The 144179-nt window shown below is 45.2% G+C and overlaps 1 protein-coding gene and 2 long non-coding RNA genes across 23 annotated transcripts; 1 reads left to right on the forward strand and 2 right to left on the reverse strand.

Annotated features, from left to right (window-relative positions):
* Nucleotides 1–21863: 21863 nt before the first annotated feature.
* LOC116589915 lies at nt 21864–25494 on the reverse strand. Its single transcript, XR_004285444.1, has 3 exons — nt 25418–25494; nt 23091–23384; nt 21864–22159 (listed from the first exon to the last, which is right to left on the reverse strand). It is a non-coding gene; the product is annotated as an uncharacterized LOC116589915 (long non-coding RNA).
* A 42619-nt stretch (nt 25495–68113) lies between these two features.
* TPM1 (tropomyosin 1) lies at nt 68114–95868 on the forward strand. Of its 21 annotated transcripts, none has more exons than XM_032342775.1 (10): nt 68116–68317; nt 69065–69190; nt 69391–69516; nt 81462–81595; nt 83893–84010; nt 85385–85455; nt 86212–86287; nt 86750–86812; nt 87101–87170; nt 94998–95868. In XM_032342775.1, the coding sequence occupies exons 1-10, from the start codon at nt 68204–68206 to the stop codon at nt 95078–95080; spliced, it is 981 nt and encodes a 326-aa protein (XP_032198666.1). In that variant the 5' UTR covers nt 68116–68203; the 3' UTR covers nt 95081–95868. The 21 variants fall into 21 exon arrangements, with proteins under 21 accessions (XP_032198664.1, XP_032198654.1, XP_032198666.1 ...); XM_032342765.1 differs by lacking the exons at nt 69065–69190; nt 94998–95868 and adding exons at nt 88586–88664; nt 90012–90119; XM_032342773.1 differs by lacking the exons at nt 69391–69516; nt 86212–86287 and adding an exon at nt 85707–85782 and having other exon boundaries at nt 68114–68317.
* On the reverse strand, nt 95196–104039 carry LOC116590665. Its single transcript, XR_004285696.1, has 3 exons — nt 103414–104039; nt 97801–97881; nt 95196–97428 (listed from the first exon to the last, which is right to left on the reverse strand). It is a non-coding gene; the product is annotated as an uncharacterized LOC116590665 (long non-coding RNA).
* Between the last annotated feature and the right edge of the window lie 40140 nt (nt 104040–144179).

Consider the following 144179-nt stretch of genomic DNA (forward strand, 5'->3'; position numbering starts at 1 on the left):
GTGAATTAATGTGTAACATAAGGGGAAGATGTGATCTGGGGAGATAAGGATTAGAGGAAACAGAATCAATTGCTCAACATAAGAAATAAACTAGAATGGTGGTGGGGGGGAACAGAGGAGAAAAAGAGGAAGGCAGAGAACCAATAAACATGGCAAGAATCTGAGGGAATAGAAATAGCCAGGGGACTCTTTAAGAGCAAGAGAGTCTGTCTGGTGTTGGAAGCTGTGGTCTCTAGGGTGTGATGGAACATTGTTCACTGTAGGCTCAATCTTTAGTGAAATATGCTGCCCTCCTAGACACCTTGTATGGATGGGTCATGATTTCTGTGGGAAGCCACAGAAATGGAGCTGAGTCACACAACTGGAGTGAAGCCAGAGAGAATGGTATGAATCTTCAGAACAAATTCAGTGGAAGCTGGTACTCAGAGCTCAGGGTGATGAGGAAAAACCCAAGCTCCCTTTCCCGTCAGATTCCATGGGAAAAGAAGGGAGAAGAATGGGCAGAGGTTCCCACCACACATGGAATGAGGTTGAAGCTATTTATTTCATCTTAAAGGCCAGGATACTTGATACCTGGTATATGAATGAATGAATGAATGAATGAACGAACAAATGATAAATTAATTATGGCTAATATGTTAATGTACTATAGTGGCTTAGTGTCTTAGAGTCCTTAAAAAAAAAACAAACAACTTTTAAAGAGCATTGGTGTCTCACACAGTGGCCTCAGGGTCCATGAGAGAGATGCTTTTGAGCCAAGGCAGTTATTTTGGAGCTCATTAAATTTATTGGCCCTGATTCCAACCCTGATTCAACCCTATCTTAGGTCACTGTCCCAGTGAAGCCATAAGTGTGCAGCTCGAAGTGCCTGATCATTGTCACATGCTGAAAACTGACCTAGTGAGAATGGCAAGGAGCTGGTCATTAAAACGACCTGACTTCGAACCCTAATTCATGAGTTTAAGCAAGTCATGTACATCTTGAGTTTCTGTTTTCAAACCTGTCAGGCTGTGGAAATGCCACTGTCTCCACTAGGACAGTGTTGTTGGAAGGTATGAACCAGAAAATTCCCTGGGAAACCCAATCAAGGAAATGTCTCAGAGCTTAGCCACTCGATTCTTCCTTGGGCACAGACCACATTTTACTTCTAAGCACAGTCCTTGTTCTCCTTGGGCAATCTTTATTGGGTTCCACCCCAATCCTAAAGAGAATGGGAAAATGCAGGTTGGATGTGTGGAGGTTATGGAAATGGATGCACAAGCACCTGGCTTCAAGAAGAGAAGACAGAGAACAAAGAAGGTCACAGGGTGGGAATCTGAAAAACTCTAAGGACAAAAGATACTGAGCTATTTATAGGGCTATAAAGCTCCGTCACCCCATAAAACTTAATAATCTCTAAAAGTATCTCTGGGGAGGTAGAGAGCAGCTGAGCTGTTCGGGCCAAGTCGGTGATGGCTCGAGCCAATTACTCGGTCCTTTCTTAGTGCATGAGCCCAGGCCACAGACAAGGGCTTGTGTTCACAGGCATGGCTTTGAGTCAACAAGAAAAGGGGAAATTGCACTGTGCAGTGTTTACTAAGGAAGGTACAGCTGAGGCGTATTTTAGAAAGACTTTAAAATGGTAGCAGGGTGACATGGGGAGATGGTGCAGACCTGGATTCTAATCCGGCTCCATCCTAACCGGGGCACCAAAGGGTACAGGTAACATCTCCGAGCCCCAGTCTCCTTATGACCACAGCAGGAATGATGAGAGCTGCCTCACAGAATTGTTGAGTGGCTTAAATGACATAACACAGACGGCAGCCAGCGCCCATGTTGCCCTGAAAAGATTGGGTTTCAGTAGCAGATCTGATGGCACGATGCTGGACAAATTACCCACCACAGCATAACTATTCAACTATCATTTCTACCTTCACCACCACTGCATGTGCGGTTTCTCCATTCTCATGAAGAGACCCAGAAGCAACCACTGATCCTCCATGCAGGAAAGCTCCGAGTTCATAGACCACCTCCCCACTGGCCTCTCTTCGGGGCAGCTTCTCTCCCCGGCTCATGGTCCTGCCATCCTCCGCACTCCTAGCTGTTTGTCCATCCATACCTGTTAGTCAGGCTCTCTTCTCTCTGTGGGGATGGTGTTCTATGATGGGTAAGAGAGCTCCGTTGCCTTCAGGCAGACCAGGTTCAAGCCTAGATGTAGCCTTGGCCAAGATATTTGACCTTACTGTGCCTCATTTTCCTAATCCGTAAATAGGGGGTAATAAAATACCTCATAGGGATAGTATGAGGATGAGATGTGTTGTTACATGTGCATTTCTTGGACCAGTGCCTGTGGACCTCGTAAGTATCATCAAATATTAGGTAGTTTTTATTTGAGGATAATATAGACATATGTGTGTGTATCTTATGTATGTGTACATATAAATATACATGTAAATACCATGGCACCTCGTACAAATGATACTATGCATTTTATGAATAACTGAATGAATGAATGAAAGTAGATGGTCTGGGAGAAACTCTGTTTCAGGGAATTGCTGGTGAGGTTTGCTAGAGAGGCCATGACCTTTCCTTTCTAATTAACAGGCTCATGGAGGCGGGGAGAAGGTTGTGGGGCCATGGACACTGAAGTCCTTTCTTGATTTTACAAGGCTCCCTGTCTCGTGCGGGCACAGAGGAGGAATTCAGAGTATTGGAGACCCTCACCCAAAGCATTCAGGCGAGGAATTCCATCTGCCATTCTGTATAAACAAACAACACAGCGGGGCTAGTCCCTTCTCTCCACAGGAAACCACTTGTTCCCGGATTTTGTTTTTGCCCTCTTCTGCCTTCACAGATGATAAATGTGGCTTCAGAAAGCCAGAGGTACATTTTTCCCCAGCCATCTCAGGAGACCTTCATATCCATGGGAACCCCGCAATTACAGGGAGACTTGGAAAGGTGCCCATGAGTCCCCCATCAACCGTTCCCCCCACCCCCCAGAGCTGGAGGCCTGGGAGCCATAGTTTAATTCCCATCCCCCTCTGCTCAGATGCTGAGGGGGCTGGGGAGTCTAAGTGACCCACTAAGAGCAGAAAGCAGGAGCCAGACAGGCTGGGATTGAAATCTCAGTGCTGCCACATTCTGGCTGTGAGAAATTCGGCGCATCACTTCAATTCTCTGAGCCCACACGCCTACATCTGTGAAATGGGGACAATACCCCTACCCCCTGGGCCTGATGTGTGGGTGAAGTGACAGTCAGAGTGAAGCACTGACACCTGCTAGAGAGGGTCGATGTGTGCCACTGTCTTTGGCCTACGCAGGAATGTACGGTGCCCGGAAAGACCTGTGTCGTGAGTCAGGCCTCCCACTATACCACTATACCAGCGTTCATTCATCCTGAAATTTGTGCACATCCTGTAAACTCTTTGCCTCAGTTTCTTCTCTGCAACATGAGGATAAAAATAATCATCCACCTTACTTCCCAAATTTACAAGAAAGCCTAAAAAGTTACTTCGTGTATTTTAGAAGTTCTTCAAAAGAGTGAAAACAGTTTGGCGTGTTTTTTGGGTTTTTTTTTCTAACATACCAAGACCAGAGTTCCTTTAAATTAAGCAAGATGGGCACTGTGGCCTTTGATTCATCAAAGTGGACCACCTCTCGTAAAAGAGACTTTAACTCATTAGAGCCACATTCAGAGAAAAGACTTCATGGCTTGAATTCTCACTATAGCATACGTGGCTGACAGCAGATCCTTGACTGAAAGAAAATTTTGATAGAATAGAGCAGGGAGTGAATGTAGGGAAATCTGTAGGCTCAAAATGTGCCCCACAAGGGGCACCTGAGAGCTGCAGAAGCATGGCTTAACTCATCTGTCACCTTTGGGCTGGTCCGGACACACAGCTGTTCTAATTCCTGTGTTGTGTTTGTCCTGCTTCAGGACCAGCTGCCTCCATCGTTTATAAATGGAGAGGCAGGAGCTGGTTATTATGAGGTATCTAATTTCAAAAACAAGTGTTCTTGCTACAAATATTCTAGCAACAGGCAGCCTGGTGTCCCCAGTTTACCTAAATCCAGGACAAGTGTCCCTGCCAATCTCCAGCTATCCACCTCTCCGGGCAGATCGACAAATGATCACGGAGGGTGAAGAACGGCGGGTGGCCACAGCCGCCTGTGTGCGGTGTGCGGCGTGTTCTCCATCCTTGCTCTGAGCCCTCAGAGCTCCCCGGCACGTGAGCCCTGTGATGGCAGTTCCTGACTCTTGTCATCGGGTCCAGCTGATGAGCTCAAAGAATGCACCAGAGAGAGCCAGGAATGTCTTTGTCTGACTTGGCAAGTGGCTTTCCTGCCCTGCAGTGGCAAGGGTGTGGGGGTGGGAAATTATTTTTGTTTCCTCTGGAAATGGCCACCATGGCCAGGACCAGGCACAAATCCTTTAAGCGCCCTAAGGGAGATGCGCCTCCCTCCAGAGGATAGAGGGAGACTTGGCCACGCTTGTTCCGGAAACCAAACTATCTCCCAGGAACCATTCTACCTGTGATCTACAGACTGAAACCAGGAGGACCTAGCTGGATGAGAATGGATCTGCCTTGAATCTCATCACTAGAACTTCCCTTGGATGTTCAGACATCTCCAAGGCTCTGCCACCACAGTTGTGGTTGATCTACTTTCCCAGGGGTGCTCCATCATTCATTCATTCATTCATTCAGGCATTGGCCGCATACCTGGCCCACTATGTGCCAGGTACTGTGTTCACAGACAGGGGAGGGAATTATAGGAGGAGCCCAATTGCATATCTCAGTTTCCCTTCCCTGATGCATGAGGAGGTGGGAAGGGGACAAGGAGGTGATTACTGTCACACTGGCCTCAGGGAAATGCTTCAACTCCTGTGGGAAACACGCTATCCTCAGTTCCCCTCTGCAGAGGTGAAGCAGGTTGAACCCTTCTCCAGGGTTTCAATTAAACTCTAAAAGGACAGTGAGGCAGGGAGAGGAGAGATGGAACCATGCATTCCACTGCTATTTGTTCAACAGCTGTTCAAAGAGCCAGGATGATGTGCCAGGCACCGTGCCAGCAATGGGAAAACAGGTGTGGAAGCGCGGAGTGCTGACGGTAGGGGGCTGGATACGCTCAGGAGGCGAATTCCCAGGTGGTCCGTGGGTTTCCCGGCACCGCCCTCTCGCCCCACCCCTTCCTTCTATTGCCAGCCATTTTATTAAAAAATGAAAGCCTAACCTAATTTGCTCCCCCATGGGAGCGAGAAGGACCTGTACTCTCACAGGCTAAAAAGTTCACACCAGCAGGCATAATTAACTAGTAGTTGTCATGAAAATGGAATGTGATTAATTATGCACTTTGAAACTGTTCAAGTCCACTTCCATCAAAATTACTTCTTGAAACTATGGCGTCAGAAAGCCTCTACACATCCTTGACTTGTATTTGAGTCATTTGTACTTACACACTAAATACCATCTATAAAACAATTATCAATTTGTGTGTGTGTGTGTGTGTGTGTGTGTGTGAGAGAGAGAGAGAGAGAGAGAGAGAGATGTATGAATGTGTGGCCCATTGTTTGAATGTCATGCACAATTGGTGTGTCCATCTCTAAGTGCCACACATCTGGAGTTGTGGACATGGTTGTGGACGGAGCCACCAGAGCGAAGTGTGCAAGGTGCCCGCATTCGTTGTCTATGTCTATGTTCATGTCTTACATGAAGAGTCACCCCAAAACATAGCAGCTTAAAACAATAATCACTTAATATTTCTCGTGATTTCTGTGGATCAAGCATTTGGGAACAGGTCAGCTCTAGGTCCTGGCTCATGGTCTCCCATGACGTTTCCATCCAGTGTCAGCTGGGACTGTGCCTGAAGGTTTGACTAAGGCTGGAGAGTCTGTATTCAAAGGGGCTCATCCCATGACTGGCGTGTTGACGAGGAACATCAGCCAGGGACCCACTCCTCTCCATGTGGGCCTCTCCAAGGGGCAAATTGAGTGTCCTTAAAGTATAGCAGCTGGCTTCATCCAGAGTGAGCAATACCAGAGACCAAAGGGCAGTGCCTTTTAGGACCTCTCTTTGGTCTAAACTGTTATTTTTACGAGACTACTGGCCACAAAGGCAGCGCTGACTCGGTGTGCAAAGGGCCACCACCAGGATGCATCATTACAAATGCTTCAGACTCAGTCCTCTGCTGAGCAACATAAGCAGTAGGACATTCCCATTCACCAAATCCCTGAATATATCACCAAAACTATGTGTAAATGGACACACTTTAGAGAATTTTGTAGCAATAAAAGTAGACAATGCAAAAACCCTGTCGAACATCGCTGGGGCTGTTTTTGAACATTCAGAGGTCTCTTGACTTCACTGCCCACAGATAACCACCGTTAACATTTTGACATATGTCCTTTAAGGTCTTTTCTATGTCCTGCCCGCTGGCTCCCCTCCTAACAACATTTAAAGAGGTGTATATCTGTCCTGTCGTAACAAAACTTTTCCTTCTCCTCTGTTCCCTTCAGCTTTTCCCTTATCTCTCATAGCCCCTTCACAGCCTAACATCTTAAACACTTGGCTTAACGCCTCATCTCCCAGCTGCTCCTCAAACCACTTAATCTAGCTTCAGGCTCAACTACTCCACATTGTCCCTGCCAAAGTCAACAGTGACCTTTTGGTTGCTAAATCTGATGGATACCGTTAAGTCCTTTTCTTATTTGACCTCTTAGCTCCATCTAATGCCACAGTCTCCTTTCCCTGGTTTTTCTCTTGCTTCTCTGACCACGCCCTTATCAGTCTCTATTCTGGGCTCCTGTTCTCTTTCCCCTTAGCTGTTGGGGTTCCACGAACCTCCGTCCTGGACCCCCTCTCACTCTACACACGTAGCCAAAGGAGCATTGCCCATTCCCATGCTTTCATTCACCAACTACAAGCTGGTGCTTTTTAAAATCTATGCCTCTAGCTCAAATGTCTCTCCTGAGCTTCAGGCCCACATAACCGACTGCGCAATGAGTAGCTTTATGAAGATCTCACACTCACCTGTTGAAAGCGAGATTTATCATTTCCCCCAAACACATCGGCTCCTCCTGTGTTCCCCCATCTCAGCAAATGACACCTTTATCCACTCCAGGAGCCCAGGCATGAATTATGCTTGACCCTCGCCCCTGTCCTTCGTGTCTCCATCCATCAGTCACCATGTCCTGTGGATTCGATCTCTACTACAGCCCTAGAATCCATTCGCTTTTCTTGATCTCCACTGCCAACTCTCCAATACCACTCCCTGTCACCACCTCCAGCTCTTAGCTCATCTCCCCGTGTCCCGTCTTGCCCCATGATGTACTTCACTCTTCTATCAGGGGATGTCTTGGGGGGTTGCACATGTCATACTTTTTTTTTTTTTTTAAGATGTAGCTACTTGAGTTCTTTCTTAGGCCGGATTGTTATTTCATGATGTTAATATATTTGAATCTAAGGTATGTTTTACAAATAAAACATCAGGAATAATCATCTGATTCCCTTCTATACAGAACAAATCTATCTCCAAAGTCCTACGCGGTATAAATTCAAGGGGGGTGGAGGTTCCAGTGTGTTTCCGAGAGTGGGCCTACCACTCCTCAGCCTGACAGAGTCCTCCCCAGCCCAGTCCTGCCACATCCAGCCAGCTCCATTCCCACCCACACACCACTCTTTGTCTTCTCCCTCATTCACTTTCTTAGGCATCTGGTTGTTCCTTTATTGGGTATTTATTTAGTACTGGGGCCAGACCAGGCACTGTGCTAAGGAATACCCCCATTTTGACCAGTTTGTACCCTCACGACACGCTCCATCCCATCTCCCAAATGCATTCGATTTCTGGTTCTGGGCCTTTGTGCCCCACCATCCCACAACCCATAATCTCCACTTTTATCCCCTCCTCCATCCTTTGAAGGCAGTCCTTTTTACTGGCCACCCCAGTCTACAGTGATCCCTAGACTTTTCTTACCTCTTCTCTCATTTCAAATAATCACCCTTTCTGGCATGCAATTTAATTCTTTCTCTCTCTATGTTCTAGCAATAGCTATCCTCAGCTCTATCAATACTGTCTCCCCATCTAGACTGCAACCCCCCAGAATCTTATTATACATGTTTCCCTCTCTGGAGAACTAGTTAAGTAGTTAATTATTTGTTAATAGCTGCATAGTGAACTAGTTAATCACTTTACTTCTCTGAACCTTAAGCTCTCTTCATGTGTAGGGCTGGAGATTCCAACATCATGTCTAGGACTGTAATTCCAACATTACAGAGTGGTTGTGGGAACGCAAATGTGATACCAGATGAGAAAGACATCGCACTGTGCCCGGTACATAGAAAGTACCCAGTCAATGTTAGTTCCCAGCTCTTCAACGTCTGATCCTGAGCTGAAAATATAGTGACTTCAAAGCAGTTATTTGCAGAAGGAATGAATGAGTAAATGAATGACAAAGAACTGCAAGAAAAAAATAATGCATTCTAAACACACCAGAATGGCCTTTTCAGAGAAATAGAGGGCCTTTCCTTGGCTGGCATGAGAGACATTCTGCCAGAGGGAGAACTATGGAGGAAATAGCTCCTGCTTGGCTCGAAGATCATGAAATGTTGATTAATGGGAAATCAAGTTTGATCTGGGTATTTCTGCTGTAGTCAGCTCATTTTTTCTAAGTTTGACTGAGTCTGAGTTTGTGATCTGTCAGGACTCCCAGAAGAAAGTGTCAGACAAGTGTTTCTTATAAACTGAAAAGAAATTCCTGTGTGAATTAATTTTCATATGGCATAGGCCTGGCTCAAGGCTCTATAAATAATGAGACTATGTTGGTTTCAAAGCCCAGCTATAAATATTTATTCCCACACTGCCACTGGTGTTTGTAGAAATTTCCTTTTCACTAATGGGCATTCCATTTGTTTTGAGAAAGACATAAAACTGTCCAAAAAGCACTGAAAGGTCATGACATAAAAGGTCATTGGTTGGGGGGGGGGCATTAAAAGGAGGGAGTGTCATCTCCAGATGCTGACCATTTGGTTTTCTACCTTCATACCTTGAGTTCATGGTATTAACTCTGAGTTTTTTGTGGAGGGAATGGTTCTATGGTCTGCTATGGTCAGCAATGACAATTAACCCCTCACTCCCCATCTTCACTGCAGAAAGTGACATTCATTTTGCATTTGTCACCACAGACATGGCTGAGATTTCCTGTCTTCTGCTGCTCCCCTTTTTCATTCACCACTCCGTCTGCCCTCCCCACTCCTGGCACTTAATGGGACATTCTAGAAGAAGAGGGATCAGTCTTGGCACACTGATGCTCCATAAGCGCATGAAAAGATGAGAGAAATTGATTTTATGTGGTTACAAAATGGCAAGTCTGGGACTTCACAGATCACCCAACAAAGGGTGATTGCTTACCAGAGACCATGCCACTCTATGGGATCTGTCTTTAGAAATCAATGAGGCCATGAATCTGGATGGTAAGGATTGCATCTTTAGTTTCACTAACTATTACAATTTAGCACGTCCTTCCATTAGGAGTGAAAGCAACACACCACAATTACTTCAGCACTACCCGTGACTTTTTCACCCAAGAATTCATGGTCGTCTTTTTACCTCATTATAGCTATTACAAAAATCTCAAAATATCTTTTACTTTCAACACTACTATAAAATTATGGTAAAATTACAACATTATAACTAAAAATTTACCTGCCAGCCAATCTTGTAATTTGATGCATTAGTAGTGAAGCATGTTACTATTCTATCAAGCATGTGTGCTTTTTCAATTATACTGAAAGCTGTATCAACATAACTGGTTTCTTTTGTAATCCTTAATGTTTTGTTTAATGCATTTAAAAACATTCTTCTAGGAGGGGAATCTCTGGGTTTCACCAGACTGCCAAAGTGGGGCCCTGGCACAAAAAAGGTGAAGAACTCAGGTCTGTTCCCTGGAGGTACATGGTTTGTCTCACACACATATTTCAGGATCTCTGAGAAGGAGCATGCAGACACATCAGGGGGCAGCAGGAGAGAATACTGCGATTGATTGACTATCACAGGCACATCATGGAGAAGAGTGGTAGGCTGTAATTAACCACAGGTTCCACCCACTATCTGGAAGTGGAACATTCCTATGAAAACCTTTTGCAAGCTGAGATAGTAATTGCAAAGAAGCAATTGCCATTAATTTATAAGGAAAAATTTTTGAGCATTCCCAGACCTCAAAATAACCTTCCTAGGCTTTTCTGATCCCATAGGGCACATCTTGTTAAGAGAAGCACAATATAAATCAAGATAAAGCCCAGATGCTCGCAGGCACAGTTGAAAGCTATGGTGGCTTGGTTTGGAGATGCTGAGTGTCGTCCTGGGGATGGGGCTCCACAGCACCACTCTCGCTGCTCTGCAAACCAAAGCTGGATGTCTTTTTTCATAAAAGCAAAATTTCTTTGGATTTCTTTTCTGTAAGCCAACACAGGTCTTTTGTAAAAGCAAAGTGGCATATCTCAAACTTTGGAAAAAGGCAGGGTGGGGGGGAGGATACCTATACTCTCCAGTCTGCTCTGCCCACACCCCCCTTTCTGCAAATACAGCTCTGGAAATGTTTTTTCCATTCCGTCTCACATGGTGGTCACTACCACTACCACACGTGGCTTTCAAATCCTTGAAATGTGCCTGGCGCAACTGAAAATTTGAAATTTTAGTTCGTTAATTAATTAACATTTAAATAGCCACGTGCGGCTAGTGGCTACTGCATTGGACCACACAGCCCTAAACTAATCCCATCTCCCAACGACACCCACCCCACCACCTCTCTTAGGGGAGGAACCTGGACCCAAAGAGAAGTCACTGGGCCCAGCTGTGACAAACCCAGACTGACATCACATTTTTTCTCCCCATTTTTGCAGTATTCCTAAATTATCATTTAGTAGAAGCTAATCCCTGAATGATGCATGAGTGTGCAACGAGAAAAGACGGACTGCGAAGTTACACATGTCCTCAGGAAAAAAAGGTAAGACACCATCTCTTCACTAGAGCAAGGTCCTACTAATGGGTTCCCTTATTTTATTTTATTTTATTTTTTGGTTGGATATGTCAGTTTGAAGGAGAGGGGCTGGAATTTCTTTCACTTTTTCTCGGCTAATGTTCGAAAATGTTCACAGGTATTTCGGATAAAAATATATTGTTTGCTGTTTTGCAATCTGCAAACATTTAAGAAACCTGTGCTGAGGCAGACTGCTTCTGAAGATAAAGCATGCCTCGAAGCAGGGTCCCTTTTGTGACTCAGAGAACACCCGCCCTAACATGCCCACCCTCAGGTTGCCTAAGGGGCCACTGCTGAGGGAGAATTTGTGGTGGAAAGTTCTGGCCTGAGGAGGGGACAGTTTCTGATGAGGTCATGGGGAGGGAATGCCTTCTTCAGCAGAGGTAGGAGCCTGGGAGAGCTGCCAAGAGTGTGGTCTGGGAAGCATAGGCCCTCAGACAGGGAAAATGAGTCCTGCCCTTGCCCCTGGCCTAGGAGCCATCTTCGGGGGTCTCCGTGAGGGATTTCACAGTTTCACCCCCTCCTCCAGGCTCAAGCCTCAAGGAAAAAAAGACAAAAACAAAAAGAAAAACAGTGGGCTCCCAGCTAAGAGAGGGCTTCCCCTTGAGTTAAGGCCTGCCCAACTCAAAACATTCATATGCATCAAAACTGTCCAAAACACTCCTTACAATGTTTTCTAAGGTTTCCGTGGTATATAAACAACTTTCAAATACTTCCTAGTGCAGACTAGCAGACCCTTCTCCAGAAAAACTGAATCAGAATCTTAGAGGGATGTGTGCTGGGAAGGTAGGTTTTAAACAAAGCTCCCTGCAGATTCTGATGGGCAGTGAGGTTTGGAACGACCCTAAAGGATGGCATCCATACCCTTCATCCCGGCACTCAAGGCCTCTGGGAGCCTGCCCTCCTCTTAAGAGGTGGGGCTCATAGTGGGAAACACACATACATGAGGTAATAAGGACAGAAATGACAAGAGGTGACATTTATTGGATACATGCCAGGTGTCAGATATAGATTAAGAGCTTTAAATGAATCCCCATTTAATGGGCACACTGGCTCTGTTATTACCATTTTGCAGATTTAAAAAAAGAGAGAGAGAGGTTTAGAATGGTTAGTTTGTCCAGGGACACAGAGAGAAGGTAGAATCGGAGGTCAGACTGAAATCGGTCAAATTCCAAAGTCCATGCACTGGACCCAGGGGGACTGACTGTCCCGGTTTGCCAGGGACCAAAGGCTGCCCTAACATCCGGGATGTCCTATGCTGGAAATTCCAAGTCCTGGGCACCCTGGAGGGCTGGTCTCCCTGCCCTGCCTTGGCGATTCCAGCCAGAGATGGAGACTCAGATCCACCACTCGTGACGATGAGACCTCAGGCAAGCCTGCCCAGCCTGGTCTGCCACATTCCTCATTGGAAAACAAGAAGGACCTCATCTGTTTCAGAAGGAAGCTGTGAGTGTTCAAAGAGAGAGTGCGGGTAATAACGCCCTGCGGAATATCAGGCCCTGTGGGCAAGGGCGAGCTCCCCCGCAGGTGGGCCTGGCGAAGCCCCGCCTCACAGTGCCCAGCTTCTGTTTTTTTCAGATCTGGAAAATATTCACCCATTGTCTCTTCAAATGATTCTCCTCCCTTCGGTCCATCCTCATCTTCTGGAAGTCTTCTCCGATTAAATACACGGTAGAGTCTCTCGGCCAAGCCTCTGATTCTCACCTATAAAGTGTGTGTGTGAGGTTCCCAGTCCTCCCCTCCACGGTCCACAGTCCACAGCCCAACTTGATCCTGATGTCGGATTTGTCCGTGCCAGTGTGTTCATTAGCAGGGTCTGCAGCTGACTTTTCTTCATAGGCATCTGGTCTTGCCTCCTATCTGCCTGCTCTTTGTTTACAAATCCCTTGGGTTTCCAAGGTTTTTTTCTCCTTATATCTCTTGGAAAGCCTTCTCCTGGCTGTCAATTTTGTGGACCCTCTTTCCTGGCATCCCTTTGCCTCCTGGCGGGGAATTTGGGGTGACAGGGCCTCTGGAGGTGGAGCCTACTGTGTGTCATTGTGCCTTTTTCCCCTCCCTCTGGGCTCATCTGTCAGTCCCTCTCTAGTTGTCCTGTTGCCTCCCACTAGGACCCCAGTGGCCCCAGTTCAGAACCAACTCTAATGTCGGGGCTTGGTGAGGTGACAGATCTGAGCAGAGTCAGGCCCGGCATTGCCGGAGCAGAGCAGCCCCGCGCCTCTCTGTCCCACACAGGGCACGGGCTCTTGTCTCCCCCGATTTGGGGTGCTTTAACTCCCCACAACGTCAAGGACCTGAAATGGCTGGTTTTCCCTGCCTGCTCTGAGACCCACAGCCTCATCTACTCCATCTTGCAGGTTTGGGTCTTACGCTTTTTGTTGTGCCCTGGGGCTTTTGTCTTGCACCTAAGTGTTCCTGTGTCTTTGGGGTTTTCGTCTCTTTCTAGTCTGTCTTTACTCAACACTCAGAGAACAGAGGATCCCTGAAAGGATCCTCCCTCAAAGCCATCTTAAGTGTTTCCCTGCAATTGTGTTTTTAAATGAAAATGAAAACCAAGGAAGATTCACAGTTCTCCTGAATTTATTTATCTGGGGAGGGGGGCACTTAAAATAATAGCGCCAAGCAACCAAGAGGAAGAAATAGGAAGCCCCATTGTAATCCTAGCACCTCTGACTTTTCCAGAACAATTCAGACAGGGTGGGACAGGGAACACTCCCTACTTGAGGTCCTTATTTGAGAATCTACCGTGAATCTGCTGCCAGATCTCGGTTGCCAGTCACAGAGCTTCTGATCTCTCTCTGCTAAACTGAGGCCTCTTCGGTTCAGAATGTGGGATTAACCAAACGGCAGAGAAGCCTTGCGTCCTCTGATCCTGCAGCAGGGTCCCTAGGGTTTCCTTTCCATCTTCCCCCACTCTCAGATGACTGGCTGGTCACCACAGCCAAGGCTGCCATTCCAGAAACTATAGAACTTATCAAAGAAACCCAAACAAAGGATGCATGGGTGGCTCAGTTGGTTAAGAGACTGCCTTAGGCTCAGGGCATAATCCTGGAGTCTCAGGATGGAGTCTGGCATAGGGCTCCCTGCTCGGCGGGGAGTCTGCTGCTTCTCCCTCTGACCCATCTCCATCTCCTGCTCTCTCTCTTTCCCATTCTGTCTCTTTCAAATAAATAAATAAAATCTTTGAAAAAAGAAAAGAAAAATCCAAACAAAGGCTGTTTGGGTTTCACCAAGGGATCTGTTGCTTAAATACTACTTAGGCTTTTCCTTTTTTCCCTCTGATCCAAACTTGAATTCCTCTTGTTTCAGAAAGCTTCCCCCCTACCCCCAGGAGTTGCTAAGGGGAAATAGGGGTTGCTACTTCTGGCCCACAAAGGCAGACACTGCAGGCACCAAAGGTTAAGTGACTTGCATAAGGTCACTGTGCAAAGCACAGAAGGCAGGACCGAACACAGGACAGGGCCTTGTCCCTCAGCATAGCAGACCCCTGCCGGGCAGATGGGGGGGCGTGGCCTCTGAGCGGTTGGCATGGTAACAAGCAATAGGCTCTCTCCCTCCCCATCCTTCGCCCCCCTTCCCCTCCACAGCAATTCCACAGACCAGGAGCTGCAGCTCCTGGGGGGGTTGGGGGGGTGTCACCAGCATCTCCCCATCCCACCCTGGGCTCAGGGTCAGCTTCTACAAATATTCCCCTAACTCTCGCCCATCTGGGGTTTTACTGAAATCACAGGGTACACATTTTGCAAACCCAATCTAGCAATCTCTCCCCCTTTCTCCACTCACCGTCTCTTAACCTCAGGGCAGTATTAGAACCTCAGAGCAAAGCCCTTGGCCAAGGAAAATAACTCAACTTTCTGTTGTATTCTGGCCTCAAAATTCTCCGCTCAGGGCAAAACTGTGAAGCCGGCAACTCTCGTCCCCACCACCCCCATGCCTCTCTGCTCTGCACCCTTTCCTCCCTCTGAGGTCCCATTATCCTCACCTCCACCCCCATCCCTGGGCCTCATTACACCCCCCTCTTCACCCACAGCAGCTCCCACCAACCGGTTCTGTTTCCCAGGAGAGCGTCTTATTAAAACGAGTGCATCCTTTAAGGGCAAGCACACACACTCGGTTGTGCGCACACAACATTTAATGTGTCTATAATTTAGGAATTAACACATGCCCAGCATAGAACATCTGAAAAGTACAGAAGATAAAAAGCAGGAAAATCCCACCACTCTGAGAAAGCTCCATTAACTCTTTAATCTATTTCTTTCCAGTTCTCTCAGTGTGGATGTGTATTCATGCATGTAAGGCTATCATTCATATATATGTATGTGTGTGTGTGTATATTTATTTATTTATTTATTTATTTATTTATTTCAGGGGCTGCTTGAAGACTGTGTGGTTTGCTTGCTGTGCCTGCCAGTCCCCCATACCACAGTGCTGAGATGGTCATTGTTTTATAGTAGCCGTTAATTCCTGATGGATCAAATCATCCCTCATTCCTTTTTCTCAGGATTTAAAAAATTATTCTCCACTGTTTCTTTTTCTTGATGAATTTTAGATTCATTGTGATAAAAAACTAAAGCCAATGCTTTTCAGGATGCAAGTTCATTAAATTTATAACTTAACTGGATAAAACTGGCATCTTTGCAATGTTCCAGTGTCCATCCGGAAATATTGGATGGCTACCAGTTTAGTCAGACTTTCTTTAATTCTTCCGATCAGGTAAAAATATTTCCTTCAAATGGGTCCTATACTTTCTGGTTGAGGTTTTTATTTCATTTTTTTAAATTGGGAATTGGATCTTTTTCTCCAAATGCTCCCAATTTGAATTATTGATTTGGAAAATGTACCCTGCAACTAGCTCTTATCTTACTCCCTCAATCATTTGAATAGGTTTTCAGTTGATTTCCTCTTTTTCTGAGGAAGATAATTAGATCATGTGCAAATAATGATAATTTTATCTTCTCCTTTATATGTATAATTTTGTTTTGGGAATGACTGTACAGCTTCAAGAACCATGTTAAACAATAGCAGTAAAATCAGTGATCTTGTCTTCATTTACTCTGGATTATTTTTATCCCATTAAGGAGATATTTCCCCAATCTTAGTTTTTTAGACTTTGAAGTCAGGAATGGATATTGAAACTTATCAGATACATTTTCGTTACCTGTTGAGAGTACCATATTTTTTTCTTATTTTACCTCTTGCTGTTAGGAATTACCCTCATAATTTCCCAATATTAAGATATCCTTACATTTCTTTTTTTTTTAATTAATTAATTTATTTTTTTAAATAAACATATAATGTATTGTTATCCCCAGGGGTACAGGTCTGTGAATCGCCAGGTTTACACACTTCACAGCACTCATCATAGCACATACCCTCCCCAATGTCCATATCCCCACCACCCTCTCCTGTCCCCCCTCCTCCGATATCCTTACATTTCTAAAACCGAATCCACCTTTTCTTAGTGAAATTTTTAAAGGTAGTTTTGAAGTTGATCCTTTCATATTCTATTTCAGATTTTTACAACTGTTATATATACATGCGAGGTTAGTTTATAGCAGCATGTCCCAAAGTGTGTTCTACGGAACTCCGTTACTGTAAGTTATGCTGCCAGAAAAGGGAAAGGAAGAGAAGGAGAAAAGAGGGGTGAAGAGGGGAAGGGAGGGAAGTTCTGTGTTGAAATTGGTTTGGAAAATACATTTCCCCTTGGAGATTCACAAGGTACATCCCCTTTCCAAAGATTCTGAGACGAGCTAGAGTTTAAAAAAGAAAAAAAGTAAACTTGTGCTTCAATTTCTATAATCTCACATTCCCAAAATGATTGGCCGTAGAGTCCCTATTTGACACAATTGCTATTAACATCTTGCAGAGTCCATGCATGAGGCATGCACTTGGAAATACTGTCTGTGTCAGTTTGGGTATCAAAATCACACTGGTTTCACTGGAAAGCCTCTCCCTTCTCTGAAGTTCTCATGAAAGGTTTACAATCGGCTAACCCGTAGTGCTGCTGTCCTACCCACTAAGATACTCCTTGTTTTCTGTAGCCACCATCCAATCTAGGTTTATGCCCTTCAGCTTCATGGCTCTGAGATACTGTCTCATTCCACTGAGTCCCTTCGGGATCTCAAGGATGCAGAAAAACTCTGAATCTTCAGATGGATTCATTTGGCAATTGTCTTTTTTTTTTTTTTAAGATTTTATTTATTTATTTGACAGAGAGAGATCACAAGTAGACAGAGAGGCAGGCAGAGAGAGAGAGGGAAGCAGGCTCCCCTCTGAGCGGAGAGCCCGATGCGGGACTCGATCCCAGGACCCCGAGATCATGACCTGAGCCAAAGGTAGCGGCTTAACCCACTGAGCCACCCAGGCGCCTGGCAATTGTCTTTACTTAACCATCCTTCCATGCTTGAGTGGCTCCTCTTCTGTCTTCTCCCCAGTTCACGGGGCTGTGTGGCCCTGGCCATCCACCGGCAATGTCCTCATCCCAAGCAGCCTGACTCTCCAATTCCAAGTGCCCTTGTGGGCCAGGTGACTTTCCCTCCAACCCTTGTCATTCTAAAGCCATCTGCTCCCACTCACCATGCCTTCTGCTCGCTCTTACTCTCCCAACTCCAAAATCTTATTTTTCTATAAATCCCTAATAGTTATTCAAGATTCGGACAAGCACGGATATCCTCTTGCAGGGACAAGTTGCTAGAAACAAAGTCTTTCTAGGCATTATAGGGGATGTACTGACTTATCTTAAAGCCTCCACCCTTAAAGACCTCAGATTCTCTGGCTGTAGATGAATAAGGATCTAATCATTACAGTAAGGCTTTGGCACAGTGTCTGCCAGAGGAATGGCTTAATAGCCATTGACTGACATGTTGAACGTAGAGTGGTATGTACCGAAACAGAGTCACGCCTACAGCATGGAACTCCTCTTCTGAAGAATTCACGGAGGGGTGACATTTGAACTATGTTTTACAGGATGCATAGGAGTTTTTAAAGGAAAATAGAGCTACCCTACAACCCAGCAATGGCACTACTAGGTATTGACCCCAAAGACATAGATGTAGTAAAAAGAAGGGGCTCCTGCACCCCAATATTCATAGCAGCAATGTCCACAATAGCCAAACTGTGGAAGGAGCGGAGATGATCTTCCCCAGATGAATGGATAAAGAAGATATGGTCCATATATACAATGGAATATTATTCACCCATCAGAAAGGATGAATACCCAACATTTGCATCGACATGGATGGAACTGGAGGGGATTATGCTGAGTGAAATAAGTCAAGCAGAGAAACACAGTTATATGGTTTCATGCATATGTGGAACATAAGGAATAGTGTGGAGGACCAGAGGGGAAGGTAGGGAAAACTGAACGGGAATAAATCAGAGAGGGAGACAAACCATGTTTTGTGTTTTATTTTGGTTTTGGTTTTTTTTTGAAGATTTTATTTATTTATTTGACAGGGAGGCACAGCAAGAAAGGGAACACAAGCAGAGGGAGTGGGAGAGGGAGAAGCAGGCTTCCTGCTGAGCAAGGAGCCCGATGCCAGACACAATCCTAGGACCCTGCGATCATGACCTGAGCCGAAGGCAGCCGCTTAACAACTGAGCCACCCAGGTGCCCCAAAACAAACCATGATTGACTCGGGACTCCGGGGAAAAAAACTGAGAGTTACAGAAGGGAGGGGGGCAGGAGGATGGGGCAACCAGGTGATGGGTATTAAGGTGGACATATGTGGTTTTGAGGGGTGTTATCCACAGCTAACGAATCGTTGAACACTACAGCAAAAACTTAAGATGTATTATGTGCTGGTAAACTGAACTAACTAACTAACTAAACAAATAAATAAATGAAGGATGCATAGGCGCTCAGGTGTCAGAGCAAAGGGGCAAGGCAACATGAGCATTTGAATCGGACTCTCCAGCTCTCTCACACACCAGGTCCACCTGATCTCTACAATACCTTGAGGTCAACTTCAGGGTTGTTAAGCCCATTTTACTGTTGAGGAAGCTAAGAATCACTCCTAGCAATGAGCTTTCCCAGCTTAAAGGACTTCAGGAAAACAAATATCTGTTTTAATGCTAATATCAAACAGTCATTCTTACTAAGTGCTGAGGTCCCAGGAGACCAAGTCAGCAGAGGTCCTGCCCTCATGAGCTTACAGGCTAGACTCACAGAACTTTAGGGGTGTAAATTCTCCCTGTTCAACTGTCTTTAGCTCAGTAATTAGTGCAAGAGCTAAAGAAATGGCTTTTTCCACAGACTGAAGCTAGGAGCATAGGCATGAAGGAGGCAGCAACCCCGGGCGGGAGGCCTGCAAACCCTCTCAAGACCATGGGGCTCAACCCTGGCTTATGTCTGAACCACCTAGAAAGCCATAAAAAAAAAAATCCGGGTGCCAGGCCTGCCCCAAGGCACTGAAGTCAGAGTGGTGGAAGGGGCGACAGTCATGGGTCCATGGGGAAGTGTCCCACTTGATTCCAATAGGCAGCCAAAGTGGTAAATCTGACAGAAAGATTGGGGCGGTGTGGGGACATGGTTGTGCCGTTCTGGATACTTCTTTTTCCTCTGCCTCCCCTCCTTTGTCCCTGAAACTCTCGTCTCCTGGTGTCCTTCTCTGAGCTCCCTCCCAGCTACCTAGCAGGAGACTGAGACATGCTCCTGGGTCCATCGCCACCAAGGGCTTGGTTTGTTACTCTCAGGTCCCAAGATTATATTTAGAAGGGACCTTCTAGGGGGTGACTCCGTGGTCATAATGGTGGGTGAATGAAGCAGAGAGACAGGTATGCTGGGCCCCTAAAGACTCTTTTCAGTCACACCACAGAAGCAGCCGCCTGTGGGGTTGAATTGTGAGGTGTATGAGGTAGGCCAGCTCTCACTGGTGAGATCCCCCCTTCCCCCTCATTGCCTCAGAGTTCTCAGGAGAATGAGGAGAGACTTATAACCTCCTTCCTGCCCATGGCCAGAGTGGCCCAGGTGCACAGCCCAAGGGAGGCCGGGGTCTGGAGCACGGCGGGTGCCAACACAGCTGCAGAGCTGGTCTACCCCTCAGCGTCTTCCCCACCCCTCACCTCTCAGTGACCCAGAGAAGGAACACCAGTGCCTGCAGTCCCTCAAAACTCTACCCCATGGTGTTAGGGGTCGTTGTGAGGTCAGCTTCCCCTACCCCACGTCCTTGATGCTTTCTCAGGGAGTAGGCAATTCTCTCCAGCCAGCAGCAACTAGAACGTGCTCTGGAATCCATCTGGATTCACCTGGGAACATAAGATGAGGTAGTCAGGGGCACTGACCTGAGTCCCGGAGCAGTGCGGTCCCGCTAATCTGATGCCATCCACTGAAGCCATTGAGAGTGAGATATTATGGCAGCAGAAGCCGGCTTTAGGCTATCATTGCAGAGAATCATCCTAGCTTGATGATCACCACTGATACCCAGTGTGCATATTCCCATAAATGATTTACTACACTAGATCCCTAGAGCCTCGAGTCCATGGTGTACCGTGAAAAGGAAACTTTGCATGTAGACTTCCCTAGCCATAGTCGGAGGGAGGTGGGTGTCCCCACTGAAGCCTGACTGTGACCCTTCTTGGCCTCATTTCTGCAACGCAGAGCTGGAAGAACCCTGCTGACCTCTGAGCTGCTCCCCCGGGATGCTGCAGAGGCGAACAGGTGACTGATGGCAAAGAACTGGTCATCTCCGAGTGAAAGGGACCAATAAATCTAACACCCTCATTCTGCCTGTTTCCAGATTCTCCTTTCAGGGAATATTTACTCAATGTCTACAGCAGGCTGTCCTAGCTCTAGTAATGCACTTTTTTTTTAAATTTTTTTTTTTGGGTATCGTAGGTTAAAAGCAGGTCTTAACTCAGGATCCAGACTGATTGGATGTTAATCCTAGCGCTCTAATTGTTAGCTCTAATTGCTAGCCGGTGACCTTGGGTAAGTAACTTCCCTTCTCTGTGCCTCATTTGTTAATACTGACTAATAGCACCTAACTCATAAGGTTATAATAAAGAACAAATGAGTTAATGTATATAAATGGCTTAAAGTTGTGCCAAGCACATACTTAGTGCCCAATAAATTTTCACTGTGAAGATGATGATTACGTTGCACTCTCACAAAATGAGCCTAACAGAAGCTTATTTAATTTGTTTGGCATCTAAACTCTAACGTAGCTTTTCCCTAACTTGCCTGATGATTTTTTTAAGCCAAGGCACTTGTTAAAAATAGAGACTGTGGGCCCCTGACCTAGAGGTTCTGATTCAGCATGTCCTGGATAGAGCCCAGGAGCTGTACGGCTAACATGTGGCCCAGACAATCCTCATGAGTTTAGGGACCTGCTGCTTATTGGGACTAAGAGGAGCACCTGGCCTGTCTTGTGCTTCTCCCTCCTCACTCTGCCAGCTGATCTGAAATGCCAGGGAGGGGAAGTTGCTGGAATTTGGAGGTTTGGGAAAGCTCACATCGTGTTCCCTATCTCGTTTCCTCAGGAGAGGCTCCCTAGAAGAAGCAGGGGCAAGGTGGGGAAGGATGGTTTCCAGAAGGACCAGAACAAAGGGATTGTACTGGCCTCTTAGAAAAGAAAGGGAGTGAACTGTTGCAGGATTGGGGACAGCAGGAGAGGAGGTAGCCATGGAAGGGGTGGGCCAGGGTGCCTGAAGGTCACACACATGGACTGAGCCTGGCACTTCGTGGAGAATTACACACATTCAGAGTCCCAGGCTGGACGACCCCTGGGTGGTCCCTCTAGGCATCTGCCCTTTCTTATACCACCATTTTATGCTTTGGATAAAATCTTGTGGTTCTACAGGTCCATTTTCCCAGAAATTCTGACCTAATTATTGAATCATGTATTCATTTATTCAACCACAACTCCTGGGTGCTTGTCCAGCACTGAGAACAGAGTTGCGTATGCACATGTGTGACAGATAGTCCTCTCCGTGGAGAAGCTTGGTGTCCAGAGGCAGGACATGTGAACAGATGTTAACAATGCAAAGTGACAAACATGTCCTTGGTGTGCAAGAAGGGTGGTGGGAACTCCAAGGAGGAAAGGAACTCTCCTGGAGAGGGGTTGTTGCAATCTTGGAAGGCTTCTCAAAGGAGTTGAGCCAGGTCTTGAAGACAGAGAGTGCAATCAGACTGTCAGACCAAGATAAGGCCCTCTAACAAAAACAAAACCAACAAAAATAAAAACAAAACTAGTCAGAAGAAAGACACCCAGGTGTTAGAGGGCACAGGTGTGGCTGGAATGAAAAGACTGGACCTGGGACTGGGCCTGGGGGGCTGGGCAGGCAGGTAGGTCTGCCTCCCAAAGTTCCCTGACTTTTCACCTGTAGATGATAGGAAGCATCATAGGACTTGGTGAACTGGTTTCATTAACCAAAAGAAGAGCTAAAGAGGGCAAGGGATCAGGACAAACAGCCTAAATTTGGATGGAGACATGAGTTTGTGTCACCAGTAGGACCTCTACAGGGAGATGTCCAGGAGGCTATTGGATAGAAGAGTCTGGGGCCCCACAGAAAGTCCCAGACTAGATGTACGTACGCATTGGAGAGTCATTACCATGAAGGTGAGAGTTGATGCTGGGGCAGAAAAGGGAATACCACCCTCCTTCCCAGGGACAGCATGCTGAGAAGAGAGAGATCCTTGCCTTCCCTGAGAAATCCAACCCCTCGCTCATCCCGGAGCAGAAGGCCATGCTCACTGTAACTGCACCTTCTGAGCAAACCTGCTTCTTCCACCACCAAATTCTGGCCCAGTCTCTGCCTGAGGCCAGCTCAGGTCCTGGTGTTATCTGCAGGACAAGTCTTCTCTGGTGAAGGGAGTATGGTTTCATGGGGGTCAGTTTTTAACTTCCTGAAACAATCTTCAAAGCTTGGGAAAAAGCAGGGACCTATTTCTGCTCTCAGATCTCTACAAACGAAAGGGTAGGGTTAGAGCCATTATCCCCAGAGTGAGCTGGGCAGGGTACTCTGAGATGGACTTTTGCTCCCCTGCCCCAAGATCTCCCTCACCCACCTGTCTGGAAGCTTTAAGCCCCCCCCCATCTATATCCCATGTGTAATCCTCCAGAAGTGGGTAAGACTGGGTTACCTTGGGTTGGTTAAGTCGGCCAGTGTTTCTTGGTGCTCCAGCTCTCTACTCCTTCCATGCTCCTCGGGCTTTCCATCTGTCACCTCTATTTAGGGAACTGCCACATTTGCTGGGTGATCAAACCTCTTAGCTGTGTCTGGTATTTCCGATTGCCAGTGGGACATTTATGGCTGAGAGATAGTGTATCTTTTTTGTGAAGAACAAGGGCTCTGGGTCGGAGTTCGGAATCCAGCTCCACTTCTTACTACCTATGCGACCTTAACTTTTCTGTGACCTTTGCCTCCGTTCCTTTATCTGTAAAATGGGAATAGGAAAGCACCAAATTCAGAGAGTTATGGTGGAGAGAAAATGAACTCATCTGCCTTGGTCTGTACACCAATGCCTGGGGCGCACTGTGCATAATAAAAGTTGCTATAATTCCCATCTACTTTCAGAAGTCCGGCTCTCATTTCAAGCTCAAGTGCCAAAACAAAGACCCGAGTCTGTGGGGCTGGCCTGATCCCGCCATTAAGAAGCTCTGCAAGCTTATTTAGCAGATAAGGAAATGAAGCCCAGGCTGGTGACTGTAACTTGCTCAAGGTCACGCGGCAAAGCCAAAGAGAAAGCTGGGGCTCAGGACTCCTGGTCACTTGTCATGTGCCTCCTTACACCAGCTTGGCTGCGCCACAGGAAGTTTCAGGCACCTACAGAGCCCTTGAAGAACAGTACCAAAATCAGTAGACTCAGTACCCAGATTATCTGGGCCACTTATTAAAAATGGGGATTCCTGGGGACCCCTATAGGATTCTGATTCAGTAAGTCTAGGGTGGAGTCCTAAATTAACACTTTAACAAGCCTACCTCTGCCCCTCCCCGCAACCAAGTGATTCTGATTCAGGCAGGCTTTGAAAATTGCCTCTCAGGAGCCAGTCTCCCCAGGAATCCATCAAAATCCTAGAGGAAAACATAGGCAGTAACCTCTTTGATATCAGCCACAGCAACTTCTTTCAAGACACATCTCCAAAGGCAAAGGAAACAAAAGTGAAAATGAACTTTTGGGACTTCATCTAGTTAAAAAGCTTCTGCACAGTAAAGGAAATAGTCAACAAAACAAAGAGGCAACCCACGGATTGGGAGAAGATATTCGCAAATGACACTACAGATCAAGGGATGATATCCAAGATCTATAAAGAACTTCTCAAACTGAATACCCAAAAGAACAGATAATTATGTCAAAAAATGGGCAGAAGACATGAACAGACACTTCTCCAATGAAGACATACAACTGGCTAGCAGACTCATTCATCATCATTAACCTTCAGGGAGATTCAAATCAAAACCACACTGAGATACCACCTTACACCAGTTAGAATGGCAAAGATTGGCAAGGCAGGAAACAACAAATGTTGGAGAGGTTGTGGAGAAAGGGGAACCCTTTTACACTGTTGGTGGGAGTGCAAGTTGGTGTAGCCACTTTGGAAAATAGTGTGGAGATTCCTCAAGAAATTAAAAATAGAGCTTCCCTATGACCCTGCAATTGCACTAGGTATTTACCCCAAAGATACAGATGTAATGACAAGAAGGGCCATATGTACCCTAATGTTCATAGCCGCAATGTCCACAATAACCAAATTGTGGATAGAGCTGAGATGCCCTTCAACAGACAAATGGATAAAGAAGATATGGTCCATATATACAATGCCATATTACTCACCCATCAGAAACAATGAATACCCAACTTTTGCATCAACATGAATGGGACTGGAGGAGATTATGCTGAGTGAAATAAGTCAAGCAGAGAGAGTCAATTATCACATGGTTTCACTTACTTGAGGAACATAAGGAATAACATGGAGGACAGTAGGAGAAGGAAAAGAAGAGTGAATTGGGAGAAATCAGAGGGGGAGATGAACCACGAGAGACTGTGGACTCTGAGAAACAAACTGAGGGTTTTAGAGGGGAGAGTGGAGGGGGATGGTTGAGCGTGCTGATGGGTATTAAGGAGGGCACATATTGCATGGAGAACTGGGTGTTGTACATAAACAAAGAATCTTGGAACACTGCATCAAAAGCTAAAAATGTATTTTATGGTGATGAACATGACACAATTTAAAAAAATTTCAGTAGAAAAAAAAATAATTAAAAAAAAAAAAAAAAAGAAGAAGGAAAAAAAGAAGCCAGTCTCCATGCTGTGCCTCCACATAAAGATGAAATCCTGAGCAGGACCGGTGAAGCCCTCCGGCCAGAGTGGGACTGCTCTTTCGGGGAAACACCCATGCTGATGCTGTCCCTGGCCACGGCTGCGGTCCCTTAGTGGTATCTCAGGAATTCGGTCACATTCTTTCCTACCCTCATCCTGAAAAGGAATGCCGCTCTTTCAGACAAAGATGCACCTGTACCCCTACAAAATCAGCAGGACATTTGACACCAGGATTATCATTCCACTGGGCATTGTTTACTGCAATAGGAACTTTGGAAGCTGGAGGGATTATGGGTAATGTTCCTCATAGCAACGGCCTCCTCCGGGGGTGACCTCATCAGAGCCTTGTGCGTGTTCACACTGCCTCAGAAGTTTTCTATCCTTCCCTTCCTCCAAAGGCGACTATGAGGCCCTGTGTCTCCGCCTCTCCCTAATCCCCATTCTCAGATCCCTGCCCCACCCCCCCGCCTCCCCGCCAGAAGGGGGGCATCAAAGCGGAGCAACCTGTTTGAAGAAAGAACAATATCTGGAGAGCGATGTGTAGAGACAGTAGCAAGAAACACAGTTTTTTACTAAGCCTTTTACTAAGCAGTAAAGGGCTGTGGCTGCAGATGACTGTGTGTGGGGAAAAGGGAAGGCTTCCCGGAAAATAGTTAAGGGGTCAGATCTGAGATAGCGTTAAAAAAAGAAAAAAAAAAAAGTTGACAGTCCTCCAGCGTCAGGGAGGATTTCATTTTGGAGAGTTTTAAGAGTTTTGTTTACTTCTCAGCCTTTGACTTTCTCTCCCTCTGAACTTGTCCCGGGGCCTGTGCTCATTCATTTCCATTTCTGAAATTATCACTAGGACACAGAGATAACAGAGTCTGCTGATCAGAGTTCTGCTGTGGGGACTAAGAAATCCCGTGATAACCTCCTTCAGCAAACTGCCCCTGGCCTTTGTCCGCCGGTAGCCTGCAGTGGGGGATGGGGAGCGGCGCATAAACTCCACATCACACAGGACAGGTTCTAATATCGAATCTGCTGGTTACCAGCTGTCAGGCCTTACACAGGTTGCAGTTTTCCTATCTGTAAAATGGGGATACTCATATTGCATTGGCAAGACTTTGTGCTGATCTAAAGACATGGTGAAAGTGATTATGCCATTATTGAAACAAGGAAAAGAAAAGGAATCATTTTCAAGCTAGAAGAGAAGGAGATAAGGCATATTTGACCAATCTAATACAAAGCAGTAAAGCAGGAAAAAAAATAGAAAGATTACATATAATCAGAAAACAAAGTAGTGTAAGTCAGTTAAATATGACAGTAATCAGGACAAATATAAACAGATCTATATATAGATCTTTATATATACATATATATACATACATATAAACAGATCTTTATAAACAAATATAAAACTCATCTATAGGACAAATTTTCAAATTGGATTTACTTTTCCCATTCATTAACTCATTCAAGAAATAATTACTGAGTACTTACTATGTTCTAGGCACTCATCTAGGGCTTGGAATCCAGCTAAAAGCTATTCACAAAAGACACATCGAAAACCCAAGACAGAAAAAGGTCGAAAGCAAAAGATTAAAACAAAATATACCAGATAAGTATTCACTAAAAGCCAACTTAGCAATATTAATTTGAAACAAAGTAGGCCTTAAGACCAAAAGTTAGCAATAAAGAAATTCTTGACAAAGGTAACAGTTCACCAAGAAGTAGAGCTATCCAGAACCTATATGCATATTACAACATAGCCTCAAAATACATAAAGCAAAACCCTACAACATTATAAAGAGATATGGACAAGCCACAATCATAGTGGTAGATTTTAGTAACTCCTCCCGGAAAGTGTTCAAACAGACAAAAATAATTGTGAAGGATACAGAAGATTTGAACAGTTATTTATGGACCCTTGTGTCTCATAAATAGCTTTTCAAGTACATACTTACAGGAGTCGGTCACATACCCTAAGCCACAAAGGAACTATCAAAATCACCAGAGAACTGATATTATACAGGTCACATTCTCTGATTTATTTATATTTATTTATTATTATTTTTTTAAAGATTGTATTTATCCATTTGACAGACAGAGATCACAAGTAGGCAGAGAGGCAGGCAGAGAGAGCAGGGAAGCAGGCTGCCTGCTGAGTAGAGAGCCCAATGCCGGGCTCAATCCCAGGGCCCTGGGACTACGACCTGAGCCGAAGGCGGAGGCCTTAACCCACTGAACCACCCAGGTGCCCCTGATTTATTTATATTTAGTGCAATAAAATTATAAGTCAGAAACCAAACCATTTCCACACAAAATTTCTAAATATACTTTGAAATAATTAATAGGTCAAAGAAAGAATACTCGTGGAATTATAGAAGATTTTGTAACTGAATGATGATAAATCACGATATCACATGGAGCATCACAAATATGGTTCCTGCCCCAGGAACATCTTCCTAGCTCAGGGGCATTTCAAGAGAGTGGGCTTAAAGTGGCAGACAGGTGCTCTGAAATAGGGCAGGTGGACAGAAGGAGCGGTACTGTCGTGCTGGACAAGATTATTTCTCAATACTTTTTATTTCTTCCTGCTTTGGCTTATGTTGTTGTCTCTTGTCTGGAATGCCCCCCCCCCCTCCTGCTTACCCTCTGATCCACCTACCCATCCCAAACCTCATGTTTTTCATGAAATTTTTTTTTGAACTTGAAGACCGGGTTCAGTGATCGTTGTTAGGTGTCACTGACTTAGCTTATCCTCAGCTCCTAAAGCACTTCTTTTTCAAAGCACTAGTTATCTGTGTGCATGTTTTTCCTGTAGTCTCTGTAAACTCCAGAGAGCAAGCAAGGGCTGCAGCCTGGTCACCTTCCCCTGGGCAGAGCCACGCTCCGCGGGGGCTCAGTAAGCCTTTGTGGCGAGCCCCTTAGGATCTTCATCTCTACTCTATGTCTTTAACGAGCTGGGACATTTTGGACCGTGGCCTGCCTGCCACAGCCAGAGGGAAGACCTCCACCCTGGCTTCCAGAGGTGTTCTGCAAAAGATCCCACACTTTCCATGAGAGAGAGAGCCAGAGAGCCACAATCCTACCAGTGAATAACCCTCACAGCTAAAATGCAACACCACCCCGAAAGAGAACACTTGAAATCAGAGCCCAGGATGTTTAGCAGATTTCAGATTCTGATTTGTCCCCAGGAAGTCTGTAAATTTGGACATTTGGCCTGAAATGGGGGCTTCCTACTTTTGCACAAAGAAGTAAGGTTTCACTATGGGCAAGGGAACACCTCCTTGAGGACTGTCATCTATCTTCCCAGGGAGCCGTCTGCCTGATCTGAACTGAGTCTGAAAATGCAAATTCCTTCTTGGGGAATGAGTGTGGCAGCTGGTGTTGCAACATCACTCAGAATAATTTGAGGGCAATTCTTTTATTATTACTATCATCATCATTACCATTATTTCAACCTAGCAATTAGGTTAATATGATTTAGTCAGCATTTTCAGCAAATTGCTATGACGTGAAGGAGTGTGTATGTGCACGTGTGCGTGTGCACGGTGTGTGCATATGCTTGTGTGTGTGTGTGTGTGTGTGTGTGTGTTTGGGATTACTCTCCAGTTTTAGGGGTTAATGCTTTAAGCACAGATACGTGCCTCAGGCTGAAACCTGATGAGGGGGAGGGAGCCATGGAGAAGTAAGGGCTCCTAGCCATACTTTTTCTTATTAATATGAAGGTAACCAACATGACTGCCTAATAAAATATAATCTTTATTTTATAACCTGGTCTGTGAGGCCTCAGTAGACCACACGTGTACCCATCAGCATCTCAGCACCCCCTGTACATTCTGGCATTCTCCACGGCTGAGCACTGTGGCAACCCCAAAGAAGACCCAGATGAACTTGATTTAAGCAAATGGAAGCCGCACTTGTAATTTTTATCCCTCAGGAACCATTGCTTGATTTATGACCACATCCCCAATTACCCAGTGTTTTACCATACCTGTTAAAGCAGGGAGGGCATGAATAGCATTAGATCCCTTCCATGGAGAGCCAGGGAGCATCACTGAAAGTGGGAGTGTTAAAATCAGGATGCACACCTGAGTGTGCATCCTAGCTGTGTGACCTTGCAGAAGTTGCTTAACCTCTCTGTTTTCTCACCCACAAAATGGGCGCTATAACCCTCTCCCCTAGGTGGGCAGTTATGAGTGTTCAACAGGATAAAGTTCCCATGTCCCTGTATGCACATGCATTTAGGCACCCAGTAAAGAGTAGCTATTTTGTTGTGATGGTCATTCTGTTCTCCTTAATGCACGTCATTTTGTTTCCTAACTCCCACTGTGTCTGGCTCAGTGCCTGCCCTAGGGCCCCCATGGTGCTTGCTGGCCAGGGCCTTACAGAACCTACACAGTGGAAGGGACTGTCTTAAAGACATCCAGGAGGAGGCACCCCACCCCTGGGGAAACTCTCTCCTCTCTCCCCCTGGCCCTGGGCAGTAATTTGAGATGTCAGGCTGGACGTTTCTCTTAGAGGACAATGACATGTTTTCAGGCACTGCTGGGAAGCAGCATAAAGAGTCCCTCTCCTGGGGGTTCCCTGTCTGTCTGTAGGGGTCCTCAGTAGGCACTCACATGACAGGCTTCTATACCCCATTATGCCTCACCTTTTTAGAGACTGTGGCTCGAACTGAAAGACGTGGGACCATCACTGCAATGGCAATGTCCCTGTCCATAGAGTGAACATAAAAAATACATAAATAGGGATGCCTGGGTGGCTCAGTAGCTGGGCGTCTGCCTTCAGCTCAGGTCATGATCCCAGGGTCCTGGGATCGAGACCCCCGCATTGGGCTCCCTGCTCAGCGGGAAGCCTGCTTCTCCCTCTCCCACTCCCCCTGCTTGTGCTCACTCTCTCGCTGTGTCTCTCTCTGTCAAATAAATGAATAAAATCTTTTTTTAAAAAAAAGATACATAAATAATCTTGTTGATAGTTTAACCTCCCCCATTTTTAAGCTTACTTTTTAAAATTTGGAAATAATACAGAGATAGAAAATAGAGGGGGGAAAAACTATAGTTCTACTCTCTAAAAACTTTTGCTAGCATTTGGCAATACCTCTTACATCTTTCTTTTATGCCTATTTTATTTTACATGGTAATGATCATCCTGAGTATTTAATAGCCATGTATGCTGCTTCTTCCATTCAATTTTACAGAGTAAGTTTTGTTTGAACTGTCACATAATATTCCATAAAGAAGGACACATCATGATTTATTTATCCCCATCACTGGAACCCTAGCCAGCTGCCAAAACATTTGCTTATGGCATGTGTAAATCTGTAAATATTTATAAATGGCACTAGGCAATAAATCAAGCTTTTTCTGCTTGGGGAGTGATTTCAGGAATTATTTTTTAGAAGTGTTCGTATGAAGTTAAATTTTGTAAGGCTCCTGACACATGCTACCACACCAGTGGCCAAAAGGGTTATATCAACGTCTAAGCCCCCAACCTTCTGGTCCCCCCAGAAATTCTTAGCAGATGTCTCAATTAAATAGCAGAATTCTGGCTTCTCCACCAGTGTGACTCCCATCCTGCTGACTATAGGAGGTGACATTAGGCTATAAATAAACTAACTTTTTTTAATGCATTGGAAACACTGTGATACTTTTTTCAAAAAAATGTTTCTGTCAATATTATTATTTAGGAACTGGCTAAAGTGTGTACTTAAGGTTTGCTTGTTTTTTTTAAAGGGTGTTGGGTCGAAGAAAAACTGCTATGTACTATGAGACTGTATAGTATAGACTGTACACTTTCGGTTTTTTTAATGATTTTATTTATTTATTTGACAGAGAGAGAGCACAAGAGGGAGAGGGAGAAGCAGACTCCCCACTGAGCAGGGAGCCCATTTCAGGTCTCCATCCCAGGATCCTGGAATCGAGACCTGAGCCAAAAGGAGACACTTAACTGAAGGAAGAGATAAGATCAGGCAATTCATAGGGAAATCCTATAAACTAATTGACAGTTTCACAATCTTGCATTGAAAACAAGTAACCTCAAATGAAAGCCAGAGCTGGGGCCTGTTTCTGCGGCTGAAACTTCCAGGTGTGTGGCAAAAGCTTGAGTTTTGGATCTACCAGACCTGCATTCAGATTCTGGTTCTGACATTCCATGCCCAGTTTTGTAACTTTGAGTGGAAATGGTATTACTACTGATTTTTTTTTTTTTAAGATTTTACTTATTCATTTGAGAGAGAGAGAGCACAAACAGGGGGAGAGGCAGAGGGAGAGGGAGGAGCAGACTTCCCAATGAGCAGGAAACCGGACATGGGGCTCTATCCTGGGACCTGGAGATCATGACCTGAGCCAAAAGCAGACACTTAACCTTCTGGGCCATGCAGGTGTCCCAATACAACTGATTTCATAGAAGCAATGGAAGGAAGGGAAATGATGGGTGTATCTAGGTTGGTGATGAGAGCATGGACAGGCTCCAACAGAGGCCAGTAATAAGAGCTGGGGGGAAGAGGGGTGCAGGAGGGGTGGAGGCATGTCTGCAGGGACATGTAGGGGGAGAAGAAGAGGGAGATATGATACAGTGCTGAGTGGTGGCAGTCCCGCGGGTGGTAATTACCACCCAGGTATTTCTCGACTCTCTTTCACACAGCTCAGAGCATTTCCTGCCTCACCCAATCTCTACCGAAGGAGTCCCAGCAAAAGAGAGGTGCCTGACCAGGGAATTCTATGTACCCACTGACTTCCAAAGGTCTGGGACTGGTAAGAACTATTGAGGCCCTATATTCTAACTGTATTGGGTTGAATAACATTTCCCACCCCACCCTACACCCCACAAAACTTATATCCACCTGAACCTCAGAATGTGACCTTATTTAGGAATGAGGTCTTTGAAGATGTAATTAGTTAAGGATCTGGATGAGGGGTGGGCCCTAAATCCAGCGACGGCGTCCTAATGGGAAGAGAGGAGGACACACTGGGACACACACAGGGAAGAAGACCATGGGAAGTGGACATTGGAGCTATGCTACCACACCAAGGAATACCAGGAACCATGGGGAGCTGGAAGACAAAGCAGGATTCTCCCCGAGAAACTTCAGAGGGCGCATGACCCTACAGTCACCTTGATTTCAGACTTCCAGCCTCCACACTCTGAGAGAATACATCCCTGTTGTGTGTAGCCCCCTGGTTTGCAGCCAGTGTGTTGCCGCCTTGGCAAACAATACCCCAGCCATCTGGATTTACAGAGGAGGAAACTGGGTCCTGAGGAGGGTCATCACTGTCCACCCCCAGAAGCGTCGCCATGAGGCAGGAGCCCACAACAAATGCCCTGACCCCCTCCAGGACTCTTCCCTCGCTTTAGGGAACCCCCCAAGCCTTGGACACGTGACTTCATCTCTAGGTTAGGACCAGAGAAAGGCCTGTTCTGACAGGGCCACTTACCCCACTGGGCACCTGTCCTCCCCAGAAAGCACTCAGTGAGGGGACCCCGCTCCTCCTGGGAACGACTTCCTGCTCGCTTACAGGTATGAGCTCTGTGTGGTTCATCATCCCAAGACTGGTGAACGTGAGGGACCCATGTAGGAGAACGCAGTGTCCCAGGGTGGATGGCGCAGAGCTTCCTGGGCCGCAACATGGGGTCAGAGGACACGGCCTACTGATGGTGATGATGTCCCACAGGGAGGGAGCCAGCCTCAGCCTCCTCCTTCCTTGTGGGATCCAGAGGAGCCAGTGGAAGTTAGCCTTGCCCTCTCAGAATCAGACCTGACTTAGATCATTTAACTTCCCACTGCAGCCCTGGGAGGTAGGTACTTTTTTCAGCAGCCCATTTCAGACAGGAAAAAGCTAAAGGCAAAAGAACTTCGGTGGGCCAGGATTTTTCCCCAAATCTCTCTGACCTCATGGGTCACAAGGTTCTTCTGTTTTCTTGTGTGTTGTGCTACACTTTGCCATTAAATTAGCCTAATGAATTTTTTTTTAAGATTTTATTTATTTATTTGACAGACAGAGATCACAAGTAGGCAGAGAGGCAGGCAGAGAGGAGAGGGGAGGAAGCAGGCTCCCTGCGGAGCAGAGAGCCCGATGCGGGACTCGATCCCAGGACCCTGGGATCATGACCGAGCCGAAGGCAGAGGCTTTAACCCACTGAACCACCTAGGTGCCCCAGCCTAATGAATTTTTTAAAAAGTAACTATAAACCTGGATTATCTCTTCACCTTAACTTTTTATTTTATTATTTTATTTTTTAAAAAATTTATTAACATATAATGTATTATTTGCCCCAGGGGTACAGGTCTGTGAATCGCCAGGTTTACACACTTCACAGCACTCACCATAGCACATAACCCAATCACCCTCTCCCTACTCCCCTCCCCCCAGAAACCCTCAGTTTGTTTTGGAGATTAAGAGTCTCATGGTTTTTCTCCTTCCCAATCCCATCTTGTTTCATTTATTCCTTTCCTACCCCCCAAGCCCTCCACTCTGCCTCTCAAATTCCTCATATCAGGGAGATCATATAATTGTCTTTCTCTGATAGACTTATTTCGCACAGCGTAATACCCTCTAGGTCCATCCATGTCATTGCAAATAGCAAGATTTCATTTCTTTTGATGGCTGCATAGTATATTCCATTATATAGATCTACACCACATCTTTATTCATTCATCTGTTGATGGACATCTAGGTTCTTTCCAGAGTTTGGCTATTGTGAACATTGCTGCTATAAACATTCAGGTGCACGTGCCCCTTCGGATCACTACTTTTGTATCTTTAGGGTAAATACCAAGTAGTGCAATTGCTGGGTCATAGGGTAGCTCTATTTTCTTTTTGAGGAACCTTCATGCTGTTTTCCAGAGTGGCTGCACCAGCTTGCATTCCCACCAACAGTGTAGGAGGGTTCACCTTTCTCCGCATCCTCGCCAGCATCTGTCATTTCCTGACTTGTTAATTTTAGCCATTCTGACTGGTGTGAGGTGGTATCTCACTGTGGTTTTGATTTGTATTTCCCTGACACCGAGTGATGTGGAGCACCTTTTCAGGTGTCTGTTGGCCATCTGGATGTCTTCTTTGCAGAAATGTCTGTTCATGTCTTCTGCCCATTTCTTGATTGGATTATTTCACCTTACCTTTTTAAATTTTTTTTATTTTTTATAAACATATATTTTTATCCCCAGGGGTACAAGTCTGTGAATCGCCAGGTTTACACACTTCACAGCACTCACCAAAGCACATACCCTCCCCAATGTCCATAACCCCACCCCCCTTCTTCCAACCCCCCTCCCCCCAGCAACCCTCAGTTTGTTTTGTGAGATTAAGAGTCACTTATGGTTTGTCTCCCTCCCAATTCCATCTTGTTTCATTGATTCTTCTTCTACCCACTTAAGCCCCCATGTTGCATCACCACTTCCTCATATCAGGGAGATCATATGATAGTTGTCTTTCTCTGCTTGACTTATTTTGCTAAGCATGATACACTCTAGTTCCATCCATGTTGTCGCAAATGGCAAGATTTCATTTCTTTTGATGGCTGCATAGTATTCCATTGTGTATATATACCACATCTTCTTGATCCATTCATCTGTTGATGGACATCTAGGTTCACCTTACCTTTTTAAATCAAATATATACTTTTTGATTGGGGATGGGAAGACTAATTCATAAAGTAACTGGTGAGCAATATAAAAATATATTAAATCACTAAATGGGAGACCTGAACATTCTAGGTGGTGTTCAGAAAGAAAAGAGATGGGGAAAAGATGAAATGAGACATAGGCTATGGGCACCAGAATGGACCTTTGTGGTATCAAGCTTACTACACTCCCCCCAAACCCCACATAGGGAAGACCCAAGAGGGCAAGTGAGCTGAGAGCCATAAAAGCCATGAGCCACGCCAGCACTGCAACCTCACTGTCCACCACATGCATACCATGCCCTCGCCATGTGAAGCAGTCTGTCCAGGCTTTGGGCTTTGCTCATGCTGTTCCTTCTGCTTGAAGTGACTGGAAGGGCACCTGGGTGGCTCAGTAGGTTAAGCATCTGCCTTTGGCTCAGGTCATGATCCCAGGGCCCTGGGATCCAGCCTCACATCAGGCTCCCTGCTCAGTGGGGAGTCTGCTTCTCCCTCTGCCTGCCACTCCCCCTGCCTCATATTCTCACTCACTCTGCTCTTTTGCTTTCTCTCAAATACATAAATAAAAACCTAAAAAAGAAAAGAAAAGAAAAAGAAGTGACTGGAAAGAACAAGCGCTAAGGCCACTCCAAGTGCTGTACCCATCTCTCATTTCCTCTCTGAAACACACCCCTCAATAGGTATTCTGACTGGCCTCAGCTGACAGCTGTGGGAAATGGAGGCACAAAGCAGTTAAGTAACCTATCTAATACGGCACAGCTAATTTATAAGGAGCAGAACAGGAATTCCAACCCAAGGAATCGAATCCAAGCCCTTGCTGTTTTCTATTAAATTCCACTTTCTAGAATGCCCTAGCCCCTTCCTCCCAGCCTCTGTTCAGTTCATTCCTATGGATACCTCAAAGACCTTATTAGCTCAAGGGTGTTCAGATTTTTCCATCCCAAGACTTCGTGTCAGAGGAGAAGGACTGGGTACTCGCAGGGTCTGGAGCCATCACCTGGAGGAGCCTGTCATGGAGAGAAAATGTCTCTACAGTCTCCTATTTTCACTTAAAAATTCTTCCCAATGCTCTACTCTTCTACAGAGTATTTACATGTGCGTTTCTTTGTTAGAACAGTGTCTTTAGTTACTTACCCCTGAGTAAGCTGATGCCCTAGAGAGAGGCACCAGGTTTGTCCTCTGACTTTACCCAGCCCCCCACGCAGGCCCCACACCCTCCAGTAATAGGAAGTCCTCCTTAGCCTCAGCACCGCTTCCCCAGGCAAACCTGCCCTAAGTCTCCTCCCCCAGACTGAGCTGGGGCCCATGCTCACTGAGTATTCAACACACACCTCTCGTTTCCAGAACCAACTGTCAATTCTCCCATCCTCTAAGATAGTGACTCAGTCCTTCCTTGAGTCATTAAGGCAGCTGCCATTAGGAGCTGTTAGTTCTAAAAGGCGCCAGACAGGGCAGGCAAGAGGCCAAGTGCAACCCTGCAAATTGACGTGGCATCCCCAGGAAGGCGGAGGAGCGCCATGTCCATGGAAGACGCGTGCCCTTTCTCAGTGAAGAGCTGCTGAAGGTTTATCAACCAGCTCCGGTTGGGGGGAGGAGAGCCCCAGTGGGTGACGTTTGCCAATTTCCACAGTGTCAGTATTCCCACTGTGGCTGACTTGGAGCTACCAGTGTGATGTCACTGAAGGTGGAGGTGGATAGTGATGGAACACTGTAGTCCACATATGGTATCCTGCCGCCCGAAGTTCAGAGATGGAAATAACATCAAGAACATTGGTGATAGAGTAAAACCATTAGAAAGTACTGTGTTTTTAGTACTTATTGAATTTGTTTTTTAGTATGGTATATTTGCTCATGTTTATATAATTTACGACTTCCGAATGGCAATGTTAAACAACCGGCTAGCAAAATTCCTAAAAATGTTATCAATCAGCGCTTGCGAGCCAGGGTGGACTACCTCCAGCACACCACTAAGCAGTTGGATTTGTGTGGTACAGGTTAAGCAATGCTATCTCCCAAAATTAATGATTGTCTGGGGGAGAAATGTATATTGATAATTTAATAACTCTACTAGGTCATGGAACCCATGTGTTTGTGGCTTACGCTGACGGGGATGTGGAAAAGAAACCCAAAGGGAAGGATCCTTATCCACTGTTGCCTGTGGACTTCAGGGCTTGGAACTTCTCCTTCCTTGGTCCTGGCAGGTCCCCGGGATTTGAGTGGCCCTAAAAGGGATTGGTAACGAGAGGCTGGCTGAATGGAACATACTCCAAAATGAAGGTCCCAGGGCAGGAGCATCAGAAGGATGGAAGTTAGGAACTTCAAATAGAGAGGGAAAGAGGTCTCCCAAAGGAGTTGCGTAGAGATCTAAAGACCGGGACTTGCCAAAATATGGGAGAAACTCAGGGTTTGGTGAAGCAGGTCAGGTGTGAAGGGATGTCATCAGGGACCCCTGTTTGCAGTAGACTTAGTTTTAAGTATCTTCCTTTTAGAATTCAGAGGAAAGTTTAAATTAACAAGAAATAGGGGAAGAACACTTCAGAACCCATAATTGTTAGAACCCTTCAGTAGAGAATTCAGCTCATGCCTATTCAGCATGATGTGGTTTTTTTTTTAGGAAGCCCAGTAAGACAGCGTAGCAAAGGAATCCTCATCTAGTCACTGGCCTCAGGGAAGAGGGACCGACCATTAGCTTCTGAAGTGTCCAGTGTGTGACTTGAGGTTTATGGAGGTAGACCCACAATACCAGGGGAGGCCCTGAAAGGACAGACAGATAACCCAAACTTCTGCTCGTTTCTGTAGATGAGTGGACGCTGCCTTCAGAAGGAGGATGGGAGGGGCGTAGCTTTTCTGACTCTATCCAATGCACCGTCCACCACTGTTGCTTTCCTGGTCTGCTTCCCTCTTAGATCCTACAGTATTTGAAGGGAAGAGAGGATGTCATTCCGAGTACAGGCTTGGTATGTAGTAGGTCCCCAATACATGTCTGAAGATATGAATGTGATGCCAGAAGGAGGTGCCTTCAGCCTCCTTATGAGAAGAAAACCCAGAACAGCTGGACTGGAACCAGCTGTGAGGCAGGCAGCAGTGAGCAAGTAAGTGAGAGATGCTGGCCTGGGAGCTCAGAACCAAACTGGTCAATGAACAAATGTCACAGTAAGCCCCGAAGGAGCTCAAGGTCCTGAACTTGGTATTGGGAGAAGACAGAGGAGAGAGTCAATCCTGGCCTTCAGAGAGTTCCTTGAGGAAGTCCCGTGTACACCTGAGGGGATCACACCAGTCCAAGGTGAGTTCATGGGCATCTCTGTGAGGTTGGGTGACACCTAACGTCTCAGGAGCAGGACAAGGACTCTGCCCAGGTTTCTTGCTCTTTCACCAGTACTAGCTGCCCCCTTCTCCCTGGGCCAGGCTCAAGTGCTGAAGAGGGCTGGCAGGGTCTTCTCCAACTGAGGAGGCTTTTCAGACATGTGGGATTGTCACGGGACCCTCCAGGGGTGGCAGAGGTAGCTGGAGGGGAGAAAGGAGGAAAGGGGGAATGAAGCAGCTCAGGGGAAACTGGGGGCGGGAAAAGATAAGTCATACATGGGGCAAGGCACTGAGGGTCTGGGTGGTGCAGGGGGTTGGGTGAGAGGGAAGGTGGCCAACGCTAGAGACAGCTTGGGGCTGGGTAGCCCAGAGCCTTGAGTGCCCCACTAATAATCTGGCAACTCCTAAACCAGTTTCTTCATACAGTTGGGGGGAGGAGGAAACGAACATTTTTGTGTCATTTAATTAACGTCTGTCTCTCGCAGCATAGTGTGAGCCCTGTGGGGGTGGAGAGGGCGGCTGTGCCTGGAGGAGTGCCAGGTATGGAGCAGGCACTTAGTAAGTGTTCATCTAATAAATGATGGGAATTTCCATTTGTTTTTCGTGTTCAATTCCAAGGGAGCCTCAGGGGCTGGGCAGCCGCAGCCAGGAAGCACCAAGTCTTACAGCAATTCTTTCTCTAGGCCTCAGTAGCTCTTCTGAAGCAAGATGACTAAAAATAAAATTAAAAACAAAACAAAACAAAACAAAAAATAGAGTAAGTTTGACCCCCAGTGGAGCAGTATCTCCTAAGACCCTCATGGCCCTGTCACTGTGGGCATCACTAACAATCAGTATCCAGAGGTCTGCTTGGGAAGGGGCCAGGCCGTGCTTCTCTAGGTCCATCTGTCTCTCCTGCTGGTTGGACCAGGGCATTTGCCCACTTTGGCACCTTTCTCCAAGTTCAGCACCCAGTCCCCAAACAGGGTTTCCCCTCTCCTGCTGCTTGAGGCCCCAGGAGAATGACTCTCAGGTCCCTGCTCTGCCCCTCCAGACCCAATGGTCTCACCCACTGGGGCCAGCAGATGCCCTGCCACTGCTGGAAAGTCACCCCCCGCCATGCCAGCTCCCTCCAGCTCCCTGCATTTTCTAGATCTAGACTCCAAGTGGCCAAGTGAGTTGAAAATAAAAAAGCATATATCCTCCCTCCATGCCCAGACTCCTCACACTTGAGCTGGGGAAGTGCCAACAAAAATAGCATGATGTCATCTCCCCCCCAACCCCTCCCACACCACTGATCCTATTAATCCCTCTTCTGCCAAATACGAGTCTTGGTTTTTATTTAAAAGTGACTTTACTATCAGAAGCTGGTTAGAAGCCTCTGAGGGCTGTGCTGGGAAACTTGGTAGTGTCTTTGATGTGTAGAGTGCTGCAGAGACCTCGGCCCCCTGAGTCCCAACAAGGAAAGAAATGGGATTTGCTGAAGGCTGGGGAGCCAGAGAACTGCTCTGTCACACAGGATGCTTCACCAAAGGCACCTGGTTTTGCATTTTGTGAGGGGCCTGTAAGGAACACCACAGCCCCTCTCTGGACCACCCCCTTTCCTGCCCCCTGCATCACGAAGGAGCAGTCTCCCCTGTGCTGGGGTGCCCTGCCCCCACTCACACTCCCATCACCAGGTATCCAAATCCCAACCTGTTCTACAAGAGCTGCCTTCAAGAGGCGAGGTAGACTTGGGCCAGGAGGCACAGGTTTGAGGCTCTGCTTTGGGCAACTCTGGAAAAGCCACTTTGCCTCTTTGGGCTTAGTACCTCATCTGTATGACAAAAATATGAATCCCTGCCCTACACCGTATATGACCACCTAGATGTCCAAATGAAATCATGTAGCTTCCAGAGCTCTACAGACTGTGAGGAGCCTTGTAGTAAGGCCAGGCATCATGGCAAGTTGGGGAAAGTGCCAAACAGGGCTGGAGCAGCAAGGGAGCTGGGGGTGTGTGCAAGGGCATGATTCCAGTGAAGGACCATGGAATTTGGGGCAGAGGGAAAGGGAAATGAGGCCAGGAGGACCCGGATGGGTGGTGAGAAAGGGCCCGGTAGGTCTGGGTTCATGATGAGGACAAAGAGTTGTAGGAAAGCTTGAGGAAGCCAGAAGGACAGGAAATGATGGCCAGAGAGTGAGAAGCTGGGTTTGGGATCTGGGAGGTTATGTTCTTTCAGTGTTGGGAAGGGAGTGGGCAGCTGAGCTATGAAAGTGTTCTTGGCAACGAGATCCAGATTGGGATCCTAGCAAAATCATCCTCAGGGATGACGAAGGCCCAGGAATGATGAGGGAGTTGGGGTGCAAAGGGCATCTAGGAACCCAGGAGCCAAAGTAGTTGGTGACTGGGTGGGTTGACCAGGAGACCTGGAGACCATCAGGGGAGGGGAAGGAGCTGAATTATGTGCGTCTAAGGGAGCAGGGGCGTTCACCAGATGAAGGGGAGTATAGGAGTGGCTTGGCCAGTCAGGAAGATTTCAGACTGACGCCCCTCCCCGACTCTGAGGGAGGTATAGGGTAATAGCAGCCCCCACCTAAGAGGACAACAGGCTTAGAAAAGAGAATTTTCCAGGAAAAGCAAAGGGTACAGAGGATTTACTGTCATGGAACAGTGAAAAGATGAGGGGGAATAAGACAGGGGCCCAAGCCAGTGAGAAGATGAATGAATTAATATGGGGATGGAGTCTGGGAGCCAGTGGGTACAGGAAGACCCCTGGGCTCCTGGCTGAGACTAAAGAGAATGGGGTTGGATAAGATGGATGTCATCCCCATGGTCACAGTGCAGTGAGGACTTGAAGCTGGGGGCATCCCACAGTGGCTTGGCCATAGCATGGGTCTGGGCAGACCAGTCTTGAGCTAGTGGTTATCCAAGAGGCCGCTTCCCCAGACTTTGCATGCTGGGTGGTGGCTCTTCAGACAACGGCTCCAGCGGGGCTCGTGAGAAGGGACGACGGCCCCACAGGCTGGAGGGGTGGCCCAACCGGGGACGAGATGAGTTCTGAGGTGCAGCCTGCCTCTGCCACTCTGTGACTCATGCTTCACAGTTGTCCCAGGGAGAGGCCCCAACTCTGAACTTGAAGCTGTTGTCGTTGCTCATTTTCTAATTTCACCTAGCTATAACAGGCATGCAAGTGCCTTGACCACAAAATACTGAGAGAGGAAATGGGTATCCCCAGCCTTCCCTAGAGGTCTAAGCACAGCTGCCCAAAGCCCACCCCAGAGGGAATCAGGAGGGGTCTGGACTGACGGAGAGAAGGGAATATACAGAAGTCCCAGGTTCTGCTCACAGCAGGCTATGGAATCAGAGATCTTAAAGCTAGAGGCAATACTACTATTTCTGCTGCAAATAATGGCCACTACTATGTATTGGGTGCTTTCTGTGTGCTAGGCCTCTTACGTGGCCCGGCTCATTTATTCTTCATACCAGCCTAAGGAGGAGGTATTCTTTTTTTTTTTTTTTTTTTTTTTTTTTTTAAAGATTTTATTTTTTATTTGACAGACAGAGATCACAAGTAGGCAGAGAGGCAGGCAGAGAGAGAGGAGGAAGCAGGCTCCCTGCGGAGCAGAGAGCCCCATGTGGGGCTTGATCCCAGGACCCTGGGATCACGACCTGAGCCGAAGGCAGAGGCTTTAACCCACTGAGCCACCCAGGCGCCCCAGGAGGAGGTATTCTTATCCTTGCTCTTACGGATGAGAAAATTGACATCCACAGAGATGAGGAACTAGCTAAGTGGCGGGGACTTAACTCCCACACCACATTGACCTGACTGCTAAAGACTTTCTTATCCGGGGATGAGAAAATTGCATCTCCGTCATGGGACATGGCTGAGCCGAGGACACTGAGGTCAGGGGCAGAGCAGGACTGACACTCAGGCTTCCTGACCGCCATTCCACTGTTCTCTACAGCCCACCGTGCAGAGACCTGTGAGGGAACCCATCTCTTTCCCTATCCAAAGACATTCCACCACGCATGAGTACTCTTACTTGAGCGGAGATGAGTGGTATCCAGCCTCTAGGAGACTTCACAAAGAATCTCACATTTAGGTATTCACCCTGTGTGTGTAGTCTCTCCCTGCCTACTGGGCAGCTAATAGGATGCTATAGAAATGACAGTGTGCTTTCTCTAAGAGAAGCCAGCTGCCATGTTGGGGGGGGACCCTCAAGCAACCTATGGAAAGCTCCATACGGGGCAGAAGTGAAGCCACGTGTCAACAACCAGCTCTGACTTGGTAGCCATGTGAACAAGCCACCTGGAAACCACATCCTCCTGTGAGCATCTTCGCTGCCAAGTGTGTTTGCCACGTAACTAATTCGCCATAAGGCAATTTTAACATCAAAGATAAAAGCACACACACACAAAAAAGGAGGGACGTTCATTAAAAAGGACATAATGAAACGTGAAAAGTGAGTAACAAGATTTTAAAACTTCAGTGTGAAATGCAAAATATTTCAAGTCATTTAAAGTGTGTTTAGGGGCACCTGGGTGACTCAGTGGGTTAAAGCCTCTGCCTTCAGCTCAGGTCATGGTCTCAGGGTCCTGGGATCGAGCCCTGCATGGGGCTGTCTGCTCAGCGGGGAGCCTGCTTCCCATCCTCTCTCTGCCTGCCTCTCTGCCTACTTGTGATCTCTCTCTGTCAAAATAAATAAATGGAATTTTTAAAATAAATAAATTAATTAAATAAAATGTGTATAGATTCACAGCAATTCTGTACCCAAAAAAGGTTTTATATTGTAGATTTTATCCAAACATTTGTCTTCATTGTTTTTCATTCATAATATCAAAAATACATTTTGTTTGCTTGTTGATTCATCTCTTTGTTCAGGACACACTTTTTCTTTTTTCTTTTTTTTTTTTTTTTGGCTAAAATTTCTGTCTTCATTAAGAGAGGTATGGGTTTGCAAATACTAGGATGTATATTTGTCCCTGAACTTTGAACTGCTCGTGAAAGCCTTCTACTCTGGTGAACTTGTCTGTTCAGGCCTGTCCCATGTCCACAGAAAGACATCCTGAAGTTCCATGGGAAATGTAGATTCAAAATTCTGGGTCACTGTATACACCATGATGAGGTCTGAGATTTACATAATATAAAACAGAAGTACTGTCGTCACTGGGGAAATGAAACCAAACTGTCCACTGGTGATGAAACCAACCAACTGTCAAAACAAACTGTCAACCAGTTTTTGTTTTTTTTTCTTTTACAGCAAAGTTGCCTTACCACCAAGAAGTTTTTTTTTTTCTTTTTTTTTTTTTTAAAGATTTATTTATTTAACAGAGAGATCACAAGTAGACAGAGAGGCAGGCAGAGAGAGAGAGAAGCAGGCTCCCTGCTGAGCAGAGAGCCCGACATGGGACTCGATCCCAGGACCCCGAGATCATGACCCGAGTCGAAGGCAGCGGCTTAACCCACTGAGCCACCCAGGTGCCCCCACCAAGAAGTTTTAAAGCGAAAATGCTGTGGCTTACAGTGAAACAGCTTAGAACAGCCCGCAGAACCAAGCGAAGCCATTCCTACATTCCTGCCCTACAGAAACTGTGAGAGATAATAATTGTTTACTGCTTTGAGGCATCACATTTTGGGGTAATTGTTAAACAGCAACAGGTAGCTAACAGGGGAGGGCAGACCTGAATTGGCTCATGAGTCAGGATTTGGTGAGATTCTCCTTGACATTTCTACTCTCTGTGTTGGAATGTCCTTTGCTTTGAGGGAGGTGGACAGCAGCCCTGGTGCCTCCCTCCCCTCTGTAGAGGTGGGAACAGGGACTAGACAACCACAGCTGCCTCTCTGGCCCTCAGCTCTGCTAACCAGCAATGCTTTGGCCATCTCTACTAGGAGTCAGCAAAGCATTCCTTGGAAGGCCAGAGAGAAAGTATTTTAGACCTTGCAGGCCACAGAAGATGTTTGCTACAACTCCTCAACTCTGCCATTATAGCACAGAAGCAGCACTAGACAATACACAAAGAATTAGGCATTTACTAATAAAGCTTTATTTATAAAATAGTGATCCAAGGGCCATAGTGTGCCAATCGCTGATTTCCACAGAGGGAAAACACAATACATGGAGGTCTTTGGTCAGACAGACTTAAGGGGCCAGAAGGACACTACCCATAGAGGAAAGGCTATTCCTCAACTGCCTTACCCTGGGACCGACGAATGCCTCACCCTTGTCCCAGGAGGCCGAAATATTTGCCATCTCTTACAAACACAGCTACATATGAAAAACAGATAAGGGAGCTCTAGGTTTGCTGAGACTGTCATGGCTATTACTGAGAAAGTGTCCATACTTGCTGGAAGGTCCCTCTCAGCCCCAGTAAACACCATGTGCTATCATTGGTTATTGCTTTCATACATATTACCTCCTTTCTTTTTCACCTCTAATTATTATTGTGTAGCAAATTACTCCAAAACTCAATGGCTCACTCATGTGGCGAGCAGGAGGCTGCTTGAGTGTCCTCACAACATGGCAGCTGTCTTACCCCACTGTCCCCTATCTCAGAGACCAAGGAAGAAGCCACAGTGCCTCTGTGACCGAGCTCTGGAAGTCACATGTTGTCCTATCTACTGTATTCTCTTGTTCCCACGGGTCAGCCCTGATTCAATGTGGGAGAGACTATAAACGAGTAAGGATATACCAGGAGGCAAGGATCATTAGGGGCCATCTTGGAGGCCGGGTAGACGGAGTGGGTCCTGAGGTTACCACCACCCTGGGGGTGGTCACGACGAAAGCCACCCGCTTACATTTGGTTGTTGTGTGAGTGGGGTGCAAACAGAAGGGACACGAATATGTGTAAGTATGTATAAATATGTGTAATAAGTGTATGTGTTTGTATATGTGTATGTATAAGTGACTTGTATTTTTAGGCCCTGTCTTGAGGCACCAAGGCTCAGGTACCAATGGTTGTGGGTTTTAGCTACATTGGACTGCACATTTTCCTTGGGGTTCCAATACCACCATCCTGGATGTGCCATTTGTAGGGGTGTGCAGTAAATGTTTATCTTTCTGTTTTGGATTCCTGGCATCCAGTTACTTTCCCAGAGGAATTTCGCAGGTAGGAGTTTTCACCGGGGCAGTCTCCTGCCTGGTTCTTCAGTCTTCCTGTCAGTACTGATTTACCCTATGACTCGCCAATAAATCCCTTCGCTGTTTAAATCAGCTACACTCAGAGGATACTCCCTTGGGACCAAAGCCAGTAGGTCTCTGTTGTTGTTGTGGAAACAGTGGCCAGGGTAGAACACCTGCTTCAGAGTCATACAGGCCTAGGTTCCAGCCCCAGTTCTGCCACCTTCTGTGGTAAGGTAGTTTCCAACAAGCTATTTAACATCTCTGAACTGGAGTTGCTTCTGTAAGATGACGAGAGTAACTTTTAGCTTGCAAGACTGCCATGAGGATAGACCCATAGCACAGTGCCTGACACCCCGCTGGTACTTAATGACTGCTCTTCTATGACAAATGACAATGCTAAGGATGACGACAGCGGTAGACATGGGCAATGGCCCCTCCCTATGTGGCCCATTTTAGGGTTTTGTGAAGAGCCAAAGTTACTCCCATCTGATGACAGGTCTTTTAAGCTACCTTCATGGCCTGGTTTCTCAGTAATAATTGCTCTCTAGAACGCTCGAAGCTGGCCCTACTTGTGAAGTTGAATAGATTGTCTACCCAGGAACTTGCTAAAGCTCCTCCCCCACCCACCCACCGGGAGACTAATCCAGAGCATGATCAAGAGACAACTTCCTCCCACTCCCCCACCCCCATCTGCAGTGCTTTGCAGATGGGACTCTCTGTGGCTGTCCTGGGATCCTACAGCATCCAAGATGAGCTACTTCACACCCATGCGGTCCTTGCAGTGTGTTCCCAGGTCAACCAAAACTTTGGCCTGGGCCCCCGCCTGCTGTATAACCTCGTGGCAGCTAGAGACACATACTAGATGGAAAGCCACACTCGGAGTTGCTGTGCTCGAACAGCAGTGCTTTCCTTTCACATCCCTTTTTCAAGCTAAGACACAGTGTGTCACCTCTCCCAAGGGTTATCCCAAGCCTAGGGTGTTCATGAGAAGCGGTGTGTGAGTCTTATCCCAGGCCGTTCTAAGAATTCCAGCCTCACAGCAGTCTGAGCAAGAGTCTGACTCCTCTCCTCTGCCCCCTGCCCCAAGTCCTGGCAACTGGCTGGAACCACCTAGGCTGGCTATGTGGGCGCCAAAGATAAATGGGCAATTATAGGGCCAGGGAATCATCCTAACGTGGCTAGAACATCCCAGGCAACTCTATGGGACCCCTCCTCTGCCCTCCAAAGCATTAATTTGACACTTAGGACATACATTTACTACATTGACAGCTGACTAGCACCCCATTATCTTTCCCCAACTAGAGTACAAGTTGCTGGGAACAGAGAGCCTTCTTCCTTTCTTCCTGTCCCCTGCACACCTGGCATGGTGCCTGGGGATGAATCAGAGCTTAGAAATGTATCAGTGGCTGCTGCACTGAGGGCATAGAGTTCAGGCTGCAGACCTTGCCTCCCTTGGCCCAAAAGAATAAATATTGGGTGAGTGGGGCGATGGGAGGCCAAGGCCTCTCTCGGGACAAGTCAGCCAATAGATAGCAACTAACCAGTCCAACGCAGCCTATGCGTTTTTCCAGGTGACAGAGAGAGGACATGTCCTGTGCCTGACCCGCAGGCCACAACCATCCCCCAAACAGAGCTAAGACACCAGCAAATCTGCTGCTCAGAAAGCTGGTGCTAGCCCGCCTGCGATTTCAGGCCTGCTGGAGTGAGGTCTCAGGTTACACCTCTCACTGCCTAAGGACGGGGCCATCACCACCACCCCATTAGTGCAGGAAATATTTGCCAGAGAATGTCACCATCCAGGAGGAGAATGACAACTGAAGATCTACATTTTGTTCGTTCCAGGACTGTCTTAGCTTAGATAGATTCCTTAATCCTCCCTCCTTCCCACGCGGCTCAAAGACCTGCAGACTTTCCATACTCTCCATGTCCCTTTTGAGATGAGAAACTGACCTGACAGTAATGCCTCCTTGCAGTATCCTTACAAAGCACGGGCCCTTGGAGGCACTGCTGGGTGTGTCTGCGTGCCAGCACTGGGAGACAGGGCACAGAGATGGTTTAAGATTAAGAGTGGGAACAGCTACAACAGCTAAACATTTGACAAATACCTTAAGTAAGTCTCAGAACAGCCATATGAAGTGGGAATGCCACTTATCCCCATTTTCAGATGAGTAAACTGAGGTTTAGGGGATTAAGAAACTTCTGAAGTCACCCAGCTAGGAAGTGGTGAGACCAGGATTCAAATTCAAGAGTGTTTGGCACCAAAGCATGAGCCCTTGACACTCACGGTGCACTTCTGCCCACACGCCTGTGATAAGTCGGGGGCTGTGCTACACACAGGAGACATAGGGACAATTAAGATGTCAATGTGATCCCCAAGTTTTCAGCCTAGCCAGGGAAACAAATATTAGCATATTAGCATATTCTTAAATTCTTTATTACAATGTGATATTTGTAATTATACAAAAATACATACAGGAGTAGTTCAAAGGCTGGTAACTAATCCTGTCTATATGGAAAGAGGAGAGATCAGGGAAAGCTTCACCAAAAGACATTCCAAAAAATGGAACTTTCATTATGGGGGGTGGGCAAGCTTTGAGCAGTGGATGCCTAGATAAGAGTAAAGGCCAATGAATTTACTATATTCCTTCTCTCTGATATGAACACATCAGATTCAAGTGGTAAAGTATCTTCTCCTGATAGTGTTGAGTGTCTATTTCTTCTGTGTTCTAATGTGTGGTTCTGAAGACACTCAAAAGTTAATGCAGTATTCACAAGAGTTACACATGATGGCTAGAGAGTATTTTGCAATAGTGAATAAATCGTACTTTAAATTTGTGTATTTGCAGGCCTACCCATAACATACAGAAAGCATGATACTAATTCCTTATGCTGAACACAGGCAGACACTGAAAGATAAAATTATAAAGAGTTTTATTTTTATAAAAATATTTTTAAAGATTTAACTACATTTTCAAAAGGTTACATAACAATTTTTATCTAAATGTTGAGATTTTAAGGTGACATGAATTTAGTATCAATTATACCCTGTCTTTTAATTTCAATAGATTATTTTGCATATTTATTTGCATAAATATTTAGTCACTTGAAAACATTAGATGGGTTCACTCCCCATTCCAGCCACACTCTCTTATCTCCCATGGGGCCCTTCCTGGACCAGCAAACAGTGAGTTGGCCAGTGTGGTCTCACCATCAGCCCTGGTTCAGCAGGAAGCATGTTAAAGGTTCCCTGACTAAGGCAGGAGAGGCTTCATTTGCAAGCTAGTTTGGTTGCTGCTGTATATACTACTCAGTCTCTCACTCTGTCTTGCTTTGACCTTGACCTTATAACTGTCTCCTGGTACCTAATTATTCACCTGGCTTCCTGGTCTACCTCTATCAATGGCTTCAGCCACTGTCCTCCTGAGCCAAGTCCTCATCTATCTGCTTTGGTCATCACAGTCCCAGCTCCCTGACATACACTGGCCTGACCTGATACAGTTCACTAATACAAATACGTGCTTTAAAGATAAGGCCTCTTCCTGCCCCCGAGAATTTAGGAGAATGGGCTTCTTCATCACTCACTTCATGTAAATCATTTTACAAACAATCCTGATTCTTGTCTCACTTTGCCCCTCTTTCAGGGTGAGTCATATAAATCACTGAACCTAAAAAGGAGAGCAGCCAGTTCATCATACTCTTTTTATAATGGGGGAAACTGAGGCACAAAGGAAAGAAATGCCTTGCCCCATGATCACACAGCAGGAAACTGAAACTAAAGGCCGTTCTCCAGTCTCTGATCCTGACACCCATTCTCTTGTTCCACACCACCTTTTTGGACAAGTCTGTGGCATTCTAACAGCACACCACCCCACCCCAATAAATCTCCCGCATGACATCCCAAAGGACAGTTATTGTGAATTGTGGGAGCCAGGACTTTGATGGTGAGTGCACAGAGGAAAACCAAGAGAGGTCATTTCGTAAATGACATAATGGCAGTCTCCAGAGTTGAGTTGCAGGGATTCTGACACCCTGAGAGTCGGCATGCCTGCCTGGAGACTAAACATTTTCACAGTTCCTTTGGCTCATGGGTTATTTTCTTGTTGGAAAAAATGGAAAATCCTCCTTACAGATGGCAAGAAAAATAACTTCAGCTGAACTAATCCAGAGACAAAGATTCTTCTGAAACTGGAGAAGGATAGGGGAGTGAGGGGAAGCAAATATTTACTTTAACTATATACAGAATGTTTCCTCTGGGTTTCTTTTTATTTGCTCATGCCCAAGAACCCCTAACTAGCTCATTAGAGACAGGCTGGGTCATGTAGGTCACCGGAGGAGCTAGGCGGTCATAAGCCTGCAGGAGCCCAGGCTCACAGAGGTCCTTTGGCTGGCCGAGACTGTTAGGAGCTGTGCCACCTAGATTGTGGCTGAGAGGAAGTCTATCTTCCAAGGGAAACCTCCCTCCACCCAGATGAGCCCCTCCCTGAAGATGGGATTGTCACCAGTCTAAGACTCCATTTGTTACTTATCTTCAAAATGTACTTCTTCTTTATTAAAAAACTGCCTTTGACACTGAAATTTCAGTTGCTACAAGGTATTTCTTCATATCAGAATAATTTATGTCCATCTCATTGACTTCATGAACTATTAATTTTTTGTCTGATTTTTTCTGTTATTTAGCTATAGAAAAACTAGTTTCTTTAAGGAAAAAACATCCCGGTCTTAGTATCTATATTTTAAATATCCCATCAATGAGACAAACCTGAAAAGAAAAAAATGTAGCTCTTGGAAAACACTGAAAATATCAATAACCTCAGGTATCATGGAAGAGAGATTTCTCCTGTGAGACAGAGGAAATCAGCTAGACCTGGCACCTATTCTGGGAGCCCTTAATGCTCTTACAGCCTGTTTGTAGCTGCACTCTCATGGTGACTGCGAACATAGTTAGGAGGAGGTGACCATCTTCTAGAATTTGTGTCACAGGGATGGTTTTCACTTGCCAAAATGTTTAGAATTGACCTGGAAGAGCCCGTGCAAGTCAGCCTAAGTGTTACTTGCTTCACAGTAAATCCTCCCTGTCAGCCAGAAAAGGGGGCTGGCCCAGCCTCCCAAGGGTCATTTCACCTCTGCTTCAAAATACCTACCTCACAGCCCATGTGTATGTGCAGAGTCTGGTAAAGGATGTCACATCCTGATGGTGTATATGACCGGGGAAGAGCAACAGATTCAGGACCACATCCCATCTGATTGAATGATACTTTATAAATCTAAAATAAAAGTGTATTAATAATACTATCAATACTTCTACAAAATAGTATTAATAATACTAGCCTTACCTACCTCTCAGTGGTAAGGATCAAATTGTATAAGATCTGGAAAAGTACTTTATAAACTACAAAGCACTTTCTGAAAGCAATGTATATTGTTCATGCAATCATGTGCTCACTAAATGTTTATTGAGTACCGCCTATATGCTTTTTTTTTTAAGATTATTTATTTATTTGACAGACAGAGATCACAAGTAGGCAGAGAGGAGGGCAGAGAGAGAGGGGGGGAAGCAGGCTCCCCACTGAGCAGAAAGCCTGATGTGGGGCTCCATCCCAGGACCCTGGGATCATGACCTGAGCTGAAGACAGAGGCTTTAACCCACTGAGCCACCCAGGTGCCCCTAGTACTTCCTATATGCTTAGGCACTACTCCAGTACCAGAGATAAAGCATTAAACTACATACTATTATCTTTTTAATATAAAATTTATTCTTGTTCTGGTCTTTAAGCTGAATGGTTCTTTGATGTGATGATCATTCTCCAAGATGGCCCCCAATCACGCTCACCTCTGTTATGGGATGTTGTCCCTACCACATTGAATCTGACCTATGTGACCAATGGAATATGGTAGAAGGGACAGTCTGTGACTTCCAAGGTCATAAAATACATTACTGCTTCCTCCTTGCTCTCTTAGATGACTTGCTCTGGAGGAAGCCAGCCACCATGTTATGGGGACATTTGTGAAGCCATGGAGAGGCTTGTGGGAATAAATGTGGTGTTCTCTCAGAATCTAGCACCAAATTGCCAGGTGTGCCCTACTTTGGAAGTAAATCCTTTAGTACCAGAGAAGCGTTCAGATAACTGCAGTCCCGTTGACATCTTAACTATAAGTTGATGAGAATCTCCAAGCCATAGTTGCCCAGCTAGACCACTTCTTAGTATCTGAGCCTTAGAAACTGTGACAGATAAGTATTTATTCTTGTTTTAAGCCATTATATTTTGAGGTAGTTTGTTATGAGCAATATCTAACTAATATTCATCAAATAATTCTTCCAAAAGGTTAAATGAAGCTAATTCCACATTTGACCTCGTATCACTACAAACTGATATCTTTTGCCTCTCAATTGTCACTCGTTTGAGAAACTTGTTCCCATAGCACTAACCATGTAGCCTGAGCCTGTGTCCCATAAAGAATTATTTGTTGGCTGTTGAATTATAAGCTGTGGCTTGTAGGGCAGGGATGGGTCACACAAGAGAGACGACTGGCCAAGGCAGACCCACCAAAGGAGGGAAGATGTTCAAGGATGGTCTCAGTGACAAGTAATCCTGGAAGTCCAGAGAGGTGGGCTGGCCTCAGGGTAGTCTGAGGGTAACCAATGGACATCCCAGTAGCCCATCAGATCAAAACATTCAGGCAGATCGAGGCTGGAGGGTCTGGATGAGAGGGAGGAAAGTATTGGACACGTATAATTTGAAGGAAGAGCAAAAAGACCTTGGACCAAGATTTTGAGGTGGAGTATTGGGGGGGGGGCTAGGTAGAGGAACCCAGTCTCAGAGACTTAGGGAATCAAGATAGAAAGAGTAAGAAAGTCAGAAGCCCAAACCTGGAGCTCAGGCCCAAGTAGAGCTAACGGGTGCAGCAAGGTTATGAGAGGAACAGCTACGAAGCTGACGCAGTAGCTCTCCACAGAGCTGCAGCTCCAGATCTCTGCCATTCTCCCTAAGATCTGTCTTGATCCCCGAGCCCGGAACATAGTACAGTGTTCAGAGGAGACCGTTACAGATGCTCCTGTCAGGTGAAGTGAAGAGAGAAGAGTGGGCAGACATCAGATTCATCTGCTGTTTGAGAGAGGGCTCTGGCTGGTGTGTATTTCTAGATCTCTTTCCTCAGAGTAGAGACAGCCATGGAGACATAAAGCAAGCCATGAGTTGAAATGCTTGTTTCAACCTCTGGTCCTCTGTCAAAACTGGTTGTTTTTGTTGTTATTGTTGTTACTGGTCGGTGGCCAAGTGGCCTTTGTGCTTTCTCTGTGTTCCTTCTCCCTGGTCACTTTGGGATGGAGGGTCAGGTAGACAGATGGATCCAAACACTTAAGCTGGCTCAGAAAAGCACATAGGCATGAAGCTGAGTTCCATGGATTCTCAAGGGACTAGAGGGGATGTTCAACTTCTGGCCCCTGAGGATCAGCACTCTCCTCTGGGGAACGAACCAGCTACTGAGTGTCATGGGCGCACTAGCACACCATCTCCCTTCACAGATCTCGTCCCGACTTCAACCTAGCTTCCTCCCCTAAATCCCCCTCACCTGTCTCATTTTGTATTTAACACCTGTTATGGTACTCTTGGTTTTGGCTTTGACTTCCTCCCACTGTAATTCTTCATCCTCAACCTGACAAAATATCCTTGAGCTGCTTCCTCTAAACAACACCCTTCCCCCATCACCTGCCACTTGGACCTTCTTAGCCAGACCATCTTGCCCTCCCGCTAGTAGAGCTCCCACCATATTCACTTTGCTTATTTCATCCTCTGATTCCTCCATCAAAACTGGCTCCTAAGTCTGAATTCACCTTGATTTGGGATGGGGGGTATAATACAGTCCTTCCATATCAAAATCAAAGGGGAAGCTGTCTCTCTTTAACTATACCTTCACGGTTTTTTCCCTTTCATAGGCCCTGGACTTCTGGAGCAATAGACAATGTCCCCAAAACAATGAAAATCTAGTGGTGACACCAGATTGTGAGACTCTGGCGGGGAACCAAGGCAGGAAACTTCACTGATAAAAGAAGGACTTAGTCCAGGAGCTCTGGAGATAACAAATGGAAACAAAATACAGAGTAGACATAGTAAGGCCGTCACTTCCCAAAATATCCTTGCTTTCTCCTAAAGCTGGAGACTAACCACAGAAGTGTAACATAATGTGGGATGACAAACCCAAATCCCAAATCCCTCCTAACACCGTGGAGACTACCTGTGGTTTTGTAGCATACCCTTGTTTTTCAAATATGTCAAAGACACAAATTTTCCAGGCATTCATCCCAAGTGGTAAGCTTTTCAAAAAAAGGTTTGTCAGCCAAAGATTATGCAGATTGATGCTGAGCTCTTCCATGTCAACCTCTGCCCTCCCCCATCCCCAACTCACAGTGTTCAGGCCCAGGAGAGTTTTCAATAGCAATTTCTCTACACAACGTTCACCACTTAGCTTAACTGACATGAATTTTGTTCCTTGCTTGAGCTGTAAGAATTGTTACTATTGAAGTGTTTCTGAATTCAATCAAATCAGGCTCCAATTCCTGAATAAACCCACCTCGGTGCAAAGTCCCATGTTGGTAATATTTTGTGGCTCCCTTGCCCCTTCCCCAGGGTTTTCTTGACCCATGAGAAAATAGAAGCAAGTTCTCTAGTTGTGGCCTATCATGGTCAGTTAGGATCCCTGGTCCAAGCCTGTAGGATCCATTCAAAGGAGGGCTGCTGCTCCATAAAAATATCCACGACCACCATACCCAACTCCACCATGGGACAGAAGCCAGAGCTCCATAGACATGGTGTTTGGGCCATGGTCCTTAAGCATCTACCAGCCCATTTCTGCCACGCTCCGGAATGGAGGTCTCCCATCCTCTTCCCCACCCAAGCCCCAAACCTGATCCCTTCTCCTCTAGGAGGATCATGCCTTCATCCTAGCTGGGCCTAAACCTTCTAAAAAAGCCCTGATGCTTGATGCTTTTCCTCTTGATCTTTCAATCACACCCACAAAAGGCTGGCCATTACCAGCCCTCTACCCCATACCTCAGGGCAAGTTGTACAGGACTTAAGAACAGAAAGGCTGGTGCCCTACACAGTGAGACTCAAGGGTTGGTGGCAGGCAGTGGTGTTGGTGGGGGGGAGGTTAACTCTGTTCTTCTGCCAATGCGCCTGTAGCAGCAGAAAAAACAAGACCCTCATTTTTCAGTAACTTGATGGTTAATTTATCATCACCTAAACACATTTTATGTTCGTGATTCTAAAATAATCTCTTTCTTTAGAGCAGAAGATTCAGTGTAATAGGACTCACTCATGGCCAGGCACACAACAGAGGGCTCAGTGCAGCTTTACCTATGAGGACTGAAAGATTGTGTGAAACCCACCTTGCCTTTTTCAGCTCACGGAGACCTGGCTTGTTCTGATTTCAGGAACTAAGATAAGACTCCAAAACAAACCAACCAACCAACCTAGGGACTGGCTTGTGCTATATGTAAATATACCTCACTAAGAATTTGTCTATTTTGTTTGTTGAAACAACTTGTTGTGTGTTTGTCAGGCATTGTGGAAGATTAAAAGAAGATGACATGGTCCCGACCCCAAACACTGCAATTTTCTAACTGGGAAAGTAGGCACCCATGAGAAGGATGAAACTTAGTAACTGTATAAAGTAACAATGAAAGTAAGGTCACAAGACAAATGGACCAATCCCATTGGTTTCCTGCAGCAGTCCTGAGTGTCATGACCCCCCATTTTGTAGATGGGAAACGGAGACTCAGAAAAGGGATCCTGTCCTCTCATAAACCACGCTTCTGGTGGTGGAAACTAACATGGGACCAGACAAGCTGTTACGGCCCCAACCAAGCCCACTACTCGCCACCTTGCTCCCCATCTGCCTACCCTGACTTGCAAATTTCCCAGCACACACACACACACACAACCTGCCTCTATTGTATGGTGCAATTGACTCTGCAGCAGTCTATAAAAGTTTTATTGTTCCTTCTTTTAGAAAGTGGCTGGATCTCCCCAGCCCCTGTAAATAATACAGCACTGCACCCCTGCTCCCACACCGTCCCTAACTGCAGACACAACAGGGAAGCTGAAGAAACATGGTCAGGGGCTTCTGAGATCCCAGACCTCCCCCTGTAGGTTGACAACACACTCTCCCACCTGCTCCCTCCTGTCAGAGAGAATATTCCACTATTTCTCTCCCTCCCCAGGCTCGAGCTCATGCCCTTCCCTCCCGGAGTGCCCTTCCTTCAAATTATGCTTATCCAGGACTGCCCACTGGCAAGAACTCAGTCTAGATATTACCGTCTCCTTCAATCCTTCCTCAGTTTCCTCCATCTGTATATGAGCTCACCAGTTGCTAAAACACCAGAGTTTCACTGGGGTCATTTGCAGGCGTGCTTCAGCATCTGCTGCTTCTTATACTCTACTCATTTGTGGATCTGCCGTAGGGGATCAAAGTCAGAGCTCTGAATCTGCATCCTACCTATGCCACATATGACCTGTGCAAAATTGGGAAACTGAGCCAGAAGAAGTTCATCTGTAAAATTGGGTTTCTTGAGGAGGAACTGCAACGATCAGGAAGAAAGCATTTTGTAAACAATAATAGGCTTTACTGGTGTTATGCTTAACCACTCTCTGCCCCAGCTTGCACATTCATAAAAATGAGGAGTAGGAATTGTGTCTCCCTCTTGGATTTGCAGCAAGGATTAGATGGACTCACATCTGCAAAGCACACTGAGCACAGTTCCCTGCCTCCCCGTCTGTTCCACACATGATATGAGCGGAGCTGGAACCCCAGACCTAGCTTTATGCTCTTCACTCTGACCACGAGGTTAGGCAGGATTCAGGATGCCTTTGCAAGCTCTCCTCCACATGGGTGACTTTTGGCATCTGGGCAGGAATTCCAATGCTCTGCAATCATCATCATCATCATAAACAGTTGGTGGTCTCTCCGTCTAGGAAATTAGTTTTTAGGGGCCAGTTCTGGCTGTGATAGAACACGCCTCCCCTTACCCACCCCCACCCTGCCCCAAACCATGGAGAGACTGGGGAGCATGTGTGTCTGTAAAACCACAGCTGATCCTCAGAGCAAGATGAAAGGGCCACCATCCTGAGGGGCTGGCCGCTGCGTCAGAGCCAGAAAGTCTCCCTCAAATGGGAGTTTGGAGATCTGTATATGAGAAGGACAAGAGATCATAGACTGTCAGAGCTGGAAGGAGCCAGTTTGGACCAGGGTCCTTGCTGAGAACCTCAAAGTCAAGAACCTCCCCCTTCCTCAGCAGCACTCGCTCCTCTGGGGGGTGGGGGAGGGGCAGTCCACAGCCCTTTAGCACCCCCCATCCCTAACCCTTTAGCCACAGTTGACATGACCAGGAGTGGCCAGGTCAAGCCAGTCAGATACTCATCCTGGAATCCTGGAGTTGAAAATCAGACACACTGTAGGTTTCCGTTGAGACCTTTACCAAGGAAGACTCGTTTCCACCGATAGAACACAGAGTGGAAACCAGACAAGAGAGCAGAGTAGGGAGAACTTGAAACTCATTCTAGAGAGAAACAGCTCAGAGAGGTGGCCCTTTGGGAGGAGGATTGCAAAAATCACTCGACAAAGACACCAAGCTGCTTTTGCCTCATGGCTTTAGTTAATTAACACGGCATCTTGCATGTAGTTGCTGCTGTATAAAAGCTTGTTGACCCTTGAACTAATCATCAAAAACAGGTGGAAACCTAATCACAGTATAGACTGGGGGGAGAAACAGGCACTGAGCTGCTCAAAATCAGCAGCCAGATTTATATGAAGTTCAAAGCCAGGGTACAACTCATCAGGATAGCGGTTATCCTCAGAGAGACAGCGGTATATGGAAGGAGCACAGGGGCTTCTGGAATATTCTGATTCCCAGTCTGGGTGCTGGTTACACGGGTCTGTTGAGTTTGTGAGAACTCAGGGAGCTGTATGTTTATGATATATGTACATCTCGATATGTATGTTACATTTCATTAAAAAATTTAAAAATAAAACAAATAAGGGTCAGGTCTTGACTTGCTCCCAGAGACTACCTGATACAGTTCTGGCAGGCCTTCAAGGATCCACCTCCCTAGCCTTTCATACAAGTGGTATCTGGTTAAAGTGACTAACTTAAGTGGTCTGGAAGAGCATAGGAATCAGAAGGCCAAGTCATGGAAGGGCAGCCTTTCTCTGAGAAGAATTTGGGGTGGAGAAGAGCTCGTTGCTAAGAAGTCAACCCCAGATGGTATAATAACTGTGTTTGGGGTAATGCTTTATACACAGACCAAGAAACACATAGGTGTGTGAGCATATATGTTCACAGTTTTGGACATGTTGATAAATTCAAAATAATTATAAAAGCAGTACTTATTGAATCTTTCTACATGGCAGGCATCTGTGGTTTACATTTGTTAATTAGCTCGATTATCACAACAGTCCAATGAAGTGAGTATCATTATTTGTTCTCATTTCTCAGATGAGGAGACTGAGGCACAGAGAGGTTTTAGTGACTTAATTAACATCAAAAGCTAATAAATGGCATAATCAGGTTAGTCTTAATTCCAAAACCTGTATTTTTAAGAGAATAATTCCCAGCTCCTAAAAAGTATAAACAGAGGTTTGTATGCTTGACTCCGCCATGTAAATATAAGAAATACTCAGTTTTGTGGGTGCCCAGGTGGCTCAGTAGGTTAAGCGTCTGCCCTGGGCCTGGGTTGTGGTCCTGGGGTCCTGGGATGGAGCCCCGCATCATGCTGGGAGCCTGCTTCTCCCTCTCCCTCTGCCTGCCCCTCCCCTTTGCCGCTCCCCATGCTTTCCCCCTTTCTCTATCACATAAATAAAATAAAATAATATACTCCGTTTCCTTCATCAATGGTTTATACTGAAGGCACATCTGATAGCAAGACCAGTGGGCTTTTTTCACATGGTAAATTTCAACGGGTAAATAGGACATCATTAATTGGCTGGTCATTCTTCCATATGTGAAAGTTGGAAGGCAAACAACAAAGACAGTAGTTCTGTTCTCACACTGACTCCTCCTGACAATTTATGAGATGGGTATTTTTGCCTCTGGTTTGCAGGAGAAACTGAGGCTGGAAGAGATTAAGGACCTTCATCCCTATTCAGACTCTTACCTGGGTGACTCCAAAGCCCAAGAAGGTGTTTTTTTTTCCCCAAACATGGCAGTCTACATCCTTGAATGTTGACCTCTTAACTGGACTGTCCAGGCTGTTGGGTTGGACAGGACGCCTTGTGTCTGGCCTAGCATTACACTAAATCAGGTACGCTCAGTGACTGGGTTTTTCTCAGCTTCTATTTGTCTCCAGCAAAACCAGGGTTCCTAGACCCACTGGCTCAGCAAGCACTCAGAAGAAATGATCACTCCAAGGAACAAACCCAACCATGGCTTCCCTGGAATGGAGGGACCCAGAGAGCTACCACCAGCACTCATGCCTTGGAAGAATTTGGTAGATGACTGAGAAGGGAAAGACACGGGTAACAGCTTCCCTCCTAACCACTCACCTGGGAGAAGCATATCGTTCCCAGCCATGAGCTCAACACCCTCACTCAGATGTCAAAGTGGACAGTGAGCGGAGGTGAAAACAAACTACGGTGAGCTTCACTTTCTCTCTTCTCTTAGCTGACAGGATACTGGCTGTGGGCTTTCCTGTTGCTCTTCATGATGTGTAACCGCAGGATCTTGGGACTGCACTTTTTTAACGCACACGTGGAACATTCGTTCACTTGATAAACATAAGAAAAATATGCGTTGTGGGCCTATTTCTGGTAAACATGAGGAGGCGTGACGCCGGCTAGCAGTCGAGGAAGGGAATTCTGGGGCCTGTCTGAAATGGGTTCGAGTCCTAGCCTTGTTCAGACCTGGTCTAGGGGGAGTCTGCTGCTATAATTACTCATCTTATTACTCAGTGGAAGTCCTAAGCTGGGTGGCCGGTGGGGAGAGGGATAGTACTGAAGGCGTTCCTGCTAGGAGAGGCATTAAGACAAGTACACAAATAGCCCACGATTGTGAAATAGGAAACATGCAGACCATGAGGAGTAACCTAATAGGCTACTTAGCATCATAAGCACTCTCTTTGAAAACTGTTCCTTGGGGAGGCCATATATTTACATATAAAACACTGTTGCAGATGATTAAAGGAACTTTTTAACATTTATTGATTTATCATTATTATAAGAGTAAAACATATTTTTTCCTTTTTTTCTTTTTTAAAGTAATCTCTACCTCAACGTGGGGTTTGACTTCACAACCCAGATTTCGAGTCCCATGCTCTACCGACTGAGCCAGGCTGGCGTCCCCATATGCATTTTTTAAACTTTAGAAAGTACGTGAAGTATTTCAGAAATGACTCATAATCCCATCATCCAAGAAACTATAGTCAATAGTGTGCATATGTTCTTTTATTTGCATCATTTCCAGAAGTATTCCTGAGCTCCACGTTCGGCGCCTCTGTCCCCTTAGACTGTAGCACATTCTTCCGACTTTGCCTAGTGAGACCGTGATCCTTTGTAGAGAGGCTGCATTTCTCGAACATTCGTAAGTCATCAGAAACCAGGTGCGGCAAATTTGATGTGATCAAGCCAAGGGCACATTGCTTTGGGTCCAAACACAAAATGATAGAGTAATGAAACTAATTTTATTACGGGCCTTGTAAAATAATACTAACAAGAGTTTCAGTGAAAAGCTTGAAATTTGAACTGGCCACAAGGAGCAACTTAAAAATAAGAGATCTCAAGAAAGGTCACAATGCTGGGTTGTTCATTTTTAATTTCCGGTGCCCAGTGTTACCCCTGACAAATAACAGGCACTTAAAAACAGTTGGGTGCCCTGATGGAGATGGGCCCCTTTATTTTTTAATTGATTTTTAATTGCTGTGTGGCTTTGGCTACCAGTCCTTCCTCTAAGAGTCTCAGGCAATTATAAACCCTCCAGAAGTTTCCATAATATAGTCACAAATATATATATTTTGAAAGAACGGTAAAGGGAAAATAAGAGATTGTTAACACATTAATTATATAAGTCATAAAAATATTCCACTTATAAAAATGGAACATTAAATACATGGCTATATTTTTGACCACCATTTTCAATCCTATCCACCCCCCAGCTCCTCAGAGGAAATGAATTCAGCTAAGAGATTGATAGGCAACTTTCCAATTATTCTGTGTTTGTGTGTTTATATATGATCTTAAGTATGCCTATCATTTTTTACTAAATTGTAGCACTCTCTGTATGATTCACTGCTTACATTTTTCAGCCAAGTAAATTAAAACTGACCACTTTACAAGGGACAAAACCCATTTAAATACTTAAGTTCTGGTTCACTTCCTTTGGAAATAAGCTCCTGACTTCATAACCAGGCCCTCCACAGCATTTGGGAGAATTTAGAGGAGCCCAAGACGTCAGCAGATGCACGTAAGAATTTCCTCATGGGCTAGCCCTAGAATTTATCAGCACAGCCCTGCACACGTGACAGGCCCTGAGGAATGTGGTAGATAACATGGGCTGACGTCAGACTCCAGGATTAGAGACCTCCTAAGACTCTCTCATTGTCCCTCATGACCCATGAAGCATCTGTCCTCCACAAATGTATCAGACTCCTTGAGAACATATTTCTATTTCCGGCTTGCACCCTTTTTAGGGGATAACGAATTCAACGAGTTCTATCTGCAGTGAGAAAGATGTTTGCATCCCCATGATCATTGTTGATCCAGAGCATTGACTGGACTTTGTCTCTCCTCTTCACATATTTTCATGGATATCAAAAGAGGGTTTTACTTCAGGGAAATATGTGTTGAGAGCCTCTTCTTGTGTCTGTCTGGCATAAATGGTAGAGAGAAAAACTGAAGATGGGAGCCAAGAGTAGAATCATTATAACTAAACTAGCTGCCATCAAGGTTGACAGATCCAGTGGCTTTCTCCAACCCCTTCCCAAGGCAGAAGCCACACATCTCAGCCAGGATCTGCAACAGCCCCACAGTTTGGGGGAGGGACAAGAAGAGGAACAGAGCTAGAAATGATCTGGCTCTTGTAAGAAAAGCCTCCCTTGGGTGGTATTTTAGGACATTAGCTCAGGCTGCCTTGTCCTCAGTCATCTCACTAGCATTTAAGTAGCCCCTTGGGTTACAGATCACAGCAGGTGCTGGGAAGGAAAGAAGGCCATGTTAAAAATAACCAGCCTCTTCTGGAACCCTGCCTCCAGCTGGGAACTCCATCCTCAAGCAGCAGCACCTCAGAAAAAGAACAGAGTCTCCTCCACCTAGAGAAGTCAGAAAGGTCTGGCTCTTTCCTCCACTGAAGTTATTGAGGTGGAAATGGTCCTCCAGAGAACACACACTCAAGGAAGCATTTCTACTGAAGAATAGGGATTTCTGTTTAGTCAAGGAAACGGGCTCTCTTAAGGAGAAGCCAGAGTCCCAGCAGAAAGTGCTTGGGGAGAAGGGTTTTGCTAGTCAGCCAAGAAAGGGTCTTTACAAAAACACCAAAGTCCACTGCTTCTTTTCAGGCATCTGGGCTTACCCATAGGCCTCTAAACTAAATAATCTCAACTGAAAATTAAGCTGTTGGCCGTGGGTATGGCAGAGTTGCAAGAACAAAAATTTTGGAAATCCCAAGTTGGAGCCCACCTAATGCAGCAGCCCTCCAAGAGCCTGGGCGAGCAGTAGCTAGATGTCAGCTAGAGCTAGGGGCTCCAGCGTCCCCACCTCCACGGGTCCCTTTTGCATCCAATTTCATAGTCTACAGAGCGAGAGTGCAGTTCTGCCCGCCAGAAAAGGTCACTCTCACATATGTTCCTGTTAAGGACATCAGTAGAAATTTGAGAACCAAGTATAAAAATATAAAAATGAACAGGTGGCATCCAATACGAAAAGAATGCAGGGTTTGCTGGGAAGTGATGATTAAAACCATTCCAAAGCTGGAACATGGCCCCCTGAGGCTGGCTCGAGTCTCTGGACTGCAGAGTCTGTGGACGCTTTCATTTGGCACAGCTGGAGTCTTGAAGAGCCATTAGCTGCTATGCTGACCATATATTATGTCTTTGTTTCCCCCGCAAACACACTACCTGGATTGACTGGTGGCTCTTCCTTTCCCAACCCATAGGTTTTGAGAGAAGCAGGTGTAGATTTCTAGCAATTACTTTGAACTCTCCCTTGAAAGTACTAGGAACAAAATTAATGCACCTGCCTTTCTTCATGAAGATGTCCTTCCTGTCCCATCTTGAGCCATCTATGAGAGAGGAGGGAAAGGTCTCCTTGGCCCAGGTTCTCCCAACAGCTGAGGGCAGGGTCTAGGAGCCGAGGGTTGCAGTACAGAACTGGGCCCATACAAGATAACACACGCTTTCAGTCCCAGCCTCACTACTGTCAACCACATTTGTATGTAGAAATGACCTCTAGTGGCCCTCTGTTCTCTCTTCTTCACCTTGTCATGTGTTGCTTTTAAATATGAGATCAAATATTAATATAAACACAGGCTGGGGCAGGGTTAGTGGAAAGAGCACCATTGCTGGAAGCCGGGACACCCTCGTTCAAGTCCCTGCACTGCGACCTCCCAGCTTGGTGACCTCCACTGCCCTTGATATTCCAATCTGTAGAGTGGGAATAATAGTTCTCATCCTGATGCTGTCATAACCGGCAAGGAGGAGATAATAAACAAGAATAAACTGCACATATATATGGAATATTGCCGTTCTTGAGACTGCTAAATCCTGCAAGTCAGTCTTGATCAATCCTTTACACAGTTGGTGCTGCTGTAAGAAGAGAAGATATAGGGCAGGAAAAGCCCTTTTTTTTTGGTCTTCTTTGTACTGGGAGAACCACATTGCCTATGTGAACCATCCAGGTAGTGCCCGCACTCGGGGGCCTCTCCGCGGAGTCGGGGCCAGCCACGGGGCCTGAAGACTTTTCTCAGAGCTCTGAACTCTTCCTGGAAGCAGAGCCTATTATCCTTGGGTCCTTTGTGGTGGTGGCATCCTAAGCCCATGAGAAAGAAAACTCCCTGTGGATGAAGAGAACATGCCATATCTTGTTCTGTGAGACAATGAGCCATGAGCATAATAACACTCTGCATTCCAAAACCCAGTAGAAGAAGCAATTGTCTCTCAATTTAATTATAGATTCTTCACTTTCCCTCAATTGCTTGAGTCAGCACTGTTGACTCTGAGGCAGTCCCCGTACACAAAGCCATCGCTGTGAAAGAAGGTGTAACTATCAGGTAATGAGGTTTTGTTTTTGTTTTATGTTTTTAGACAAACAATCCCTCACGGACATATTCAAGTAAGTGTTCCTATTAATAGTGTCCTGGTAACAAGCTTTGCTCATGTTAACTCTCTTTTCTAACCAAATATTGGGAAATGTTGTATGGCACGTATGGGTGCTCTTATGGGGGTAAAGGGACAGTATATTTAATATTAAAGCTCTCCGAGAAAACCTGAGATATGTGATCCTCATAGCTAGAGGGGGCCCAGACAGCATTTGGAACAATGGTCATAACACTGTGGGAAATGCACATTAAATGACCCCCAGAGAGAGGGTTTTATCAGCAACATACATATTTTCCTGGAGGAAAAGATCTATGTTTCTTATCCACCTTCCTTAGCCTCACAAACTCTAGTTAAACCCCTTGCACACCAAAGGTGTTTCATAAATATTTGAGGGACGTTTGTGCTACCCTAGCACAATACTTACATTTATTCTTCAGAAAATAAACCATGGAGTCCTTATTTTCAATGGAGATGAAACTTTTGCACCTCACATTGTTATCTTTCCTTCCGGGTATTGTTTCTCCTACTTACTCGTATGACTAATAGCCAATAAACCGTCATTCAACAAACATTTATTGAGAAATGACTGATACCAAGACCTGGAGTAATCTGGAAATTCCACAGAAGCTTTTAGTGTCCACACAGAAGCTCGGGGCCAAGTGTGTTGTGTAGGCTTCTCCATCAGCATGATTTGGTTGGCTTTTTACTTTCAAAGAACACAGACTCTCTCATGTTACCCCAGGAAAGAAAGAGAGTTTTTATAAGGACCTTTGGAACTGAAATATGATCAGATTCTCCCAACCTCTTTCTCTCCATGGTCTTTGTGTTTATCTTGGTAAGTCTGTTCCATTCTTTCTCCATAACCGAATTTCTCTACTTCCTCATAACTTGGAGGATACACGGCCTATTCTAGTGTATTAGTCAAGAGAAGTAACCCCCAATCTCAGTGGCCTAAAATAGCCAAAGTTTATATCTCGCTCTGGCTACATGTCCACCAAGAGTTAGTTGGGGGAGAAGGTTAATTCCTCTTATCATAGTTACTTGGGAACCCCAAATGACAGAGCAGCAACTGTCTAGAAAAAGAAACAGGAGGAGGCATGTGCTCTTAACGTGTCCACCATATGTCACTTCTGCTCACATTTCCTGAGCCAAAACAAGTCATTGACCACAACTAACTTAGCTGGGTGGGGATGAGCAATCCTACCAAGACCGTGATTGGAGAGAAAGCCCAAATATGCATGAATGGCCTTAATTACCCTCATTCAAGACATCTCCAGCCCAAGACTGCAAACCCCTTTTGTTTCAGCAGCCACGGCTAATGATTCATATTTTCCATGTTCCTTCATTCAAAGTGCAGTGAGAGAGAAGCTGAGTAGCCCAGTCCTTCTGTCTGAGAGGCTGCAACCTAGGTCCCTGCTTAGCCTATAGTCTGTTCCTGAGTCATGGCCAGTCTGCTGGGAACAGGGATAGACACTGTAGCATGCTGCTGTCCAGCCCAGCCCTCTTGATCCTCTCCAACCACCAGAAGACTTGTCCCATATGGAAGAAATTGTTTGAGTTAAGTCATGATGTTTGCTTGTCCTGGCTCTGCATGACAAGTCACGGATGTGCAGTCCATCAAGCTGGGTGGGGTTTGGCTGTCAGGCTATTTATGGAGGAAACTCTCAACAGGGGTGAAATGGAAATTATGGAGTCCAGGGACCTGCTAAGTTAACCCATCAGTCTATCGGTCAATGACACGGTAGTATGGGATTTTTTAAAAATTGGCTCTATGCAGCTCTATTTCCACACTTGGACACCACGGTTTTCCTCCTCCGAACACAGACTTAGGTGGGAGGTGAAGGAAGGGGAACAGAAGTAGAGGGCTTCAACCCACACAAGAAGAGCTGAACATGTGAACTTTGAGATTCAAGTCCCATATGCCCCCCCAATGATCTTTCCAGTCTCATGTCCCAGTTCACCCCCCAAATAAACCTACTGTCCAGCCACCATCAAACCTTCCTTGTTTTTCTCTTGGCTTATACAATACTCTTCTCCCTAACTGCTACCCTTCCTCTAAAATCAGTTAAAAAAAAATTTATTTATTTGAGAGAGAGAGAGAGAGCAAGAAAGCACAAGCAGGGGGAGCAGCAAACGGAGAGGAAGAAGCTCCCTGTTGAGCAGGTCCTGGATCTCAGGACCCTGAGATCATGACCTGAAGCCAAAGGCAGATGCTTAACAAGCTGAGCCACCCATGTGCCCCTCTAAAATGGGTTTAAAAATCACCACTTTTCAGAAGTTTTTTTCTGTCTGCTATGACCCCTGGTGATTTCTAGGTCTTCTTCCTCTGAATCCTTCTACCCCTGTTCATGCTGAACACCTGGAGAGCATGAACATGTCTTATTCACTTTGGATTCCCAGAGCTTAGTGCCTGCCTAGTACATAGAAGGCACTCACCAACAGTGTGTTCGATGAATTATCTGTAGCACCAGACATTTAAGGAAACTTTAACGAGTTTCTCTGCTCTATTAGGCACAATGGAGGAAAGTCAGTAATATATATGATCTCTCCAGGAGTTTCTCTAGTTCAGCTGTCTAGTTTCATAGATGAGAAAATTGAGTCCCAGAGAGGAGAAATGCTGTCTGCCACCCTAAGAGCCACTATCAAGGGAGCATTTTGCTATGTGCTAGACAAATGCTTTTCACTCTTGGTCTCATTTTCATCCTTGTGACAACCCTAAGAAGGAAGCCTTTTAAACACCTACTTTTACAGAAGAGAAAACAGGGGCTTAAAGAGCCCCTTTGCATTGCAAGGAGGTAGCCAGGCCAGCTTTGGAATCTGTAGTCTATCTCCTGAGTCCCTACTCTTGCCCTCTCTGCTGAGCTCCAAGCTAGGGAGTCAGCTCCCTGTGGTCCATTCATCTGTCTACTGCCCAGAGGCCTTGAACCTTTTCTGTGCTCCAGTCACTGGGCGGACATATGGTGATTAAAGGGTCCTGGTGAATTTCTGTGCCAGGCAGCTCCTATGCACACAGGTCTAATGTTCTGACCGTTAGGTCAGGGTATTTTTTTCCTGCCTGGGCAGTTGGGTTAGTGGAAGAAACCTGATAAAATCCTGGAGAGGAACTTGATCATTCTCTGAAGGACTTACAAGTTGTTTGGCCTGCCTAATCCACTCAGACACCGTCTGGGGAATATTCAGTATCCATGTAGTACAGGTTGTGAATTACTCTGTAGGGACTGTTAACAAGACCCTCACCAACTCTGTGTCAGCCAGTGTCAGACAGGGTCCTAGGGAAGCCCCCTTTCTTCCCCTCCCGCCAAAGCTCTAAAAAGAATGGGCTTTTCCCCCTTGGGAAAGAGTGAGATGGAGGGGAACTCCTCCTGCCTCCAAGCAGAGCTCACTATACACAGCTGGACCTGATCCCTCCTCCGGGCTATGGCTGTGGATACAATGACTTAGCTGGGATAACGCTTGGCCAGCATTGCGGCAACCTAGTATCTGAACATCTAAACATGGAAAGAGGCTGACTCCCTAAAAAGTGCAAGAATAATGACAAAGTTAGATCTGGAAGCACCTCAGGGATCATCCACCCCCTGGATTTAAAAAGATACTGAACCTAAGTTACTTGTCAAGGTCACACAGCTGCTGGTGATAAGAGACTGAAGACCAGGGTGCCTAAATCTAAACTCAAAGTTCTTTCCCCTTAAACTCCCACCCACCCACCTACACACAGACACACACAGCCTACCCTTTGCTCTACCACCACACACAGGCACATGAACATGCACCTAAGCCAACTGGGTCCCCTGTCCCTAAAGTCTTTGACTGTCCTTCCTCTGGGGAGAACAGCGCACAGAAGACAGATTCCCAGACATCCTGACCCTCACCAGCAGGAAAGTCTCAGGAGGCTTTCCCCCAGGTCTTCCTCTCAACTCTCCCTTCCCTCCACTAGAGAGGGATCTCCCAGATGACACCTGGCAAGCTGAGAGCCGCGTAGGGGGTAAGCTGGGGGCGGGTGCGGGGAAAGCGCAGGCCGGGGGCCAGGCGCGGCGGCCGCTGGGAGGCCCCCTGGGCGCGATGCTGAGAGCGCCGGGGTCCGGCGACCCCCCCCCCCCGGGGCGACGCGCACCCACTACCTGCTCCACTCCCCCGGCCTCCTGGGGCGGGGGGGCGGTGCTCGGGAAGGCCCGGCTGGGGACCCCGATGGCGGGGCGTGGGCCCCGGGAGGAAGGGGCGCGGAGGGCACATGGCAGAGGTCAGCGCCTCGGTCCCGCTCAGCCCCAGCGAGGCCTCGGCAACCTCTCCCTGGCGCGCAGGTTTGGAAACAGGGCGGCCTCGCCCGGCGGCCGCCTCGGCGGCTCCGGTCCCCATATATAGTCATATCCACCGTCAACTGGGAGGCCGGCAGGCGGCAGCGAATGGGCGCGCGGCCCCCGCGGGAAGGAGCGGGGAGGGGGCAGGGGGCGGAGGGAGGAGAGGGGGGAAGGGGGCAGGAGAAAAAAGCTTTTCCAAAAAAGTATTGGCTGTCTGGAGGAATGCGGTCGCCCCCTTGGGAAAGTACATATCTGGGAGCAGCAGGCGGCTCCGCGCTCGCACTCCGGCTCGGCCGCCCCACCGCGCACTCGCCTCGCCGCTCCCGCCGCAGCCCCAGGGCCCCTCGCCACCGCCACCATGGACGCCATCAAGAAAAAGATGCAGATGCTCAAGCTCGACAAGGAGAACGCCTTGGATCGAGCCGAGCAAGCCGAAGCCGATAAGAAGGCGGCGGAGGACAGGAGCAAGCAGGTCTGCGCGTCCCCAGTCCTGCGCCCGCCCGGGTGCCCCCGAGCCCTGGGCGCCTGGCGCCCCTTCCAGGCCGCTCACCTCGAGGACAGGGGGAGCCACCCCCCTACTCCTGGGCGGCCAGGGGCGCGCAGCTGAGAAGGGGGAGGGGAAGAGCAAGACTCGGGCTAATTCTAACTTTTTGGTCTCGTCTGGGGACATTTATTTCCCTCCTCTGCTTTCCAAAGCCCGCAAAGTCATCTCAAGTCCTAGAGGCACTTGATTCTCAGGGTTGGGGATCAATGTTGGATTGGGGGGGGGTGGTTGAGGGAAATCGAGTCCAGAAGGTGTTAGACATTATTCTGGACTTTTGACTGGAAAGAATGAAAAGCTTCAACAGGGATAGAGACTTGACGGGGGGCGGGGGTGGGGGGGGGGAGTCATGAAGTTTTTTCTTAGGAACAAAGATGGGACAGAATAGAGAGTACGGCCCGAAGGCCAGGGACGCAGGGGCGTTTTTTTTGCACCCCACTTGTCGACTTGAGCCCGCTGAGACCTCGGCGGGAGACTCGTCCCGCGGGAGGTGGGGGTGCAGGGTGGGCCACCGTGCGGTTCCAGCTTCGGGAGAGAAGAGGTTACCTAGAGCCCCTTGAACTCCAAGTCGGCGGCGCCCCAAGCCAGGGGCCCCAGCCAACCAGGCGCCCGTGTGTTGTGTGTGTCTAACACCCGGTCCGTGCCGGCCACCCGCGCCCGCCCGCCGCTGCCCCCCAGCTCGAGGAGGACATCGCGGCGAAGGAGAAGCTGCTGCGGGCGTCGGAGGACGAGCGGGACCGGGTGCTGGAGGAGCTGCACAAGGCGGAGGACAGCCTCCTGGCCGCGGATGAGGCCGCCGCCAAGGTACCGAGGGCGCGCGGCGTGGCGCGGCGCACGAATGGCTAACTCTCTCTCTCTCTTTCTCTCTCCCTCCCTGTCCTTCCCTCTCTCTCCCGCTGTCCCTGTCCTTCTGGTTCTGTGCACCCACACCCCTCCCCTGCGGGATCACGCTGCCTGCTGCACCCCACCCCCACCCCTCCCCGTCCCCCACGGCCAACTCCCAGCTGGAAGATGAGCTGGTGTCGCTGCAAAAGAAACTCAAGGCCACTGAAGATGAACTGGACAAATACTCCGAGGCTCTCAAAGATGCCCAGGAGAAGTTGGAGCTGGCAGAAAAAAAGGCCACGGACGTAAGTGCATGCACACACTACCTCCCTCCCCTCCTGCCTAGTGGCTACCCTATGGTCACCACAGTAGCCAAAGAGCAATGGAAGAGGGTCACCTCCTCCTGCTGGACACCCGCACACAGCCCTGACATGGCTCAGAGCACTGGATGCTGCCTCAGACTTCTGTTGCACACATTCATTTATATTTCATCCACTCCTCTTTTTCTCCTTCTTTCCCACTCCTGGGGGTGGAGGTGGGTGGGTGACAGGCTGGGCAGTGGAGTGGCTGAAATTGGATGCTGGAGGTGAACCTCGCCTCCCCCGTGGCAGAAAACCTCTGAGGTGTCATCACCAAGGTTGGTGCAAACAGAATGCCTGGTTTTCTTTGCCTTCTTTCCTTTGCCGTATCTGGTGGGTGGGAATGCCTGGTATTCCATGGTGAGTCTAGTCAGGATACAGAGAGCCTGGCTCTAAAGGGAAGGAATGGCATGGTGCTACTTTGACTTAGAAGGCTGAGCTTGATGTTGGGGTGCAGCGGCCCTTGAGTCCTCCTTTCTTACTAGGGAAGCCTTAATCCCGCCCTTAAGATCTGCCTGGGAAGATGATACTTGCTTGGGTCTGCAGTCTGACAGCACTCGATCCTGAAAGTACCCCGAGAGTTATATATAGCTCAGTGCTTTATATGGTATAGTGAGCTAACTGCCCCCTGCCCCTCCTGCTTGCCCCACCCCCACCTGTCAGCCTTCTGACAACCACCACATAGTTTCAGGGGTGATACACACACTGCAAAAACTACCAGCTCTTTGCCCACTGCGCTTTGGAATCTTTTTTCGCTGAAGAGCCTCCCTCTTCTGCCCCATAAGTCAAGCCAAGCATTAGACTTCCAAAGGAAAGACTTCTTTTCACACTGTTGGATTCCATTGTAGAAGCTCATTAAGGCTAGAGGCCCAATTAGGAAAGAATTCCTTGGGAAGTTAGTAACAATTCCAAGAATGTATGAGCACCAGGGAAAGCTGTGCCCAGAAGCTGAACTACCAAGCACAATGGCAGAATTTCTTGTATGAGTGTGAAATGCAAATTGCTGGAGGGTCTTGGGTCTTGAAACCAGTAACAGCTTTTTGTGGCTTGAAAGGCTTAAAGTGTGATCTCCAAGCATGCTTTGTAAATGAGAAATCCAGACATAAAACCTTGAGAATCGACAAAAATATTTCAATGACCGTCAAGATTACTGGAAAGGGGGTTCACAGAAGCACCGACTTAGCTAAAACATTAAAGTTACAAACTACCTGGCTTCAGAAACCGAGCCAAAAAATACACATAACTCTGCGCCTGCTCTGTATAATATAGATCAGATGTCTGCTCCGTATAAGGTTAAATGGAGGATGTCTGTCTCCCCCAAATTCTCCAGCAGGACGTTTATTTAGCTTTTTTCAAAAGAGCCGCTGATAGATCAAGGAGAGATATTCCTTATAAGGAAAAGAATGCAGAGAATTTGAAAATAGCCCAGTAAGACTGAAGGCAAGAGAAAGAGAAAAAAGCTACTACAACTCTTAAAGGGAAAAAAGATCATAATTATTTTAACTATGTGGTGCTATCATGTCTTTATGGAAAAGTCTTGTTTCAGGGAATGCTGGAATGAGGTGGGGCTGCAGTGAAAATGAGGGTATTTAAAGCCACCTGGGGAGGCGTGGTTAGCAGGGGAGGGACATTTCTGAAACAGTTTTGGTTCCTTTTTTTTTCCCTACCGGAAAACTATCCCTAATATGGTACTTTTCTTTCTTTCTTTCTTTTGGTAATATATTGATTGTCTTCCCTTTTAAGACATTTTAGGTTGTCTGGAACCTGTAGGGATGTTGAAGGACATTTGCGAAGAAAAGCTATATATTTTTTTTATAAAGATTTTATTTATTTGACAGGCAGATATTACAAGTAGGCTGAGAGGCAGGCAGAGAGAGAGGAGGGAGCAGGCTCCCAGCTGAGCAGAGAGCCCAATGCGGGGCTCGATCCCAGGACCCTGGGATCATGACCTGAGCCGAAGGGAAAGGCTTTAGCCCACTGAGTCACCCAGGCACCCGAGAAAAGCTATATTTAAAGTGATTCCTAGCTAGTAAAAATAGGCAAGACTTCAGGAGGAAGAGACTGATAACACTGGAGAAAGAGGGAGGTAGCAGGTCAGCTTCCTGAGGTAGAATCATACTACATTTGGAATTGGGATACTTCACTGTCATTACTCACCAGTGTAAAAACATTTTCATTTTTTTCCTGCTATTAAAAATATTTTTCTGCTTATTTACCAACATACTTTTCAAATCTTATTCCACAAGGAGGGGGCTTCCTGGCATAAACAGTTGTAATTCACAAGGTAGCTTTTGGTGTGAAATTTTTGGTGTTCCGCCTAAATGAGCCTAAAGGGGATCCAGGACTCCATTTTCTCACCAGCCCCTCAACCCTTCCCCAATAATTGTGATGTATATAATATTTGCAGTATGTGAGTCTTTATTCCCTGTAGGTTTTTGCTTCCTAAATCAGTAATTCTCAACCTTATGTAAACAGAATTTTCCTAGGGTGGTTTTAAAACCCTGAATCCAGGTTGCATCCCAGGTCAATTAAATCAGAATCTCTGGGAGTGGAACCCACGCATTAGTATTTTTTAAATGTGCAGCCAAGGTTGAGAACTGTCCTAAACTCTTGTATAATGACATCAGCATGAAAATGAACTCACCTGAAACTGTCTTTCCCAGGTGTTTGAAAAGCAGGACATTAAGTCATTAGTTGGCTGCCGAGAGTACTTGCAAATGTCCAGCAGTTTCCCTGGCTTCTCCTGGAGGCCCCGAGACACCCCCTTCCTCCACCTTCAAAGTTGGAGGCCCACTCACGGTCTGGTACTCCTCTAGGGGAGGAGTTGTAACTCCTGCCTGACCAGATGAACTGTATGGAAACAAAGCGAGAGGCTCCACCTACAGGACGTGAGGGCACATGCTGAGGTTTGTGAGTCTCCAGGGAGACTGTGACAGAGTCCGAAGAAAATGGGGGGGGGGGGGGGTGGAGCAAAAGAGGAGGGTTGTTGTTAGGGCTTTGAGGGGGGATTGTATTTTTTTTTCCTTCATTATTCCCACACTTAATCAGAAACTGACATGAAGGACCTCCTGTGAGAAAGGTGAGGAAGAAAGCCATGAGATCTAGAAGGCATCTAAAAATGCACCCCAGAGGGAGGATTGGCAGAGGACCGTTCCCAGAGATTGGGTTTTCATCCAGCTGTAGTCAGAGGCTCTCATAGGGTTCTGTAGCTTTCACGGCTGTGCCTTTTAAAGGCATCCCAGTCCAACCCAGAATTGGTCAGATTCCAGATCTGAGGCTGAGCTCCAAACCAAAGACATTCGGAAATGTAAGAGACCCTCCAGATGATTGTCTTTATGGAAAGGAAAGTGAGTCCCCAAGAGGCTCGGGGCTCTGAGAACACAGCTGGTTATGCGCCCCCGCCTGAACCTTAAGACAGTGCCTGCATCTTTATCGCGAAAGCGATCGTTTATGCACAATGTGTGGTGCTGAGTGCTTTGTATGATTTCATAATCCTCGCCACAGCCCTGTGAGGAAAGTACTACTATTAACCCCACTTTTATAGATGAAGCCTAGAAAAGTCAAGTTATTTGGCCCAAGTCAACAGCCTGGAGAGGTCTAGGAGCCGGATTCGAAGCTAGAAAGGATGTATTTAGAAGAAGGTTTAATCACAATGTAGTATGTTAGTGGCTTTCACTTCGCAAGTTTGGTGAGGGAGGAAGGTTGTTGTGGTTAGGATCTTGCGTGCTGGGGTTTTCTGCAACGAGGAATTGTCCCTCTGGGGACACATTCAGGCCCCAAACCCTTCTCTCAGCTTCTCTCCCTCTTGGCTTGGGAATCTGTAACTCCCGAGTGCGATGCTCCCGCCGCCAGTAGGCGGCACCGTCGCCCTTAGCAGCCAGGTCCGTTACCCCGGGTCACCGGGGAACCAAGGCAGGCCGCTGGGAGTCCAAGTAAAATTCCTGGCACGCTGGCCGCCCGGCGGTGCTCTGCTCTCCAGGTGTCCCCCAGCGTGCCCGCCGCCTCCGCCCGCCCGGCTGCCGCGAGCATGCGCAGTATCTCCCGAGGTTTGCAAATTCCCGGGGTCCGTGGCGCGTGCCCCGCCCCGGCCGCTGTGCCCGCCCCCGGCGCTCGCGCACCCGCCTGCGGTTCGCCTGCGCCGCCCGGGAGACCGCGACTTCCGGGCTGGTCCTGGGCCGCTGGGGGCGCCGCCGTTGCGCGGCGCGGCCTGGGCGGGGCGGCCGGGCGCTCAGGAGTGCGGCAGCGGCGGCTGGAGCGCAGCAGCCGGCCTCTCGCACCGCAGCCTGCCCGCCAGCCCGCCGCCGCCGCCCGGAGTGATGGCCGGGAGCAGCTCGCTGGAGGCGGTGCGGAGGAAAATCCGGAGCTTGCAGGAGCAGGCGGACGCCGCGGAGGAGCGCGCGGGCAGTCTGCAGCGCGAGCTGGACTACGAGAGGAAGCTGAGGGAGACCGTAAGGGACCCACCCATCGCCCACCCACCCCGACCCAGAGGGCCTCCCCCGCAGTCTGGCCCACTGCGGGGTGCAGGGCCCTCCATAGTCTACCTGCCCCTGCCCTCAACGCCTCCGGGAATGCACCTGGCGCACCTGGGGCAGCTGGCGTCTGGTTCTAGGGAGCGGCCTTGCCTGTTCTTCTCAGCCCTTTTTTTCCATTTTCGCTGGTTTAAAGTAAAAGCCCGGAGGGGGAGCAGGAGTGGTGTTGAGAAGGTTCTGGAAGCACCAGTTTCCCAGAAAGGGCTCTATTTTGGGGTTATTTGCTTTCGGTCCGGGTGTCTTGGGTCCCCCGGGATGTGTACTTTGCGCTGTTAGCCGTATTTACTCGAAGGGTGGGGAGGGAAGAGGGAAATCCTTTTGGAAATCCGTTCCTTTGGAAAGGGACGCTGACAGGGCAAGTCTGGGGTACTGCCAGACTTTAGGGCCTGGGGATGCTAAACTCCACCATCCCCGTTGATCATCGGTTTTCTGGAAGCCTATTTCTTTGTGGTGGTTGAGACATTGACAGCGCCAGATTCTGACTTACACAGTATAAGACCTGTTCACCTTTCCCTTTGTATTAACCATCTCTCCTTCCTAGCGGTCTTATACAGCCATTCCTTTGTTACCGAGTATTGAAAAAAGTTGGCCAAATGCCAACAATTATTGGGTGTATTCTCTTGCCGGCTTCCCCCTCCCCCATGCTGAGTGTAATACCTGGTGGCTTCCTTCCTTTCTTCTAAGGCAAATAAATGTATCCAACAGACAGGATCAGGATTTCAGAGGTAGTCCAGGCATTTGCTATTTGTTGGTTTTTGAGTGTGTGTTTCAAATCAGCATACTCAAACACCTTGGGAATTTTATGGCAAGCGTAATATGGTGTCCAGCTGTGCTTAATATGGACCCATTCTGAGTTGAGCAAATCCTATTGGTTAGGTGTTGGTAATGGCAATATGGCTGCGGGAACTTCAAGACCTGTTTTGCATAAAATACATAGAAGCAAATGGGTTCACTTAGGAAGCCCTAACTAGAGGAAATTTCAGATAAAATGCAGACAGGAGTCAGGAAGTTAATAAGCAAAAGATAATTTTCTTGAGACCCAGTCAGCAGGGACTGCATAGATGTGTCTGAATTTGACAGGGCAATAAACTGATTACAGTTTCCTCTCTTATTGGCTAACTGCTGTCCTTGAACCTTTAAAACTAATAGAACATGATGGATAAGAATGAGAACTCGACCCAGACTGGCAGAATTTGAATTCTGGTTTCTGCTACTTACTACCTGTGAGACACTGGGCAAATAAACTTTTCAGTCTCTCAGATCCCTAACTTTAAAATGTGCATAATCCTAGTAGTTCTTGCCTGTTGAGGTGGCGAAGGGATTTAGTTTACCTAAAGAAGTCACAGTGCTGTTGGGCACAGCAGAGTAAGTGCTAAGTGTCAGCTGGTGTTAAAACTGCACAGCACTTGGCTTTGCTCGTTGCCGCTTTGCCTTTGGTTCACCACCTATCAGAGCGTCTTTAAAAATGGCCTGCTCGTTTCACTACATCTGAAAACACTCCATATACATGCTTTTAATCAATAATTTTTTTTCTTTTGGAACTTGGAGAGAGGACATGGGCAGACTGGGGAAGATGTTTGGTTGAAATGGTATCATTGGTGTAAGTCGGTAGAACTCCCCTCACCCTCCTAAGAAAGGGAATGTGTTCTTATGTCGACTCCTACCCCAGCGACTGACATTCGAGGCAGATTAACTTCATGAGGGGCACGTTGTTACTCTTCTATGCATCTTCTCTTTTGTGCATCGTTTTCGTAACAGTAGTCTTCCTACTTTTGCCTGTTGGCTAAAGATGCTTTTGTTCTTTTCAGAGTTTTGTATTTAAAGTGGGTTTTTTTTTTTTAAGATTTTATTTATTTATGTGATAGAGAGATCAAGAGAGTGAGCACAAGCAGGGAGAACCGCAGGCAGAGGCAGAAGCAGGCACCCTGCTAAGCAAGGAGCCCAATATGAGACTCTATTCCAGGACCCTGGGATCATGACCTGAGCCCAAGGCAGGCGCTTAACCAACTGAGCCACCCAGGTGTCCCTAAAGTGGTTTAATTGGTTCTGTTTTTTGTAAGTAATTTGGAAAACACTCTCTCCAGGTGACTGGACACAGAACCTTTAAAGGTAGCGATTTGAGGGCTGAATCCGACCATTGAAGAGACCATTTCAGATTGAGAGTTGCTCCTGACTTCTGCATCTGGAACCTAAGAGGTAGCTTATTGATGGCAGTCTCTTGGTAGTGGTCAGAGCTGTGAGTTAAGCTTAGTCAGTTTCTCTTGGCAGCAAAGATACAGGGTTAGTGACAGAATCATGAGCCACTGCAAAAAATGTTTTCAGAGTTGGCCCTAAATTCTGATTCTCGAGAGTTCGGACATGCTGTAGTTAATTGGCCCTATTATGCCAGCACTTACCTTGGAAAAATTGGCTATCGCTTATTTCCTTCTGGTTTGTTTTTCCAAGGTGTGTGGGCCCTTCAAACTGTTGGAATGAGGATACTTTGCTTGATATAATGATTGACTCTGGCTCTTGTGACCCACTAGGGTTTTGTATGTTTTTTTGTCATTATCAAAGGGAAAAGTAGCAGGAAGGAGCCAGTCTTTCCTCCTTTCTGGTATCCAGCAAACAAGGAGACTTAAAGTTGTAGCCTGTAGGTTCTTAACTGGTCATTTTATTAAATCGTGGGAAGTAGCCAATTTACAGAAATCTCCTGCCATCTCTCACTTTTGAGTTGGTAAATATCTCTGAGACCAGGAGGCTCGAGGGTGTGCTTCGTGCTCACATTGGCACCCCCAGTTACTGGCAGTAACTGGAATATGCACTCATGATTTCTGTTTTCATATGTAGGCAAGGCAAGGGCACTACAATGCCCTGTTCATGTCCGTTCTCCCTCATTATACAAATATGCCTCATAAATTATAGGCTTTGGCACAGATAGAGGAGGTTGTGTTTATCTGTTATCCATGGGAGTGCCCCTTAATGTCATCAGTGGTTTTTTTTTCCCCTCTGCTTACCATATAAGGGCAGAAGTTTAACTTGGCCGTAGTCACTTGGTCTTACACAGCAAGTTGAGTGAAACCTTCTCTGTATAACTACAGTTTGCGTGAAATAAAAATGCCTGACCTTTGATCATCTCATGTTCCACTCTGGTTCAGGCAGGACTTTGAAGATGTATTCTGGAGGATCACTTTTTAGGATATCGTGTTATTTTCCTACAGATATTTTTTTTCTTAATAATCTTAACTATAATGCTTTTTTTAAAATGTAAAAATCATTACTTTTGGGGTTTTTTTTTTGTTGTTTTTTGTTGTTGTTTTGGCTAAAACATCTGGATTTCACGAAAATCTAGGCCTTGTAAAAGTTTTCTTTCAAATCTGATTTGGAGTAATATTTTGCTGTATTGAGGGGGCCATACCGTTGATTTCCATGGGGTACTGTGTTGGGTCGGGGGAGTGGTGTGCCTGCCCTTGGTTTCTGTGTAGGTAGCTCGTACCTTTGGGTTGGGTGAGGGGACAGGGCAGGCATAACTGCAAAGTGTCTGGTGGTTAACAACAGATCTTGCAGGAAGATAATTGGTAGCCTTTGCTAATATAGCAGTCTCTTTTCTGAGGAGCTCATTACATATTGAGACACAATAGCACTTTTGAAATAAAAGAAACCAGCATCCCAAACTGAAAGACTCCACCAGCAGTGGGAAAAACATGGGCCCGTTGTTAGAAGAAGCTAACCCAGGGTGACTTCCATGTCTGGAAATAATCTGCTTCGGGGGTCTTGCCCCTTCCCAAACGCCTTGTTATTTGTATGTGCTTTTAAAGTAGCAGATACTCATGTGGCTATGGGCTTGGACTGGCAAATGTAATCTCAGGTTAGATCTTAAGTAGACTGCCCAGGTTCTGTGATGAACGGAGCCTTAGAGAATACCTCAATAAACCTCAGAATTTAGAAAACACCAGAAATAAAAGCTAGTGAAGGTGAGAGATAGGGGCCTTTTAACACAAGGCATAACCCCAAATACACACATACACGTGTGCATGCACGCACACAGACAACGCACGTGCAAGTAAAAATAAGAGAAGGAAGTGCTCTTAATTCATTTGTAGAATTAAACTTAATTTGAATTCTGGGGACCCAGACAGCACTGTAATCATACCAGTATGGTAGGACCTGAGAAGCCAGTGAGAATCCAGGTTTTTCCCAGGGAAAGCTTTCGTAGGGATAGACTTACCCCAGACACTGCTCTCAGGTCCCAGTGGTAGCCTACAAGCACCTGTGCCTATCCTGGGACACCTCAGGGGCAGCAGGCATTGGCTTCCTGGCTTGAGAGCAAATGCTCTGTGTCCATAAGGGAGGTGTCACGGTGCTGTGTGTTGAAGTTTTTTAATGTAATACCATATACCTTATTTCAGAAAGGACTGAGAAGACTTGTTTAGTGGATGGTATTCAATACAGAGCTCTCTAGTCCTGGCTGGCCTCTGTCACAGAAGCCTTTCTTCTAAAGGGGAGTTGTGGTAGGGGAAGCTGTGGAGGACCTCCCACTCTGATATAGGAAGAGAGAAAGTGCCAGGAGTGAGAACGTCTAGTTCCAGGGCTGCTGTGACATCCCTGGAGACCATGAGAAGTGACAGAGCCCACACATGAGGACCCAGGCCACTGGGGTTTTAGTCTTGTCTCGCCGTGATGGCCCTAGCATAGTCATCCCTCTGAATCAAAGAGCCCTCTCCTCTCTATTGAACAGAGACCTCAGAGAGTGGTTTGCACAGGATTAGCCAGCTTCTGTGGGTGGTGGGATGGAGAAGGTGCAGGAATGGAACTGGTTGCTTATTTATATTGCAGAGCCTGCCCTCCCCTTTGATCTGCTGAATCAGAATCTCTAGGAATGGGGCCTGGAACTTTGCATTATTAATGCACACCTCCTGTGGATTCTGACACTCAGCCAGCTGTGGGAACTGCTGAATGATGCCTAGGGACTCTCTCAGCTAATCAGTTGAGACCCCATTTGTGAGCCACCCACAGGTGTGTTCTCTGTGTGCGTACAGTCCTAGCTCCGAGAACGGACTTCCATTCCCAATTGTTGCTTGGGTGCCCTATGTGAAGCTATATGGGCTGATGTTCCTATAGGACACAACTCATAATGTCAGGAAGTCTTAAGTTTTTACAACATGCTCCCAGGGAAAGAGTTAGTGACATTTATAAAACTGGGTCCAGAACTAAAGGAGGGAATGTTAGAGTGGGAGGCAATAAGGGGGAAGATACAGATTGTTGGGGGGACTTCTCAGGGAGATCTTGCGTACAGAGGCAGGAACGAGCATGGGATACGGTTTCCTTATTCTCTTGTGCCTCAGCCACATGAGGAGCTGAGGACCTAGATTGCCCTGTCACCCAGAAGGTCCTTTCCCTAGAGCAGAAATAGTCGTCTTTTTCTGTGACTACAAAAGTTCTCAAGTTTGGGGCCCAGATGAAACACAAAGCAGAAACTTAGCATGTCGTGGCTACAAGAAAACATTTGGAAAATGTTGCTGACATTTCTCTGGCCCCAGCACCTGTAACAAAGATACTTGCCTTCATATTAAAAGAAATAATAATGAAAGAAGGTGGGGGAGAGAAATACTTTTGAATACCTGACGTAGACATTGTACTACAGTATTTTTGTTTTTGTTCTTCATTTTTGTTTTCAACTTTGCAACTTGCTTGCTTATCTCCCCCCCCCCCACCTTCATAAAGGGATTAGAATTTTACTAGGAATGGAAATGCAGAAAAGTGAACAAAGCAGACCTGACCCAAAGTATACCCTTCATGTATACTTCCTTCCAGTTTTTTAAAAAATAGAGCTAAAAGACAGTTTCTTGTACATAAGAAATTGTCCCTATTGCCCTCACCCCTCCTTTAGAAAAAACCGTACTCACCAGCTGGTCAGACTTAGCAGAACCCAGTAAGGATTTACCTTGTAGCCAGTGTGGTTGTAAACTGTCCTCAGATTCTGTTTCCCTTTTGCCCGACTCCCCGTCTCCGTTAGCTGATTTTTACTACATAGTTAATTTTTGACGAGATGAAAGTGTATCTCAATGTTTTATGGAGCGAGTCCTTCACCACAGTTGGAGATGCCCTAATCACCTCTTTCCCAGACAAAACTTGGTATTTAAAATTTTATAAATCCTGATGAGCAAAGAGCTGGATGTTCTCACATTCATTTCATTCAAGGCCATAATCACAGCCTCTCTCTAACTACATGTGTCTTTCAGATCGTGTACATCATGGGTCCATGAGCTAAGAAAGTTGGTTTTGTTTAAATTAGGTTGATTTTACTTGTTTTATTCAGTAGACATTAACTGAGCCTGAATCCTGTGCAGAAAGCTGTGACTCCCTACATGTAAGAAGCTTCCTGTTGAGTAAAGAAGATAGGAATGTAGATAGAACTCGCATGGGTGCCTAAGTATGTATTGTAATCTTTAGAAAACTCTCAAGTGTCCTGAAAACCTTGTCACCCTGTGATAAGCACATAAAAGTGGATGCAAACAAGAAAATGGTACCTGATTGGTAAGTGCTGGCTTTGACTTCCATGTGTGGTATTTAAACAGACCCCAATGCCAGTGTGTATGAGGGACCGTCACAGCCTTCCAAGTGTTCTGAGGCTCCCAGTAGCAAGCGCCTGCAATAGTAGGTAATCGTTGCATCCCCAAAAAAGAAACTTCTTAATTCAGATACAGATACCAATAAAAATTGTCTCTATACTGCTTTTCTTTTAAGGAGTTTGAAACTTTTCTTGTAGCAGCCTCGTAAGAAATGCCAGTAAGCTTATCTCAGAAACACATGGGAAATTTGTCTTGGCCCTGTTCCATCTGACCCAGTCCTGCAGGGGTTACTGAGAAGAGGGTGGGGGAGGGGCAGTTACTGGATTTTGTGGCGTCTTTATGGTGTATATTTTAGAACGGCTGAATTCTCAAACATTTTAGTTCCTTTATGAGAACCCTTGGAGCAAGTCATCAGGAGAAAGGAAAATGCAGACCCCTGAATCTGGTTTCTGACTGTCCTCCTCTTATGGTGTGTAGCCGAGCCTGCCCTCGGGCCCCCATGAGTGAGGTGGCGGTCAGGTAGGGCCAGTGTGGAGTTCTGTGGAGGGAACCCAGCGAGAGCGCACTTGCTTACAGTCCCTGTGATGGTGCGTGTGTAAACACACCAGTGTGTGTGTTCACGGTATTGGATCAACGCAGCCCCGCCTCCTCGAGCTCCAGAGTGGCCCCGGGCACGGGCTGCACTTGAAGGTAGCTCCCCACAGGGCCAGGCTTCCCATCTGAGACAGGTGTTTCGGGCTCCGCCACTTCCTGAAGGCACCGCGCTTGCCTTCTCTCCGGGTCTGAGAGGCCTTTCCCTCTCTCTGCCTAGGCTGAAGCCGATGTAGCTTCTCTGAACAGACGCATCCAGCTGGTTGAGGAAGAGTTGGATCGTGCCCAAGAGCGACTGGCAACAGCTTTGCAGAAGCTGGAGGAGGCTGAGAAGGCAGCGGACGAGAGCGAGAGGTGAGCGCACCTCTCCCAGCCCACCTTTCCCAGCTGTGACAGGAGGGCTTCCCCGACAGGGCTTAAGAGTTTTACAGTCCCCTGGTGGGATCGTTTCCTCAGTCAATGCCAGGTATAATTTTACTGGGTTTGTTCGTTTAATGTTAGTGGGGCGCCTGTGTGCCAAGTACTGTTTTAAACCCTGAGGTTACAAGGAAGAAAAAGACCCTATTCCTGCCCTCCTAGAGCTCACTGTCCAGTGAGGGACATGGACATTTAAATGAGATATTGCAGGGATGCCTGCTGGTTCTTTCATTCCTGCTGACCGCAGAGAAGTTAGGCATTTTTGAAAAGATACACTTTATTTTTATTTTATTTTATTTTTTTTATTTGACAGACAGAGATCACAAGTAGGCAGAGAGGCAGGCAGAGAGAGAGAGGAGAAAGCAGGCTCCCCAAAGAGCAGGGAGCCCAATGTGGGGCTCGATCCCAGGACCCTGGGATCATGACCTGAGCCGAAGGCAGAGGCTCTAACCCACTGAGCCACCCAGGCGCCCCAATACACTTTATTTTAAAATACTCAAAAGAGACTGTGCCTGGATAAATGAACCGGGGACTCTCAGTGGTCAACTAACCCAACAGATAAGTAGAAGAGGAAGCACCAATAAAACAGAAATATGATCAGCGACAGTAAATTATTTTGGACTTAGTAATGCTGGTAAGACACTCATGCACACGTAGACAGTCAGCTACCTGTGGATTCTGAGCCCGCTCCCTGTAACCTGGTTCTGCCTGACTGCTCCAAGATTCAGCTTGGGGGTAGGAAAGGAGAACCATAGAGACCATAGAGACCATAGAGACCAGCACAGCTCCGTGCATGCTAAAAAGCATTTTTCTCCTCCGCTCAGCTGCTCAGGCTTATGTATTCATGTTGCCCAGAAGGAGTCCCAGCACAGCTCCACGAGATGAGAGAGAGTTCTCCCAGCTGGAGGGACACGAGAGTAGTGTGGTAGCTCAGAACCCTGGGCGAGTGGCTCTGTGCTGGGATCTGGGCAGGTGAATGCACTCAGCCATTCTTTGCATTTCTCTTTTCTCTTCGATAAAAGTGAGTTTCTCCTCCCTGCTGCCAGAGATAAGGAGTGATTTCAGACTTCAAGATTCAAGAAGCTTTTGAGTTGAAGTTCCCAGCTCATTATTCACTGCTGCTTATTGTTTCTTCTCAGACCAAGAGTTTTGGAATTCCTTAGGATGACTCATCATCTCTTACAGTGCACACATCCCAGTGGTTCTGTGGCCGATTCTTCCTGAAATATACTTCTTAGTGAACCTAAAAGGCAATCTGGCAATGTTAGACTTTTTAGTAAAAAGGAATTTAGGGGTTGTTTACCCCAGCCCCCTCATTTTATAAACGAGAAACAAGGGCTTAGCAGTTGATACAGCCTTCCCAAATCTGACAGTGAATTTATGGCCAAGCCAAGGCTTGAATCTCAGTTTTCTAATATATACCGTAGTGCTTCATCAAAGAAATAGTGATTTATTTATCTGAACTCCCTGCTTAGATTTTGCTAAATGAATCCCATTTTAACATGACTTATTCCATAAAACTGTAGTATATCACAGAACAATTAACATTTTCCAAAACTTAACACTGTGGGATTCAAACTTACATATCAGCGTAGACATTGGTATCAGTTTGTTTCTCAACATGCCTATTATGAAAGAATTCTATTAAAGGCAAAATTCATAGTTTCTTACCTAAAATATAGGTTGACCCATATGAAATTGCCATTTTTACAGGTCTAACATCCTCAAGTATCACCAGTCTCATATGGTTCAATCTGATATTTACATTTGTAGCTAATGGGATGAGAACAGCTACCTTCTTTGTAGGAAGAAGTACATGAAGACAAGTATGTTTTTGTTATAACTTTGGTCCACTTTCAGGCTGAAGCTTCCCACCAGTAAAAGGAAGAAATCCCATTATTTATATAGCAAGTCAAGTATGTTGGCTTTTCCTGTTTCCATGCCTCCTAATTTCTAACAGGATCCTGACGTGGTACCTTTCATTTAGCATTAGATCCCTGGACAGTTTCACCAGTATTGAAAGTGAGGTTTCATTCACAATAAACAGAGAAGTGTATGGCTTTTTCTGCCTTCAGCTCTGGAAACTTTTGCCTCATGATTTGGAAAGTAAAAGTGGCTCTGTGCTCTGTTTTGGTCTGCCAGTTACACCAGGCCACACAAACCCATGCAGTGCAGTGTGGGTTTATGTTGGTCGTCTCTAAACCTTGGGTCTTCCTGCTTGTCTTCGTTTTCAGAGGCATGAAAGTCATTGAAAGTCGAGCCCAAAAAGATGAGGAGAAAATGGAAATTCAGGAGATCCAACTGAAAGAGGCCAAGCACATCGCTGAAGATGCCGACCGCAAGTATGAAGAGGTCAGATCTTGGGGACCAAAGCCTCGTGGACTCCCTAGCAGTGGCCTCGGTGGGGGCCGGGAGCAGTGCTTACAGCCTTGTGCTCTTTAGGGAAACAGTCTGCTTTGTTGGTGGAAATGGATGGTTTTGAGAAGCAGAGTTCCTTTGTCTCCAGAAAACAGTTGTGATTTGATCCTCCTAGGGGATCCCAGGCTTTATCATGAAGCCAGTCCATAGCACTGAGAAGGACTGAGGCTTTCCTCATGATCCCCTACCTTTGCAACCCCCAGACCAGGACAAGAGAACTTTGGCCAGGAGAAGGGAGAGTTGGGCCTCTTGTCCTTGTGGAAAAAGCCTCTCGTGTTGTCACCATGTAGGCCGCTCTTCCTGGTGTGATTTGCCTAGCACCATCCCATTCAGGCAGCATAAAGACAAGTCCATGCACTGAAGGCCATGTAGATTCAAGAGGCCCTTTTCAATCTTTCCTCCCTTTTCAAGATGGTAGAATTCCACTGTCAAGAGAGGTTCACAGGTGGATCAGCTTCTGGTCATGTCTCCATGAGAACAACCTCCTGTGGTAACAAAACTAATATGACTTGTGTTTGTTTTCCCTTAATGTATCATAGCTATCTTGAAATGGTACTACATTCCTTTTTTTCCATTATAATTATTATTATTACGACCACCATTATTATTATTATTATTATTCCTACTACTTCCAGTAATATTATTATCACTGTATTATTATTAAGACCACTGTATTATTACGACCACCATTATTATTATTATTACTGCTACTTCCAGAAATGCTTCAGAGGATCCGTTCTCTCAGTTTCTTTCCTCCACTGAACACCAAGTTGACTTCATTAGTCATCTTACCAGCTCATCTCTTGTTAGCTTCTGTTGCTCTTCTGTTGTCATTTTTAACCTCCTCCACAAAGAGGAGGTTGAGGTACAGAGCTCTAAATTGATAGGGTTTTCAGGATTATTTTCAGTGTTTTTTGTCAGTCCCTACCTTGACAGCATCAAATGCATCCTGTCTCATCATGCAGCTATTTTTGAGATGGTGGCTTTTCTCTCTCCCTCCTTCCACACTTTGGCTGGCTGCTGTGTAATTATATGGACTTCACCTGGGTCAGACTTAAAATGACACTGCCTACTCAAAACCAACCATTCTGGATCTTTGTGGGCAGAAGCCTCTGGTCTACCCTCCATTGGTTCTTCTGGTAGAGGGTGGCTTCTCTCCAGTCCAGGGGAAAGAGGGTCATCTTATTGGTCTGTAGGAACATCTAGGGTCTGGGGGATCCAGGACCCGCTTCCGTGGCCTGCCCTCTTCCTCAGAGCTTGTCAGCCCCATGGTGTGTATGTGTGCATGTTGTGTCTCTCGTGCTGCAGGTGGCCCGTAAGCTGGTCATCATTGAGAGTGACCTGGAACGCGCGGAGGAGCGGGCCGAACTCTCAGAAAGGTAAGCGGGCCCAGTGCCAGCCTGCTGTACGTGGCGTACTCCGGAGCGGTGACTAAACGGCATGACCTGCTGGCAGCTGCACATTGCCCTGTTCCGGCTCCGGGCTCCTCTGGCACTCATCTGCCGGGGATGCCAGTACGGAACACGGAGGACTCGCGTGGGGCGTCTGTGTGAATGCGTGTGTCACTGCATGCCTTACCTGCACACTGATGTTGAGAATGGCCTTGTGCATTTCCTGTGTCCACTAACAGCCAAGTCCGACAGCTGGAAGAACAATTAAGAATAATGGATCAGACCTTGAAAGCATTAATGGCTGCAGAGGATAAGGTACTGATGGCTCATGTGTGGTTTTAGGTTTAACTGCAACCCAGACGTCTTTCAGCTTCCAGTGTCTCCTGGTTCGTTTGGTATAACGACACCTGCTGCTGTCTTCTGTCCTGCTTTAAGTGCTTTCTTTGGGCCCTTTATACTTCTTTGTTTTTCCTTCATAAATGCTCTTCGGTGCAGCCAAAAAAGAAGCCAAATTATCACCCTTCAGAGTTGTTGGATTTTGTCACCCTGCCTTTGTACTATTGCGAGGTTGGGGACAGTGTCCTTGGCAAAATGGAGTGTTTTAATACCTGACGATTTGGCTACTTTAAGGCAGCCCTTTGTTCTCTAGGACTCAGTTCTCACTTTTTCCCATCCCTCTCCTTTTTCTCTCTTCCCTCCTTGGGCTTGTCTCCCACCCTTTCTGCCTCTGATCGAAAACGTTAGCAAATGTGCCGAGCTTGAAGAAGAATTGAAAACTGTGACGAACAACCTGAAGTCACTGGAGGCTCAGGCTGAGAAGGTAGGCCAGGAGCACGGTGTGGGGGAAAGGCGTCTCCTCAGAGCTGCTCAGCACAGGCTCACTCTTCCTCATCTGAGGCCTCGCCGATGAAAGCAACTGTCCCTTAGGCATTTTCCTTAGCAAATGGCATCATTTTGAGGTGATTTCCTCATGGGTATTGGATAACAGTCTTTTTTTTTTCTTTAGTAGAGAACGTATTTTATGTTGAGCATGTGAGTCGTCTGTAACAATTTAATTTAAACCAAGCGCCACATGGCCGAGTTATCTCATTCTTACCCCGTGTAAAACAATAGGCAGGAAAACAGAGTATGTATTGTAGCGTGCCATTTGATACCCGAGGCTCCATTACCTCCTAAGAGATCCTCAACATCTGTTGGCTGGGCTGGCACTTTCTTTGTATTAGAAGACCGGAGTCTAGAGTGAACGGGGGCCTGACATCTGGAATGCTCTTTCTAATTACAGTACTCGCAGAAGGAAGACAAATATGAGGAAGAGATCAAGGTCCTTTCTGACAAGCTGAAGGAGGTAATACTATGAGTGTTTCAGATGACGCCAACTGGATTTTAACTGAGTCCCGTTTTTAATGGATCTGGTCAGGGGTCCTCCATCTCAAAAGTATGATGAAGCCCAGTCAGGGATATTTAGAGGTGGTCCCAGGGTTAATGTGCCGTGCTCGTGACTGACTGACAGGCCGTTCCAGACCCGTTTCATGGGTGCTGTCCTTGATTTTCATTCTCTAGTTCTCCTTGTATGTGTAGCTACTAGCAATGTAAAACTTCCCAAGTTTGACTGAAATAAATGAAATCATTACAGGCCGAGACTCGGGCTGAGTTTGCAGAGAGGTCAGTAACTAAATTGGAGAAAAGCATTGATGACTTAGAAGGTAAGATCTTGAGTTTTAATTCCATTCTTACAATTGATTACTGAACTCCCAAAGCAGTTTTCCAATCCAAGTGCACCCTCATTGATACACTTCCTTGCTTTTGCACATTCTTCCTGTCTGCCCTCTGGGGTTTTCATTCTGTGGCTCTTAAACTCTTGGACCTGAGTCCTCTGCTCACCAGATGACTGCTAGCCAGCAGATGAGGTCCGTCCCTCTGTAACGGCAGCTGCCATCCAGCTTTGACTTCACACTCTGAGAAGTGTGGCAGGTTTATTTGTCACTGTGGGTAAGGTGATTGTAGGTGAGAGCAACTAGCGTATTTTCTGCTTAGTGATCCCTCCTATTTGTCAGAGCGGCATGGATTTGTTTTTAGACACAACTCGTCTTCCAAGTAAGAATCCAATGTAAGGGTGGGGTTTAAGTCCTTCATATCTTGGCAGATGCTTCACATTCTGGAAAGGGTGTGGGGATAATAGGACATTGTTTTTTGAGATTATATTTAAGCCCTTTTACCCTAAGGTATGTAGGTTTTAACACCCACCTTTATCTCACAGAAATCCTGAATGTTGAACTCTGAGGCTTGTGGAGGGTCAACTGTGAAAAAGAATAGAAAGGGAAATATTTAAAATGGACAAGAAAGGCAGAAGGGGCTGGCAAAGGCACCAGATGTTGGTGCCGATGAGAACCAAGCTGGTGGGGAAGAGAGGGTGACAGATGGTTGCAAAACAGCCTGCCAGAGTGCAGCAAAGAATGAAACCCTCATCATTACAGAGACTGCACTGCAGACTTGGCCCAGCACCACCCTCCAATGTGTGGCTCCCCTCGCTCCCCTGGACCAGGAGCTGGGTAGCTTAGCAAGACCCCCAGGAGCATATCCCAGGGTCCTCAGAAACTGATATCACAGGAGTCTAGTTTGGTCAGGAAATCAGTGGTTGGAGGGTGGAGCCAGATCCGGATGACAGACCAGAGTCACAAATTGTTCTTCCAAAACACTGCCCTTGGATATTTTCCCCACTGTTTATAGTCACAGGTGGCTCCCTGCTCCAGCACCATGAAAACAGGGCTATAGATGGGAGAGGTGTCCGGTCACCCACCCAGCAGATAGCCTTCTGCGGTTTCATTTAGGGTTTAACCTGGTTTACTGCTAGACCAAACCATATTTGTGATGATTTTCATATTGGGTCTCTCTTGTTTTATTTTCTAATGGCTTTTGTTCTTTTTGTTTTTGTTTCAATTCATTTAAAACCAAAACGCACGCCTCCTGCATTGGCCACCTGCTGCGATACCACTTCCTTCATGCACTGCCCCTTTCTTGCTGCTGTGTCGGGATGGCCTCCACGCCACCCCCGCTCACCCTCCATCTCTTGATCACTCTCCATGCCCTTGCACCTCTGCCTTCCACTTCGTGGTCATAGACGAGCTGTACGCTCAGAAACTGAAGTACAAAGCCATCAGCGAGGAGCTGGACCACGCTCTCAACGATATGACTTCCATGTAAATGTTCATCCACCCTGCCTGCTCACATCCGTGCCCTCATGCTAATATGATAAACTCACCACTGCTCCCTTCTCTACTTCCAGAAGCTCTGTCTTCATGCCTTTCTGTTTACTCTCTGCATCACCTAGGATAGTTGGTTTTTGCTTACATTCTACTAATAGAAAAGCCAAGCAGATTCAGTCTGTCTGTACAAATCATTTTCCTTTCAGAATCTGTTTCTTTTACAATCTCTGAGCTAGATGGTTCCCACCAAGCAGTGAACTAAAATAGGAGGGACTCGAGGGCTGCCATTTTAGGAAATTAAACTAGGCTCAAGTAAAATTAGAAGGCCATACGTATAATTGTGAGGAACTTCCCAGAGATATCAAAAAGGAACCCCAAAGTGTCCGGTTACTGATGAACTGAGAGGAAATTGATCTGGTACAGCCTAAGGAATGGTGCTGTGAGAGATCATCTCTTCCTCGATTTTAAGGATTCTGGAGAGAAATGGTTCATCTGCTGAATGCCAGAGCCTTTAATTTTCCATGTTTAGATAAAAGGAATTGAAATATTCACAATGAGCACCACAGCTGGTGTCAAAGAATTGGGAAATAAAACCCTGATTGCCTGGTATGAGTTGGGAGTTCGTGACCCAACTTAACTGTGTGAGGCAGTGAGAGTTGAAGTAGATCCCGTGTTCTCATGAGAACTCTGAGCACACACAACTAATCCGCATATTGCTAACCAGACCCAAGCATCATACTTCTGCCTCTTTAAACTCTAACCTGGAGCTTTCCATAGAAGGTTCCCTTCATTCTAATAATATGGCACTGAATTCCATCTAACCTGGAAATTTCCAGACCCACCCATGCAGGAAAATGGTCGCCTGAAGGGTATGGCCCATGCCTGCCACGTCACAGGTTTTAGAACCTCCACATCACCATGAGGGAGATTAACTGTCTCTGTGGAAAGCAGAGAGAATCCCATCCTCCCTTCCCTCATTTATAAATGTGGGAGTGAGTCAGAACCTCTGTCTGTAAGGTCTCTTCCAATGCTAAAATGTGATTCTAGAGGGGAATCACAGCATATGATTAACTATTCTGAAAGGTGGGTTAGCTTAAAGCCTTAAACTCTGTTCTTGGGCCTTCTCGGCAATGGCCCCTGAAGTGGAGGGGTGCGTGCTGGCCTTGGGTCCCGACGCTGGTGGGTGAGGATGGACATCCTCCTGCAGGTGCGGCTGGCAGCGGGTTTGCATGTCTGCTTCTGGCGTGTGTGTCAAGTGCTGCTTGCCTCTATTAGTTTGGTTTTCCTTTTACCATTGTGCCACTTTGTTTTCTTTTTCTCCCACCTTTTCTCCTCATGCAGATAAGTTTCTTTGCTTCACTTCTCCCGAGACCCCTTCATCAAGCTGGCTGTCCCACCTCTCTGAGCTCTGCAGTCTGTCTCTTCTCCAGCTGACCTGGCTCGTTCCTTTAGCCTCCGGCCTAAGGGCCAGGCACACTGCTTTCCATTGTACAGAAGCTCCTCGTTTCAGTGTCAAATAAACACTGTGCAAGCTGTTTCTGTTTGCTCTTCTTTTTACTCCTTATTTATTGACATTTTTTCATTTCAACACTGAATGAAACTACAAGTCTACTTCACATATATGAGTATGTGAAGTGGCTGCTCCCTTTTTTTTTTTTTCCCATGCTGAACATTAATATTAAGTTTCTAAAGTGGTAGTTCCTTACGGAACTTTTAAAAAATACTCCTGCGTGGGTCCCCCTGAGAGTTGTAGTTTGCAGGGGTTAGAGTGAGGCCTGGGCATCCGCGGGGTGGTGGGGGGGGAGTGTTTGTCCTGTGTTTTTGAGAAGGTGATGGTTCTGGTATGTAGTCCTCATTGAGAACGTCCACACAGGGGACGTTGCTTGCAGGAGTGAGAAGACGTGCCTTGAGCAGTGTCTCGTTCTGCCAGAGGTTTGGTGTGGGATGTGGTGAGCCCCTTGCGTGGATGCTGAGGTGGCCCTGCTTGCAGGGACGTGGCTGACTAACTAGCAGCCCATGCTGCCAGGAATTCATGTACCAGCATCTCGGACAAGAACTTAGATCCAGGCAGTCGTAGTTGAGGTTATTGTTGATGTTCCTTTCACAGCCCAAAGAACGGTTAAAGCTCTGATTGATTACTCGGCCACCTTCATTTTGATCATGACATGGCTCCATAAGGTTTTTTTTTGGTGTTTTTGTTTTTTAAGATTTTATTTATTTGAGAGAGAGCAAGAGCACGAGCTGTGGGGAGGGGCAGAGGGAGAAGCAGACTCCCCACTGAGCAGGGAGCCTGACGTAGGACTTGATCTCAGGACCCCAGGATCATGGCCTGAGCCAAAGGCAGACACTTAACTGACTGATCCACCCAGGTGCCCCTTAAGTTTTCTAAGTATGGTAAGATTTAAGTCAAGGTTCCTTTTTGTGCCCTCAAGGACATCATGTATTTTTTTTTTAGGAGGGTTTGTATGTATATGATATTTGTGATAATGGCTGGGTTTTTTTCTTTCATTTGTAGACATTTTTGAAGTATAGCCATTAGAGTTGTTTTTTTTTCTAAAAGCGTTAGAAATTATTCAGAATACAGTTATATTTAAGCTTTACTAGTTCACTTCAAAAACAGCAGTGAAGTGATTTTCAAAGAGGAACACATTGCAAAATTAGAACTTTCAAATGGTGTGGACTTTTGTTTCTTAATTCCCAACATTTCTGCATCCGCAACAGTCTGGCTCTACTTCTCCTGTGTTTTAAATGTGCGTGATTTTCATGTGTTTTTGTTAGCCTAAGAGGGTTGCTATATACCACTATACTCAAATAAATTTAGACAAACTAAAGATAATGTCAATCACTCACCAAAGAATTTAGAGCAGAAGAAAAATACTCTTTAAGAGGACCACATATTAAGGCATTTTAATAGCGGTATAGTAGACGTCTAAAATTTAGAATCTAGAGTCTTTGTCTGTCCCTTGGGAGAGCAGACTTCTACAATTTCATGGATTTTTTCCCAGGCCTCCTTGGGTCTGCTTTTGACTATGACTCCTGCCTTTTTTTCTTTTCTTTTTAACTCCTTGTGATAGAAGTGGGTCCTTCTCTGAGTGAACCCTGCTTCCTGCTTATAGACCAAATGAAGAGTCTTAAAGTTCTGCTGAGCAGATGTACTGTTAATTCTGGAGGCACGTCTTTTTTTTCTTTTTTCTTTTTTTCTTTGGAAACCCTTCCAGAGAGTTTCACACTATCTGTGAGTACATTCTGCAAGGGGAAATGGGAAACTGATGGTTCAGGAAGGCAGCTCTACAATAGCCCACGAACGTACAGGTTCACAGGAGGCTAAGTAGCAACTTGATTCTGTCCAGAAATTGTCAGGGCCCAGGTTTCCAGTTCACAGGGCCAGACCATAGCTGGCTGCTGCAACTGAGCCTGGTAGGACCAAACAGAAAGCATTGCTGACTCTGAGCACTAGAGGCTCCAGACATCTGGGAGGTAGGACAGGAGGGGGAAACCCTTCCAAATGTTTAACTGTTTCTGGTCCCTGCCCTCAGCCCACCCGGCCAGACAGCTCCATGACAGCTGCAGTGGAACAGGTCCACAAGGGGATGTGGTAGGGACGGCTGTCATTTAAGCTGAGTTCTCATTGACTCTTGGGACTCTCTAGGGTTTCTCTAAAGTTCTTTCATTCCTGTTTGGCCAGACATGGGCTCAGCAAACTGAGATATCATATCTGCCTACCGGCATGTGTTCATGTGAATGTGCAGATGGGGTTTAGATTTGCAACCTCAGAGCCACGTCCCTTACCCAAGACATTGTGGAAGGCAGTGGAGGTGTGAAGAGATGAGCCTGAAATGTTCTTTGGCCTGATGAGCTGGCCATTTTGCTGAAAGGCAGAGGAGTGAAGCGTGTCTGAACTCCTAGATGGTGTACATTTGGAGCTACATGGAGAAGGTGATGTTTGACTAGGGTTTTGAATAGCCAGAGAGTGGGGATGAGCAGAGAGGACAGGGTAGCAGATACTTTAAGCTAGAAAGCCTAGTGCACAGGACCTCTTTCCCCATCTCCTACCACTTAGGAGAGGAAGCTGAAATAAGACTGGTTAATTTTCCAGCACAGCTGGGAGCCAGAGGCTGGATGGTTGCATTCTCCCAGGGGTAGGATTGTCAGCTTTTCAAGATCAGTAAGTAGAATTTCTGGGTCCAGGTTGTCACAGTCATTTGAACCAGTTGTGTATCCTCCAGCATTTTGTGGTGAGTGCCAGGTTCTTGTCATTTTGGCGGCATCCCCTGGGTCATCATGCAGCCTGACAGCTGTGGTTGGCCTCTCTGCCGTGTGAGCAGATTGTAGGCCCTTGTGTAAAATTGACGTTGCACTCCTCTCCCTATGGGTGTTTGTCTCTGTGCCTCCATCCCGCACCACACATGAATGCCGTTCTCTTCAAGAAGTAAGCAAATGAATTTTAAGTCTGGCATGGAGATGAGTGCTGGTTGGTTTTGTTATTTGAGTAGGGTAGCACCCTGTATGGTGCTGACTCGGGGAGGGATAGGGAACTGCGCTCTGCATTTCAGAAACTGTGAATAATACAGCAGCCCCTGGGGCCCATCTTGGTACTTCCTGAAAGGAGAGCCAGCCCCAGGAGTGCAGGTGAAAGGGGTTCTGGGAAGAGGTGGGCAAAATGGTCCGGTTGAGGTTTCACTGTAAAATCTCCAATCTGTCGCTCTGCCGTGGTTCCTCGGGCTGTTTGCCAGGAGCTGCAGGTGGCTCGTTCACACAGTGGTTTTAATAAGGTGCAAGAGGAATATCTCCCCTCTCTCTCTCCCTCTCTCCCTCCCTCACCCCCTCACCCCTGTCGCTCCCTTTTCCTCCCTGGCCACCAAGTGAGAAATCCTGGCTCCTCCTCAATCTGCCAGGCCTTTACCGCCTCCCCTTCCTGGGCATGGGACAGATGACCACCGAGGAAGGGTGAGCTGCCTGGCCGGTGACCGAGGTATCTCTGTGTGCTGTCTGTTAACTTCTTCACCAAGTCTGGCTAACCTCTCTCTTCCTTCTGCCTCCTTCCTCTCTTCTGCTAACCTGCTTGCTGACCTGTACAGATCAACTCTACCAGCAACTTGAGCAAAACCGCCGCCTAACTAACCAACTAAAGCTGGCTCTGAATGAGGATTAGACTCTAAGTGGGAAGGAGCTTGGGCTGATTTCTAGGAATGGAGCCCATGGGCAGGAAATCTAAGACTGCCGTACCTTCTTCAACTGATAGGGATGACAACACTTGCTTTCTGCAGAATTGTACATGGAAGGAATTAGCTAAAATGCTGGCTTCACCTGCATTTTCCTCTTCTATCTGGAATAACTAAGTTCTCTCTAAACCCCGAAACCGCTCTTGTCGTAAAATTATGTATATGGATTAAATATTTATAACAATTCAGGAATTGCCAGTCCTCTTGTTTGAACTGATATATAAAGAGGACCAAAAATTGTTTTCTGTTTCCTACAGAGAACTGAGTCCTGCTTTTAATTAGAAAGCCAAAGCAGAGGAGTAACTATACACACATATACATATATATATATATTATATATAAATTAGGGTACAATATATATAATATATATATAGCTATTACATACTCATATTCCTAATTTCGTAATATCTGGTATAGTGTTTGATTAAATGTACCTATGCTTGGGCAAAATAGCTTTTGAAAACAGGAGCTCATGTCAGAAGTCCCTGATTGTCTGAAAGGTATGCTTTTATTCCGTCTAATGGTGTTGTTGGAATCTGGTGAGAATGTCATGCTATTAATAAATAGAACACTATAAGAATAGTAAGAGAATGTTCTACTGAAGTGTGCATGAAGTATGTTGATTTTTTTTTTAAATGAGCAAGAGAAATAAATCATTCTAAAAGTTGTCAGAAAACCCACTTACGTCATCCTTGTCTTCTGTGAGATTGTGTTACAACACAGCTCCCAGACCTTTAACTGCCTGTAACTCAGAAATGTCTGCTGTATTAACTTCAGCGCGGCAAGCACCCCTGCCTGGCCCCACGGTGCACGGCCAGTGGACCTCCGCCAAGCCCCACCTGCACTGTATTCTGAGTGGACCCTTGGCGAAGGTTCCCCTGTCCGCTCCGCTCTCTGAGAGCCTGCTGTGCCTGTGGTTCCTTTGGGTCAAAGCCGTCTTCCCCCTTTGTAGGTCCTTGTCTGGAATTGAGTAATATCTTACCAGCATGCCTTGTCCTAATCCTCTCATCTTGTTTGTGACTGATGTTTGCCTGCGTAAACGAGCAAACCGCCGCTGTGTCCGAAGTGCAGCTATTCATGACTTAATTTTCTAATCCCACCGCAGAGAAAGTGGCTCATGCCAAAGAAGAAAACCTTAGTATGCATCAGATGCTGGATCAGACTTTACTGGAGTTAAACAACATGTGAAAACCTCCTTAGCTGCGACCACATTCTTAAATGTTGCTCTGTTGTTTTGTTTTGTTTTGTTTTGTTTTGAAACACCATGCTTACCATGAAACCCCTTAAATGCATTTTTATTTACTTTTACACTGTCACAGTAAACATCCACGAAATACCAGCTAGATCAGGGAATGGGGAAAACACACACACACACACACACACACAGGCGAGCCCGTGGCAGGGCCATAGTGACTTAAATGTGCCATTTCCCAGGTTGCCATTGCCACACTTCATAGAGAGTTTTGCAACACAGGGTACTCAGCCAGCCCAGGAATCCTCACGAAAGCAGAAAGATTTCCACTCAAAAGTGCCAACGATGTATTCAACAGGCAGATTAATGTTGAAAACACAATCAGGTGTGGATTGGTGCTACTTTAAACAAAAAGCCCCACTGTGGTCTTTCGTTCAATATTGTACAATTTAGAATTCTGTCCAACACTAATTTATTTTGTCTTGAGTTTTACTACGAGGTGAGGCTGTGGGTCCTGTATGCCTGAATTCACTAAAGCCAGGGATGTGTAAGGCACGCTGCTCTTGTAAGACTTCTGTCTCCTCCTCATTGGCACACTTGCGGCTCATTACAACTTGTAGGATAGCATTCAATGTGGTTTTCCACTCTCCATTTCTCCATGTTAAAATGAAAGATTTAGGCACTACGTACAATTGGTAAAGGAAAAACATTTAAGAGTTTTAACTATATGTAAACATTGTATAATGGTATGGAATAAAATGCACACTGTAGGACATTTTCTAAACTTGGTGGTCCTGTCATTTGTACATTTTTCCTTGGTGAACTTCAGATGGTGTGGTTGACCTACCTTCACTCATGAATGGTTTCTTAGAACAGTAATTCTGAGATCGGGGGAAGCTACATTTTGTGCATCATCCTCCCCCAAACACTCAAGGTAGCATCTCTTTGGTCTGATACAGTTATAACCCAGCAGGAAAGACCCCCTCCAAGAGCCTTTCTCCGTGTTACGGGTGCATGTCTGCACATACATAAGGCTTTTGCCATGGTCGTACTGTTTGGGGGATTTTTTCTCAAGTCTCAGTTAAGTCTTTAGCGGCAGCACACACATATCAGGTCGTGAATGAATGCACCAACGGAGCTCTCATCCCCCAACCATGGGACTCTACTTAAAAGTATCACACTAAGGGGTCTTTGTGATTTTCTGCTTTCTCACTCATGCTGAGTTCTAAATTCCAGTACATCTTCATTTTCTCCGACACGGAAACTGAAAATATCATAGGTCACTCTTGAAACTTCAGGCAAACGAAAGGAGATTACAAACAATATAATTTGGCCAAATTTGGGCTGTGGGGCAGAAAAGGATGTTCTCTTGAAAAGCGAACTCAGTAGAATGAAAATGAACGAAAACTCATTTGGATGACAGATCATGTTTTCACTGAAAAGTATTAAATAATTAATGATGTACTATATGGTGACTAACATAATAAAAAAAGAAAGAAAGAAAGAAAATATATCTGTAGCTATTCCTCTAAGCCCTTTGATCAGGTATTTTCTCTCCACAGAAAGGAAGGGCACATAAGGCAAAGAACCCAGCAAGAAGCCTGGAGGCTGGGCTGCGGGTTCCTCCTTCTTCAAAACTGTCCCCTTGCTCGAAGCAAGGAAATGCTCTGGGTCTTGCCTCGTCTTCACCACCCCTAGGCTCCCCGCTGCCCATCCGCAGCTAGACAAAGAACGCTACTCACTGTAGTCACAGAGGCCTTTCCTGAACCCAGTACCCGTTCACTTTAGGAGCCAGGTCTGGCCTCTTTACTAGCTGCCTAGCCGGTCAAGTCCCTGAATGGGAGAGTCTTCATCTGTGAAATGGGACAAGAGTAGCACGTAGCTCCCGGGGTATTTCTATGGGGACTGGAATGGAGCACCCTTGTCATAAAGTACACAGCACAGCACCTGGGATATGCTTGATAACCAGCACCTGCCTTTTCCTCCTCATGCCACATGTGCTCCAGCGACCACCCTGGAGGGGATTGACTACCTGACTTGGTCAAACTGGGACAACACTGACCTCACCCCACGTGACGATGGTTATCAATACTGTGCTCAGATATCATTGCCAGAACCTGTCAGAAGTACCTCACGAGGGTTCTTTCCGCTTCCCATCAGTCCCTGTTTCATTAACCCAGACTCCAAGGCTCAGACAGTCCCTGAAACTACTCACAGTCTCACGGCTCCCGGGAAATGGGGTCGGGCTTCAGGTTTTAGGCCCATGTGACTCCAGAGACCTGTGTGGATCCTCTCACTTGTTTCAGGTGTTGTGCAGCAGAAGAAAAGCCACTGCTGGACATAGCTAGAAAGAGATGAAGCCAGAAACACAGTTGGGGGAGGAGACAGGGAAGATGTAGGTGGAGTCAGCTTCGGGGCTGCCATGACCACTAGTGCTTTACCGCCTAACTCCCAGGGGTCTGGTGAAATCACCAATTTATGAAGCACCAGGGCAATTCCAAGAATTCTTCCCTGATCTTTCTGATAGATAGGAGGGAACAGCCAGTCTCCGCACACACCTTGGTTCTGTTCCAATGTGATAATCTCTGAACAGGCTGCCCCTGTGAGGTCAGGAGGAAGATAAGGGCTCTTCAAGTGGGAGCACCAAGGCTGGAAGCTGATAACGGTCACCATTTAGAAAACCATGAAGTACAGAGAAATAGTTCAAGATTCATACCCTAAATTCCATTAGCAGGCCTGGATTTCAGGATGAGCAACTGGAGAAGTTGTCATGTTCAGAGTAAAACACTGTGGCTCTCTGCGGAGAAAGGGTACAAGTAAGAAATCAGCATCTCCCCAAAATGTTTAAATTTATGATGATCTGTTGCTGAGGGAAAAAAAGAAAAGCACTTTCTGGATACATTCTTAACTTTTTAAGACTGGCATTGAGTAGAGCAGTTCCCCTCCTCATTGTTCCTGGAGAGGTCATTAGCAGAAAGAAAATCTAATTTTTGTGTATGCTGGTATGTATCCTCCAGGGCATAATATTTTTGGCCTGATTTTTTTTCCCCTCCGGGGGTGGGGGTGGGGAATGTCTTTTTGCTTGAACAAATATTTGAGTGTATGTTAACCACTTTTTCAACTTGTCAACACTATTTGTGGATGTGATTTTGTTTTCAAATCTGCAGTCAAATGTACACAACAGAAAGAAAAAAAAAATCTGAATTCTCTAATCAAAACAAAAAAGCTCTGGGGTGCTCAGGGAGCCATCATTTCCAGAATTGGAGACAGGGGTTTGGGAAAAAATCAGAAATGTTAGGCAGTGCAAGGAGTGTTCCATTATATATACTTTTTGACATTGAGAGTGTTCAGAGCCACATTCCTCCAACAGATGTCATAAATTTTGTGTGTCAAACAATGAAGGAAGCTGTGTTGAGGGTTCAGTAATATGAACGCAATTTTTGCCAAGTTTTTGACAAATGGGCATCGACCTAGAGGATAAGACTGGTTCCTGCTGCCTGTGAGAGCTTTATTTCCATCTGTTTCCAAGGCCATGGAGAACAAAGAGTCAAGTCAAGGCCTTATCAGAGCCTGCCAAGGCTGATGCCTTCACCGAAATGCTGATTCAGAGCCCTGCTGGAAGGAGGCTTCTAATCCAGGCCTAGAGAGGTTCAGTGGCTTGCTCAAGGTCACTCTGCTGGTGAAGTTCAGCTCCCCTGGAAAGCAGAGCAGCAAGCTGGAAACCTGTCCACCATTCACTGTGTGACCTCGGTTCATGGTACCATTTTGAGCAGCAGTTTCTTCAGCCTTGAGGGACAGGGTTTGCCTCTTCGCATGTCCTGCGATTCTCACAAGCCCAGGATCTCAACAAAGTGCTGTGTGTTGATGCCCCCACCATCTCCAGGCCTTTTGCTGCTCCTCAGCCTGAGCCTTCTCCCCCGCTTCCTTAGGAATCCTTAGGGAGACTGATAGTCACTCTGTTCCTTTTGGAGTGACAGATCTTCAGAGCCGTTCCTGTGGAGGCCATCTGTCTCATGGCCTCCGTACCACACATAGTATGGTCGTCGATGGGACAAATGGCCCAGACACAAACACTCAAGTAACAATTCCGGAGTGGTACCAACAGCGCACTCAAATAACATTTCCGGAGTGGTACCAACAGCGCACAGAAGGTAAAGAATGTTTCGAAGCAATAGATTCAGATTTTCTTTTTTAAGGTAAAACACTGGCCTTTGGAAATAAGTTTTCTGTTGCTGGGTTCTCAAACTGCATTTGGACATGCTAGGGAGTGAAGAGGACAGTAGGAATACATGAATACAGCCCAGGGGCCCTGAAGCAGACGTAACAAGGGCAGGCAGCCCTGGTGCATTCTTGAGCAGCCACTGGGCAGGACCACTGCAGAACCCACCCACATCTCCAGAGGAAAGATAGTGACGGCCAAACAAGCCCTTTGTGTGTGGCCCAGGATTGCTCTGTCTCCCAGGGGGCCTCCTGGGAGGATGCCGAAGGACGGTGGGGGAGGAGGGTGTAAGAGGGAAGCACACGTCCTGATGGTGGAATTCTTGTTCCTTTGACTCACAGATGGGGTATTAAACTTCCAGGTACACGCAGTAGGATAGTGTAGCCTTTTGGCCTTCCAGTAAGCTAGGTTTTGATGGGCTGACCACAATCTCCCTCAGCATCCCCAACCCTCCATTCTGTCCCAAGCCAACTTCTTCTATGAAAACCATTTTTCACACTAAAACAGTTTGCCAAATAACTACTTGTATCATGCTGTGGTCAAGGACACCGTTCTCTGAAGCAAGCCCTGTCACTATCCCAAAAGGGTTTAGTACTGGTGCTAAAAGCTCAGACAGTATATTAGAAGTATGAGCCAGCCCCCTGGGCAATAGGGTTTTTCATTTTTGCTCTTAAGGGACTGCTACATATTACATCTCAGAACCCAGGCTGAAAGTGATGAATTGCTGATTTATTCAGCTTGAAGACGGCCATTCCCATGATTTGTCTTCCTCCTGTGTTCTCACAAAGTACTCCTTTCCAGAATACTCCAGGATTACCTGCCTTAGTACCTTGCCAAGAAATTAAAAAGGAACAAATCATGTAAGAATATTATATTCTTATGTTATAAGAATATAATAAATGTAAAGAAAATGTGCCTCCGTGAAGTGTTTCCAGACTCAAATCCTGGCAAACCCCATCACATCTCTTCAGTTACTAATCCCATCCTTGAAAGCTCATGTCTATTTCTGGCATGTGATCTCCCCTCTCCAGTTACCATTTTTTTTTTTACTACTCTATCATCTCTTGTTCTGCTAACTTTCCCCCCCATGTTTATTTTAATAAATCTAATAAATTTAATTATTTAATTAAACATATAATGTATTACTTGTTTCAGATACTTGGTTCATCACTCTTACACAACTCACAGCACTCAGCACAACACTACCCTCCCCATGCATCCCCCAGCCACCCCATCCTTCCCACCCTCCCCACCCCCCCAGCAACCCTCAGTCTGTTTCCTGACAGTAAGAGTCTCTTATGGTTTGTCTCCCTCTCTGGTTTTGTCTTGTTTCATTTTTCCCTCCCTTCCCCTATGATCCTCTGTCTTATTTCTCAAATTCTTCATATCAGGGAGATCATATGATAATTGTCTTTCTCCGATTGACTTATTTCGCTTAGTATAATACCGTCTAGTTCCATCCATGTTGTTGCAAATGGCAAGATTTCAGTTTTATGATGGCTGCGTAATATTCCATTGTATATATATACCACATCTTCTTTATCTATTCATCTGTTGATGGACATTTAGACTCTTTCCATAGTTTGGCTATTGTGGACATTGTTACTATAAACATTGGGTGCATGTGCCCCTTTGGGTCACTACATTTGTATCATTAGGGTAAATATGCAGTAGTGCTCACTTTCTCTTAAACACAGAAGGGACTCCTATATTGTCTTCTAGTAAATTAAGATTATACATGACTTGGCCTATGGGACTAAGAAATTCCACTTTCACTTAAGAAGCATACACATCATTTTAGGAACTATAGGTTAGGGGTTATAGGACAATATAGAAAAAGCATAAAATAGACTAATTGCACTCACAGTGTATAGAAGCAGTGTACACATGTTTACAAACAATAGGATGTGATTACATAGCAAATTGAGCGTAAATGATATAGGAGTGTGTTGAAATCAGGCATCATACCTCTTTCCTCCTGGAAGATTGTTAACCACCTAAAACCAGTGGAAGAGGCCCTCCTGGGCCTGCTGGATCATTTTCCTACAAGTTCTCCCATCACAGGCAGTTCACGACTCACCATGACCTCTCAAACCTTAGAAACAAGACCTCTGCTCATTTACAAATACCTTGGTTTTACTCTTTACTCAGGCCACCAGGTGTTTTGTTCTTCACTATAGTTTTCTTCTACCAGACTTTAACTGAAAAATTCTACCTTCTTCCCCACCTTCCTGGTCTTCGTTTTATGCTATTTAACTTGTTTTAAATTAATCTTTGGTTTTGGTCTTACCATACCTTTGGTTTTATCTGAGAGCATCTCTCAATCTTTAGAGCAAACAGTAGAGTATAAATAAATTATTACATAGACTTTTTAGAGACAATAAACTCAGCATTCTATGCCAGTAGGGAGATTTGCAGGGATTTCTGGAAAACCAAATGGATGGGAGATGCCATGAACACTCCGTTCTTCTGTGGAAAGATTCCGCAGCACTCCTTTTGTAGCCCTTAGAGAAGACAATGACCTGATCTGCTGGTCTTCAACCTTCAGACTTTAACCTTCCTAATAGATTAGGGGCCCTGGGTGACTCCAGATAATTCATTTTCCAGCTTTCATGGAAAGATGAAAAACAAGGTGGTGTGAGAGAGAAAACTGAGTTTCGCTACTGCATTAGTAGGAACTGCTGGGGTTTGGGGGCGCTTTTTGTGCGTTTCTAGTTTTGGATCCTACTCAAAAAGGCAAGTGCTAGGGATCAATATGGCGTAATTAAATTTGGGTGACAAAGACTCTAGCCCAAAGAATTAATCCCAATTTGTTTAATAGCGGTGAATGTGTATTATGTACTTAAAGGAACATGTAAATTTCATGCAGTGATTTGCAAGTTCAACTGAAAAGCTCTGCCATATTTGGATACAAGGTTCTACAGTAAATAAGCCAGGATGTATACATAAGGTGCATGCCATTGTATAATTATACACTTTGAGTGTTTCATTTGTCACATGTTATTAACACCATAGAGAAAATCAGTAAAGAAAAAGTCATTCATAACCTCACCACCACTTTTAAAAATAATTATTTTTGATGTTTTGCCTGTGTGTATATTTAAGTCTTTTTATTCAAAACTTCATTATTTTTTATCCAAAAAATTTTGCATAGGTATCTACCTTCTGTGGTGCTACACTAACCTTCCTGGTATTACTATATGCTCTTCCGTCTGGTTAATGTGCCATAATTCGTTACTCTAGTTTTGATCATTTGGAATGTTTCTGATTTTTTTTTTTTTTTTGCTTTCGTAACTAGAACTGATAAGGGATTCATTATAATTTGGATATTTCCTGACTGATGGGACATAAAAACATACAGTAAAAAAATTAAAAAAAATCTTTTTCTTTTTAGGTACAGGCCTACCCTAAATATAACGCCCAAGCCAGAACTAAACAGCCCATTTGGGTTCCAGGCTTTGGGTTCTTAAAAAAGAAACAAAACAAACACTTCCCAAACTGGTTGAAATAGAGACTTTTGAGAAATGTGATCTCGGTTTCTCCCCAATCTCCTCCTGCCAACAAAAACACAGAAACTTGAACTTTGAGCAATACTCTCACAGCAGTTCCCTGCTCTTACCCCATGTCTAGACCCAGAACTGATACAAGTGAATAACGGTGTGTGGGGCTCAGAGGTGCATCTTTGGCCATTCTTGCTTTAGCTTTAGGAAGCCCCTTCCTTAAGGATAATGAACAGGGATGGAGGGGAGCAGCAGCAATGAAAGTGAATTCAGAATAGACAGCCTAGAACGGTGGTTACAATCCCAGGTGCGGAAGTTAGAGCAGAATTGGAAGGCCTCCTGTGGTTGGGTGACTTTGAGGAAGCTACTTAACTTTTCTCTCTATAAAACGGGGAGGTAACTAATAATACCTGCACTAAGGTCATGACTAAAGAAGATAGTGCCTGGGAAGTTGTTAGTACAGTACCTGATATAAAACTCCATAACAGACAACTTCTGTTGTGTTATCATCTCTGAAACACCCCTGAGTCTCGTCTCCTTGCAACCCACTCTTATAGCCATTCTCCCCAGGCTACAAAGGAAAGGCTGCCCTTGTCCCTTCCATACTCACCTGTGAGGCTGCCTCGAATGCCCATCGGGCCGGTACAGGACCAGAAAGTTCAGTGGGTTCTCCCCACTGAAGTCACAAGGTGGCAAGGTTTCATGGCCCTTCAGGACTCAAATCCAGTGTTGGGAGCAGAACAGCCCCTCTGCAGTGGGGAGGAGAGGGGCCTGAGTAGACCCTCGGTGACCAGCGCTCAGGGAGTCCCCGCTTCCAGAAAAGCGTGCCTAGGTCCTGTGTCTCCACCAGAAATGATGGGGGTCTGCCTCCAGGGTTTGGTTTCCTGGGAACGTCTCAGTAACACTCAGAAAACCCAGCCCACCTGTTGTTGATCTTATTCTCAGACACTAGAAGGGCACTTGAAAGTTTTCTTCAGACGGTAAAATACCCTGATCCTCCTCTGGTGAAATCCTTCATGTCTAAGGCCCTGCTTCATGCCTTCCCCTCTTGGGACACAGTTCCTGCCTTCTATATCTTTAGCCTTGAAAGAAGGGGTTGGCCAGAGGAAGCAGGCTGTTCTCATTGGAGCGGTTCCTAGATATGTGGGAGGAGGCAGGGGTGCAAGCTTCTTAGCTGTGGCTTTTGTCTAGAGAGGTGTAGGGTGTGGGGCAGGGCACAGGGACCCAGCCAGCACCAGAAACTAACGCCAAGCACCTGCTCTGTGCTTTTGGGTCTGGTTGGCCCCGGTATCTGACACTTGGGAACATCTTTTCTTTCACATCCTATTGTCTGGGGCTTCAGTTACATTCTTGACTCAGAGCCCAGGAATGGGGAGAGCAGGCACTCCAGAAATCCTCAGAGCAGTGACTCACTCAGGTTTGCTGTGTCCCCACCTCTCTAACAATGAGGCACGCCTCCGGTCTTCCAAGAGGAGGATGTCAGCACCACCTCCAGAAAAGCCGGGTGAGATGCTGGGTGAGCATCTCTCGGCCTCAGTGCTGCTGTTAAGATGGGGCCTACAGGGATGGGTCCTGAGTGCATCAGCAAAAGAAGAGCACCCAAAAGAAAAGGAGACCGAATTTAATATTTTATACCCCCCCAAAAAAAGAGCACTGATAAAGTCATCATCGGAAACATCTGTATATCTTCGATCTACTTCCACTTATTCTATAATGATGCTTTATTTCGAATTACAAATGTGTAAATGGTGTCATAAGTGGAGGACCGCATATCTCATCGCCATCCACCACAGAGAAGCTCTGCCAGCTTCTCACTTCTCACTTGTGCCCTTGACTCTCCCAAGGACTCCATCCCGCCATCATCCAACATATGCTCACACACACCCACACCTGAGCCGTCATCACTGCCGCCACCACTACCCGCGTGGGACAAACGCCAACCATGGTTACAACTTAGGTGTTATGTATCATGTGTTTTGTGAATCTGCACCACTGACAAAACCTGGTTCTGTCCCTGGTTCTTCCCAGCAAACAACTGGGGAACTTGAGGCAAGTTACTTGACCTCTCTGAATTTCAGTTTCTCCTCTGTGAAAGCCGGTCCTTTATGGTTATGTTAAAAAATAAAAGGTAAAATGTGTCCTGGCCGCATGACAGGCTGTCAATCATCGTAGGACCACTGATGCCCTTTCTTCACTCCTGGCCCATCCTGAAAGGTAGATAGAACAGGTCTCTTCTCTGAGAGGGCCACCACCCTCCCCCACCACCCTGTGTTAGCCTAAGGGACTTTATAGGGAAACGTCACCTTTTGAAATAGTTTCCTGAATCTCCTGCTTCCACCCCCCAAACTTTTAAAGGGGAGGAGCTTCCCTGGAGAGGGGCTTATTCAAAGGGTGATGCTGTCAACATTTTCTGAGGTCAGTGCCTATTTTTTTCTTTTGGCGTCAGCCATCAACTGGAGACCATAGGAGTGTGTCTAAGGAGCGCTGGGCCGAGGATTCTTCAGGTAGCAAGCCCATCTGGGAAAGGGAGGGCCAGCCCTGCACCTTCTAGACTTTCAGCAAATTATACATTTCCCATGAAGGCCCTTCACCAGGCCCCTGTGGCTGTGAAGCCTGAGGGGACTCTGGTGGGACAGTGTGGGGAAAGTGTACATTAGCACTTCCCACATCTAAATGAGCACAGGAATCACCTGGAACCTAGTCCAAATGCGGATTCTGGCTGTGGTCTGAGGCAGGCTGGAGAGTCTGTATTTCTCACCGGCTCCAGACAATGCCAGTGCCGCTGGTCTGTGGACCACGGTTGGAAGAGCAGGGCTCTCAGGTGGGCCCTGGAACGTAACATGGGCATTACTCAGAGAGACTGTAGATGTCCTGCGGGTCGTGAGAAGAAACAGAAAACAACTCATTCAGCTCAGAAGTCACAGTCTAGACACGATGCCCACACTGTGCTCAGGGCCTCACATTAGCCTACGCTCTGGGCGTGAGGCCAACAAGGAGTTCCACAAGACTACACCATGAGAAAGAAGGAATTCCACACCAGGAAGTTAGGGCATCGCAGGATGGGGATATGAACATGAGGTTCATCCAAGCTCATTCCAGCCCTTCCAGGACCACAGCTGGCCTTTGGCGAGCTAAGGCACCAGCCAGGACTAGCATGAGGCAAGTGAGGCACCAGGTGAAAAATTTAAGGAGGTGCTCACTCTCGAGGTCATGTAGTACTTGTGTGTGAGGCCTCCTTGACCTCTGTGCCCTTGAGGCTTCACTCACCTCACCCTAGTGCCAGCCCTGCTAAGGCCAGGACTAGTCGTGCTCTGGTTTCCCACTTTGACAGTCCATGTGAGACAGCCAGCTAGATCCTCTGTGCCTTTGGTTTTCCCTCAAAAAAATAAGATAAAAACTAAATGAAAGCAGGGAAGAAAGTCACTTACCATAAACTTCTTCAGAATTTACTTATCTTGGAAGGTGTGACACCTAACCCAGGACCTAGCATGAAGCTGGTGTTCTGTGAATGATTGGATACTGTTACTAAATGGAAAGGACCTCTGATGAGCAGTTGCCCCTGTCAAAAGGCAGGGGCTGTTTTCACATGGTCTTTGCACTTAATGTGTTCCTAGAAAATAACAGAGGTCAGTAAGAGTGTGACTTTGATAGAGGTGAAACCCATTCTGTCTGAAGGTACAGTCAGTACTTGTTTTGCAAAGTGTCAAATGAGAGACCTCAAAAATATTTCTCTATTCTTCTTGAATTCCTGTATTAATAACGTATTCCTTTGACTTTCATTTTCCTTACCCACTTGTCTTATTTTAAAATACCAGAACCAGGGTGCCTGGGTGGTGCAGTCAGTTAGATGACTGATCTCTTGGTTTCACTTCAGGTCGTAATCTTGGGGTCAGGAGATCACGACGCGGCAGGCTCTGCACTCAGCAAGGAGTCTGCTTGAGATGCTTTCTCCCTCTGCGCCTCCCCCCCAATCCTCTCTCTCTAAAATAAATAAATAAATAAAATCTTTAAAATAAAATAAAATACTAGAACCAGGGGTGCCTGGGTGGCTCAGTTGGTTAAGGGTCCAACTCTTAGTTTAGGCTCAGGTTGTGATCTCCAGGTCGTGAGATGGGGCCCCACTGGGCTCCACGCTCAGCAGGGAGTCGGTTTGAGATTCTCTTTCTACCTCTGCCCTTCCCCCCAACTGTGTGCTTGCGTGCGCATGTGTGCTCTCTCTCTCTAATAAATAAATAAATCTCATTTATAAATAAATAATAAAGTAAAATGAAATACCAGAACCGCAAGGGAAGGATTACATTAACCAAAACCAAAACTTTACCTTTACGTGTCTTTGTCCTGGAAATTTTATATACTAGACAGACTATTATCTATGAGCCAAATTCAACCCACCACCTGTTTTTGTACAACCTGAGAGCTAAGCTTTGTTTTCAGTTTTTTTTTAATGGTTGGAAAAAATTCAAAAGAAGAATTATAGTTGATGATATGTAAAAAGTATATGAGGCTCACACTTCATTGTTTATAAAGTTTTATTGGAACACTCACATCCATTCGTTTATGTGATGTCTAGGGCTACTTTTGTGCTACAGCTACGGAGCTGAGTAGTCATAACAGAGACATATGGTCCAAACGTCTCAAATATTTACTGTCTGGCTTTTTACGGCTTTTTACTGGCTTTTTGCTGATTGTCTACTCTAAAGGGAGGCTCGTCTACTTACCCCATCAGCTTGTTCCAATAGTTTTTACAAAATCACAAGATATAATCTAGTGAGGAAGTGACACTTATTTTAGATTCCCGGAAAGTAGTGTACAAATAGAAATCTTATGAATAAAACTATTTTTTTAAAGATTTCATTTAGGGACGCCTGGGTGGCTCAGTTGGTTAAGCAGCTGCCTTCGGCTCAGGTCATGATCCCAGCGTCCTGGGATCGAGTCCCGCATCGGGCTCCTTGCTCGGCAGGGAGCCTGCTTCTCCCTCTGACTCTGCCTTCCACTCTGTCTGCCTGTGCTCGCTCTCGCTCGCTCTCTCTCTGACAAATAAATAAATAAAATCTTTAAAAAAAAATAAAGATTTCATTTATTTATTTTAGAGAGAGAGAGAGAGAATAAGCAGGGGGAGGGGCAGTGGGAGAGGGAAAAGCAGGCTCTCCACTGAGCAGGGAGCCTGATGGAGGCTCCATCCCAGGACCTGGGGATCATGACTTGAGCCGAAGGCAGACACTTAATGACTGAGCCACCCAGGTGCCCCTAGAATCATATTTGAGAATATTTCTTATATTTCTACTCAAAATAATTATTTTGGTTTAGAGAAATGAAAACGTTCTGAGTTTTGGCAGTCAGGTTTGTCTGAAGCAGGCCCTGCGTTTTCCCAGAGGCACTCTCTCTTTATCTTATCTTTTCTCTGCTCCTAATTCTTGGAGCTCAGGCCATTGGTGCTGATGCACCCCATACTTCATCTCAGTCTCAGCTCACTGGAGGCAGACTGTCTGAATTGTGATTCAAGCAAGAGGGAGACCTTTCCCAGGGGTAGAAAAGGAAGTGATTTACTCCAGGTACTCCCAGCAATACGCCTGGGAAATCATGTCTGTGGCTAAATGGTTTCCATTCTGTAAGGAGAGAGAGTGTGTGTGTGTGTGTGTGTTAGGAGGCTGGGATGGGGGGCAGGGAGCGAAATGTGGGGAGGACAGGAATTCCAGAATTAGTATTTCTTCCATTGTCTCCTCACCCCACCCTCAAGCTTCTCCATCAAGAAGGGATTGTACTTTGTCCCCCACATCCCCACAAGGGCTCTCTCCCCAACTTCCAGTTTTGCATCTGCTCAGCTTCAAGGAAAGTGGACTTGGGTTGAGCTGGCAGCACAAGGATTTTCAAGCTAGACGTCACCTCCCAGTTAGAAGAGTTGATGAAGTTTGATTCCAGTCTGAAAGTTGTGATTTCCCGTGGCTTTCTGGAATTCTACATTTTCCTGGTTTACTGGAGGGATTCTGTTGTTCTCACCAGTATGAGCCTTGAAGCTCCATTTTCCCTTCTTACCTTAGAGTGTCTCAGCCGAGTACTGTAAGAATTCACAGAGCGGTAGCAGCATGGGAGTGTTGGAGCCACACTCTGGATTGCCGGGGAGCAATTTAAAAGTCAGCTCCACCTTCAGGACATGAACTGAAGGGAGTTAATTGAAAACAGCAGGCTTCCATTCCGCCTGCACCGGTGAATTTTTCCATCTCCCTGTTTTCGTAGTGTAATGTGTTAGATGTTATGAAATACCTTTAAACAAAGAATCCTCAATCTTTTCCTGATGTGAAGAAACTTTGAATTTGCCCAGAATCATGAAATCAAAGTACTACCATACTCGTAACACTTCTGATGCCAGATGTGTGGCTTTTCCACACTTCAGGCATTTCCCCAACGCTCATACCTCACCGTCCCGGGCGTCCTGCGGTTCAGTTCAGTCCTGACACTGTGTACCTGAGTTGGCATCAGATCCCACAGGTTCAGGGCTCAATCCCACAAGAGAGACTGCCCCCACTTCAGGAGCCAATCACAAGTCAAGGCTGTCACGGGTACTTCTCACCAACCGGCTTGTAGTCAGAGTTCCCATGATTTCCTCCTTGGCGTCAGTAATTCCCTAGAATGGCTCACAGAAATCAGGGAAACAGTTAGGTCTTACCAGTTTATTACAAAGGACAGAGTAAAGGTGATGAATTGAACAGGCAGATGAAGAGCTACGTAGGACAAGATCCGGAAGCGTCCGGAGCCCAGGACCTGCCAAGCCTGTGCAGGTGGAGTCAGCCACCATCCCAGCAAGCAGGTGTGCTCAGCCACACAGAAGCCCCCAACCCAGTATTGTTGGGATTGTTATGGAGGCTTCATCATGTGGGCATGGTTGTTTATTAACACCATTTCTAGCCCCCTGTCCTCTCCAGAGAAAGGGGGTTGAGGCTGAAGTTCTAAGCTCCCGATTGTCCTCGGTCTTCCTGGTGACCAGCCCTGATCCAGATTCCACCAAAAGTACCTTTTGGTGGTCTTTTATAGGAAACGGGGAAGGAACTGAGCCTTGTGACCAGTTTGGGTACAAGCTAAAGCCGAAGAATGAGCAGATGTGCAGGAGTAAGGGAGCAGAAAGAGACTAGAAAGGAGGTGAGGGACAGGCCAGAATCTTAGGAAGGGCTTTTAGCAACCTCAGACAGGGCCGTCTGGTGCGCAGGCCCCACTGGCACAGGGCCTCTGGCAGAGGAGCTGTTTTCAAAGGCCTGTGAAAACTTGTGAGATGAGAAAAACAATGACTGGATCTGAAACAAGGAGAAAAGTATAAAATTGAAAGTAGAGCATTTTAATTAAACATCTATAAAACATACGATTCTGTCAACTGCATTTTAAAATTTTGTATTTGTAATCCTCCATATTTGGAAACAATGCTATGGTTTGACTTTCCTCACTCCATAAAATTTCCTATGCATGTGTGATGACGGCTCAGAACTCTTCGATCATATAGTAAATGGATGACCAGTAGCTACATAATTTCAAAAGCAAAACTCATTTTGATTTTTTTTTGCTATCCAAAAATGTTATATTTAATGTGAAAGATGGGTATATTCCAATGTGTTTGATATGGTGTGGAATGTGAATTCCATAATTAATTGAAAGGCCCCGGGGCCTGCTACCGTCTAAAACCAGCCCTCGTCACAGGTCCTGGAATTGGGGTTCGGGCTGACTTAAACCGGATCTCTGAGGGGTAAGATGGAGGCCCCAGCTGATATGAGATAATAAATGCGTTGAGACGCTCAGAACCTTTCCATGCATAGTCCATCTGTACACAACTGCTTAAAACCCTGTAGGGCTGTTCCAGTGTGTGAGTTTTAGATGGCGGAAGTGAAGCTTTCTGGAAAGAAGTACCTGACAGGTATAGTGAACTGCTAGGCTTAGTCTCTAGCAGGGCTAATCTAAGTCATGAAAGAGAAAGTCAGCCAGAGTGAGGAGGTGACACGTTACTGCTTGGTTAGTGGCAGGAGACCTACACAGGTCCCATGGCCTGGGTGTGAGGCCAGGAGCTGTAGGGAGGTGTCTGGCCCTGGACCAGCTGGCCTGCAGCATCACTGAGTAGGACTCCTGACAGTGCAGGACAGACACCCATATAAGCTCTGGACGCTGACACTGGTTGCTGGTTCTCCCTTGAAAAATGCCCTTCCCCTCCCTTTATTCACCCTTACACTTGAGAAAAAGGAGAAAAGAAACAGTGCTCTCCAGCCTTCTCCCCAGTCTCCCACCAGTTTTCTGTCTTTGGTGTTCCCAGGCTGTCTTGTCCCATGCAGCTGTGTTCTGTCCTGTCCCCAGCCCTCTGCAGCTAGCTTTCATTGACGATAGCTTTCTTCCTGCGAGTCAGCAAAGGTGGCCTGCAGACACTGGCTCCAAACATCCAAACACTGGGAGGCTAGCTTCAGAGCTGTGCATGGCTGAGAGGGAGAGGCCAGACCAGGGGGATATCTGCAGCTGGGCCTCATGGGCCCGGGAGTGACTGTGGGAGAGGCCAGGCTGCTCTCCTCACCCTGCCTTCAGTGGCTCTGCACCGACAACCTCAGGCCAACGTGTTCAGGCAGGAGGCGCTGGTTCTGAGGCCACTGCTGTTTGTCTACTCTTTCCTGGCAGGTGACCTACATGGGGCAGTTTAAGAAGTCCGTGGGTCTCTCTGCCTCTGGTGTCAGTGACCAGAAGGGCAGAGGCCGAAGAGCAAAGCGGGGGAGTGGCCGTCCTCAGGAATAGACCAGGCTATCCTTCCCCAGAGCAACCCCTACCCCTTCGTCACCAACATGTGCCCTTTGGCGTCATGTGCTGAGGTCTAATGGCGTCACAATAATGAACTCACATTCATCTAGCACTCCCCCGCTCCCAGCGAACATTTACATATTTTGTTTGATTTTGACAGTGATGCCAGAAACAAGGGAGGGGGCAGACATCAGAACTATGCCCATTTGATCGATGAGGAAACAGTTCAAGGGTGAACCAGCTGGCCAGCGTTCTGGAGCTGGTAAGTGGGAGAGCTGAGTGAAGTTGGAACCTGGTTCTTCTGACTCCAAAGTGTGTGGGCTTTGACCCTGAACCACTGGGATGCACTGGCCATCGCTAAGCAGCCATCCAGGCCCGAAGCATGAATTTGGAGTAGGGGTATACTGAACGTGATTCTAGAACCTGAATTTCTGTCTCACGAAACTTGCAAGTCTCTTAAAATGCTGACATCATGTAAAGTTATTGAGTGTGTGTGTGTATGCATGTGTGTGTTATTTTATTTTATCTTATTTTTGTTTTCTGGTTTTATAGAGAAATAATCGACATACATCACTGAATATATTTAAGGCATACAGCGTGATGGTGTGATTCTCATATATTGTGACATGAGGACCACAGTAGGTTCGGCTAGCCTCCACCATCTCATATAGATATAATAAGAAAAGAAGGAAAAAGGAAAAAACAATGTCCTCCTTATGATGAGAACTCTAAGGATTGAGTCTCTTAACAACTTCCCTGTCCCTCATACGGGCAGTGTTAGTTCTCGTCCTCGTGTTGGACAGGACATCTCCAGTACTACCTTACTGATCACTGGGAGTTTGTACCTTCTGACCCCCGTCCTACTTCTCTCTCTCCTTCTTCTGCCTCTGGTAACCACAAATCTGATCCCTCTCTCGCGCTCCCTCTTTGATATGAGTCTAGTGGACACACAGTGTTACATTAGTTTCAGGTGTACCACACGGTGATTCCATAATGCGGTATGGTATGCTCTGCTCACCACAGGTGCAGTACCGTCCGTCCCATCACATCACTGTTACGGGATCATTGACTGTGTTCCTGATGCCGGGCCTATGGATTCCTTATTCATTCCATAACTGGAAAACTGTGCCTCCCACTCCCCTTCACCCATTTTGCCCAACCCTCGGCACCCTCCCCTCTGGGAACCATCAGTTTGTTCTCTGATTCTGCTTTTTATTTGTTTATTCATTTGGCTTTTTTTAAACTTAGATTTTACTTATGAGTAGAATTGTATGGTATTTGTCTTTCTCAGTCTTACATATTTCACTTAGCATGATACACTTTAGGTCCATCCATGTTGTCTCAAATGGCGTGATCTTATCCTTTTATGGCTGTGTAATATTCCATTGTATATCTATATCTATATCTATCTATCTATCTATCTATATATATATATATATATACATACACACTACATTTTCCTTTTCCATTCATCTCTTGATGGACACTTGGGCTGCTTCCATGTCTTGGCTATTGTAAATAGTGCTATATCATAGGGGTACACACATCTTTTTGAGTCCGTGTTTCTGGTTTCCCTAAATAAATACCCAGTAGTGGAGTTATCAGATCATATGATAGTTCTATTTGTAATTTTTTGAGGAATTTCCATTCTGTTTTCCACAATAGCTGCACCAATTTATATTTTATATTTATTTAGATCTTTAATCCATCTTGAGTATATTTTTGTGTATGGTATAAGAAAGTGGTCCTGTTTCATTCTTTTGCGTGTAGCTGTCCAGTTTTCCCAGCATTGTTTATTGAAAAGACTGTCTTGGGGCACCTGAGTGGCTCAGCTGGTTAAGCCACTGCCTTCCACTCAGGTCATGATCCCAAGGTCCTGGGATCGAGCCCATCTGGCTCCGTGCTCCACAGGGAGCCTGCTTCTCCCTCTGCCTGCTTGTGCTTGCTCTTGCTCTGATAAATAAAATCTTAAAAAAAAAAAAAGAATGTCTTTTCCCCATTTATATTCTCATCTCCTTTGTCATAAATTAATTGACCATGTAATTGTGGGTTTATATTTGGGGTCTCTCTGCTCTATTGATCTGTGTCTCTTTCTTTGCCAATACCGTACCGTTTTGATTACTACAGCCGGTAGTATAGCTTGAAGTCTGGAATTATGATACCTTCAGCTTTGTTCTTCTTTCTAAGGTTTCTTTGGCTATTCAGGCTCTTCTGTGGTTCCATACAAATTTTAGTATTATTTCCTCTAGTTTTGTAAAAAATGCTCTTGGTGTTTTGAGAGGGATTGTATTGAATCTGTAGATTGAAAAGTTGTTGAATTTTAGAAAGAAACATCATCTTGTTTATAGCAAGATTCAGTGCATTCATTCCTTCATGTATTCGTTTACTCAACAAGTTTATATATTGAACTCCATGTCCAATAGATGCAAGCCAATTAGCCAAAGATCAGTGCACCCCAGAACCTAGTCCGCTGAATGATCAATCACGCAGTTTGTCAATTTAATCAATCTGTCAGATGACTAGTTTACCGGTTTTACCAAATTTACTCATTGCAATTACAACAGCCTGAACAGTAATATTTTAACGACTAAAATGTTGACTAAATAGAAATGGGCAGAAGTTTAAAAAATTTTCCCACACGAAACCCTTTTTCCAGGCAAAATTCCAGCCTTTAACTATACAATAGGATTGTTTTGGCTGCTTCTGGTTCCTTTACATGCTTTTGAATGTGAGTATGTATTTTCAGACTTGAAGCAGTTCAACATTTTTCCCTCAGTTTCTCAAAAGTCATGTAAGCCTTTAACTCTGTAGAGACAGGGTAGAGAAGAGGTTACACAGGACAGTGCCAGCCTGGAGCCAGCCTGTCTGGTGCACCAGCCCAGCTCTGCCCCTTCTTGGGGGCCGCACTTTGGTCAGGTTATTTCTACACACGTGATGCGATCTCAGCCACATTACACGTAAACACCGAGGGAAAAAACACACCACAGTAATAACAGAGTTATTTCTGGGTGGTGGGACCATGAGTAATTTGCCTTCCATATGACTTTTCTGTATGTTTGATTTTTAAGATGTAGTTTTAATAATGTTAAGTGTTCCTTATGTAAGAGGAACTACACCACAGAGCTTCATGTACATTGTTTTATTTAATCCTCACAACAAGCACACAAGATAGGTAGGATTCTCACCATTTTGCAAAGAAACTGAGGCTCTGATCCACAGATTAACTTGCATGTGTACCCATGCCTCAGGGGAATCTGACTTCCTCTGTCTGACCTCAAAGTTCACATTAAGTTTTATTTCTTCTGACTCAACCAAAGAGTCCTTCTCTGTTAAATGGACATAATATCTGCATCTCAAAATATGGAGGGAGGATGGGCTGAGATGATAGGTATGAAAGCCCACTGCAAATGATAAAGCCCTCTACAGAAGATAGTACTGACGAGTAGCTATTCTAAAGGCTTTGCATAGATCATGTTTCTTCAATCATCTCAATGACCCTGAGAAGCAGGTGGCCATTATGATCCCCATTTTACAGAACAGGATATCAAGGAACAGAGAGGGCAACATGCCATGATCACACAACTGTACATGACATTAATTATCTAGATGGAGACTTTCCAGTGTAAATGACTTCTGGGTCATTTTCCCCAATCTTCTGCACAGGTTCCTCAGGGATACCTACTGCAGAGAAAGGGAAACTCTTTCTCTGTCAGACATCCTAGGTGTCAGATAGTCCAGTTGGCTCCAGAGGAGGTGGATGGAGGGTGGGAGACAGTCAGAGAACAGAGGTCAGGCATCAGATCCACGCCCTCCCACCTGCCACCGCTCTGTGCGCGCTTGTCCTTGCTTTCCAGGCTCTAGGGGATAACCACGACTCCAAGGACACTGCTGCCACCTGCTGTTCGCACGTTCTCCGTCCAAGGGCTTCTCAGGATCCTCATCACTGTCTTTCCTAGACCCCTTCTAGCACCTGGGGGGGAAGATCAACCTTTGCTCAATTTCAGATACAGGAAGAGTAAACTCTTAGCCCAAGTAGAAGGGCTGGAAGAGGAGAGCAGAGATGCACTCTGAGCCGTGTGACCTTGGAGATCAGGCTCTTGGCTTCTTTGAGTCTGTGTCTTCATCTGTAAAATGAAAACAACAGTAATATCTGCTTCATACAATTGTTTTTAAGATGAGATAAGATTTTTTTCCACTCTACATTCTACCTACTTACCAGAAACAAAAAGTTAGATCTGTAGAAGACCAGCCAGGATAGGGAACAAGTAAACATGCATACAAGCCTGAAGTCACCTCTGCTTACATTAACATTTTTAAGAATGAAAAAATGCATTTTCTGGGGCACCATCATGCCTCAGTCAGTGAAGCGTCTGCCTTTAGTTCAGGTCGTGATTCCAGGGTCCTGGGATAAAGTCCCGTGTTGGGCTCTCTGCTCAGCGGGGAGTTTGCTTCTCCCTCTGCCTCAGCCCCTCCTCCTGCTTGTGCTCGCTCTCTCTCTCTCTCTCTCAAATAAATAAAAATATTTAAGAATAATAATATAAGACAAAAAAAGAAAATTCTTTCTAATAGAGTGTTCCCTTTTATGTTTTGCTACTACTTTTGAATTTTTCAAAATTAAGGCTCAAGTCATTTTCTGTGTTTTATTAAGAATATGTGAAAATGGGGGCACCTGGGTGGCACCTAGGTTAAGCATCTGCCTTCAGCTCAGGTCAGGAACCCAGGGTCCTGGGTTCTGTCTCCCTGCTCAGCAGGAAGCCTCCTTCTCCCTCTCCCACTCTCGCTACTTGTGTTGCCTCTATGTCTCTCTGTGTGTCTCTCTCTGTCAAATAAATAAATAAAATCTTTGGGGCGCCTGGGTGGCTCGGTGGGTTAAAGCCTCTGCCTTCGGCTCAGGTCATGATCCCAGGGTCTTGGGATCGAGCCCCGCAACGGGCTCTCTGCTTGGCAGGGAGCCTGCTTCCCTTCCTCTCTCTCTGCCTGCCTCTCTGCCTACTTGTGATCTCTGTCAATAAATAAAAATTTTTTAAAAAATTTTTTAAATAAATAAATAAATAAATAAAATCTTTAAAAAAAAAAAAGAATGTATAAAAACAGGGCACCTGGGGGGCTCAGTTGGTTAAGCATCTGTCTTCTGCTTGGGTTATGATCTCAGGGTCCTGGGGTGGAGCCCCGTGTCAGGATCCCTGCTCAGTGGGGAGCCTGCTTCTCCCTCTCCCCTGCCCCTGCTCATGCTCTGTCCCTCTCTCTCAAATAAATAAATAAAATCTTTTAAAAAAAAATCTGAAAACCAGGGAAGTGATTGGGGAATAGGGTAACTGGGTGATGGGCACTAAGGAGGGCACTTGATGTAATGAGCACTGGGTGTTATATGCAACTGATGAATCACTAAATTCTCTCCCTATAACCAAAAATACACTCTTTGTTAACTAACTTGAATTTAAATCAGAAAAACAATAGTTTTTTAAAAATCTAAAAAAAAAAAAAATTAAAAAGAATATCTGAACCAGGGCTCCTGCGTGGCTCAGTCGGTTGAGTGTCTAACCCTTGATATTAACTCAGGTCATGATGTCAGGGTCCTGAGATTGAGCCCCACCCTGGGCTCCATGCCCAGCATGGGCTTAAGATTGTCTCTCTGTCTGCTGCTCCCTCCCCCCACCTCTTTCTCTCCCTCTCTTTAAAAAAAAAAAAAAATTAAAAATTAAAAAGAATATCTGAACCAGAATATGAAATAGTGAAAAGGGGTGTCTGATTTTTCTTTAAATTTTTATTTAAATTTCAATTAATTAACATATCGTGTATAATTTGTTTCAGAGGTAGAGGTCAGTGATTCATCAGTCCTGTATAGTAGCCAGTGCTCCTTACATCTCTGCCCTCCTTAATGTCCATCACCCAGTTACTCCATACCCCACCCCCACCCCTCCAGCAACCCTCCATTTGTTTTCTATGAGTAAGAGTCTCTTATGAAAAAAAGTCTCTTATTGTTCGTCTCCCTCTCTGATTTTGTCTTGTTTTATTTTTCCCCTCCTTTCCCCTATGCTCCTCTGTCTTGTTTCTTAAATTCCACATATGAGTGAAATCATATAATTATCTTCCTCTGATTGACTCATTTCACTTAGGGTAATACTCTCTAGTTCCATCCACGTCATTGCAAATGGGAAGATTTCATTTTCTTGATGGCTGAGTAATATTCCGTTATGTGTATGTGTATAAATTCCACATCTTCTTTATCCATTCATCTGTTGATGGATGTTGACTATTATGGACATTGCTGCTATAAACACTGGGGAGCAGGTGCCCCTTTGGATCACTACGCTTGTATCTCTGGGGTAAATACCTAGTAGTGCAATTGCTGGGTTGTAGGGTAGCTCTATTTTCAACTTTTTGAGGAACTTCCATACTGTTTTCAGAGTGGCTGCACCAGCTTGCATTCCCACCAACAGTGTAGGAGGGTTCCCCTTTCTCTGCATCCTTGCCTACATCTGGTGTTTCCTGACTTGTTAATTTTAGCCATTCTGACTGCTGTGAAGTGGTATCTCATTGTGGTTTTGATTTGTATTTCCCTGATGCCGAGTGTTGCTGAGCACTTTTTCATGCGTCTGTTGGCCATTTGGATATCTTCTTTGCATATTTGTTCTTTCAATCCATGAGCATGGAATGTTTTTCCATTTTTTGTGTCTTCCTCAATTTCTTTCATGAGTGTTCTGTAGTTTTCTGAATACAGATCCTTTGCCTCTTTGGTTAGGTTTATTTCTAAGTATCTTATGGTTTTTGGTACAAGTATAAATGGGATCAACTCCTTAATTTCTCTTTTTGTTTCTCATTGTTGGTGTATAGAAATGTAACTAGTTTCTGTGCATTGACTTTATATCCTGCCACTTTGCTGAATTCCTATATGAGTTCTAGCAATTTTGGGTGGAGTCTTTCAGGTTTTCCACATAAAGTATTTTGTCATCTGCAAAGAGTAAAAGTTTGATTTCTTTTTTGCCAATTCAGATGCCTTTTATTTCTTTTTGCTGTCTGATTGCTGAGGACTTCTAGTACTATGTTGAACAACAGTGATGATAGTAGATATCCCTGTCATGTTCCTGACCTTAGAGGGAAAGCTCTTAGTTTTTCCCAGTGGCGAATGATACTCACTGTGGGCTTCTTGTATATGGCTTTTATGATACTGAGGTACATTCCCACTATCACTACACTGTGCAGAGTTTTAATAAAGGAAGGATGCTGTACCTTTTCAAATACTTTTTCAGCATCTGTTGAGAGGATCATATGGTTCTTGTCCTTTCTTTTATTGATGTCTTGTATCACATTGATTGATTTGCGGATGTTGAACCAACCTTGCAGCCAAGAATAAATCCCACTTGGTTGCAGTGAATAATCCTTTTACTGTATTGTTGGATCCTATTGGCTAGTTTTTTGGTGAGAATTTTTGCATCCCTGTTCATCAGGGATATTGGTCTGTAATTCTCCTTTTTGGTGGGGTCTTTGTCTTGTTTTGGAATCAAGGTAATTCTGACCTCATAGAAAGAGTTTGGGCGTTTTCCTTCCATTCTGATTTGTTGAAACAGCTTCAGAAGAATAGGTATTAATTCTTCCTTAAGTGTTTGGTAGAATTACTCTGGGAAGCCATCTGGCCCTGGGCTCTTGTTTGTTGGGAGATTTTTGATGTCTGCTTCAATATACTTGCTGGTTATGGATCTGTTCAAGTTTTCTCTTTCTTCCTGTTTCAGTTTTGGTAGTTTATACGTCTCTAGGACATATAAACTTTCTTTCTGTTTCAGTTTTGGTAGTTTATACGTCTCTAGGACGTATAAACTACCAAAGAAATGCATCCATTTCTTCCAGATTACCTAATGTGTTGGTATATAGTTTCTCATAATGTGTTCTTATAATTGTTTGTATTTCTTTGGTGTTGGCTGATTTTTCTTTAATGGAACAAGCTTTCATAATTAAAATTGTAGCTTCTGAAACTCTCAGAGTTATTTCCAAGATTCCAGTTCACACATCTCATAGCACTTCTTTCAGGCAAAGCATCTAGCAAATGGGGAACATGAAACTGAGAAAACTAGAGTGGGCTTTTGCCACCCAAGTTCCCTTCAGAATTTGTCCAACTAGCAAAGCAAGGAGGCCTGGCTCCCTCCAAGTAGCAATAAACATCACACCAGATTCTGTTTGCCTGAAAATTCCTTCTGACTGGGTCTAGATGCCAGTAGTTGGGTGATGATCAACTTTCATGTTGCCAATGTAATATCCCTTCCTGGAATAGTTACAACTTGCATTGCTGGTTTTGAAGTTCAGCAAAACTGAAAGTCTCTATTGGTGAGTTCCAGCAAATATGTCTAGACTACTGCAGGGCTCTTCCTCTGCTGCATACCCTAGGCCTGGGTGCCATGTGGGTTCCAGGGCAGGTCCAGTTGTTCTCATCCTCTGAAACAGAGACCGGGGACCAGCTCACACTCTGCCTTCTTGCAGTAGACAAACTGTTAAATGAAGATACTGTCTGCTGCCTGGATTTCTCTTCTTGGTGCCCAAACTTTCTCCTCTAAAAAGTAGCCCTTGGAAGCTGTCTTTCCTTTATGGAGATAAAAACAAATCAACTCTAAGAGAGCATTTTACACCTACTCCATAAAATTTTACAACAAATTGATCAATTGTGGAATGTTTGCAATGAAATTTTTAAAAGTCAAATACACCTAATAGCATTGTAATTTGGTAAATCCTTTTGGAAAGCAGTGCAAATATACAAACTAAAGATTTTTCATACCCTTTGAATAGAATAATTCTACCCTTGGGAGTTTATCTTTCAGTAAGGCAAAAAGCTATGTTTAGGAAGCTATCCATTGTGCATCATTAATAGTAGTAAAAGAGAGACCTGAAGCAACCTAAATCCTGACCAGAAGGGGATTATGATTAACCCAAAGGGGATCAAGTTCATGGAATACTATTTTGCCATTATATTAATAAACATGGAGACTATGTACAAATGGGGAGAAATGTTTGCTACAATGTTGAAGGAGGAAAAAAATGTAGAATACTAAATGGTGTGTACATTATAATTACAGCTATCTTAAGCTGTCTGTGCTTATGGGTGATAACTGGGCAGTAATGGGCAAGTATACAAAAAGATGTACTCAGAGAGTAGGATTCTGGGTTATTTTTATTTCTTTATTTCCAACTAGTCTTAAATATGGTTACATTATAAAAAGAAACCTGGCCTTTCAGGGTGCAGATATTCTATTTCTAAATTGAACCTAGTTACTCTACAGAGCACCTCTTTTTGGAACAAGGAGGCGGTTACAATCTGTTTGGAGAGGCGAATGATTTCTCATTTCCATCAGTAACAGGTTGCCAAAAAATGTCATCAAGCACTACAACATTCAAACACGATATACTGCAATTATAAGAAGCAGATACTATGCGGGGGGAAGAAATCTTCTCTTTAAGAATCTAATGTTCTGGGGCTTTAACCACCTGGGTGGCTCAATGGGTTAAAGCCTCTGCCTTCAGCTCAGATCACAATCCCAGGGTCCTGGGATCGAGTCCCACATTGGGCTCTCTGCTCAGCAGGGAGCCTGCTTCCCCCTCTCTCTTCCTGCCTCTCTGCCTACTTGTGATCTCTGTCTGTCAAATAAATAAATAAAATCTTTAAAAAAAAAAAAGAATCTCTTGTTCTTAAATCTTCAGTACCTCAATTTTGCTGAGATGACATTCTTGTCCAGCCCCAATGAGAGGAATCATAAAGTGGCTATTAACTTTGTCAGTGTCTGTCTTTCTACCAACCTGCCTTTGACTAGCACTTTACAGTTTTCAAACTACTTTCACACCCTTCAGATGATCACATTTAGTTCCATAACAACTCCATACAAGAGGCAGTGCCTGTGGTATTGTGACCACTTTACAGATGGGGACACTGAGACTCAGAGAGCTAAGTGACTTTCCCAGTTCACCCAGCTAGTAAGTGGAAGAGCTGGAACCAAAAACTTGAGAACTGTTTGACATAAGAGGACATGACCAGACTCCCATGAGGGTCTGCATGCAACTGTGGAGTATAGGGATTATGGAGGAAATATTGATTGACTTTTGGGGAGGAAAGGAAGGTTTTGGTTTAGTGTATCTGGAAAACACTGTTGGAGAGCTTAACAGCAAGGTGGGGAAGCCAGGGTATGGAATGGTTGAAGGAAGATGACTCAGGACATCTGTACGCACACAAGGAGGCATCTGTGAGAGACACAAGGCATATGATGTGTCTGATGGAAACTGCGGGAGGAAGAACTAAGTGCGGACTTGGACATAGAACTTGGTGCATTGGTGACCCAGGAGGCTGAGAGGAAAGCATTTCAAACTGAGTCCCAGGGCACAGAAATAAGAACAGTTCTTAAGATGGTATTTAGGCACAGCTTTTAAGAAACTACTAACTGTGTAATTGGTGCTAAGAACAGCAGCATTTCCAGTATCTCTGAGGTTCATTCAACACAGGGCTCTGGCCACTGTGCTTGGGCCAGGTAGCAGGGGGTTCACCAGCTGGGAGCTACAGCCTCCCCCTTCAGGTGTCTGTGAATGCTCTGTGAGGACTTTCAGATTTTATCCTGTCATTTGATGCCTATTTAAAATAATATTAATGTCTGCAGGTTCTGGGCCACACGATTTCAGTGTCTCCACAGACACTGCGTTAGATCATATTGGGGCCAAAAATGCTGTGTGAATTATCACAACTAGAGGAAAAAAGAATAGAGATAAATGTAGTGTCAAGAAGTAGAGGCCAAAGACATCACATAACATTGTGATAGAATGAGGAAAACTTTCCCAGTCGCTCAACCAGAAAACTGGTGGTAATGCAAAGTTACCAAACAGCTCATGGGGTACAGACATAACAAGTACATGAGAGCCCTGTCAAGAGAAGATACCCAAAAAAGGTGAGCAGCGTTTCCCTTCCAGGGCATATAGGGACGAAGGCCCACACAGGGATTTGGGTTTCAGAATCCATTTACGCTCTTAAAAATTATTGAGAATCCCAAAGAGCTTTTTTAAATTTTTAAAAAAATTTTTTATTAACATATAATGCATTATTAGCCCCAGGGCTACAGGTCTGTGAATTGCCAGGTTTGCACACTTCACAGCACTCACCATAGCACATACCCTCCCCAATGTCCACAACTCCATCACCCTCTCCCTACCCCCTCCCCTAAAGACCTTTTGCTTATGAGTTGTATCAATCAGTATTTATGTATTACGTATTAAAATTGGGATTTGTTTACTAATTTATTTTTAATGACAATACTCATATGTGAACATAACGAACATTTTTAATGAAGATATACTTTGCAAAATAAAATTTTAGTGAGAAGAGTAGCATTATTTTACATTTTTGCAAATCCATTTAGTGTCTGGCTAGCCAGAAGACAGCTGCATTCTCATATTTGCTTATGTATTCAACCCATTTTGATACATTGTTTTGGTTGAATTTATGAGCAAAATATGACCTCACACATATATGTTATTGGAAAGGAAAGAGTATTTTAATAGACTTTCAGGTAGTTAAGGACATTCTTCTTTGGTATTACACCAAAATTTGACAAATGATAGTTTCTTTCTTTTTTTTTTCTTTCTTTTTTTTAAATAGAGGTAGGGAGAGAGAAGGAGGTGGGGGGAGCAGAGGAAAAGGGAGAGAGAATCTCAAAGAGACTAGGTGCTAAGCCTGAGCCCAATATGGAGCTCGACATGGGGCTTGACGCAGGGCTCAGTCTCACGACACTGAAATCACAACCTCAGCCGAAACCAAGAGTCAGACGCTTAACTGATTGTGCCATCCAGGCATCCCTAGCAAAACATCTTTAAACTGATGTTGTTGATTTGAGTTATTTGGGGTTCTTCTTCTAAAAAGGTTATATACCTTTAAAGGGTAGTATCTTATAGACCTCTAGGCTTGCCAAAATTAATTTTATTTGAATGCTATTTAAATATATGATAGTATAGAATTACATATATACTCCTTGTGCTTTTAACAGTTACACAGCTACAGATACAAAACCTATTGAATATGTACAGAGTCACAAAACCCAGGTAATACATCCCTGTCTCTGCAGCACTGTGAAGCATTCCTCACTCATAAAAGACAAGTATGAGCAGAAAACTAGCCCTTGACTAGTGGCTGAGACTGGTACAATATTCGTAAGCCCAGAGATGCTGACAATGTCGTCGTTATCAGTGGAAAACCCACACGGACGTGTGTCCACCTGCTGAGAAATTTTAGGTGCCCCTAGACAAGAAATTTTACTTCTTCAAGTTCCTCCATAAAATAGGAGTGTATCTACCTATCTCACAGGATTATTACAGGGATTCACTTAGAGATGAAAGTTTTCAGCCATTTTGATTTCTAAAAGAAAATGTTAAAAAGCATTTCACTCTTTGATTCTTCTCTCTCCCCTTTCAAGAACTGCCTTATTTCCTAACTTTGTTCTCAGGACTGGCGCTGGAGCCCAGTTCCTGAGTGCTAGTTCCACCCTAGCGAGAAGAACTTAAATTATCCAGCCTCTCGCTTCAGTCTCCTCATCTGTAGATTGGAGGTGAGTACAATCTCTACCTCATTAAATGGACTTTTTAGAATCATGCTTATAAAGCTCTTGACACCTAGAAAGAACTCAATAAATGATCATTCTTAGCATAATGTTTGGCATGTAGGAGCTCAATGAATGGCAGTTATCATTAGTCAGATTTTAGGTGATGACTAAGGGTAGAGTCCCTCCTACAATGATATTTTTAGAAGAAGAACAAGAAAGAAAGTTAGCATTTAGTCGATGTACACCTCCTGCCAGGCACTTCCATACATTCCATAATTTCATCTTCACAAAGCCCTGCGAGGCAGATGTGATTATCCACAGCGGGGCTAGGGTGAGAGGAGCAAGGCACTTGGGGTTCAAAATTAAGGAGTCACATTTAACACCATTGTTTTTTCTTTTTCTTTCTTTCTTTCTTCTTCTTTTTTTTTTTTTTTTTTCATTTAACGCAAATTTAAGGAGGCACTCCGTCCTAGGCTTATGCTCAGGAAAGAGGAGACTGACTAGGGGGACTTGGCAACAAAATGGTAGACCACAGAGACAGGGTTTACCCTCTGGTCGGTCAGTTGAAGCCTGAGCGGATCCTCTGAAGTGGAAGGACCTTGGGGCTTCTTTCCTGAGTCCTTACCCCTTAACTGCATTCTGATAGTACAGATCTCTGAGAGAGGTCCCCACCCATTCTGGAAATTTCCCAACTGTGATTTTCCTAAGTGTGATTGAAGTCCCTGACATAGTAATGTGTTCTAGCTTCCCTCTCACAGGAGTGCCTGCTGATAGAGCTTCACTTAAGCTTCTTGTGAGTATCATAGTAAGAGCCTCTTCAGATTTTCTCAGTGAGCCCAGGTTCTAACAGCTTCTAACAACTTAATAAGAAAACGCCTCTTAGGACACAAATGGGAAGGTACGACCTTACAGAGAGAAGCTTGCCCTTGCCCTACAGAGGAGAGGCCAATACTATCATTGGGATGAGTCCTTCCGGCCTTCACTTGGGACTGATTTCCAACATCCTCTTTACCTAAAGCGTAAAATGACTCTGGGGATATGAAAAGTTGCCGTGCAGTTTAGTTTTTCTCTTTCCTTAACATGGAAAGATTGGCTAAGTGAACAAGGGAACAAATCATTGAATCCAGGGTAGAAGCCAGCCTCGGAGAATTCAGGTGACTTTCTCTGGGAATCCCTGATATATTTGTGTGACTAAGTAACCCGAGGCCAGGAAAAACCTTTGAAAGAAACAATTAAAATCTGTTTGGATAACCTTTCCTGGAGCCTAAGGGTAGAATCTAAACAAAAGGTACCCCTCCCTCCACCCTACTACAGGAAAGAAGGTTGAGCAAATCCCTGAGTTACTAGGAAGGAATGTGCAAGAAAAGAAAGACTTTGTGTGATTTCCAAGTTTTAGTGAGTCCTAGAGGAACCTGCTATGGACTAAATTCTGTCCCCCCCCAAAATTTGTAAGTTGAGGTTTAAATCCCCAATGTGACTGTCCTTGGAGATAGGGCTCGTAAGGCCATAATTTCGATTAACCGAGGTCACAGGGGTGAGGATCTGATACTACGGGGTTGGTATCCTCGTGCTCACCATGTGATCAAGGCAGGGAGAGGGGTCGTCACAAGATCCTGACCTTGCTGCTACATTGATCTCAGACTTCAGATTCCAGAACTATGAAAAAACAAATTTCTATTGTTTAAGCCATCCAGTCTATGACATTCTGTTATGGAAGCCAGAGCTGACTAATACAAAATACTGGGTATTTGGTGCGTAATGTTTCACGCCCACAGTTTATTCAGTTGGCTCCCAATGACCCGAGTCTTATGTATGCCAGTCTCACCAATTTTACATCTCTATCTCTTTAATCCTCACCATCCAAGTAAGTGGGTCATAATTTTTTTTCCTGTTTTACAGCTAAAACTAGAATAATAGATTATTTGGATTACAGACTCAAAAGCAATGAAGTCCAGAGCTGGGTGGTATCACATGGATCGTTTGACCTCCCTGGTTGAGGTTTATTTCCCCAGCTGTAAAATGAGGAATGTATTAGTTTCCAGTTCACAAATTGCTTATGTGAATCTAAGTATCTGCCCCACATTCCCCAAGGCCGGGGGTAGGCACTGACCAAGCAGGTCAGAACCAAGATCTGGTTCAGAGATGCCAGAATTAGAGGAGGCCAGAAAGGAGAGAGCCAGAGGGATAAGTGAATGTTCATGTTCTTAACAGTACAAGGTTTCAATGCTAACACAAGATACAGGGCCAAGCTCAAATAGGAAACAGAGGTGTGTGCCTTTTGGGGGAAGGAGTGTGCTGGACAGGCAGAAGAAATGACAGAACAGAAGTGGCCACAGCTTGCCTTTTAGGCCATCAGGTAAGATGGAGGCCCCAAATAGAGTGAGTTGGGTGACTTAACATATTGTGCAGTAATGCATGAAATCACTACCAAAGGCCTTAGTTTGTTTTTTAACACCCTCATCTCCACCCCTAACCCTAGTCCACATGATTCAAAGTGCAGGTTGAAAATCACAGATGCTGATGATGAAGTAGGGGGTTTGGTGGGAATCAGGGCTCAGGTGTGCTTAGATCCCAGCTATAACATTTTAGAGCCTTAGTTATGTGTTGGGTGCACTGGTTATTAAGTATTAATTTGCTTTTCTTATTTCTTCCCCTTCTCCTGACGTGTAATTGAACACAAGTAATGGCCCCGATCCAAGCCCACTGGCCGTGGTCCCTGTTTGGGAGCCTTCAGGGTTCATCCCAGGGGACACAGTCCTGTCCCCCTCTGCCTCTCTGCTGAGCTGGGAGGCTGGTCTCTGACTCTTGGATAGTAGAACATGACAACATGTTTGCTTCAAAGGTACCTACTGTCTTTAACAAGTGACCTTGACTTTACACTTTAATCGGGACATCCAGGTGGTGCCACCAGAATACTTAGGACCAGACACTCAAGTTTGAAATCTCAGAAATTCTCTCCCAGTGAAGCAACCAAATGCCTCGTTAGCGGAAAGCATATTGAGAAAAAAAATGTTTATGGAAATTCTCATTATACCAGAGGATAACTCTAACTGAAAAGGGAAAAAGGCAAGGATTCGGAGACATTTAATGTGAAACAATGTGGCAGAGATTGTTTTGGACTCCACTGCCTTTTGCACCCCGGAGTTATTTGGTTTGAACAACTGCCAAATCCTAAAGTTCGAAAGACAGTCACAAGTGGGGAAGGGGGCCAGCATTCTTGGGGTTGGATTCCCAGAATGCTCCGATTTATTGTAAGCCTCTCACTCTGAGGTCAGCAGGCTCTGGCTGGTGGTTCTGTTTAGAGACAGCCCCTCCCCCTACGATGGAGACTCCTAGGGGGTTCTGACGGGAAAAGTGGTAACCACGTTGGCCACCCAAGGGCTTGAACCGGGGTATGTAAACTTCTTCGGGAGGCCACCGCCATGGTCATGTCTGAGGTTCACGAGGATGTGCAGCCCTCTCACATGCAAGACAGCTGTTCTCATCAGGCCTCTCATAAAATACACAAGAGCCGGCATTTTGTCCTTTCAACAGTCTTTCACTGCAATTGAATGTAAACAGTAGGGCAGCTAGTTGGAGTTTATGTAAACCATTAAGCATCATTTCCTCTTTGAAATCTTCCGCTCTTTGCCTTCATATTCAAACTCTCACCATGCCCTCATGGATTTAACCTCCAAATTTCCACAAAGAACCAGCCAATCACTTTTCTTCTCCATGGCCACCATAGTGGCCAAGTCACATTCGTGTCTGGCCTTTGTTACCTGGAGAGCCTTCTCCTAAGTGCTCTCTCTGCACCAGTTCCGCCCTCTCCTCACCTAAAATCTGTTATCCGTGCTCAAACTTGAATGATGGTTTCAGCACCCAAGTCTGACCCTTCACTCTAAGGCTGAAATTCAAAACGCTTCTCTTGGCCCCTGCCTGCCTCTGCTGCCTCATCCTGATCCCTCCTCCTGTTCAACCCTCTCTGCCTGTGGTCATATGAACCTCACCGCTTCCTCCTCTGCTCCCCTCCATCCACCTGATGATCACAGTTCAGACGGCACTTCCTGAGGAAGGGTCCCTTGAGGACCCCCAATCTAGGACAAGTCTCCTTATTTTAAGTTTTCATTAACCATGTTTCTTTCCTTAAGAGCAATTACCTTCATTATTAATTACACATCTATGAGTGTGATTATTTGACAAAAATCCATCTTCCCTACTAGTCTCTAGGTTCCATGAGAGCCGGGGTCAGTCTGCTCACTATTGTATGCTTAGGTCCTTCCTGTAAGCCTGGCACACACACAGGTTCTCATGGAACATTTCTTTTTCTTTTTCTTTTTTTTTTTTAAGATTGTATTTATTTATTTGACAGAGAGAGACAGGGAACACAAGGAGGGGGGAGTGGGAGAGGTAGAAGCAGGCTTCCCGCTGAGCAGGCAGCCGGATTCCGGGCTCGATCCCAGGACCCTGGGATCACGACCTGAGCTGAAGGTAAACACTTAACGACTGAGCCACTCAGGCACCACCCCCCCCCTTTTTTTAAAGATTTTATTCTCATGGAACATTCTGAATGAATTTCCGAAACATAGTGGGAAACACAGACAACTGACTTCAGCTTCCCTCTAAGGTCCTTCCACTAGGAAGCCTGGCCTGGCCTCAGGAACCACTGGCTCTTCTCTGTAAGGAAAACACCGGTCACTGATAGTTATTCGTTCTGTGTGGGCTGTTAAGTGAGCTCTGGGAAATAGAGCATAGACTTTGGCACTAAAAGGGCCTGAGTTGAAATCCCTTCTCTATGCCCCTTGATGGTCACATGATTATAAAGAAATTACTTCCTTCAATCATCATTTCCTAACCTATAGAATGGAGATTAATGAACCCGTGGAATGGAGAACCACCAGCCAGCCTACCGGCTGAGGCTCAGCGTCCTCAGTGTGATTTGGAACACTGCCCTCTGGCCTCACCTCCATGTGCCAGGTTGAACCACTCTCTGTTCCAGAAACAGGTCTTATATTGTCAAGCTTCTGCATCTTCACTCACTCTGTTTCCCCTGCCTGTTGGCCTTTCTTTCACCGATTCTATGGGGTGAATTCCTACTCTTCCTGTTCTCCTCCAAGACCTTCTGGAAACGTTCCTCCCTCTCTGTCACTCTCCTTAACTCCTTTCTCTCTCCTCCCTTGTCACAGTTACTGATCCCTGTCTCTATCAGAGCACTTATGTTCCTGTGTGATTAAGTTCTAGGTCTGTAACTCAGTCCAGGGCTGCCAGGAACATACATTGCTCCTTTGTGTGTGTTAGAAAAAGGCACCCCTTCCTCCAGGCCCAGGCACGTGGCTTGGCAATAGGAGCCCAGGCTGGGTTTCAGCCCACTCGTCCTCCCCGGGCACCCGTGTGCAGGACAGAGCCTGCTGGACCATGTGCAGCACTTCCCCACCTGTCTTCTCTGCTGTGAGCTCCCGAGGGTCCCCTGGAGCTTATTCATCTTTGTATATCCCCAGAGCAGAAGTCTGGCCCTGCAGTGATTCTCTGTAAAAGATTTTATAAGCTGAAGTGAATTGTCTGTGGGCTGGGAGCATATGCAGGGTTGCTCCCCACATGAGTCATCAAATGCTGTGAATTGCAGGAGGCCCCCCGAGCTGCAGAGGCGGGCGGAATAATGTCATCTGTTCTATTCTCCGTGGATTCTGGTTATTTTAACATCTGCAACTGCAAATTGTTCAGAGCTCTGAGGCTAAAATAGATGCCTGTGGCAGTCTGTTACCTCATTCTTTGCTTTTTGGATCTGGGGGGGAAAAATCTACTTTCCCCAGAGCTAATCTCTGTCTGAGGCTAGTTGTTATTAAGGCTACAGGAGAAATCACCTGCCTGAAAGACCCTCCACTGGATCCCTTCTGAGCACAAGCTGACCAGCAGCAAAGTGGGGATTCCCATCAGGTTCCCTGTGGCTATATCGGGAGACACAGAGCCACAGGAACAAATAGAACAGAGTTTCCAACTCCCGACTGATCTGTAGAGCTAGGCCGCAGACTGGGGGGGTGCAGGGTTTGCTTCCAGTTCCCAAGAGTTTAAAATTCTTATTACTCCAGTGAGAACGCATGCATGTGTGACTCAATTCCCTTCCTTAAAAAGGTCATTATGACATTTCAAGATGGGGCTGTTTGTTAACTTCCCATCAGTCCCAATCCAGGAGAGGCATAGAATTGAATTCCTATTTTGTCTTTAATCACTGAGGCAGTGACCAAACAATTAGGTTGACAAGTGGAGGGAAAGAGAGGTGGGAGAAAGACAAACCATCCAAGTATAAACTGGAAGAGTAGTTCCCATGCAGCAGGAAAAGAGCCGGTGACTTTAGTAGTTGACCTCTCGTTTTTGTATTTTCACTAAAAATAATATTAGAGGGGAATAAACTGTTCTAATTTTGACTCCTAATCAGCCAGTCACCTCATTAAAGTTTATATTTCATCTTTTTTTAAAGATTCATTTATATGTTTGAGAGAGAGAGAGAGAGTGGGGAGGTGGGGCCAAGGTTGAGGGAGAAAGAGTCAAGCCAACTCTGCCCTGACCACCGAGCCAACATGGGACTCAGTTTCCCGACCTTGAGATCAGGACCTGAGCCAAAATGAAAGGTCGGATGCTTAACCAACTGTGCTACCCAGGCGCTCCTGTATTTCATCTTTTTGACAAGTTGAAGTACATTTTCTCATCGCAACAAGCTTTCAATGTCATTATGATTAGCCTTGACTTACAGATGAAGAAACTGAGGTGGGAGGTCTTCAGGACTCAACACGTAAAATCAGACCCAAGAGACCACAACACAGGTCCTGAGAGTTGTATAGGAGGGACACAAACTTGTCTAAGACAAAGTTATGCCTTCAGTGGTTTGCAAACTAAATCAGAATAAACAACATGAGAAGTAATTGCAAAACAAAAGATTGAGGTAAAGGAGAGAACATTTAGGGCTCATTTAATCAAAGAACTCTACATGCAGGAGATGGAACTTGGAAGTTGTGCAATAATCACATTTGGGAAAAGACATGAAAACATTCTGCAGGTGGTGAGATTGAATTTTCTAATATACAGTTAGTGCCAGAGAAGGGATTTTAACCCACTTCAGAACTCATCACAATTTCATTTGTACCCTAGGTTTTCTAAAATAGACTATTGTTAGAGCAATTTTAGGATAGCCACAATATTGAGCAGAAGGTACAGAGATTTCCCATATATACCATGCTCCCACCCATGCATGGCCTCCTCCATCATAAACATCCCCCACCAGAGCAGTACATGTGTTACAAATGATGAACCCAAACTGACACATAATTATCACCCGAATTCCACTCTTTATGTTAGTGTTGATGCTCAGTGTTGTACATTCTATGCATTTGGCCAAATTTTAATGAGCATTATAGTATCATACAGAGTAGTTTCACTGCCCTAAAAATCCTGTTTTTCACCTATGTATCCCTCCCTCTCCACTAAATCCCTGGCAAGCACTGATCTTTTTACTTTCTCTAGTTTTGCCTTTCCCAGAATATGGTATAGTTGGAATCATATAATATGTAGCCTTTTCTAAGTGGCTTCTTTTACTCAGTCATATGCATTAAGTTTCCATATGCATTAATGTCTTTTCTGGCTTAATAACTTATTTCTTTCACTGCTGAACAGTATTCCGTTGTCTTGATGGGCCACAGTTTATCCATTCACCTACCAAAGAACATCTTAATTGCTTCTTAGTTTTGACAATTATGAATAAAGCTCTATAAATATCCATGTGCAGGTTTTTGTGTAGACATGTTTTCAACTTTGGCTAGATGCCAAGGAGAGAGATGCTGGATTGTACAGTAAAATATGTTTAGCTTTGTAAGAAATTGCTAACCTGTCTTTCCAAAGTGGCTGTACCATTCTGCATACCTCTCCACTTACTTAGTTAGCAATGAATGAGAGTTCCTGTTGCTCCATACCCTTGCCAACATTCGGTGTTGGAGTATTGTGGATTTTGACCATTCACATAGGTGTGTGGTATCTCATTGTTATTTTAACTTGAATTTTCCTGATGACATATGATGTGGAGCACTCTTTCATACGCTTGTTTGCCGTCTTAGTATTTCCTTTGGTGAGGTGTCGCTAAAGTCTTTGGCACATTTTTAATTCAGTTGTTTGCTTTCTTATTGTTGAGTTTCAAGAGTTTTTTTGTAAATTTTTGGTAAACAGTTTTTCATTTTGTTTTGAGAGGAGAGCATGCGCACAAGCATGGCAGGGAAGGGAGTGTGTAGGGAGGGGGCAGAGGAGAGGGAGAGAGAGAAACTTAAGTAAACTACATGCCCAGCAGAGCCTGACAAAGGGCTTGATCTCACAACCCTGAGATCATAACTTGGGCCAAAATCAAGAGTGGAACACACTTAACCATCTGAGCCACGAGGCACCCCAACATTTTTTTTTAATTTAAAAATTTTTTAATTTATTTACTTGACAGAGACCGAGCACAAATAGGGTGAGCAGCAGAGGGAGAAGCAGGGAGCCTGACATGGGGCTGGATCCCAGGACCCTGGTATCGTGACCTGAGCCAAAGAGAGATGCTTAACTGATTAAGCCACCCAAGCACCCCACCCCAACAGTTTTTTATCCGGTAATATTCTTTGCAAGTATTTCTCCTAGTTTATGGCTTATCTTCTCATTACTTGATAGTATCTTTTGCAGAGCAGAAATTTTTTTATTTCGATGATGTCAAGCTTATCAACTTTTTTCATGAATCATGCAGTCTTTGGTGTGATATTTATAAAGTCACGACCAAACCCAAAGTCATCTAGATTTTCCCCTATATTATCGTTCAGGAGTTATATAGTTTAGCATTTTTAACTTAGGTGTGGGACCATTTTAAGTTAATTTTTGTGAAGAGCCTAAGATCTGTACCTAGTATCTTTTGTTTTGTTTTGTTTTTTGGCATGAGAATGTCAGGTTGTTCCAGCACCATTTGTTGAAAGGCTAACTCTTCTCCATTGTGTTGCCTTTGCTCCTTTGTCAAAGACCAGTTGACTATAGGGGCACCTGGGTGGCTCAGTCGGTTAAGCATCTGACTCTTGATTTCAGCTCACATCAAGATCTCAGGGTCCTGGGATGGAGCCCTGTTTTGAGCTCCCCACTGAGCCCGGGTCTCCTTCTCCCTTTGCCCCTCCCCCCTACTCATGCATGCACTCTCTCTAAAATAAATAAGTAAATCTTTTAAAAAATTGCCAGTTGACTATAATTATGTGGGTCTATTTTTGGACTCTCTATTCTGTTCCACTGATCTATTTATCTGTTATTTTGCCAGTATTCAATTACTGTAGCTTTAAATGGAGTCTTGAAGTTGACTAATGTCAATACTCCAATTTTGTCCTTCTCCTTCAATATTATGTTGGCCGTTTTGGGCTCTTGCCTATCCATATAAATTTTAGAATCAGTGTATTGGTATCCACAAAATAACTTGCTGGGGTTTTAATTGGGATTGTAATGAATCTATAGATCAAGTTGTAAAGAACTAATATCTTGATAATATTGAGTCCTTTCATCCATGAACATGGAATATCTCTCCACTTATTTAGTTAGTTCTTTGATTTCATTCATCAGAGTTTTGTAGTTTTCCTCATATAGATCTTGTTCATATTTTGTTAGATTATACCTAAGTATTTCATTTGGGGGGTGCTACTGCAAATGGTGTTGTTTTTCATTTCAAATTCCACCTGAGCATTGTTAGTATACCAGGGAAGCAATTAGCTTTTCTATATTCGCTTTGTATCCTGAAACCTTGCTGTAATGACTTATTAGTTCCAGGAGCTTTTTGTCAGTTCTTACGGATTTTTTACATAGATGATCATTTCGTCAAAAGACAAAAGTTTTATTTCTTCCTTCCCAATCCATATTATATTATATTATATTATATTATATTATATTATATATCCTTTCTTGTCTTATTCCATTAGTTAGGACTTCCAGTACAATGTGGAAAATCAGTGCTGAGAGGGGACATCTTTGCCTTGTTCCTGATTTTAGTGGGAAAGTTTCTCACCATTAAGTATGAAGTTAGATGGAGGGGGTTTTGTAGATATTCTTTATCAAGCTGAGGAAATTCTCTATTCCTAGTTAACTAAGACATTTTTAAAATCATGAATGGGTATTGATTTTGTCAAATGCTTTTCTGCATCTAAAATGATTGTGTGATTTTTCTTCTTTAGCCTGCTGATGTGATGGATTATATTCATTGATATTTGAATGTTGAACCATCTTTGCATACTTGGGATAAATCCTACTTGGCCATGGCATATGGCCTATAATTCTTTTTATACATTGTTGGATTCAATTTGCTAATATTTTGTTGAAGAGTTTTGCATCTTTGTTCATGAGAGGTATTGGTCTATAGTTTCTTTTCTTTCTTTTTTTAAAGGATTTTATTTTATTTATTTGACAAAGAGAGGCAGGAAGAGAGGGAACACAAGCAGCAGGAGTGGAAGAGGGAGAAGCAGACTCCCCGCAGAGAAGGGAGCCGATAAGGGGCTCGATCCCAGGGCTCTGGGATCACAACCTGAGCTGAAGGCGGTCACTTAATGACTGAGCCACCCAGGTGCCCCAGTAGTTTCTTTTCTTGTAATATCTTTGTCTGGTTTTGGTATTAGAGTCATTCTGGCCTTATAGAATAAGTTAGGTAGTATTCCCTCTGCTTCTAATCTCTGAAAGAGATTGTAGAGAAGTGGTTTAATTTCTTCTTTAAATGTTTATTCACATTCAACAGTGAACCTGTCTGAGCCTGGTGTTTTCTGTTTTGGAAGGTTATTAATTATTGATTCCATTTCTTTAATATGTATAAGCCTACTCAGATTGTCTGTCTTTTCTTGTGTGCATTTTGGCAGATTGTATCTTTCAGGCAATGGGTCCATTTCATCTGGGTTGTCAGATTTGTAGGCATGGCGTTGTTGATACTATTCCCTCATTATGCTTTTAATATCTGTGGGATTTATGGTGATGTTCCCCTTTCACTTCTGATATTAATAATTTATCTCTCCTCTTCTCTCATCTCCTCTCCGCTCCCCTCCCCTTCCCTTATATCCCCTTCCCCTCCCTTCCCTCTCTCCTCCCCTCCCCTTTCCTCCCTTTTCCTTCTCATCCCTTCCCTTTCCTCTTCTCTTCTACTCTTCTTTTCTTTAGTTATCCTAGACGGAAGTTCAGCAATTTCATTGCTTTTCCCTGTTGATTTTCTATTTTCAATTTTATTTATTTCTGCTCTAATTTTTATTTCTTCTGCTTGCTTTGCATTTAATTTGCTTTTCTTTTTCTAGTTTTCTAAGACAGACATTGAAATGATTGATTTTAGGTCTTTTTTTCTTATTTAATATATACATCCAGTGGTATACATTTCCATTTAAGCATTGACTTTGTTGCATCCCACAAATTTTGATAAGCTGTGTTTTCATTTTCATTTAGTTCAATTTTTTTTTTTTTGAGAGAGAGAGGAAGGCAAGGGGCAGAGAGAGAGAGAATCTCAAGCAGACTCTGTGCCCAGCACAGAGCCAGATGTGGGGCTCAATCTCAAGACCCTGAGATCGTGACCTGAGCCGAAATCAAGAGTTGGACACTTAACTGAGTCACCCAGGCACCTTAGTTCAATAATTTTTAACTTAGTCACCTTGAGGTTTCTTCTTTGTTCTATGTGTTATTTAGAAGTGTATTGTTTAGGCTGGAGAGATGGTGTAACATGTAGTTACAAAAGTGGCTGTAAGTGGGATGAATCTTCAATGTGTCTGTCTCTCCAGTGTCTCTTACATTTTGGATTTTTCCCTTTTATTTCCATTTATTTTTGTACTCCATAAAATATAAATACTTTGAAGGTAAGCCAATGTCTTACTTATCTTTGTATTCCCTGCTTCTGTCATAGGACCTCTCTATAATAGGACTAATATGTATTTGGTGAATAAGTGAATTTGGAATCTGAATATAAGTTCATTCCAGACCATATAAAGAATATTCCTACTTTTGGAAGGATTTTAAATGATATATAAATTCTGTAATTATCTTACAGTTATTATTTACTAAGAAAAAAAAAGAAGTGTGGGAGCTTCTGGGTGGCTCAGTCCATTAAGCTTCTGCCTTCAGCTCAGGTCATGATCCCCGAGGTCCTCGGATAGAGCCCCATATCAGGCTCCATGCTCAGTGGGGAGTCTGCTTCCCCCCTCCCTCTGCTGAACTCCCACTAGTGCTTGCTGTCTCTCTCTCAAATAAATAAAATCTTTTCCAAAAAATGTGTTGTTTAGTTTCCAAGTATTTGGGGATTTTTCTAGCTATTCTCTGTTACTACTTTTTTTTTAAAAAAATGTTTAAATTTTTAAAATTTTTGTCCTGTTACTAATTTCTATTTTAATTCCATTGGAGTCTGAGAACAGATGTATGATTTCTCTTCTTTTAAATTTGTTAAGGAGTGTTTTGTGTTTTATGTCCCAGAAGGTGGTCTGCCTTGGTGAATGTTCCATGTAAGCTTGGGAAGAACATGTTTTCTGCTCTTATTGGATGAAATGGACAATAGATGTCCATTATGTCCAGTTTGTTGATGGTGTTAATGAGTTCCACTGTGTCTTTAACGATGTTCTGCCTGCAGGGCCTGTCCATTTCGGATGGACAGAGGGGAGTTGAAGAGTCTAACTACAACAGTGGATTCATCTATTTCTCCTTGCAGTTCTATCAGTTTTTGCCTCACTTTATTTGACCCTCTATTGTCAGGTGCGTACACATTAAGAATTACTATGTTTCGTTGAAGAATTGACTGTAAGCATTCTTTTTAATTGCATGTTTTAAACTAAACTTTTTCTTTTCTGAGATAATTGTAGACCCACATGCAATGATAATTAATATACAGAAATCCTATTACCCTTTACCCAGTTTCCCCCAGTGTCACCATCTTGAAAAACTATAGTATAATATGACAACCAGGATATTGATATAATTGCAATCTACCAATCCAAATCAGCCTCCCCAGCTTTACTTACACTCATTTGTGTGTGTGTGTGTGTGTGTGTGTGTGTGTGTGTGTGTGTGTCTATTTAGTTCTGTTTAGTTCTATTTAGTGTAGTTTAATCCCACATACTGTATGTTCATGCATTTACCACAGTCAAGATAAAGAACAATTCCATCATCGCCAGTATCCTTCATGTTGCCTTTTTATAAGCATACCCACCTCCCTTCTCTACTTCACCTGCCCTAGGCCATAACTTCTTGTAATCACTAATCTGTTCTCCATTCCCTAATTTTCTCATTTCGAGAATGTTATTTAAATGGGCAAAGGATCTGAATAAACATCTCTCCAAAGAAGGTATACAAATGACCAATAACCTCAACATCACCAGCTATCAGAGAAATGCAAAGCAGAGTCATATCAGATTCTACTTCCACCTGCAAGGATGGCTACTCTCAAAAAGACAGTGTTGGCAGGGATATGGAGAAATGACGATTCTCGTAAGTGCTGGTGGGACAGTGAAATGATGCAGCTACTTTGAGAAACAATCTGGCAGTTTCTCAAAAGATTAAATATATGGTTATCATCTGACCTAGCAATTCCACTCCTAGGTATATGCCCAAGAGAAATGAAAATGTATGTTCGGACAAAACTTGAAGGGCCATAGCAGCTTTATTGGTAGTAATCAAAAAGTGGAAACAACTCAAAAGGTCTACCCACCAATAAGTACGTAAACAAATTGTGGTATATCCATACAATGCAATGCCACCTATCAGTTCAAGGGAAGGAACTATTAACACATGAATTAGGACATATTAATTTCAAAATAATTGTGCTGAATAAAAGAAGAAAAGCCCCAAAAAGAACATGTATATACACATACATATTATATATACATACATATATATGTATATATGTATGTATATGTATATGTATATGTATATGTATATGTATATGTATGTATATATATACATATATATGTATGTATCTAAGAATGAGGGAGCATATGTATATATATATGTATGTATATATATGCGTGTATATATATACACACACATATATATAGTATTATTTCATATATATTAAATTCTAAAAAATGCAAACTAATCTAGAGTGACAGAAAATAGATAGTAATTGTTTGGGGAGTGGATGGGGAATAAGTAGAAAGGGAGGAAAGGATTATTAAGAGAGTGATGGATATGTTCATTATCTTGATTTTGGTCATGGTTTCACATGGTTTCACATAATACATATGTCAAAACTTATGAAAGTTGATATTTTAAATACATGTAATTTATTATATTTCAATTACATCTCAACAAAGTGTCCTGTAAGTATACCATTAAAGAACATACTTCTAAAAATCCCTACAATCCCACAAATTCCTCTTCCTCCATGTTCTCCTGTCTTTATACAATGTCCATTGAAAATCAGACTGTTTTACTTTCTCCACTTAACACTATTTCAACGATTATTTCTTAACTTATCCTTCATTATCATTTTTTCTTATTTTTTTATACATGAACTTTTCCATTAAAATGTAAAATAAAAAGAGAAACATGCACAAATTAGGAGTATACATCTCCACGAATTATCACAAAGAGAACACACCCGTAAGACCTTGTTTTGAAAACAAGGATCTCTGTTTTTGAAGGGTAGGATTTGGGGATGAACAATCCACTGTGCACTGTTAAATGTAGACACAGCAGGGCATCAGTTAATGTGATGAAAACAGATTCTCCTCAGGAACTACCGGCAGTGGGGGAAAGAGCTGAGGGCCATTCTGATTCCTGCATAGGTGATGGGAGTATTTCAAAGGAAGAATGAGGGAGCAGCAATGGGCCAGAATGAACAGGGTCAGGGAAAGGCATGTTACTAAAACCTGAGTGAGATGCTGTCCGTGTGAAAGCCATCTGGGTTAGTTAGCTGCTACTTGCCCAAGTTAGGTTTCTATCCACCCAACAGGGGCCTGGGAGACAGAGGCCTGTCTTCAGGTGTTGACTGAAACATACTGTAAATGCTTTGGGCAGCCTTGAGGTTGGTCAGGCAGGCTCACTAGAAGCTGTTAGTGTCCGTTCACGTTTTTTTACAGCAAAGGCTGAAGCCGGATCAAGAAGAGGGCTCAGAGGAGGCGGGCCAGAGTTTGGTCAAGGAGGAAATCTTTGCCAGCACAACTCTCCCACAGTCTGAAGGGCTTTCAGAATCATCCTGAGCCCCCTTCTACTGAATGTCAGAGACCCTTTTCCCCCTCCTCCAGTTAGGATAAGCAAAAAAAAAAAAAAAAGGAAGGGGAAAAAAAACCTCAGTGCCTTTCCAAAAGCCCCATCCCATGCAAACCACTATACTAGAAAACCTCTAATATGGCTTTCAGCTTTACAGTCCTACAGTAATGCCACAGGCTATTTTGTCTCCATTTGAAGATAGACCCAAAGAAACAGGCTGAAAAGACAGTGTGCAGAAATGTTGGACAGGGAGTGGAGGGTGTAGCCTTCTTTCCCTGTAAGTCTCCACATCAAATGCGTACTCCCTTGTCTGAATCACTTTGTACAAATCCCCAGGGAGCAAAACAGGGAAATGGGTGGACCTCAGAGCAAACCCTAGTTCCAGTTGTTCCATTTGATTTTATTTCTGTAAGCAACTGAGCCTCTCTTAGCCTCAGTTTTCTTACTTTTCTGGGAGATAATGCCCACTATGAAATGAACAAATGTGTGTAAAATAGCCAGCACATAATAAAGTCTAATAATGGTGAGCTCTCCTCCCTAAGGGGTTGAGATAGCCCAGTGCTGTTAAGGTCTTGTCCCAATATGAAATCCATTTTCCAGTGCTCCGATAGGATTCTCTCAAGCTCAAAATCAAGACAAACAAATGAAAACCTTCAGAAACTCTAGCAGCAGACTGCACCTATGTTTCTATAAAAAGTATGACTTTACACTCATTCATATAGATTTTCAGTGCATACCTGTTGAAAGCTTACCATGTGCCAGGCACTAGGGCTAAACCCAGATGAAACAGTCTGGACTCTGAAGGAACTCACGGATCATTGGCAAATCCAAAAAGTTAGGTCAAGTTGTACCACAGGGTTAAGTGCCACAGAGGGGAATATAGGGCAAGATGGAGGCAGGAAGGAGCAGCTGACATCTTCCAGGGTGGGGTTCGTTCTGTGAACACTGGTGGTGAGAACATGCCAGGGAGAAAAGTCTGTGCAAAGGCCGGGAGCCATCTAGCAGCCTGTTTTCAGAGAACTGAGTCAAGAGCCCTGGTGAGAAGTGGGAGATGAGGGAGGTAGGAAAGGAGGGAGCATATTGTAAGCTGCCAATTACAGAGAACTCTATAGCCCATAGTAGGAGAGGAATTTTCCTGGGACATACTGGGTGGGATGACTGTATATTTTCTCGCCCCATTTAAGAGGGAAAGGGCGCTATTTTTAATTATGCCTGAGAGCAAATGTGCAGGAGACACTCAGGGAATTAACAGGGGGGCACTCCCTGAGGCTGGGAACATGAGAGCAGCTGCGCAGCCTGGAGCATAGCCCAGGCCCTGATGCCCAGCGAGACACTGGACACTGGACAAGAATCTGGTCCAAGGAAACGCCCTTGATGGCATTACCAGCTTCCCAAAGTGGGCACCTCTGATTGGCGGAGCCTACTTCACACACCTGCCCCCAAGTGAAGGGAAACTGGGAAAATAAATTCCTGACACTACCACCTGCCAGGTGTGAGGCTGCGGGCAAATTACTTCACTTCCCTGTACCCCATTTCTGCCTAAGGTGACAAGGATGAGAACACCAGCTGCCTGGGGAGTTGGCATGATGTTTAGATGAAATGATGTGTAAAGAGCTTAGACCTGTGCCTGGCACCGGATAGCACTGTGTAAGATTTTGCTATTATCATTGTTATTGCTTAGGGAGGTGGCATTCATAAGAAATTCTCTCAAAGAAAGGAAGGGTTTTGAAGGGACCCAAAGGAATGACAAATATCCCCTCCACCTAGATTCAGGGCTGAAGAACACAATGAATTATTCCGCTCATTTAAATGGCCGCGTCTGGAGCACCCAGGTGGCTCAGTCGGTTAAGTGTCTGCCTTTGGCTCAGGTCATGTTCTCGGGGTCCTGGAATCGAGCCCCACTTTGGGCTCCCAGCTCAGCTAGGAGTCTGCTTTTCCCTCCCCCATGCCCCTCCCCCACTCTGGCCCTGGCTTGTGCTCTCTTTCTCTCAAGTAAATAAACAAAATCTTTAAAAAAAAAAAAAAAAAAAGGGCAGTGTCCCTGGGGCTGAGGGTACAAATAACACCTTATCTTTTCATCTGCATAAATCAAATCAAATTTAGCGAAGCTCCACCCATCAAGGTTGGTAAAAAGCACTATATTGACCTTCTTTGTAGCGGGGGGAACCCCTTATACCTCCTTAGTATTAAACAAGAATCCCAGAAAGTTGTGGGGTCGTGTTGCTAGCCCTCACCTATGGCTGTTGCTGCTGCGGTGTTCTATGGGGGTCCCCAGGTCCATGGAGGCTGCTTGCAGGTGGGAATCCTCTCTGGACACTTAACCCCATCAGCATCTAGCATGGTCCTGGGAGGTCTTCCCTGAGCTTTGCAAAGGTTCGGGAGGCTCCCGGTTCAGGAGGCTCCCACTCCATGTACACAGGCAACCATGCCTTCTAGGGGCAGGCTCTCTAAGGCTCTGCCAGCTGCCTGGCCCAGACTCAGGGCCACACTCGGAGCTTGCACCGACCACTATTCTCCTGCGGGCTCGCTGCCCCACAACTGCTCCTGGAGGTGATTGTGAGGGCAAGGGACTGGAAGGAAGGGAAAGGGAGATGAAAGCAAGCAAGCAAGCAGAAGGCCCCTTTCAACCTCTGCCATGGCCTCCATGCAAGAGGCAGCCTGCCCAGCTCCTGGAGAGAAGGCGTTGAACTACACTTGGCAAAGGAAATAGTACCTAGAGCAACTGAATATTCCCTTGATATTACACTCCTTTTTTTTTTTTTTTTAAGATTTTATTTATTTATTTGACAGAGATAGTAGAGAAGGAATACAACCAGGGGAATGGGAGAGGGAGAAGCAGGCCCAATGTGGGGCTCGATCCCAGGATGCTGGGATCATGACCTGAATCGAAGGCAGATGCTTGACAACTGAGCCACCCAGGCACCCCATGACACAGCAAATTGTGGCTGAAAAGGTTTTGGACCAGACAGAGATGTCACTAAAGTTCCTTTCTACCCAGTTGGAAAGGGATTTGGCCCAGCAGAGTAGATAGCCGGGAAAGACCACACCTACTTGCACACACTTGGGTGGGTAGAGACCTCTCGGCAACCAGCCTCAGCTGTTAACTACCTCCAGGGGGTAAGGAAAGCCCAGACCTTCAGAACTCAAAAGGCCTCACTGCCCTCTTGACAAGAAAGGAGATGTGGTTCATTCCTTTATGGTAAATCCAGTTCTGAAAAGGTTAAAAAAAAAAAAAAGTTTTTCTAATAGGTTATTCTGCCACATGATGAACCACAGGGGTCTGGACTTTCTGCTGGTGGTTGAGGGAGCTTTAAAGCATTTAAGTAGGGGATACACATGACTGTATTTCAGTTTCAGAATATTCATCCCGGTTCATACTACATCTTTTATTTTTAAATAAACTCTTTCAAATTTTGAGATAATTGTAGACTCACACCCAGTTCCAAGAAATAAGATGGATCTTGTGTACCCTCTTCCCAGTTTCCCCATGGTAACATCTTGCAAAACTATAGTATAATATCACAACCCGGATGCAGAGAATCAATTCAGTCAAGATAGAGAAAAGGTCCATCACCACAAGGATTTCTCATATAGCCGTTTTGTTTTGTTTTTTAAGATTTATTCATTTATTTGAGAGAGACTGAATGTGTGTGCACAAGTGAGTGAGCAACTGGGTAGGGGCAGAGGGAGAGGGAGAGAGACAATCCTGAGTAGACTCCCCACTGAACTCCTACTCTCTCTCTCTCTCCCTCTCTCTCAAAAAAAAAAAAATCACAGATTGCTGGGCACCCCTCTTAGAGGGTCTGATTTAGTAGATCTGGGCAAAACCTGAACATTTGCATTTCTAGCAAGTACTCAGGTCATGCAAATGATAGTGGTCCAAATGCCATGCTTTGAAAATCACAGCTCTGTTCTATATAACCTCAAAATGATCTTGCTGGGCCATACGTTATAAGCATTTCTTTAACAATTAATAAGTACTCCCAGGCTTCCATCCAAAGTCTGTGTACCCTCAACTACGTTTTAAGGGATCAAAGAATAAACCACCCAAACAAAACGTTAGAAGTATGGAGTGACAAATGTAACACAGAAAGTAGCAACATGAAAGAGGAAGTGCTCTGAATTCTTGTGGTTGGAAGGGGGGGCAGGAAGCTGACTAACAGTAATATTTATGACCTCTGGTATCTCCACACCAAAGCACAGAGTATGAGTGATGAAGAAATTTTGAGATTATCCCAAGAAAACAAATAGCAATACTAGATATGTACAGTTTATAAACTATACTGAGATATCGTAGAACAGGGCTTGTGGCAAGAAGCAGCTCTAGGAGAGGAGTCTTTTTTCCAAAGAAATAGGAGAGGGAGATAGGGTCTTGAATGCCAGTTCTCAGCCTCATCTCCCACTCCAGTCCCCTTTGTTCTTCATGGCCACCATGACCTTTTAATTCCTCAAATGAAACCTCCTCCCTCCTACCTCAGGGTCTTTGTTCTTGCTGATTCCTCTGCATGGAATACTTTCTCTATCAGTCTGTACTCTGACCAAGTTAATTCCCATTTATCCTTAAGGTCTTAGATCTAATTTTACATCAACAGAAAAATCTTCCAGACGATATAAAATCTCACCATCATAACCTCTCAACACAGGATGCATCTCTCCTTCACAGCACTTATTACAGCCAGAATTCTACATGTACTTGTGTGTTCATAGGACTCATGAGTATATTACCCTCCAACCTCATAATCTGTAGGAGGGCTGGGCTTGTGCCTTTTTTGAGTAAGCCTAGTAACCTCAGCACCGACTTCATCTGAAAAGGAGCAGATATCCATATATATGTGTTGGATGATTTAAGGGTAGGGGTTCTGCGACAGCCTTTAAAGAACCTGAG

The sequence above is a fragment of the Mustela erminea genome, chromosome 5, assembly GCF_009829155.1.
Source record: "Mustela erminea isolate mMusErm1 chromosome 5, mMusErm1.Pri, whole genome shotgun sequence".
NCBI lineage: Eukaryota > Metazoa > Chordata > Mammalia > Carnivora > Mustelidae > Mustela > Mustela erminea.

Bases quoted from the DNA above. Each gene is read 5' to 3' on its own strand.
- TPM1 (XM_032342775.1), top strand. From the start codon at position 68,204: ATGGACGCCATCAAGAAAAAGATGCAGATGCTCAAGCTCGACAAGGAG. The intron at 68,318-69,064 runs GTCTGCGCGTCC...GCTGCCCCCCAG, and splicing joins CGGAGGACAGGAGCAAGCAG to CTCGAGGAGGACATCGCGGC. The intron at 81,596-83,892 runs GTGAGCGCACCT...CTTCGTTTTCAG, and splicing joins GCAGCGGACGAGAGCGAGAG to AGGCATGAAAGTCATTGAAA.